Here is a 104,643-nt window from a genome sequence, read left to right as displayed (position 1 = left end):
TTGCATCTGCATGTGTCATCGTTCTATATGTTGTCTACTTTTTTCTGCTTTGGAAGATGGGGTGTTGCAGGGTGCAGCAAAATATCTATATGTCATCCATATGTCTGAAAAACAAGGCTTACACATGAAATAGTACCATCATTGCAGAGTTGTGTGGAAATATTAAAAATGTGTTCTGCTCCTTAGTCACACAAATTTTAATGAAAAGGAAAAAAAAACTTTCTCCTCTGATATTGTTTTAGCAGACACTGTAACCTTTAAATACCTATAGCTGTTTTTAATCCAAATAAAATCAAGGCTAATGCTTCATTACCGGGTATTTTTACAGAATGATCCTCATGCTGCTGCTGTTAATTTTTTTATTAACGCAATTACCAGGCTCTTAGTGGACGGGGTCAGAGAGGTCTAATTACCCTGCGTCATGCTGGTAAATAGTTGGAGGTGTCTCTGAGCAGGTGGCCCTGGAGGTAAGAGGGAGACATGGGGCATACCGAGGCGGGCAATTACTGGATGAATTTCACTTTAATAAATGTTGAGCTACATTTGGAAATTCAGATAACAGAGCTTTCTGCCTAATGGGTGCTGCACTGAGGCCACTTGAGCAAGAAAATGATCTGAAAGAGGGTTTAATTAACACAAGCTACATGATCCAGGGAGCGCGTGACAGAATGTTAAAGTGAGGGGGAGAGCGCACAGCACAGGGATAATATGAAAATTAGTGAGGAGGAGGGTGAGATGGGGAGGGAAGGGGGGGTCGGGGTGCCAACTTTTATCTCACAGGTTTAAAGTCTAGAATTTGCTCCTGTTTTTGCACATTGCTACAGATGCAGGAGTGTCTGTGTCACAAACATCATCATGAAGCCAGCTAGAACCAGAATGCTCTTTGATTTGATAATATCAGACTGCATATTTATACTGCATATAATATTTGATTTGATTATGACGTTAAATCAAATCAAAGTCCTTTTTATTCTCTTTCAAAACATCTCATGAAGTCTGAACAAAAGTGCAGAATCCCTCTGGGCTTATAATCAGACTGGATTAACATTTTGTTTCACGTCATTATTCAGTCAGACTCTATGTTCCTAATAGCTGTACCAATCGTGTAGGCGCCATTTCTAGTTGACATGGACGTGGCATCAGTTGCTATAGGAGAAGCTAACTTAAGCTTTGTCTTTTAGTATAAATCAAAGAAATATACATATTTCAGAGTCATCTTACAATAACATGTATGGTTGTGTCAACCAATGTTTGTGGTCATTTTCCCGTTGCAGTTTTTTTGGGCTCTGGCACACTTTTATGCTGCCTTCCATTTATCTTCGGAGGGGGGATGACATCACACCAGAGTTTACCACATTGCACCTCAGCAAGTTGGAAAACTAACACATTACCAGTTTTGGCCAGGTTAGCCATTGTGATTTTTGGGATACAAACACTTCAGCAACATCTCCACAGATCGAAGTTGGACGGTACCATTTGTGTGACTGTTTCAAAGGTCCACTGAGTACATTTTAGGGGCAGATATGGCATATGATATTTATAAATGTTTTCATTAGTTTAAAATAACATAAAAATAAGAATTGTGTTTTCGTTCATTATAATGAGCCGTTTATATCTATATATGGAGCGGGTCCTCTTTCATGGAGTCCACCATGTTGTTCTACGGCAGCCAAAAATGGACAATTCAAACACTGGCTTTAGACTGGGCTGGTTGCTTTATTGCACCTCACCACCAGATGCCACTAAATTCTATGCACTTGACCTTTAATGAGACAAATAAGACAGAAATGCTTAAAAACAGTACGTTACTACAGCTTTCACTACTGTTGATGCATGACGCAGCCATATTGGATTTTGAGGTTGGGGTTGATGAGGTTCTTTCAAAACTCCAAGTTATAATCTGACTTCAGGGGGCATTCCAGTTACTCTGATTGGCTTGGTCGCTTTTGCAATTGAGAAAACACCAGAATCAGTGGAGTCACTGAAAGTAATTGATTATGTCTGGAATCAGGCTTTGAATGTTCCTATAAATGCGTTACTTTTAATAAGCCAAAGATCAATATATTGATGGGTGACAGACTAAAGGAACGAAAAGATATTCCTGACAGTGAAGGCTATAGCATCTCATTTACATAATTTCCATACTCATCAAACCATTTCCTGACCCCTTATACCCTTTAATTGAAGCACCTGTATTTGCTATGTTCCTCCATCTGTTTATTTATGTCATTTCTTTAATTTGTCCCTCTCTGTGTTTTCTGTAGTTTCTATAAAATTGTACAGTTTGACGTGGTGACGGACAGAGGAATCCATCACAGACTTCCTTGACTTTTTACCTGCAGTTGAAGTTATTGCAAATAACCAAAGCATTGCTGCAACCTGGCTATTAAGCTTTGATATGAGTCTTGTAGTTCCCAGCTTTCTGATGATGCACAGCACTTTTAAGTGGTACCCACTGTTGACCCTCTGTACACCAACTGCAACCCGGCTACCTCAGCCCACCCCCCATAAAACTCAGCAACATTATACAGTAAGCACTCTCAGCTATTTATAGCTGGTGGTTGCTCGGATGAGATGTTGTTTAAAGGGAAGCCTGAAAGAATGCATATGCACATGATATAATCTCATGTTTGAAAAGTTGCACATAATTCAGTGTTGCACCTGCATTATGTGTCACTGAAAGGACTGTGTTTTGGCCCGCAGCTCCTGTCACTTTTTACGTTTTTAGTGTTTGTTGCACGAGCTGCACTAAAGCTGCTCCGTATAGGTCTGTGTTATGTGTATAGAGGACGTGGGGTTTTGTTTTTGTTTAAACAGTGTATATGTGTGGTTTTGTGCATGTAAGGTCCTCATGGTTTTACACATCGCGGTCTCCCTCCACTCTCCACTGGAGCTAAAAGCCCCGAAACAGAACGGTAATTGCCCAATTAGGGCCCTCGCTCTGTGGGCCGCAGAGCACTATGCGCCTCCACATGCTCACAGAGTCAGATAATTGAGCTGAAAGCAAATGAACGGATGGCAGACAAACAAGCTACTAGAAAATAATTACTTGGAGTGTTTCTTTTCAGTACCTGTACAGCGAATTTCATTATTGTCAATAGCCTCTAAAGCTGCTCGAAACGGTGGTATTTGTCATTTTCATAGAGACTTGATAATGACATTAATTTGTCTTAATGGGTTGGTTCTATTGTTAAAAATAGTAAAATGAGCAGAAATTGTCTTTCCTCAGCAGGTAGAGAGGACTTCACCACACTCCCGTCAGGCATGAGGAGATAATTTGGTGTGCTTGTCAAATTTCCAATAATTTGTTATATGGAACATGAGTAATGCTAATACCATTAATGTCCATTTTCCTCTAAATTCATTACTGCCCTTTTTCCCTTTTATGTTTTTAATGCCTCTGCCATTTTTCCGTGCTTCAAGAGGTTATACCAGGACTGATTAAAAACATGCACATTTAGACTTTTGCCTTATACACACACATGCACACACACACACATACAAACACATCCATGTCATTTATAACATCTGTAAGATATGCCTGCCGTTAGTCATCCTCCTAAATAACTGAAGTGTCTGTTACACCCGCAATATCTTTTCAGTTGGTTAGAAAAAGGTTACATTGAAACAATAATTTAGACAATATCAGCTTTAAATGACAAAATTGTAAATCTGTAAAAGTCTGTTTGATTTAATATAACTGTGATTGTCACCAAAGGATTACATTTTTTGTACACAAATTTGAATTTGTGTTCAATAATAGTATACTTACATGGCAGTAATCACATACACTCAACTACTTTTCACATATTCACATTTTTCTAGAACTACAGTTGATTGCATCCAAATTATATTCAGATAGATTCTATACCATTTATTTAATTTTCTAATGTTTTGACTTTGAAAGATGAAACTTTAAAAAAAAAAAAAATCAAATATAGAGGTGACAATATATTTAAAAGTTCACAAGCTCTAACATTGCGGAGATGAAATGGAAGATGATTTTTGAATTTATTTAAAATTATTTATATACATATCAATCAATGAATAAAATGAACAACAATTTTATCAATTTCTAAAACTGCATATTTTATGATTATTCAGTTTTTTTTCTTAAATATATGGACTGAAAAATTATGACCACTAAAAATATTAAATAGCAGAAAAGGGATTAATTATCAACAAAGTAATGTGTATTTAAAGTACTTTTAAATCAAAATTAATGATGTTAAATTTGTATTTATCTTTGTTTAAACACTAACAGCAAAGTATTTGAAAAAAGGACAGTATTCAATGCACATTAATAAAATTAATTATTTAGAAAACAAACACAATAAAGTCCAAATGAAGATTGTGAGACAAATATAAGAACAGGTGAACAATTCAAGAGCTGTTGAAGGAATAAATAAATCAAAATTGAAATAGATAAAATCAAAAGGGTTTGTGCTGTTGTGCTTGTTTTTTTTTTCTAAAATTAGACATTAAAAACATATGAAAAATATATTTTTTTATTCCTGATTTGTAATTCCTAATTTTAGTTTTAATTCCTGACATTGAAAAAATTAAAACACTGCCAAAATTGAAGTGAATTGAAGTGAAACAATAAATAAAAGTATTGAAACTTTGAGGAGAGAACCAGCATTACAGCTGCAGGCAACAGAGGCAGCTGCTGAGAGGCGATACTAAATCTGCCTCTGCTGACGGCTCCCTGCCTCCATGTGACCCTCCGACATCACTGTGACAAAACAACACCAAATATCCTGAACTTGAGCACACAGTTAACGTCTTCGGCACCTGAGGTAGAGACAGCAAGATGAGCAATTTCTCATCCCTTTCCTCCATCGTACTGTCAACCTTTTAGCAAAGTGTTGTGAAGTGGGAGCAGGAGGAGGATGACAGCACAGTAAAGACCCAACTAATATGAGTCTATTGTGCCGATATAATTTAATGTTGCGGGGTGCTTTCAACACTTAAAAAAGAAATGACATGGACCCAAAGCAGCTACAAGTTGAAATGCTGAACTGTAATTGAGCTTTCAGGAAGTACTGCAACATGTAGCAGCTTTATTCCTATAAAGATGTTACTGGAGGAAATAAAATAATGCACAGAAGAAGATTACTGAAAAATGTAAATCCTGGGATTAATCTCATGAGTCTGAGAATTTCATCAAATCTGAAAATCAATCTTAATGTGTCAGGAATTCCTGATATATTTTTTTCCACCCTCAGAATTCATACTCTCAATATATGGATTAATATATATTTTATTGTGGCCACAGTTCTCTCAAAAAAAGTGCTTAGCTGGATTGACATATTAACTCTCCCTCCCTCCACTGCTCTTACTTTTACATTTATGGAAAGTATTAACGTCTTAATGCTGTTTCTAAGAAATCCTTTAATAAATGGACAATAAATAGTAAGAAACTTACATGTAATAGTTCTTAAATTTATAGGTGACACTGCTCAGTGTGGAGTGTTTGTGGCTGGGAGGTCTCCCTCTGTGATTGTAACAGCCTGCAGAGGGCGCTGGTAAAAATACAATGAGACACTAATGAAAGTTAGATATTTGAAGTATTGGTCTACAGTGTGCTCAGTGTACAGTGTGTTATGCTGTCATGTCAGAGAATGGGACAAGAAATATAGGTGTTTGATTTGTTTGGTATTTAAAATTGACCAGCTCATCTTAGAAGCCAAATAAATTTAATGGTAAAATGTTGAAATACTACAAAGTTTAACAGTTACAGTCCTCCAGTGAAAATATCATATGATATCGTAAGGTCTTTTTGATGTTGTAGTTCCTCCATTCAAAACATTTCAAGTGCAAAATAAGAGTAATCTGAAACTAGATTCCACTATTGTTCAAATTAAAATAAAGTTAATGCTTCAAATGGAATTCTTCCACTTTCTCATAACCACTCATAAATATAGTATGTATAATTAAGCCCTTAGCACAAAACTCAGATAATACTAAATATTCCAATAAGGTTTCAGCCTGCAGTATAATTATGATCAGGTGAGAAACAAAACTAAAAATTTGCCACATCATCTCTTATGACATCAGCTTATGCATTCACTTGCTGCACAACAATGTCAAACTCCACTCACCTCATAATGTTACAGAGAAGAGAAGCTTTAAGGTGACATCTCTGCTATGTTTGACCTGCAGCGTGGCCACACTGGAGCACATGTGTGTGTGGTTTATGGGTATCTAAGGTGATGTGAGGCTGGCTTCTCCTATCCTATCGTATCCGATCCTATCCTGCTGTTTTATACCTGCAGTGACTTTTGTTTCAAAGGGCTGAAATAATGGCCCACTGCACATGTGGATGTGTGGCTGCTGTGTTTCATCCCAACATCCCAACAGATTGTTTTCAAACTTGTCACAGAAGCAAGGAGACACATTATTGATCTGTAATGCTGCATATTTATCAATAATGGCTGCATGACTGGAGCATCTATAAACATTTTTTTATACCAATTTGATACTAAAATGATGTTCTTATTCTCATCAGACTTTAAGACTTCCAAATTCATCCTTTATATTATTATCTTGCAGAGCTAGACAGACCTTGATTTCTACGCTAATCATCATTAGAATCCAGTCATATCCACTTCAGTTTGAAATGACAGATTAAGATGGGTCCTTTGCTTTGCAGGGCTTTTTTCTCTTTCACCTCAGCTGGACTCCACTTGATGTTTTCTTTGTATCGTATCAAAATACATGAGATGTGTCTGTGATATTTTGCCCCTTGGTGTAAATGATCGCGGACAGACCATTGGATATCTTTCAGTACCAGTGACTTCACAAAGTTGATTCAGGTGTGCCTAATAAACTGGTTAGTGCAGTGATACTTTTCATTACATCTGCTGGAGTGGGGCTGGCTGATCTCACCGACATGTTTAGATGATAGCAGATGGCAGCATTTTATGGAGTGACTTACATCTCAAAGCCAATCAGCTGGCTGGATTCATCTGTTCAGAGTCCAAAACATTTAGAGAAATCGGAGCAGTCAAACTCTGTCTTCCGAGGCACATTATAATTTAATTCTGAGCAGCTGTGTCTGCACATCTGCCTATAATCTTTAATGTTAGTTTTTCTCAAATTAAAAAACATAAATTATTAGATAAATTCTGAATACAATAATGACGATGTTATTTCAACTAACGCTAAGTGATTCAAAAATCATCATATTATCTATGAGACATCATTTTAAGGTCAGTAACAGGATTTATGTAACCATAAGTGCGCACCACAACTGAATCTAAAACTGATCAATTTTCTTTTACAATAACCACAATGGGTTGCTTACAATTACCGCTATCGGTATTGACATTTCTGTGTCCACACATGAAGCCGAGAGTAAAATGTGTTAATATTCGTCTAAGTGATACTTCTGCCTGTATTTAGGTGTGTATGAGTCTTTTTAGATTGTGTAAAATGTCATAAAGTGCTGTAAGTGCCAGAGGATCGTTGTTTGACATGATGACTGAGCTGATGATTCATTTGCGAGGCCTGACTCCTGTTTGGAGCTTCTTATGTAACACTCTGTTGAATAATACTTTTTAAATAGAGACACTCTCGCCTAGCACAAGGCCACTGATGGGAAATGATGTCTGAGTGCGCGGTATCTTGGGAAGTTACGCCGCAAATGGGAAAAAAGCGGAAAGTAATGGGAACGAGAGAAACAAAATAAATAGTACACAAAATTCACTATGACTTATAAATATATTGGATACATCCTGTTTAACTTTTAAGGTGTGTGACAGTAAATAAATATGCCATGATAAAACAGGAAATACCATGAATAATGATCAATAATAAACACTGTAGGCTAATACTTTTGCAGGATGTGCTTTGTGTCGTGGTACGCAGGTTAAAAATCCTTTGGGATCTGTTTGCAGTCTGGTTCATGTGATCCATCAAAACTTAGAAGAAAAAAAAAAAAGCTGCACACTGAAAATATGGCCCAAAAAGGCTCTGTCATGAGATGCAAAGTGGTGGCTTGATATGAGCAAGCTGTAATAGGATATTTAATGTAATGACACTCTGAACTTTACTGCTGGAGCTGGACAAAAAAAAAACTTGTTGGACAGTCCTTGAACAGTTTACCCTCTGCTTACAGAGAAGCATACAGTAGAAACAAAGTACATCCTCAGTCACCAGGGTATCAAACCAGCGCGTTCAGACCTGTAGGAAGTACAGGAGCAGCATGAGAGAAGGGCTGGATATAAATCAGTGTTACCACTGACTGATTCTCAGCAGAATAATTATATATCTTTGTCAAACTGTTATGTTTAGAGTATTTTTTTATCTTTATTTGAGAGAACAGACTGATAAGGTTATGATTCATGGTTGGCGTATAAACCCCCCAAGCCACCTTGGTGCCCCTATTATTTTTAGTTACACATATGGAGAGTGTGGTGTCTTGTAATTTATATCAGTGGAATACAATTCAATGCCTTACAGTTTGATTACCTTATGTGTGATTTTAGAGACGTTTGCCATTATGTGACACATACCAACATCACAAAATTGCGAATTAGCTTCAGCTAGAAACTTGTATGCATGACATCTGTTTTGTATTTTATATGAAATAATGTTTAATGCATTTGTCCCTGATCAATAAAAGTCTAAATAAATAAAACACCAAATGATAGAATCAATTGAGTACACAGGTCTGGTGGCTCATGTTGCTTTATGTTGGTCTGTTTGCACAAACAAGCGTAGAATGCATAGAATTAAGTGTTTGATGCTTGCAGAGGATCCCAACCAACTATTCTGATAATTACAAAGCATTTGGAGAGATTTTTAATTTGGTTAAAAATGAATGATAGAACAAAGGACATATATGATCAGTTTTTTTTTCTTACCATATTTTCAGTTCTTTCTCTTATTTATTTTTTGTTCTTTGAATTATTATTGTTACTATCATTATCATTATTAATAGTACTTGTTGTAGTAGAAGTATTAGTATTTTTTGTTTGTTTTACTACTACTACTCCTACTATTATAACACGCTCTGGCTAAAACAGTATATCACCCTTGTGCATAAATGGCAATAGAGACCCACTAAACAACATTAACCAAGTATTTAAATTGAATTTAAAGGATATGCCCAGTGTCTCATTTGAATAATTCATTGATGGTGTATCTCCACCTGCTTCTGCCTCTGTGCCAGTGTCTGAATTTGTGTGACGGAGGGGCTGAATGGTGATGTGTGACACACTCCTGATGAAAAATAACAGCGGCCCTCAGATCTGCACAACGGCTGATGAAGAATCACTGACTTTTATTGGTGCCGAATAAAAGGATGTGATGAAAGAGTCAAAGGCTGAGGGAGAGAAAGAGGGATTCAGAGGGAGGGGCGGAGGAGTGCAAAACAAGGCCCCATCCATCACACGAGTTGAGAAGACACATTCCAGTGCCCTTAGCAAGAGGATACATTCACTCAAAGTCACAATAGAGGGGGAATCTGGGAGAAGCTGGGAGGGGCACCCATCAATACACAACCTCACCCTTGGGCTCTCTGTGCGCACAAACTCAATGCCCCTTCCAGTCCAATTCAATTCTCTCTATAGGCATGACAAATGTACATTTTGCTGCCGATGAATGCGTTCATACTCAAAACAAAAAAACAGAAGAAAAAACAAAATCACGGCATGGATGCTAATAGTTAAAATTCTTAATTCGCCTCTCTTCCTCCCTCCTTTTCCCTCCCTTTCCCTCCCTTTCTCTGTCACTCTCTCCCTCTCCGTCTCTCTCATTAACCAGAGTTGGAGAAATCTGAGCCGGGGTTGTAGGATATCTCTGTTGGGCAGAGTTAGTGGGGATTTTAGGGTGGAGGGAGCAGGTGATGGCTTTCTGGAGTGCACTCATTTACACTCCTCCCTTTCTCTTGCTGAGCAGCGTGAAGAGGTGGGAGAGATGAGGGGCCGCCTCCTCTCACTCCTGTGAGCTGCACCTGCCAGGGGTGAGAGGATCAATTGTGAACTCTGACCTTGTACCTTCCACAATGCCCAATTATTACCCATACCATGTAATATATACATCATACGTTAAGGATGGACAGGGAAATTACGTTTCTGACATTAAAACCACGGAGCTGTGCAGCTGCAGAAACGGATTTCACAAGTAGAGAGCAGATAGGATACAAACAAGGAAAGATACTAAACTGACTGCAACCACTAGAAAAGATGAACTCAGATTTAGTTGTTGCTTACCTGTTGCTGGTGTTTCTAGTGTGAGTCTTTTTCAGCGGACTTGTACCTTCCACAATTTCTAATTGTTACCCATACATCATATACAAAATACATCAAGGATGGAAAGAACATTACATTTTATGGCATGAAACTAACAATGTTTTTGCAGCTAGACTTGTCACGATACTGACATTTGTAACTTCTATACAGTACCTTGAAATATATCTGACACCATTTTTGATACCATGGGAAACATTGCCATTGAGGGTATACAATTTAAAACTTTTTTTTTGAAAGATAAATTTAACAAGGCTGTTAACATGGCGACGATGACTTTTCTTTTCTAGGTTAGTAGCAGAGAACAGCAGGATGACTGTGCTAAACATCATAAATAAAAAAAAGAGAAAAGACGGTACCAGTGTAACAATACTGCAGAAAATGTGTATTGAAATCATTTCAAATGTTTAGAATTGATAGGCCTATGTATTGACAACACTACTTCAGAAAGACTTTGCACTAGAGAGCAAGGATCTAAACTTGGACTCAGACCAACAAAGAAACACATTTAACTGACTACAACAACACTTTTTTTTCCACCACTGACAAAATAAACATTAATCTAGATGTTGTCTGTAGGGTAATTAAGAAGCTATTGCCAGCAACTGCTTAGCTTAGCTTAGCACAGAGAATGGAAACAGCTAGTGCGGCTCTGCCATTTAAGTAGTAGCCTATGTGGTAGTGTGGTATGACCCCCATAAAATCACAAAAAGTTTTTCTAAAATTTAAACAAGCAAGATATAATCTGTTAAGCATCAGGTGCTGGTAAGTAGCTAGCTGTTTCCCCCTGGTTCCAGTCTTTATGCTAAGCTAAGCTAACCAGCTGCTGGCTGTAGCTTCATGTTTTCCGTTCACTCACGAGAGTGGTATCAAACTCCTCATGTAACCCTCTGCAAGGAAGCAAATAAGCATATTTCTGAAAATATCAAACTGTTCCTTTAAAGGAGCTTTATAGGCTGTTTCACTGGAATTGCATTGCTAGGCAACAGTTTGTGTCCATGTTTACTTCCTGTCAGCTGTAAAAGGGAACTATACAAGAAGGAAAGGACATGACTAAGTGAGAGTATTCAAATTTCTCATTGGAGCCTCTTGAAGTCAGTGGGGTGGACATGGCAAATACACTATGAGCCATCATATCTTTGCTGTTTTAAACTTTGACTAAAAAATCCTGACTAACCTTTTTTATTTAATGTGCATGTTTGTTTTCCTTGTTGTTGGTCTACAAACAAATCACAAATCACAAATCACAAGCCCCTGTTTGGTTCAAGATAGCTAACGTTATATCATGATACATAAACAAACAGGACAGGTTTGACCTGTTATCACTGACCCGACATTAGTTATAACTAGATCAGTTCTTAATGGCTCTTATTATTATCCTGGCTAGGCTCAATGATATGGCCTGTCATTCTGATAAATATCTACCAAACTAGGATGTTACCATTATGCCTTGCAGTTTGCCTCAGTGATGTACATTTTACCAACAGTCTTTTAACGTTAATTAGCTGGCACACATATATGTCATGACAATGATTTAGCTTGAGAGGCTGTAACATTTGCTATCACTCACCAACTTGCAGCTCTCTGGCTGTTTCATTTACACCTTCACAAGGGTTATTGTTTACTAATGTTTATGGTCCAAAACAATGTAGGCTGAATCAATAGAGATTTAGCTGGTTAATATTAGCTCTAAAAAGTGCAAATGCTAACTTAATTAATTGATACACATAGTAACAAGTAAGTGTTAAAATCCAGACTTGTAACATTTGGAGGTAGCACTACCTGCTGTCAATAATAAGAAACATTGTTCAACGTTAGCCCTATTGAATATTATTAAATTTTATTAACAGTTTGGTAAGTTATTAATACCAAATTCATGTACCCACAAAAAGCAGGTAGGTTAGTTATCTTGGATCCAACCAGGGCTTGAGATGCAGTAGCTAGACAGAGCCATGATCTGTTTGGAGACCAATAACAAGGAAAACAAATGTGCACATTTAGATTAAAATAAAACATCAGTCAACATAACATAATGTGCATTTTTTAATCTGGTGCAAGGATTTTTCAGTCAAAGTTGAAACAACAAAGATATGATGGGTTACAGTGTGAGTTGCCGTGTCCACCCCATTGACTCTTACAGACATGACACCAAACTCTGGCTTCACTGAAAAATTCAAACACTGTCGCTGACATTATGTCCTTTCCTCCTTTTGTTTTTTACTTGTCAACTGAGGTGGCTGAGTAGGCAGGTTGCAGGAAGCGGTGCTAACAGTACAAACAGTGGTAACAGCGGCAACAGTGCTTATAACCAAACACTGGGTCGGGATAGATGTCAGAGCGGTGGCGATTAGCTAGCTGGTGGGATACACACACAGGAACTCATATGCACTTACATGCACTAACATGCACATGCAGTGAGACCACTACCACAACAAAGAGTAGAGAAGCTTATAACACACACAGAGGGAGTATATCTTAATTCTCTACTCAGGATGCCATTACTCTACTTAATCTTTACACAGCAGATAGTTGTTTAATGCTATTTTCATTTTCTGAATGTTGTATTGAGCTTCTTTAATGTTTGACAAATTGTACATTTTCTGGCATTGTCTAAACACTTTTCACAACAAGAGACACATCTTAAATTGACAACAATCTACACTGCTCTTGGACAAGGTAAACATGAGTCTAGATACTGATATCCCATTGCTTGCATCTCCATCATTATATGTTGTACCACTGCTGTGGTTTTTACTTGACTGCTTCACTCCATATCAGTGCCCAAGTGTTTTTCCCGTCATCATTGTGTTCACTATAAAAGTGTCCCAAAAAGGAGGCCTCTTTATTTTTTGGTGTCATAGCATTTTGCTGGCAGCTCATTCTGTCATTGAACTGGGTACAAATGGGTATTATTCAGAGCGTTGAGATCCATTTGGAGGTTTGTCAGGACTTAGAGTAGTGTGAAAGTTGGTGTCAGTGGACCCCTGGCCTAGTCCAGCTGAAAGCCAGTGTGCTAGTTTCTATGGTAATGGAGAAATAGTAACTACCTCCCAGCAGCGTCCCGCCGCGTGTCGCCTCCTGAATAGAGCGCATCTGCAGAAAACTGGGGGACCCTGTGAGATGGGCAGTGACCCGTCATCACACCGACTCACACATATATGGTCATATATAGACATTGAATTAGCCTAAACCTCTTTTTCACACTGCTTACGTCATAACTCTTGAGAGAAAGTTGAGACTGAGCCATATATTCCCCCGTTTAGTGAAAAGCAGTGTGTGAGACGGAGTAAAAAGCCGTCGCAGAGGTCATTAGGATGAGGGAGGGGGGGAGAGGAGTAAAATGCAACAACCACAAAGTGTGGGGAAAAAAATCAAACAAAAGCTGACTCCAAATCACAATGCCTGCAATAGAAATTTGAGAAGAAAAGGGGATATTGGGTTATGAAAATCATACAGGGGGTCGGCTCTTACTTATGCAAATGTGCCTAAATTTCTCATTCATTGCCCTGAAAGTGCTCTCACCAAGGAAACAGACTCAGCTCCATTCTATAAAGAGGATACAGTTTAATATGACGAAAACATTTTAAACAAAAACTTCTTCTGATTCTTGTTCTTTTTTCTTATCAAAATATAAGCTGAAATTTTTCTTTATCATGTGGCTGGATAGTGGACAAAATGACAGCTTATTTATAAAATGTCAAAGTGTTAGGAAAGTTTGTGTTGACACTCAAACATTTGTATCCTAAAAAAATTAAAACAATCCCAAAACAATAGAGACCTCTGAAAGGAGGCTAATGTGACATGAATGGAGAGGAAATGGGCCAAACCGCAGGAGGTCATTAATGAGAAAACCATAAACTTAAAGGAATCACACAGTGATCTGAGAGTCAGCTTCCTTTAAGACTTCTCCCTGAAGCTCATACTCATCCTGTTGTTTAGAGTAGCAAACTGAGAATGAGCTAATGATGGACTGCTGAGCTGAAAATGAGTAAGTAATGGTTACATGAGTAGTTTTCGGAGTGCTTTCCCCCCCTCTTCCCTCCTGCTCTAACTCTCTGACCTCCCTCCTCCCTAACCCTTACCCCCCTTGGTGGTTTCCCATGGGCCTCCAATTGATTCAATTAAGTGAACACACAAATACCATATGCTTAAAGATGTTTTTTCTCAACCAAGCACAAAACAGCCTGGCAGCTGCAGCAATGAAACCTACCCGCTGCTGATACTTTTGCAAAAGTTTAAGAAAGAAGTTCAAATAGGAAATTTAGCAATTTTCCTCAAATGTCTCTGTTTCCTTATCCTTTCATTTTCAAATCAAACCTACTGGAAACATCAGAGCATCGAAAATGAAAACTCAGAGAGAAAGAAGTGACAATGAATGAGGGAGAAAGTGAATGAGGGGAGGGAAAGAGGGGAGGATCAGAAAAGTAAAGTGATGAAAAGGAGGGAGGAGTAGTGAGTGACCATCAGAAGTTGTTCTTTGCCGTAATTCGGCTTTGTTTTCCCCACAATAAAGTCTCCTGCATGTTGCCCTAAAGCACAACATTCGACGGGGGAGAAATGAGGCAAACAGAACACCGCAAAAAAGACGCTTTGCATTCTTTCGCTTTTGTACGTGTGGGACTGTTGATGAAAGAGCAACAGACACAAAATGGGGAACAAAGGGAGCAGTGTGGATGAAGGCACTATCACTGACATCCCCAGCACTTTGAACAACTTGTCAGCGCAGACACTGAAGCAACTGCATTCTGTCACATTTGTGTACAAACCCCTTGAAAGGGCCGGCTGACCTGCCCATATCCCTTTATTGGGGTTCAAATGGCAAGAGGCTTTCATTGTGTCTGGGAGAGTTCATTAAATTCATTGGTTTGACCTGTTATTTCTAGGCCAAAAGTCTGCTGATTGGGAAAAATGTGAGTCGGCCATACGTAATAGCCTACTGACCTCCGCATGGTAACAAACCCCTTTGAAGGGCATTTCAAGGCTTTTATATGAATGGGGTCAAAGGGGAAGTTTGAGACATATCTATAGCAGAACCAATGGATTTACATCAAAAGGGAATTTGAAATCATCCAAAGATACTTAGACCACTAATGGCTCTGTGGAGTTTTTTGAACAATATTTTTGAGCAAAACCCAACTTCTAATTATTTTTCATTCACGACGAAAGTGTGAGGATCGATGAGGCTTTCATGTCAGACGATTCAGTTGGATATTCAGTAGTTAACAAAAGCTTTGTATATTAGTACGAGGGGCATTGGATGTCCTGTGGTATTGCTTTGTACTTCTTTTCTTAATCTGAAGTTAAAAAAACTTAGTGGAAGATGCACTTGACCATTTCAGTTCCCATAAAATCATCACATTTAGATGTAAATGGGCTCATTAGAGAGGACAGACTGTCAGGTTTGCATTTTTTTCTCATTTATTCTTGTCAAAAACAGGCCAAGGCCCACGGCGTGCGGTTTTTCCTGCTGTAGTGTGAATGTAAAATAATTTTAGATTGCTCTCTTTTAAATAGAGCAATTTTCTGTCAATGAATCACAAATGCTGAAAAGGGAGTGCTAATGACAAATGACCATTGATTTCAAGAGCTAGTCTTGTTTACAAGAACAAACAAAAGATGACAAAAGTAAATAGTTGTAAAGGTGATGTCAAAGTATTTCCTTGTAGGAGGAAAGTAAAAAAAGTGCCAAAATGGATGGCAATTGTATGCAAAATGTCCATTGAGTCTTTGAACAGAAAATCCTGTACACTGCTCTTGCTCAGCTTTACAATTTATTTTGCTTTCCGTTTCAGTCCTGCTGGACCAAGAGTGTTCAAGAGTGTTGAACGCTCTGAACAAAGGTCAAGTAATAAGTGATATTTTCCAATGCAACTGCATCTGAGACAGTTGGATGCTCGACTATCTTTCTTTAAACACATCTATACAAAATGTTCAGAAATATTTTTCCTTTAATTTACTGTCAAGAAAATTTTTGTCACATCAGTATGTGTTCACATTTGAATATGCGCTCACTCATACTCATTTTACTCAATTATTGTTGATATAAACATTGAGAATATTAGTTTTAGTCTTTTTTAACAATTTAATTTATCTGGAACTTGGCTCCTTGTTGTGCCTGTGCATGTAATTAAGCTGTAGACAGGTTTCAGAGTTTGTTTTCATTTTGTTCCCCGTTACACCAGTCCGCTCCATGCTCTTGTGAGATTTTCTAAACAGATATTAGTGGATGCTGTGTCAAAAACAGTGCCCAAGGGAAGACACAAAATGATGCATCTCAGTCTAGTTCATCTATGCGTCATATACATAATTAGCCTTTTCAAAACCTGAGTCCTTTGTATGTAAATAATAACATTATTATTATTATTATTATTAGTGATTATACTTAACTGGTGCTTATATTATTTATATTCAAGTATAAGACATTCTAAATTCTGTCAGACATTAATGCCAAAAAAAACTCTCAGTCAGAGTTAACTTGTAGGATTGAAGAAGAAATGCTTAAGATTTCTGAAATTTGGTATTTGCTGCTCAGTTTTACCAACTACCAGTTGCAACGGTATGAGATTTTCTCGGTACGATAACCATCTCAGAAAATATCACGCTTTCATGGTATCATGGTAGTACAGAATTTATATTATTATCAGTCAGAATGACCCTTAAAGGAATGAAAATTGAAGTGTTATTGTTGGTTGAACAAATGTTTTATTACTAAAATTAAAACTTAAAACCACCTTGTTAAGGGAAGTATGTGTAAAAAGTCTCTACTTAGAAAATAACTAAAATAAAAGGGAGAATCAACATCCAGTTACATTTTATTTTTTCCAATATCGTAGATAAGCAAATGTACACGATATGATAATTGTCAGCTTTTATATCACGGCATACCTTGAAATCGATATCGCTGCAACCGTAATATCGGAACATGTTTCATTTGCTCCTGTTGTTGAACAGTGTACACTTGGACTAGAGGCAGGACAAGACTGGGAGTGAGAGAAAAAAACAGACAACTCTAAACACTACATGAAAGAGGGCTAACCACTGAACTGCATGACACATCAGATCTGCATATTTGCTTTAACAATTATGACTTTTCAACACTTTGCCTCCATGATTAATGTGCATGTGCATGATTAACTCATGAGAAGTTATGATTAACTCATGAGAAGTTATGGTGAACCACAATGAAGAAGATGTGCTTACAACTCAGAGGGTTTAGAGGAACAACCAGCACCAAACATGCTTGGAACTATTTTGAAGATTAAAACCAATCTTCCCTCTGAGATCACTCATTTTCAACATCACTGACTAGAGCTCCATCAACAATAGTTCTTTGTTAGATACCTGATTATTAGTCATAAATTAACTATGTTGAGTCGTTCAGACATGATAGCCTTACTGAGACTGTCAGTGTTGAGACTGTCGGTGTGGCCAGCTGTGTAGAGGCAGCCATAGCTGTGAGGACGCACCTAGCAACAGCACTTGACCTGGACTCAAACACATCAGAGAGGCTCGACACAGCAGGCTGAGGCATAAATTCAGCAACCAGATTTACTATCAGGAGAGAAATCATGAGGAAGACAAAGTGAAATGGTAGTCGAAAGGAAACATCTGAATAAACCAAGCCGTTTTTCAGAGCATTTCAGTCACATCACTGCTTTCATTTTCATTGTTTTCTTCTTAATAATTTTTCCAAATGAGGAATTGTGGTGTAGTGTACAGATTTCTGAATTTAGGCTTATGTATTCACGCTGTCTGAATGTTTTCAGTGAGCTTTACAACTCGTGCAGCTTCACATTGCTTGAGTTTTATTTCATGAATTTCTGTTTGCATTAAAATGTGAAGAAGTGGCAATTTATGTAAGGTGTTTTTCTTAATTAATTTGAAGCACTGGATTGCAGTATAATAATTATTAGTGAATTATGATGTATGTCTCCAAACTGCTGATTGCAGACATGACTTTTCATAATAACACCTATATGATCCCTCCACACTTTGGATCTTTTGAGTTATTTTGTCTAATGGACCTCCATGACGGAGGTTGCTAGGAGATTTTTTTACGAAGCCCCTCAATGAACCACAGCTCTGACTTGTGTCAGCATGACGTATGACGCGTCATTTGTCATATTCCGACACGCAGAGATGTTTCAGTGTGCAGCATGACCTCTTGCTTTTAAGTGGAGTCTTGAGTGTGTATCAAATTTAATTTAACATTCCCATCAGAATAAACCCCACAAATTACACATACTGAGGCCTACATGTGGGTGTATCAACACAAAAACTGAGGAGGCAAAGAGGCCTGAATCTAATGCATTTGTATTGTAGTATTTTAGGACTTATACTATCAAACTGGTAAAGATGATAGTGTGATAGTTTTCAGGTCAGTGATGATTAGAGGGTGTATTAATGGCTATGCTTTGTATTATTTATGGTGTTCCCTTTGCAGCAAAGCAAAAGTGCAACCCAATCACCAGAATAAATATTAACATTGTACATTTCTGCAAACCACACATATGTTCAATTTGAACATTTTTATGTAGGGTATATGTTGGAACTTTGCGTTTCTTCAAGTTTTAATTTTCAATTTTATGTTGTGATGACACTGGTTAACAAGTGGTTGTGTTTAGGTACAAAAGCCACTTGGTTTGAGTTAGGAAAACATCTTGTTTTGGCAAAAAAATACCTGGTGTGGTTGCCGCAAACACGGCTGGAAATGTACAGAAGTTGTGTTAAAAAATACCTGGTTTTGTCACTACAAACACAGCTGGAAACGTCACTGGATTCAAACAGTGGTCTGCTGCTTTGCAGCTGTTTTGATGTGTGTCCCACCATCCCCTGACCTAGTCCTCCTGATGAAAAACTCAGCTCATATGCATGTAATCTGAAATGTAGATATGAAATACAAATGTAACCAATCTGTGGTTTGCAGGAACCCACAATACCAAACTTTTATTCTAGCAGTGGGGCTATGAATGTGACGAGTTCAAATCATTAGAAAACACACAAATAATTGCAGACCAAAAAAGTTTTAAATGAAGGGACCACAGTTATGTTAAAAGTTTTATTATAATCTATTGGATGTGTAAACATTTTACTGATGCCTATATCTTTGCATTGAATTTTATTGACACGTGTTGAGGAACCAGAGGAGACTTAGTGCCTTAGTCGTGTCTAAAGTTTAAAAATAAGAGAAAAAGTTCCTCATATTATGTTGAAGTATTTCAGGACCCCCCATCAACCATAATGAGTTGACTTTGTCCACCACAGATTAACAACCTCCTATTATTTTACCACTTTCTATGTCATAATTGCAACAGGCACTCAGGACTTTTGCGGCTATTCCTGCCGTTTCTGAAAAGTATGAAAACATTTCAGCCGAACTCGATCACTCACAGATAATTATGCTTGGGAGTCAGCAAACTAAGAAAAAGAATAGATCCAGTAATCAGCCCCAGGGTTTACATCTCAGAGATGTGCCAGAGACAGAAAACACAACCTGTGTTTTGTAGTTTCGGGAGTCACTCCTGTTATACTCTTAGCAAACACTCCCTCGTTGTTGCACAAGCCAGAATTAAATCCAAAATAAAATGATTTCTGTTTCTTCTTCTGTTTTAATCCTGGACTCTTTGTTGATTGGGAAAAGTTTGGAGTTAACTGTCTAAAAAGTCAGAATTAATCTATAGGGACCTATATTTACAGCGGCACAAATATAGTAAATATTTTAGGCTTTTCTCATCTACTTTTTGAATTTTATTATTCTGTTTTGTTTCAACTCTTGTTGCAAAATAAGTAGCTGTTCTAGCAGTGAAATTGGGATTGTAAAAAAGTTAACAGAGCTGGAATTGTGGCGCTTTGTGCTTTCAAACTATGTGCAGTTTGTCAAAGTAAGGTAAGGGAGAAACCAATTGTCAGCTAATATTGTAACAAATCCCACTACAGATTTGCATTTGGGCTGCAGTTCAGCACTGGAGAGGGGAATCGTGAGAGAAAGGTTTGACAATAAAAAACACATTTTCAAACACAATACATAAAATGCTGTTAGTAAAAAATGGAGCATCTGCAAATAATTAATTTTAAAGTTTAATGTTGATTTCCTGGACGTTTTTTGGAACTTTATTTTAAGTAAAAATCCTATTTGATCTGTTTAAATGTGAGGTCATGCTGAGTTAAGCAGTACTTTTTCAATAATCATCTTGAAATGGTCACTTAAATATCTTCTCACCCCAAAATAATCACCACTTATGATCAATCACTGTTCAGCATCATAAAACACATAAGAGTGTTGAGATTGTTTCTAATTTAATTCATTGTGTTTACAACTGCAACTAAAAACTGTTTAGCGTTTAATTTCCTCTGGTCCACTCAAGTCCATGTTCACCTGTGGAGCCTTATATCTGTCACATTGTGGCACCTCAACTGACTGCATCTCTTTGTCAGTCTCCCTCTCTCTTAAGGATTCATTAGTCCCTATAGACTCCAGCAGCCTCAACATATTGCACCATTCAGCTGGTACTTATGTGTCATCTGTTATCTATTGGACTGGTGTTTCTGGTGAGCATATGAATGATAATCAGGCCTTTGTGCATCCATAGAGGTGCAGCAGGATCCGCAGTCTGTGATGTTGCCTCAGGGGGAGATTAGGAGGGGCAGCCGGCCCTCTGTGTCACGTCGACAGTCACAGCGCCCATCCACGGCTGGGCCAAACCCCACTGGGACCTTAAATCCTGTTACACTGTCAGCTAAAACCATCATTTGTATTAGAGATGTGTGGGTGTTTAAGTGTGTGTACATATTAAGTGAGGGGGGATAGTGTCTTAAACTATGAATTATTCATACCAAAAAGAAAAGGAGATATTGACTACATCTCCATAAACAGACTGCTCTCTTTATGTCATCAGGCACGAGATCTTTGGGTATAATTGCATAAAAGCCCCTGAAAATGTGCTTCTCCAACGGCACAGCAGGCACTGGTCAGTGTTATCATCAGGGATGAACTTGAGTGATGGCAATTGTTCCAACTTAATATCTTATAAATAATTTACTATTTCAGGGGCATTGCTTTCCCCCCTATCAAGCATAAGAAGCTTTGCAAACCCACAGCTGTATGCTAGTGTCTGAACACATGGAGCTCATTGGTTTGTCGGGGAAAACACAGATATGGATGTGATGATGCATGATTCTTATCATAAGTGGCTATAAATGTATATTTTTTTAGCTTGGGACTAGTGCAAAAAATGTAATAGAGTTGTTATAATGTGAGTGGGCTATTTCCCTCGATTATTTATCTCAGTAACAAGTGATTATGGAGAATGAGATTCTTTGCACTTCTGGCCCGCGCCTCCAGAGGGAGGTCAAAACTATTTGTCAGTCTCCAGTTGGGATTGCAAATTAGGATGAGCCTCCCTGCGTGACGACCCATGAAGCCTCTATTCCTATCCACAGGGTGACTGCTGTACATAATTTGAAAATTAGGGCCTTTGATAACATCTTTATGTTAAGCAATACATCAAGCTGCCACCACCACCCTGCCTATCTGCCGCTGTACAAAGCAGGATTTAAGATTCTTTCTAGTGTTGAGGCCCAGGGCTGAATAAAATACATATTTTACCTGTTTAATTCTGCACTTTATAGCACATAATCTGGCAGACTCTTTGTGAGAATAATAGTGCTTTTAAGGTATGATGAAAACATGTCATTAACTTATTACCTCATTAAGAATCGGAATAAAAGCGATAGATTTGTATTTACAGGTTTCACAGAGTGCAACAAGATTGACAGACTAGTTAATGGCTAATTCCTGGCAGGAAATGAAAGGACAGACTAATAGAAAAAAAAACTGAAAATGGCTCTCGCGGATACAGCAGTCATTCGGGCAGATATTTTGTCGCTTTAAAGGGTTTAACTGCTCCTAATTTGTACCTACTTTAATGGCGCAGCCTAATTACAGGTCTAGCCTTTATGGAAGATTAGCGGTGTGAAGCTGAGCACATTAGGCCTCTTTAATGAGGAGAAAACAGATAGCATCACACCCTCATGTGGGTATGTTTTGGAGCTGGGGAGCTAATTCGCTGGACGTGACAATTTATGGGAAATATGCCTAAAAACAGACGACATATAAACCCAAACAGTGGACAATATCCATATAATTAGGCTGCGCGTAAAAAGGCTGCACAGAAAGTAAGAATAATGAAGCAAAAGCAGGATTTAAGTATCCACGCAGTAACTTAAATGCATTTGCTTGGTTATATCATATCCCTATTAGAAATAACGTCTCGAGCGTTGGGGTTAGCCTTGTGATGCCATGTTTATCCTTAATTTTAAGATATCAACAGACTATTTTCTGCTCGCCTGTTGGAGAAAGAAGAAAACTCACAGGAAGAGAAATCACATTCCACTATTTACTCACACATTACGGGTCCCGTCCCTTTGAAGGTCTTGTTCAGAGAGCCTTAAAGTGAAAGAAAATGTTTTCCTATTACTTAATTCAATCAGAGCGCGAGGCGGGGGCTTCACGCGCCGCGCATTGGGCTCCTCTATGACAGAGTCGCCTTTGTTGCGTCTATCCGCCGCTGTCACACACTTTAATTCGACTCTCTTTCTCTCTCATTGAAAACCCTCCACAATGACATTCAATAAGGGCCGCAGAGTGAAAACCTGGTTATTTTTACATATTCTTTCCCCCCGACTCGGCAGGGGCCCGAGCAAAGGAATTAATCACTGCTCTTTAACAGCACTGCCTTCAGGCAATGACTTGTCCCTTTTTTGTGCCCAGAAATGACACATTAACCTTAAAATGGATATGCATAAACTTTACATTCAGCTGTTGCATTTATGTTTGCGCTCGACACTGTTAGGAGAGTAGCCACACAAGTGCAAAAGACATGTCACACAAATAATTAACCACAGATGCATACATAGAAAAATTAATATAAGAGTGCATGGCGTTTATTTAGGAAAAAAATAGGCAATGTACATGCAGCTACCTTCTTATAATCTCACCAGATACAGGCATAATGAACATTTAATTTTAAGGAAACGATGGTAAATTATTCTGTAATTTGATATTAAAATGCAATAAATACATTAACTCTTGTACATATTTCTTAAACTTTCTCTCTCTTGCCCTGGTTATACAGACACAATTATGACTATATATACATACCTAAAAGGCTGCTTAATGTCTAAGACAAAACTTGAATGCATACACTGGCTTTCCGATTGTGACAGGAGCGTTTTCTCTCGCAAATTTAAGCTGTGCTCTATGATAAAATGAGAGTGATGATAAAAGGGAGAATGGGCAGTGCCGCCTCTTGCGGCGTGGGTGGGGCTGACAAGAATAGACTACATTATGCAGTTCATTTAGTTAACAAGTGAAATAATGGGGAAGCGTGCAGTGGGAATGCCGAGAGAAAGGCACAAAACCCTATTGAGAGCTCTCGGCCGCTTACAGCGTAACCGTCACATGGCCGAACCGAGTCCACGGCGGCTATTTAAGGAGCGGCGCTGCGCCTTCAGCACCACTTCGCTGTCCACCGTCCTGAGGAGAGCACGCTGACACAATCACGCGCAGGCTTCAACCTCTTCAAACCACACTGCAGAGCACCAAGTTTGCAAACATGCCGAGGTCTTTTCTCGTGGATTCCTTGATTTTAAGGGAGGCCAACGACAAAGGGAACGAGAACAACCCACCTTTATTCCCGTACGCCGTGCACTCGCCGCACCACCCGCATGGGCTGCCGGGCTCCTGCCACTCCAGGAAAGCCGGGCTGCTGTGCTTCTGTCCGCTGTGCATGACCGCGTCCCAGCTCCACCCGTCACCACCGACACTGCCGCTCCTCAAAGCGTCTTTTTCACCCTTCAGCTCACAGTACTGTCACTCAGCTCTGTCCAGACAACACTCTTCATCCAACAGCGTCAACCTCAGCCACGCACCGGGGATATACCAAGCTGCGTACTCAGTCCCAGACCCGCGACAGTTCCACTGCATCTCCATCGGTGAGTTAAGACTCATTTTACGCATGACTGAGTGGACAAAACCACATTTCACTTGTTTTCATAATATCACCGTGCATGACAATATCTCCTTATTTTTCCACAGAAAACAGCAACAGCAAACTTCAGAGCAGCAAGCGCATGCGCACGGCCTTCACCAGCACACAACTTTTGGAGCTGGAGCGAGAGTTCACCTCCAACATGTACCTCTCCAGACTGAGGCGCATCGAGATCGCCACATACCTGAACTTGTCCGAGAAACAGGTGAAAATCTGGTTCCAGAACCGCCGAGTGAAGCACAAAAAGGAGGGCAAGAGCAGCGGACAAAGGACTGGATCACATAACTGCAAATGCTCGTCCCTGTCAACCGCGAGATGCTCGGAGGAAGAGGAGGATGACATTCCCATATCTCCCTCCTCGTCCGAAAAGGAGGACGTGGACCTGTCCGTCTCCCCCTGAACTCTCCCACTTGCCTCCCCTCTGAAAGATTTTGGTCCTCATGATTTTGAATACAGCCAAAAAAAAGACTGATCCAATTGTGTTCAGTCGTGTGTACATAGAAAGAGAATATTTAATCAGGGAATTGCCCTGAATTATTGTATAGCTGTATACATGTTGTACGCTTTGTATGTAGTTTTTTTCTGAAAACGGTCCATTTGTTGTTGCCAATCCGATGAGTATGGTAGGCATATTTGTAAAGACAAACCCAAAAAACAATAGTAACATTGTTTATTAGTATTTTGGGGGAGACAGTATTTTGTATACATACTGGTTAGACTCATTCTATGTGGATGGAACTGTGACTTCAAATGTGGAAAGCTGGAGAGAAATCCTCATCGCTGAGATCACTCTGAAATTATATCTTCAGTGTAATTGAAAAATATTTATTTATTTAAAAATGTTGATACTTAAATAAAAATATTTCTGAGCGGCAGACTACGTTGTGGTGTGAGTTAAATATTTTGGTCTTTGCGCACCACTGAGTGCGCACGGTGGCGCGCGTAAACTCCGGTTAGTAACAGCAGTTTGGGTATTAAATTGTGGATAAAAAATATATAGTGAGAAGACAGATTAAGCAAATAGTGGGTGATATTCCTTGTTGAACATGATAACATGAATTACATCACACACATGGCATCGCTGTATGTGGCAACGTGTGTAGGGCATTATTTCAGACGTAAGACTCATTTTCTTGTCAATTTAAAATATATCTTTCATATTATTTTATATAAAGGTGCAGCTGCTGTGCGCAAGGGGTGTTTGGTGTGTGATAAAAAGACAAAAAAATGATTCACACGGTTCATGATTTTTGCTCAAAGAGACAAAAATAAATTGAGAAGTACATTTTATTGTGATATTCCCAGCCTGCACTGCACACCACAGACAAACAAAATATGCTCGTGTAACTAGAAGAAGCGCATCAGGCCACATGAGCTGAAATCCAGCCTGGGCGAGTAAATCAAATGCTCAATAATCTTTATCACTCAGAGGTGATAAAGACGTTGTTATGAGGTCCCTTTATGTGCTTTCCCTAGGGGACACTCAAACCAAATATCACTGCTTGGCTCTTTGGAGCTCTTTTCAAATTTCATCCCCAATGATCCGTCTCGTGTGACCGAGTTAATAATCACTCTGGTGAATAATGGTGCATCAGTAGTATGCATATTTTAAGATATCGATCTAACATGAAAACAAATGAGCAACAGACGCAGTTTGGTGTCCATGACCCCGTATTGTTCTTATTGTTAACGCACCAGTGTGGTCAAGTTTATTGTCAGTTTTATGAGCTCCAGGTGTGTTTCAGACTTCATAAAAGCCTCTCCACTTCGGCTAATATGATCCTTAGATAAGAAACATTATAATTAATTAGCATATAATAGGATTTTTATGGCAAATTTATTAAAATCTACAAAATGAAATAATGTGCCAAGTCGAATAACATGCAGCATCCTGAAAAATAAATCCACTCTTTAAGGGAGAAGACTTCTGCTGGCTATTTTGGTTAAATAAGTCTTAAAAGAGTGAATATGTATATTTTTATTCATGTTAAAAAAATATTAGATCTGATCACTATAACATCTTCAAAAAGACCAAACCAGGAGTTCAGCGTATGGTTCCAGTTTTGTTCGCCTATTTTACGCACCGCTACAGCTGCTCTCTGACTGAAGCTTTGGTTCTCAATATTAAATTTATTAAGTTGAATAGGCTTTAAATTGTATTTGCTTCCTTGGAAACGTATCTCTATACTTTTTAAAAGGGAGTAAAAAGTCTTAAATTGCGTACAGCACATTATCTGCATCGCTGTGCCTCTTTTGGATGTGAAGTTTCACTTGTAAACTTTCATTTAATTGTTCACTTAACCATTTTAACAAAACTCAAATATTTGCATTTGTTAAGATATGGGATTAGACTATTTTGTTAATTGCACCATAGAGCCCCATTTTGCTCACAACGTCCTCTGCAAAGCGCCCTTTATCCATTCAATAGCCCGGGGGTATGCGCCCTGGGGGAGCTTATACGCTCGGTGCTCCAAATGCTCAATTTATTTATTCTTAATTTTGTGCCGATCAATTCATTGAAGCAAAAAGGACTACGGTGTCTTTTTAAAAAGAAGAAAAGGGAATTGTGGACGTAACCTTGACGGAGCTGAGGAGAGGGCTCCCCTGACGCTGGAGAGCCGCTTGAGTCAACAGGCGCCCATCTAGCAGACTCGCCCTTGTCTTTATTCTGGCTAATTTTTTATTTACGGCTTTTCTTTGACATGTCTCTTATCTATCAGATTAAAAGAACAGCTTGTAACAAATCAGTCTGCACGATTTACAACAGCATTAAAAGGGGACAAAGGGAGCAGGCAGTCAGTACCTGAGAGTCTGGTAGACGGCGCGGCGCTGCAGCTGATTCGATGGTTTGAAAATACGCACGAAACAAAATACTTGAATCCTGAAAAAGAGCCTTTGTACGTTTCTTTAGAAATCAAGCAATTCTGCATGACAAAGGACAATTAATAAGCCGTCTTTTCACGACCAGCAGCTGGTTTCCCCGTCAAGGAAAGTTGGAAAAAATTCAGACTGAATGCGCGCAAAAGCCCTTTGCGCGCAGACAGCAACCCAAGGTGACCCATTTGGCACAGTTAAAATAACCAAGCCGAGGTAAAAGCGAGGGAACTGTCAAAAACATTTAAGCTGAAATATCTTGAAATTGCAAATCCCTTTATGTGGAGGGACGCTGCCGATGTGGGTTAGTCGTACAAAGGAGGTGGTTAAGTTGGAGAGGCTTTGGAAACGGACACGTGGCTTCTCAATGAGAGCTCTTTTGGACCCGCGTGGCTTGCTGAGGCACTGCACATTCAACTACTTTAAACTTATCCAGCTTAGTAAATGTGTGTAGTAAACTTAACACGTTAACCTACAAACTTTAACAAAATACTTTATAAACTTTTAAACACTTCAGTACATTTGTAACTTGTTTGTTTACTCGTTTTTAAAGGACAAATGCCTGCTGCTCCAGGCTTCCAGCCTCGCTTGTAAATGTGGAGGACTGAGTTATTGTTGGAAGAAGGGAAACTATTTTCAAGTGGATATTTTTTTAACAAGCATTTAACAATTTAATACAGTTTTATCTTCATATTTCATCACTCTATGGTGTTTGGTGGCGTTTTTATTTTGTGCGTTTTGGCCAATAAATAGTCTACTGGAAAGAAATAGGAAAAATACACATATAATTGTGAGTTTGTTTCTGCATCAATTGAAAATGTCATAGATTTTATTTATTTATGAACAGCTAAAGTCAGATAAAAAGAATCATGTACATAGTGTGTGTAATGGGTATTTTCTTCTTTTTGGTAGCCTACATCATCCAGACAACTCGTCTGGCTGAACATTTTCAGTTGCTCTCCATGTGTTGTTTTTTAAATGACTGTTAAAAATGGAGCATCAACACGTTTCATTATGGAGCTACTGTGAAAACAAAGTCTGTTGAGCCTGCTGAAGTGGAGGGGAAGGAAACCGCTCGGCGTCGCCTTGAACTCCGACTGTTTCTGCTGCAACATTTGAACCCATTCAGCTGTATATAATCTGTTTAACAGCTAATCAGTAATGTAAGATGAAGGACTGGCACGCAGCTTCACTTTTTCCTCACTTTCCCCCCCTCTAATTGAATATTCAACGCGCGCACCGTGCTCTGCTTGCCTTTTTTTCCTCAGTGTGCTTGAGAATACGCCTTTTTAATTCTCGGCCCATACACAAGCAGTGTCAAAGGTCGAGAAATAATGAACTGAGCAGACATGGAAGTGACCTCTGCGAGCGCCAGCGCTGCTCCAAAGTGACTGCTCCTGAATAGGGGTTTTGGTCAAAATATTTGATGTGACATTTGGATAAAATTACAGTGGACTTCTTTTTCCCTCACTGTCATTTGATTACTGTCACCTTCAGTCAGTCCACATGTGGACATGAATATCAGACTGGGAATTCGAGGCCTATATTGTCACCGAGGTAACAGACATTATAAAATAAATAACATTTCTTAAGACTGTATCATTTAAAAGCATATGTAATACAAATAAATATACACAGAGTTTTTTCTGGTACCATTTCCCCCACTCTGTATTTTTATTTAAAACACTTGTGCATCATGACGCGTGAGCCCTTCTGCATGTAACCTCCTGCACCGTGCTACTGTTTGGTGCTTTGTATTTTTACAAACAGCACATTTGTGACACGCAGTTGATCGCTCTGTACTGTGACAGTGATCAGACTTTACTGCGTTTTTGCGATATGAAATCACGCAGTTTAAAGTAAGAATTTCTATTGAAAAGCTCGACACAGAGGCAAGTGCAAGTTCTCTGGTGAAGCACACACATATACGCAAACCATATTTGGGCCACGGCTCACAGAGCGAGGGTAGAGAAAGAAACTGTCCCTACTAGGGCACAGTGCATGTTGATTCGTCGGAGCACTGAATGTACCTGAAGCACAGACTTTCAGTGTGTTTGTCCCGCAGTTCAGCGGCTCGCTCAGATGTGCAGTGTGGAGCAGGAGCGCCATCTGGCGGCAAAACCAGAGCTTGTTGCGTAACAAGAACTGCACAACCCTGCAGTGGGGAGTTTAACCAAAACACAACCGTATTATTAGTAGTTAAAGCAACATTTTCACTGCAGCCTACAGTGTCATTTTTATACATTAAAATCCCCTAGATAGGAATAAAAAAAGCTGCAAGAGGTCCCAAACACAGTATGTAACTGGGTGTACACAAACATCTGATCTCCAAAGGGCCCCAGGGGCCCCTTGAATACTCCTCATTCACACAGAAACACCACAGCCTCTTTTATATTACTCCTCTCAGTGCTTTCTGAAGGACTCTATTGAAGTTATGAAGCTCTCCAGAAAATAAAAGTATTTCCATCTAAAACTAAGATGTGAAATTTAGCATGTGATATTACAAGTTGTTTTTAACTTTTGGACAAACAAACAGACAGTCACTTTGGCACTATTTGGACAGCATCTTTGAACATGTAAAGCATGTGAGACAATTTTTCCAAAGCTCAATACCTGAAATTAAGGCAATACTCAGCCCAATATTCAAAATGTTCTGTTCTGGTATTATGGTGCACTGCTGTATCCAAGCAGAAGCTGTTGCTCGACTGCTGTGGGGTGGTACAATGAAACACTACACTGTCTATTTCACTACTTTCAAATTTATTGAAAAGGGCAAAACAAGAATGTAATGTGAGTGTTACTTACACTGTATTACCGTCAGTTGTGTTAGCTTTTATATAGTGTTATGAAAATAATAATTTTATAAATGGTTATTTTTATTTAATTGTTATGCAAATTAACGCCAGAACGTTAGTTAGCTAGCATAGGTACATTATATGCATTAGCACGGGACCCACCCCTGCAGATTTGGTCCCCTAGCATTGACTCCATGGCAACGGCCTTGCCTAAAATAAGTGCTTAAGCAAAGATTGGACTAGAGAAAGAAAAGACAAATGACTCGTGGAAACTTATTAACTTGAGTCCTTCCTATTGTACAGTATACTGTAAAACCTCAATTAAAAGCTTAGTCCTGCCTAAACACCCAGTCCCTTTTACTATCTGGGTGTAGCTACACATTTTGACAATTAAACGCCTGTCTCAATTAGAGGCCTGGTCTGGTTGCCAAGCAGTTCATCGTTATAAAACTTCTTCGGATGTATAAAAGTGGACTGTTTGCTACCTGCTAAAGCTAATGTTGGTTAGCTGCTTAGACTGCGCATATAAATATAAATGTTTAAACTTTTATGATTTTTGCAGTGCTGCACTTTTGTATGAAAGGAATTAAAAGTCTGTCTCATATAGATGCCTGTCCTAGATATAAGCCTGCTTTCAGTGATTTAAATAAATAATAGCTTGGGCTATTAATTGAAGTTTTACGGTAAATACTGTTTCACAAAATTGCCAAACATGTCCTTCACTTCACAAAAACACTGCAGCCAATAACAAAGCTCAAATCTGATGGGATCTTTGTGGTTTTCTCGTCTCTGAGTGATCTGTCACACTGACTACCACGTAATTTAGAGATGTCATTAGTGTAGTTTTAATTTAAAATGACTCTGATGACGCCTGATACCTGGTGTTGTAATGATTGCCACCCATCCTTGTCTGCTCAGATGACGTTTAATCCTGTGTATAAATACCCACAGTAGTCAGAAAAACTGCTAAACATCTGTTTGTCAAAGGGGAGACCTCAGGGAGCATTTCACAAATTAAAACCTCTTTTTTATTAACTGGTGAGTTGGATTGTCACTCTGTCTTTTGATGAAAGCCACATGTTGCAGAACCACTGACTCCTGTGATTTCCAGAGCTTTTTATTCTCATAACTTTTCGGTTGTAACAAAACTCATCAAGTGTCTTATGTACATTACATCAGGTGCTGCCATCAGATAATTAAGGCAAAACTTCTATCTCAAAATTCTCACTTCAGTTGTTTAGGCTATGAACACAGACGCTTCAGTCAGTCATTTTCAGTATCAACAAGTATACAAAAGTTACAAAAACAAATAACAAAAATCTCATTTCTCAAATATTTTTTTTGAATAAAACACTGTAATCATTCATCCAGTCCATCCAAACTACAGTATAAAAACACTGTGACCTTAATAACATCTTTAAAAAATATACTGTAACCTCCTTTGACATCCAAACTATGATACGCTCACGAGCACTAAAGCTAAATACATCTGATCCCGTGTTTTTTAAATGCAAAGAAAAGAAACAAAAACCTGGAGATACCATCATCTGACTTTGACTCAAACACATGGAATACAGTCAGCGTGCACAAAGTCCTGCAAGTCCTCCAGAGTCCACAATGCTGGTTCTTGTCGAACAACAATAAAGATGTTCACAAACATACAAAGCACTTCCAGAAAACAAAGATACACATGAATTAAAGTTCCTCTGTGGGTAAATACTATCAATTAAGTTTGCGATATATTTAAATCAGAAAAAAGAATTTCCTTTTAAATATTAATCTTTAAAAAAATCACATTGACATCAGCTTATCACGGAGCCAACAGCTACATACAGTATACAAGTATCAAGTTTACTTCATATCATGTATGTTAATACAGGAATAAATAAATCTTAATCTGCATGATCAGATTCATGGCTGTTAAACTGTTTAACAGTTTCATCATCGGTCCTTCAGTTTACCATTTACTGTTACCTTTTACCGCACACCTCCTGTATTCAGAGCCCTTCATGTTTGAGGCCAAATTCAGTTCAGAAATGATCATTTACGTGAAGATGTCATAATCTGATACAGAATAGATGGTTGATATGTCATTAAATTCAAATTATCTACCTATACCTATGTGTCATAACACGGTGGACACACATGGAATGTGTTTGCTGGTTGAACATGGTTCAGTCTGATTCTTTGACAGCTGAGGGTGCCACAGTAGAGTCCAGTTGATTGAAATATTGTGGAGACATAAAAAAATATATATATTTATGAAGTCCCACAACTGACATCAGGAAGTTTTTGTCCACATTTCTGATGACCACCACAAATTGTTTGGTGTTCATTAGAAACCTGGTGGCCTTTTTCCTTAAACAACTAATCCTTATGAATTAGAAACACTCAATTTAAGGTCCACTTACAAGCTTTTTGTGGAGATCTCAACTACATCTCACAGTCTTCCTTGGCAGATTAGCTATCACCATGACAACCGAATAAACTCCACCCTCTTAGACCTCTCAAAGACTGTGAGATGTGGTTGAAACCCCCTGGATAACAGCTAGTAAGATGACTAAAAAAAAGGGGGGGGAAAAGGGCTTTATTTATAATTAACTGAAAATGTTTGGGTTTTGGACCATTATTGTGACAGGATCAGCTAGTTGAAAAGTAGATTTTTATTTTATTTTATTTTATTTTTTTACTATTTTCTGATATTTTATAGACCAAACCATTAATCAACTAATCAACAAAATAACCAGCAGATTAATGGATAGTGAAAATACTCATTAGTTGCGGCCCTTGATCTCAGTCAAACTTAAAGGGGATGTATTGCACTCATTTTCAAGTTCATACTTGTATTTTGGGTTTCTACTAGAATATGTTTACATGCTTTCATTTTCAGAAAACACTGTATTTTCCTCATTCTGTCTGTGGTGCAACACCTTTCGTCATCCTCTGTCTGAGACACTCCGTTTTAGCGTCTGCTTTGATTGGTTAGTGTTTCCAAGTCTTCTGTATCTCAGTGTCTCTGCCAGGGAATGAATGTAATGAAGTATAGCTGCACTTTCTACTGTGAAAAATCCCCAATAAAACCTTCTAAACCAAAGTCTGCACAGCCGGACATGTTAAATATGATTCGTAACGGGGGAGAAATTAACAACAATGGCAACCAAGGTACCATGTTTTCCTGATACTAGCATGTAGCTACATGTAGCAGTGTAGGCTACATAATGTAAACACTTGCAGTAGTGTGCCTGGAGCAGATGGTCATATAAAGAAACCTGTCACGAGCTGACGTCAGCTTGGAGCTAAAGTAGTAAAAAAACATTGGAAACAAAGTCATTAGAATGGTCTGAAGCCTGAGGGTTTTGCTCACAGAGATTACTTTTACATATTTTGACCTCATTATTTGAAATTTTGGCCACATTTAATATGAACGTCTGATATTGTTACATTTATATTTGTAAGAAAATAAGAAAAAAAAGCATAATAGATCCCCTTTAAATGCCTTTCACATACATCATGGCTTCCTATTCTCCTTCCTATCTATTTACATACAATCAGTCTCATGGTCAGAGACTGCACCTCTAGTCACTCAATCTGTCTGTGGCTCCTGCTGTCAAATATCATCGACCTCCTCTGCGGCTGGTAGAAGCAGCTGGTTGATGTTTCCAGTCTCTGTCCACTTTTTGGAATAGTCATTTTGTTTTGAAGAGCGATCCCCTCCGTCGTTCTGAAATTCTCTGCCATCTCTTTAGAAAAAACATTCACTGCAGACGTGTCGTTAAGGCTCTTGATGGATGAGAGGAGTTTGCCGTCGTCTCCTGACGGAGGATAGTCCATGATGGGAAAAGGAGGGCTGAGCAGGATGAGACTTTGAGGCCTCTGCCTGTTCCTAAAGGATGGTCTTTGTAAGAGGTTCCCTCTGTTAGGTCTGGGACAATCTACAAACACTTCCAGACTGGGCGCGTGTCTCCTTGTGATGACTGGCAGCTCTGGCGTAGATGTGGTCTTCGCAGACTCAGCAACATGTGGGTGTTTTTGATGTTTGGGTGCAGGCTCTTTATTCTCCAGCTCCTCCTGTAGATCTGACATCATGGGAGGAGGTGCAGAGTAGCTTTTCTCTGCAGGCATTTTAGGATGTTCCTTTTCTTGTTCCTTTGCTGCATCAGAGTCCTTCTCGTGTCTGGAGGGAGGTATCTGACTGTACTGCACCTTCGGAGGGACGACAGGCACAGCTTTGGCCTGGCATGTTTTTATCATGAAGGCTGTTCGCACCGATGACACACTGACTGGGGCAGAGTTTCGGCGTAGAGGCGCCTGGCGATCACTCAGAAACAGCTCGAGCTCTGAGGGCAGCCTGCTGTGTACAGATTCAGAGGATGTCAGTAATCCTCTCTGAGAAGACGAAAGCTCTGGTGACTTACGGTTTTGCTGATTAGAAATGTCTCTGATGCATCGATGTCCCAGGTCTAAATTAAGTGAATATGGTCTATGTTTCGAAAAGAAGTTCTCCTCTCTTCTCTCTGCCTCCAAAGACATCTGTCTATAAAACCTCTGAGATGACACTGTGTTCTTCTGTTTTGTTGTGTTGCATTTCCCTGTGTGAGGTTGTGTTGTGTTACTGCTGTTCACCCCTGATGGCAAATATGTATATTTAGTTTCTGGTTTGCCAGTGGTAGTGTGAGGAATGTTGCCTGAGGAGTGTTCAGTGCTCTTGATGAGAGACTGTTTGTTGTTATCCACTGATGGAGATGAAATTGGAGTTTCCCCACGAGAGCTGAAGGGTGAGAGCTGGTTAAACAACTCCTCCACATCAGGTGAGTGAAGAGGACTGGTAACCCACTGCTTGCTGGAGCTGAAATCCTCCCAAGGCTCCACCAAGTCCAGCTCCTCTGAATTTCCTCCACTCCCTTCATCATAGTCGAGGTGTGGCAGCTCCAAGGTGTTCTGCCTCTCCTCCAAACACACTGACAGCCTCTGAATAACCTCCTCCTCAGGAATCAGATTCGTCTTTGCTTTGTCACAGGTGATGCTTTCATCTCCTTGAGCAACCTCCTGGTTCCCTGTTTTTTTGTTAGTATCCTCTGCTGCTGAGAAGCCGACAGCCATTGGAGTATCTTCTATTGTGAAAGGATTCATGGTTTCATCGATGCAGGTTTCCTTTAAAGGAGGCTGGCTCTGTTTGGTGTCATCTTTGTTTGAAGGTGTGATATTTACATGCAGATTCTTCTCCTTCACATCCAGCATGTCAGCAGGACGCATGTTTTCTGTGCTTTTGTGAAGAGAAAATAAGATGTCCGACTCCGAGGGTTGTTTCTTTGCAGAGTCCGATCCAGTGGCGATTACACGATCACTCAGAGAGGTATTTGAAGACTGCTCCCTGAATAACAACGACAGAGACGGAGAGCTGTGGCTTCGTTTTGACTTAACATCCATCGTTAACTTCATGCCCTCACAGGTGCTCTTGGAGCCAAAAACAGGTTTAAAAGTCTCATCCAGCAGGTCAATTTCAGGTTCAGTTATCTTCAGTTCTTGGTGGAGGTCAGGCCACAGATCTTTCTCAGTCAAAGATCCCTTGTCCTGTAGATATGGTAAACAAACAAAAACACAGATTATACACAACCATTTCTCATTCATTATAATAATCACCCTTATGTGCTGGTTCAAGTCAAAGATATGAGGGCAAAACATCTGAGCAGTATTTGTCGCTCACAAGAAATCCATCCATCCAGTGCTGCTGCCATTGCTGCAGTGACAAGATGTCGGTACTTGGTGTCTGCTGCCGACAGTGACAGCACTGAAGACTGTCAATTATCTAAATTAATTCAGTTAATAACTGACGAACTTTGGCATAATGTGTAAACATTTTGAATCTCTGCCACGGCTAAAAAAGTCACTTCTACTAAATGTAGCGCTGCTGTTGCTTTAGTTTAACGAGTGACTGTGTAAATTGGTGACTTTCAGGTGAATGTGTCTGTGATGGCTCATAGTAACTTAGCAAGAAGTAAAACTGAAGGCTTTTACAAGGACCCCTATGCAATCTGTTCATGTTTTCAACAGCTGCGTTCACTACAATCACCCACGACGCATTTAGCTGAGAGTATCCAGCTAACATGGGCACTCATCAAACCGATACCCAGACACCATTGTCTATGTTCTGTTTGTGATGCAGACCACATCATGGTTACTTTGTGGTCTTTATGTTGTTTTAGTTAGAGCACCTAACATTATATTTCACAGTAACACCACAGTTAGTTGATTGACTTGATGTATTCTGTGGGGCAGCTAGCTAGCTAAGCAGTGTTAACTTAGCTGAAGTTTAGGTTTGACACTGCTGTTGAAGCAGCTGAGAGCTGTACAGATTCTTCCCAAACTCATAGACATTGTTGTCTAAAGTGATGTCACATAGAAAGTAAGGTCAAACTAGGAAACTGTTTGCCTCTTAGGAAAGCTTGTATTCAAATGCGAAGTGAGACACCGCCACAGTAATGGGGACTTCTTTATGTCTGCTACTTTCACAGACTTGTGCAGAGGATTGTAACTCAAATAGTGCAAACAAGTGCTTCCTCTCTTACTTTGAAGCAGGGATATATAGAGACTCCGATAATTAAATTCCAGTTATGTGACAAAATTTGACTTGACTCGGTATTGACCTGAGTATTGGATGGACCAATGATTAATCTGAGGGTGCTAACAATTAGACAAATACCGATAGCACATGGTGTTTGATTTGCTGAAGTTTACATTTTGATTGAAATATTTTTAGCCTTTTATCTTGAGAAACTTCTTTTGATGATAAAATCAACAGAACACTTAAGCTCAGATGAAAGATGGCATTTGCAACGCTGCTGAAGTGGAACCACAACTACATGATTTACCAGTCGCATAGTTATCTGCTGGTTGTGCACTTCTTTCCCAGGAGATGGCACTGCATCTTTGCCTTCTCTTGCACTTGCAAGAAACGCTGGTTCCAGTTCAGAAGTATTCATCCCTCCTTGACTTTCTTGCACCACTTCTTTGCTTGCATCTGAATAAAAAAAAAGGTTGTTTTTTTTTATGACATCCTATCACGACTTTTATAACGTGACAAGCCATTTTAAAAGTGAGATAAAGGAAGAAGTCCTCACCCTCTGGAGGGACTCTCAAGGTCAACTCCATGTTTTTCTTCTCTGTTCCTTCCTGCTTCTTAGATTCCAGTTGGGGGAAAGTGTTGCTCTTTTTAATGCTGCTGGTCGGCTCTGAGCTCTCTTTACTGGGTTTTAGAGAAGCTGCTTTTTCCTTGGCGTGGGTCCTGCATGGCGTGCTGTTAGAGCTGATAACGGCTGAAACACGTAGGGGTACGGATACAGCAAAAGGCTCAGATATGTTGACGGCTCTGCGCTGATGCCTCGGCGAAGACTCCAACGGGAAGAAGCTTCCCGGGAAGGAGGGCCGAGAGGAGCTGTTGTGGGAGGAGCCTGAGTACAACATCCTCCTGTTTTTCGGAGAGGTGGGCTTGTAGCCGCTGACGTCGTCACCTTTGTACACCTTCAGTTGCTCTGGCAGTGTTTTTTGAGGGGGCGCAGAAGCACTTGGCGACCTCTTTTGGTTCATGCTAGAGCTCCAGCCACCTGTTGCCCCGTCAGCTTTCGTCCCTTTAAACTCCCAGTTTTGGTCGTGTTCACTCAGGTCATAGAGCGAGTCTGATCCCAGCGTTCTGGATTTTACATCTGGAACATAACTGCCACCAGCTGGACTGTTGTTTCCTGTGGTGTCATCATCTGTACAGTAAAAATAACACAAGTAATAAAGCAAAATTGTAAGGAAATATCTGTCATAGATGCAACACCATTTCATAGCAACATTTGTAGTTTGCAAAATTAAGTTTTGTGTTTACATAGATATATGTAGGTTTTAGTCCCACCTGTTGGTAAGGAGCACAAGGACTCCATGCTCCTGGATGGCCGAAGAGCTGCCTTTTCTGTTGGAAAAACATAATTTTAACACACTTTCACAAAACATTTTAAGTATTTGAAGAGTGTAAAAAAAATGAAAGTTGCAACTCAATTTAATTTTTTTTGTTCAACCAAACTAGATTGTTTCATCTGAATAAATTCTACAAGCAGATGTAACACTATGTAGTATTTCAAGTCCAAAAAACAAAATTCTTTAAAAAGAAAAAAGTATAGTGGTGTCCTCTGAGCTACCTGTGTAACATATTATCATAAAGCTATTGATAATAGTCCTACACATATGTTCTTTATCTATACTCCTCATTCTATAGCTTACATGGTCGGTACTTGGTCAATCACATTCACAACTTACCACTATCTGTAGGGCTCTACTGATGTGTGCTTGCGAAGTTAATTGTTCACTAGACTATTTTAGACTGCAGGAACCACATATACATCAAGTGACCTTTCCTTTAAATGTATATGTTTGATCATTGTCAGACATTTTACCTGTCGACTGTGCTCTTATGAACACGCTGCCATTCCGGCTCAGTTTTCCCTTCGAGTCCACTGACCGTCCCAGATTGAAGATGGACTTCCATTTCTTGGATTTCCCAGAAAACTTCCTCCTGACAGATAAACAGAGATTGTTATGCCCAGTGCTATCCCACAGCTAGTAACAGTTACAGTTATCGTACATGCATCAAACATTCTCAATGGACTGAATCCAAATTTTTCATACTTGCTGTCTGATATGTCTATGACGGTGTGGTAGAGCGTGGCAGTGCTGGTATCAGGCAGACTGTTCTCTCGCTGGCGTTCTCTATGCACAGGATGGTTTGGACTTAAGGAGCGGGCCTGTGCTTCTTCCAGGCTCATCAGTTTCATTGGCCCACACTGGCCACTGATCGGTAGTGTGGCATACTTCTCCCCACACTTCAAATTTGGTCCTATGGAAGTATAAGAAGTCAGTTTTTTCAGTGGTGTATTAGCAAATCCTTATGCCGGATAAGTCACCCACAAAATAATCTGTTTGCATTCATACCTTCTTTGGGTTTGATTTGCGCAGAGTCACTGAAGATCTCCTCTGTGTGGTTTAGAATAAACTCAACCACTGACTGCTGTATCCGCACCTCCTGGAAAGCCATGTCTCCATTACCACATGACGACTCAATATCTTTAGATCTGAGAAAATGAGATGAAAACAATCTTTGAATTTCAGAAGAAAAAAAAATACATATATGTATGCACATTTTCCAAAAACAGAAATCCATGAGAGCTTTTAGTATGAATACTCTGAAGTTAAAGGAGCAAAAACTTTATTTAGACTGGAAAGAATCCCCACCTTAACAGATTTGGAGCCCAAACCAGTGCCAGGTTACGTGTATGCATGTTTGTCTTGGTGCTTAAGGTGGCAAGGTGGGCCAAGTGCTTAGTAAGGTACTCCAGAGTCCTGAGGAGAGTTGACAAACGTTTCTTGTCAAACATTAGCTGTAAACCCTGACAAACAGAACAGACAGTTGTACGATTGTCTTTACTGCTGAGAGTGAAAAGGGCTGAAGTTCACCTGAAGTGAGGCGTCGGCAGTTCTTTGATGACCCTCTGAATGTGCAAAAGTCTCTCATGATCCCCCTGGACCGTGACCGCTTCCTGCATGCAAATCAGACAGATGTCCATGTCAGAATAAGTCATGTGATGATGAACGTGTATGACCCTGCATGCTTCCCTCAAGCTTCCCAACCCAGTTATCCCTGCTGAACAAATGTAAACAGACGTGCCGGTATGCGTGCAGTCAAACTAATGTGATTGTGGCCCAAACTGCTGAGCATGTTAGCTGCATTTGTAAGTCATGCGTGAGGTCATCAACATGGGTAGTTATTAATACATGCTCTTGCGCAGTCTTGTGCCATTATATGTAACAGCCTAAGAACATAGATTAACTCCAGAATTGCATGTCACATTCTAACAGTCAACATAATCCCAGATCACTCAGGTGTTCTCATCAATAATCTATCTATCAACCTATTTAACAATTTACACATTCTGCTCAATGCTCATGTTGTTAAGACTGAGTTCATCCCTCCCAAGACAACTTGGCGAGAGCAGGAAAACTGGTTTTTGGTGTGTGTTTCTTTTTCATATTATGCCACCTGAGGAACTATATTTTCCTGAAACTCTGCAGTACTGGAGTTTTCAGGCACAAGCAGCATAAAATGTATGAATGCCAAGGTATGCTAATGACTGTCAGGGTACACAAAAAGCTACACAGAAAGCATGAACCAGGTCTTACACTTTCCTCCTCTCCTGCTTCTCTCTAAAAGTCTCTTTGACATTTACAGTTCATCCAGCAAAAGCTTCACTATCATACTGAATGTAGAGATTGTGTCACCCAAATTTTGGCCACACAAGTTGCCAGTTAAATTTGTAATAGTTCCGGGATAGCGTACTTTTAATGTTTTTTGCTCTTGGTTTATTACTAACATTACTAAGGGCGGAGCTAGATGTTTTAAACACTCAGGGCTCAGCCCAAACTTAGGGAGGGTCTAGGGACATTTACAGCAGCTATATGCACTATTTTCCAACCATTTTAGATAATAGAAAGCCTAAAAATCTGTACATCATTTCGGAAAAACAATAGTTGCCAAGGAAAAAACATCATCCTCTTGAGGAAATATCTACACATTTTGGATCGAATTGCTCTCCAACTGTCTTCATCAGTCTGAAACTACATCACAGCCCCATGTCCTGCCACCTAAAAAGAGGCAAAGCTTGTCTGATGTGCTTTTTAAGTCCCATAACACAGGTAGGGTAGTAATTTGGCGTAAACAGCATTAATCTTGAAACCTATTGTTGTTAACTATGCTGGAGTAGAGTTCACAGTTTGAATCTATGCTACAATAATCTGGGCTGTTCTAATTACAAATCAGTGTTCCCCAACAATGCCAAAGAAACTGGGTCTTTAATACTCTGACTTGAACATTAGGCCAACAGAAGAACATTTACTCAGTTATATTAGATTTCTGTAGGGAATAACATAGTAGGATAAACGTATATTCTTGTCTGAATGACGCAAAGTTGAAGGTATTTGAAAACCCTTAAAGATTGGGGGCTTTTAAAGGGCCAGAAACAAAATGTTTTCATCTTCAAATCCAGCTTCAGTCACACAGGGCATCAGAGCAAATTGTTACTTGCCAGAGCAGCCTGGCCAGCCTGTTTTCCCACAAAAAACACACACATAAAACATAAAACAGATCATAACTCAGTCTCTTACAATCTGTCGTGTCATACAGTATATGCAGGGACATATTTTTATGATTACGGGCAGCAAAAGTTTTAATAACAGAGATGATTAATGATAGTAAATCAAACTTTTATGTAATTACGTACTGCAGCATGTTCTGCTTACAGTTCGCTTGACATCTGCTATTGGTACTGTACTCTCCAGGGAAGAGTTGAAAACAGTTCAATCAACGGTGAGCCAGAGAAGTGAGGTCACACTCGAGAAAATGATAATAAATAAGCTCTTTATAGTGCTGACACAAATATACTAAGTGATCCTGTGGTATAAATGCTGCTTATTGACGTGTGGTGTTGGTGTTGCCATTCTATCTGTTACTAATTATTCTTTGTAAAGCATGACTCTGCCGTAAAACCGCTTGTAGGCCACGCAGGATATTTTTTCTTCTCGCTGTAAATGTGAATCGAATGTACTCACAGTGAATTTGCTGTATAGCTCATATGTGAGCAGAGGATTGGGTAGCTCCCTGAAGAACAGCTTACATAAGGAACCCACACAGTGGATGTCCTGGAGGTACACTTCCTTTGTAAGGTCAGGGCACGCCTCGGAGCAGAATTCCTGCCTGCACACACACACACACACACACAGAGAAAAACATGCACACACAGTTAGCTGAATGCTTTGATTGTTACCACCCCTGCTAACTTCTGTTGCAGTACGTTGGTGTGTTAGATTGAGGTCTAGCCATTCAACTAATGTTGCTGTGGCAAAATATTCTGTGAATTAGAGATAACCATGGGTATTTATTCAGCCTGCAGGGATCAAGAAAAGTAGCTGGACTAGTGCTAACTATATGGGTGTGATTTGAGATCATATTTGAGTTACAGTGGCATGAATTTCTACTGAACAGCTGGAGCAAACAGGATGTATACACCAGCATAAAGAATATGAGGCTTAAACACTGCTTTGTATTGCACTCATAAGTCTCATCATCTGACGACTAATATTTCTATGACGCAAGGTTTTTGAGAAACTTTACTGTACATGTTGCACGAGTACCTGAGACGCTGGATATTTGAGGTGACCCCCGACAGTCTGTAGATCCCGTCCACAATCCCATGCTCCTCAATAAACTCTGCACACTTCTTCAGAACCTGAGGAACTGAAGTAAAGAAACTGTGTTAGTCATATACTTTTAGTCATACTTGCTGGTCACATTAATCGTTAAAAGCAGGAGAATGAACTGTATATGTAACATGTCAGCACTAACAATGCACATAAGTGACTTCATGGTATATAAGGGGTTTGTTCCACCATGTCTGTTTTCTATTCCTTAGGGCCGCTGATTGTAGGTGGACTTTGACAGGAAGTTAAAAATGGTTTGTTTGTTTCAGAGGAAGGTTGACACACCCAGTCCTTGTAGCTGGTATTACTTACGACATTTCCTCTAATAGAAAACGGCTTTTGAAATGTTACCACTGACCTGCACTGCTTTTCTCAACTCCAGTACATCACTTTCTGTACACAGGCCTGTTTACCTGCAGTTTTTTAAGAACTCTGTACAGATTTAACTGTGCAGCTACATCACATGCTCTGATTCAGTCTGACCACAGTTTCTCTTTAGCTAATACTGAAACTAACAGTTGATTACAAATCAGGGAACTTGGATCAGCTGATTCTGAAGCTGTATGTGTTGTAATTTTGATTGCATTTGGATTTCTTTTTTTAAACACAGACAGTTAAGTCCAGCTGTCTTTTGGCTGTAGTTATGTTTAGAGTGTGATTGAAGAAACACACTGGTAAAGAAGAGGGAAACAGTGGTGTTGCCAAGGGGTGGCCAGGGCGGGGGGAACAGCTACTCTGATACAATTGCTGGCCCATGTTGTGTTCCTTCCAGTCTATGTATTCATTCAAATTATAGCTGCATATTTGGCTTATTAAGGAAAAGGACAACCAGCCTATTTGAAGAACAATGAATTGCATAACATGTGTATGTATAGATACATAACACATCGAAACATTTATTCAGTAATGTCCCAGTAATTATTTGATCAATTGGTAGTGACTTTTGTACACTTTTTCTATTGTAACTACACATCTCTTACTGTTGAGTACAAAACTGATCATCTTGCAAACAAAATTAATCTCCCACAAAATGAAAGATTCATCTCAATGGTTCATTTCTCAGTAATTGCCGCAGACACCAAGAATCTGCCATTTACATTCTCATCTATTTGACTTAATTGGACTTCTCTGTGACATGCCTGTGGTCAAATACAACTCTGGAGCCGTCATTTAGTGCCTCTCGCTCTCTGCGCTGAGGACAGATTTCTGCTTCTTGTCGACTGGTTACAAAATACAGTTTGGCCTGAAGTTTAAAGATGCTTTACAGTGACACATGAAAGTAAATCAATGCACTGTGTGTGGCGGGGAAAGTTAAAGTAAAAATAAAACTCACGCAGAGTCAACAGATGCAAGTTATTTGTTTCTGTAATAATGTTAAATGTTCCAGTAAACACTGAAACCGGAGCTGTTGCTCAGTGGTCGGCTTTACAAAAACCCCAACAGCCCTGCAGTCTTTCTTTTGGTCAGGTTTTATAAAACATGTTCTTTGGTAACATTGTTGTGTGTCGACTTTAAAGGTTCAGTGTTATAAAATTGGCCAAGTGAAGGATTATGTTTGTATATTTTCCTCCATGGCATGTTTGGGTATCTGCTGATTTAGAGTTGCTTCCCTGAAATTATTGTAGTTTCACAATGTCAGCATAAAATTGTCCCAAATGTTATAAACAACTTAACTTAACCATGATTCATCTTGTCTGTGTGAGGTAGGAGATATGAGTCTCATACCCTTTTTGCGTCCAACTTAAAGTCTTTATTGCTCACTCTCTATTTATCGTGATTATTTAAGATATTCCAATGTTTAATTTCACAAACGTTAAATTTAAAAAGTATTTTTTCTCTTTAGAGACTTCTCACAAATACCAAGAGATTGGGAGTGTGTAAGCTTCCAACTTGTATTGTCACTTGTTAAAAGTGGGGTAAAAATAATTAATTCAACGTAACGCTGCTTGATTTTCTGTGCAGTTGTGATGCGTAAATTGGATCTATTTCAATGCTTAAAGAAGTATTTCACTGCTCGAAAGACAGTCTATGGAGGAGAAAGACAAAAACACTTTCGAAATTGGTGCTACGTCACCAGAGAAAACAGAAAAATGGCTGTGGCGTTCACTTTTGCTCAAGAGGTAGAAAACTTCCAACTACCAGAATGTACTGGACCAATAAATGCTCCCTCTGGTGGGTGATGTAATGTGAGTTGCCTGTCTGAAAGCAATATGACAGCTGGCTGGTAACTAATGGATGTTGCTGAGCCTGAGCTGAAATGGTGGCAGCTAGCAGTGCTAGCATTAACAGTGCTAACAATCCTAACACAGGCAACAGTGCTGAAGGGGCTAACTGTTAACCTGGAGGGGAGCTAGAGGGTGGGCATTACACTTCGGTGGGAACACTGTCCTGCCACCGTGTGTTGAAATGGCGTTATCAGTGGTAACTGCCGTATTAGGAGAGACTCATTAGGAGTTTGACTTAATTCTCTGCTCAGGATGTCACTACTCCACTCTGTTTTTACATGATAAATAGTTGTTTGCCGCTATATTAATGTTCAAAATCTCATAAATAGGACCTTTAACATCTACTTTGTGTCTCTGTTAGTTTGTCAGGAGCTTCCAGTAGTTCTCAATAGCACTAACATGATGCACTAACAGTCTAAAATCACAATATGTCTGCTGAACATCCATGAAGGAGGGGTATGACCAAAACCTCCTCCCTCACTTCCTGCTCCGAATGCCCCGCCTTGCAGTGTCCACTCTAACAGGTCTTCCTTAAAGTTATCCTCAGCACAGTTACTCATATGCCTCTGCACGTGGGAGATTTCTGTTCACTTTTTTTTTTTTTTTTTTTTTTTTTGACATGTCATGGTGCTCCCAAAGACAAAATCACAATGATGGTTGTTGGGAAAAGAACATATGATCAGAATAAAGAAAAAGGGGTATAAGCTGACCACAGATTTGAATATTTAATAATACATTTTGTTTCTCTTCTGTTTTTTCTTGGCTCATTATTTTCTCTCATCCATAGGCAGAAGCACCGCCCAGTCTTTTGTCAGACACAAAACTAGTCATAGGAGCTACTGTATAGTCACTGTAGGAAATTAACACAAAAAAATGTTAAGAGCCACACCCTAAGTCACAAATGACCATTTAATATAGCCAGTGTGTGAATGAATGGCCTTACTACAGTTAATGTAAAACACATGTATATCTACTATTCATATATGTAACCTTTGAACAAAGCCTGTATTTGATATATAAAGACACTTTTTGTCCTTTATGTCTTAATTTTGACATGTAATGTGTATGTAAAGGGTTATAATAGCCATAATAATCAAGAAAATGACAAATAAAGCTAAATTTTCAGTATAAATGATATCCTCTATGTATGAGTCAAGTAACTGATGAAAAAAATAGTGTGTAGTTTGATAATAGCTGATTGTGAAGGAGTGTTAGATTTTAAAGAAAGCAAATTACAAAAAGATTACCATCTTGTCCTGAATTCTGGAGATGTTCTGTCAGGTCACAGCCGAATGCATTTTCACTTCCTTTCTTTTTGGTCTTCTGCTTAGTCCCTTTATTCTTCATGTGTCTCCAGTTAGTAGTCCCGATGATTAAAACAAACAGATCCTTGGAGGTACAGCGATCGATCCATATGACCCCAGGAGAGGTTGAGTTTGTAGGTCAAAAAAGCAGCCACATAGAAATCCCAGCGATCAGTTCCCAAAACTCTGCATCCGCTCACATTCTGACTAACCACACTGTTGGAGGCTGAGAGCAGAAGTGACGTCACATTTTGAACTTTAAGTCCTTTAGATTGCCATAAATTGAAGTGATGATCAAAGAAAAGTCATGGTGTGACTGCTGCTTGGCCAGGACGTGGCAGTCGGCTGCTTTATCTCTGAAGGATTTGCAGAAACAGCGTTAGAATCGGTTGGTTTCCTGTTGTTTTTTTACCCCCAGCCAGTCTCTGCTCCTTTTTATCTCCTCCTCTTTTCCTTCATTCCACACAGTCTCCCCTTTTCACTGGCTTCTCTGTAGCTGAGGAAGCACATCAAGAGAGGCAAATCTCCTCAGGGAAATTAGTTGTTTTAAATCTGATTTCTACTTTGAGATTTTTTGAATATTCTAAGTTTAGAGATGGACTCGTGGCAGTGGTGTGGCAGGGATTTTTGAAATGTTGAGTCTGTGTAAAGGGGAGGGAAGTGAAGTGAGGGGAGGAGAACAGCTGACTTCTGTTTCTCTCCTGGTTTAGGAATTACTGGCCTCTTTTATCCATTTTTTTTTTCATGTGCCCAAACTTGGAGCTGACGGGAAAGCTGCTCTCTGCCTTCCTGAATGCTCCCAATGTATACAATTTCCTGTGCAGAGAGCCCGGGCTCGAAAACAAAAACAGACGGGTTCTGAAGGAAGAGGGAAGTGGGAGGTGACTGAAGTGAGGGCCTGAAGGGCACAGATGGGAAATGGGGGGGAGATTCGGGGGGGTTGGGGTGAGGAGATGGACGGCACACATGGTTCTCGTTACCAACTGCTATGCGTTACATGTTTGTCTTTTTCTAACTTTATTGTAAAGATGTCATCAATGAATGCATTAAATGTTAAGCACTGATGTTAGTGTTGTAAAGCAAAGTATGTTTTCATCTATTACTCCAAGTATCTGTGTCAGTTCCTGTCTTGTGTAAATGTAATCCAGTTACATCCCTGCACTCCCCTGAGACAGATCATGAAAAACTCCCTGGAGAGTGATGAGGTATTCCTCATATTTGCCTTTTAACAGTTTCACATGGAAAATTACAGATCCTGAAACCCAAATTCCATAAATTGAGGTCTGAAATCTTACAGCTGTAAAATCCTGAACTTTCCCGGGGGGATATTTTAAAACCTAATCACTAATTGCAGTGTATCTGTGTCCTATGTTAACCCCCGCTGGACTACTGTCAAACCACAATTGACCACAGGGATTTACTGCATTGGAGACATTTTTTTAATTAAAATTTGACACAAGAACTGAAGGCAGCAACGCTATGTTTGGAAACTTGGTTTGGTCGGTTGGCATCCACGAAGTCTAGTCTTACTTGCCTCATAACTTCACAACCATTATGGTTTGCAAGTCACATTTGGGCCATAAGAGCATGTGAAAGCTTAGCATAGTGCATTAACTTGGGGGCAGTGGAAAAGACAAATTATCACCTTTTGAGTTTATATGGCAAACTTGCTTATTAACAGCTGCCCATTTAGGCATCCAGCAGATATGGAGCGACATTATCATTCATTTGGGGTGTTAATGTCCACCTGATGAATGTCTAATATTACTTCTCCTCCTGGTTTTTGGTCTCTACCACCTCCTGAGGAGCCATCTGGCTTTTAAGCTGCTGAATGCTCCACTGTATGTTCACCAGCTAGTCGCTAAGATAGCTTTTTTTTTTTTAAAAACTGCTGCCACACCTGCTTTGTTATCACTCGATTGAATGGGCATTATTAGTGGTTATCAGACTCATAAATAAAGGTTAGATGGTGCCTGCTACATCTACTAGTAGGCTCAGAAGGTCGTTATCAGCTCATTAAATGGCCGTAACCTCTTGTGGCTGCAGTAATTACGATCGGAGCATAAAGAGCGAGAAAGTCCACATACAGAGGAGATCAGGGTGGTAAGGTTGGGGTGGTGGACGAGTCAAACAAACACAGGACTTTCACCCAGGCGACTGGGGTTAGCATCCTTCGTGGAACCAAAAGTCAGAATAGAGTGCCTCAGGAGTCCTAAAACCCAAAAAATGAGTTAGCATTTTTTCACTCCTGATTCTTGTGTATTAAAGTCAATGTGTTTTTTTTTTTGGTTAGATGCCTGAAATATGGTCTGTGGTTAACACAAGTTTGTCATAGTCAAGTCATATTTTGTTCTACGCCATTAGATATGTCAGTAATACCCCTTTCATGTTGCTAATAAGTGACTAAATGACAAACATTAGCTTTTTACTTTTGGCGATTGTAAGTATCATAAACTCCCATAGGCTTTTTGAAGAGGGAACCAGGGTGATGTTTACTTCCGAGTTGGTCTACAAAAAAACAAACAAAAAAAAAAGTTTTCCGTGGAGCACTTTACTGACTTATTTTAACCAGTGTGCACAAGTTCGTCAAGTTGTTACATAACGTAACAAATGTACTTATTTTAATCATGTAATAAAGATAGATGACATGACAGCCCCCTAAAAGTAAAGCTAAAACATCTTGATTGCCCCAAAGTGGCTGGCTGCAGTATAGGTCATAAAGCCTGCCCCCTCTGTGTTAGCAGATGGGAAATGGTAAAAATAAAACATCAAAGTACACGCCAAATACATTTTTTCCCAAAGATGGTTTCTGTCATTTTAGGTAGGTGTTATCATGCTGCTGTATGGTCAAGTGTTGGTATTTCTGTTAAGTTTGATAAGCTGATTTGAATTACTTATTTGATGCCATAAAAACAAGGTTTGACAGCATAATTGACAGCTCTGTGTGCAAATTGGTCATTGCCACTGCTCGCAATCGGTTAGATAAGTATATGGGTGGGAAATCAATGCCACGGAGATTGCGACTGTGCAGATTCTGGCTCTACATGGCGTCACCAGGGCAAGATGGTATTGGCCGTACCTGGGATATTTTGGCATCATTTTTGTGCAGTGGGAGGAAGTGGAGACCATGATCTTTTTTCTAAACCTAACCACGTAGTATATGTGCCTGACATACAGTACAGGCCAAAAGTTTGGACACACCTTCTCATTCAATGCGTTTTCTTTATTTTCATGACTATTTACATTGTAGATTCTCACTGAAGGCATCAAAACTATGAATGAACACATGTGGAGTTATGTACTTAACAAAAAAAGGTGAAATAACTGAAAACATGTTTTATATTCTAGTTTCTTCAAAATAGCCACCCTTTGCTCTGATTACTGCTTTGCACACTCTTGGCATTCTCTCCATGAGCTTCAAGAGGTAGTCACCTGAAATGGTTTTCCAACAGTCTTGAAGGAGTTCCCAGAGGTGTTTAGCACTTGTTGGCCCCTTTGCCTTCACTCTGCGGTCCAGCTCACCCCAAACCATCTCGATTGGGTTCAGGTCCGGTGACTGTGGAGGCCAGGTCATCTGCCGCAGCACTCCATCACTCTCCTTCTTGGTCAAATAGCCCTTACACAGCCTGGAGGTGTGTTTGGGGTCATTGTCCTGTTGAAAAATAAATGATCGTCCAACTAAACGCAAACCGGATGGGATGGCATGTCGCTGCAGGATGCTGTGGTAGCCATGCTGGTTCAGTGTGCCTTCAATTTTGAATAAATCCCCAACAGTGTCACCAGCAAAACACCCCCACACCATCACACCTCCTCCTCCATGCTTCACAGTGGGAACCAGGCATGTGGAATCCATCCGTTCACCTTTTCTGCGTCTCACAAAGACACGGCGGTTGGAACCAAAGATCTCAAATTTGGACTCATCAGACCAAAGCACAGATTTCCACTGGTCTAATGTCCATTCCTTGTGTTTCTTGGCCCAAACAAATCTCTTCTGCTTATTGCCTCTCCTTAGCAGTGGTTTCCTAGCAGCTATTTGACCATGAAGGCCTGATTGGCGCAGTCTCCTCTTAACAGTTGTTCTAGAGATGGGTCTGCTGCTAGAACTCTGTGTGGCATTCATCTGGTCTCTGATCTGAGCTGCTGTTAACTTGCCATTTCTGAGGCTGGTGACTCGGATGAACTTATCCTCAGAAGCAGAGGTGACTCTTGGTCTTCCTTTCCTGGGTCGGTCCTCATGTGTGCCAGTTTCGTTGTAGCGCTTGATGGTTTTTGCGACTCCACTTGGGGACACATTTAAAGTTTTTGCAATTTTCCGGACTGACTGACCTTCATTTCTTAAAGTAATGATGGCCACTCGTTTTTCTTTAGTTAGCTGATTGGTTCTTGCCATAATATGAATTTTAACAGTTGTCCAATAGGGCTGTCGGCTGTGTATTAACCTGACTTCTGCACAACACAACTGATGTTCCCAACTCCATTGATAAAGCAAGAAATTCCACTAATTAACCCTGATAAGGCACACCTGTGAAGTGGAAACCATTTCAGGTGACTACCTCTTGAAGCTCATGGAGAGAATGCCAAGAGTGTGCAAAGCAGTAATCAGAGCAAAGGGTGGCTATTTTGAAGAAACTAGAATATAAAACATGTTTTCAGTTATTTCACCTTTTTTTGTTAAGTACATAACTCCACATGTGTTCATTCATAGTTTTGATGCCTTCAGTGAGAATCTACAATGTAAATAGTCATGAAAATAAAGAAAACGCATTGAATGAGAAGGTGTGTCCAAACTTTTGGCCTGTACTGTATGTACCTAACAGGACTGAAACTGAAACCCAACAAAACTGCTCCAGATGACAACTGATAATGACCATTTAATGGGCTGATAATGGCCTTCCAAACCTACTAAAAGGTGTAGTATATCCGTAGATATGAGGCCGATAATCACAAATAACGCCCGTCTAATTGAGTGATAACATTACAAAGCTGTGGCTGCAAATGACGCTGATAAGAGCGGTATGAGTGAAGTAAAAAAGTTAAGCTACAGGCCAGAAACCAAAACAATGAGGTAAAAGATCAAAATCTCTGAGTACAGCTGAGAGAAATTACAGAGTTGGGTGATATTTCTGTGGGGATCCTTCACTACAAGTACTTTTTGCATGCTTTCTTAGAGAAAACTTAATCTGTGCGCAGATTTAACACTGCATACATCCTGCTCTACCTTCCTATTCCTAGTCAAGATAACTGGGGAGCCTACATCACGCAGTGGCTCAGTTATCTTGATCTGCATGACTTTGATCTTTGGGAGAAAAGTGGAGCACCCAGAGGAAACTTGCACAAACTCCACACAGAACTTTTGCTGTACAAAGGTGCCACTGAGCTGCTGGGCTGCCCCAAAACACTGCAATAAAAATAATTATACATTCAGGCACGATTTTAATTTAAAAGACAGTTTAATTTTCATCCAGTACTTAAATCTTTTCAGAACATCCGTGAGCTTAACCAAGGACTTTATATTCAATCTAGAGGACAGAGAAATTACTTTCCATTAATTATTGCTCTGCTTGCTTTTGCAAATAAGATACAAACATACCACTGGTGAATTCTTGCATTTACTATATATACAGGCAGGAACAGTACAGTACACATAGTAGGCTGAACTGACATTTTAACATATCTGAATGGACTTGTTTATAGACTAGATCGTAGTGTTCTGACTCCCAGAGTTGATATTTTTGTGCTAAAAGTGTTTTGTGAATGTCACATGTGATCTTGAAGACCAAGCCTGGCCTCAACAAGACAAAGCTTTCTTTCTGCACCATAGGAAGAGGAGGTGACATCATTCTGTCCATACAAAGCCTCAGACATCCCGCTCTTTCTTTGCACTGGTTTTAAAAAAAAAAAAGTAGGTCTATGCTGAGAAGACAGTTCATTGTATCTGAATAATAAGGGGTTTTTCATGTCCTTACTTTTAGTACATGTCATCAGAGTGTTGCAACATTGTGGTATTTCTGCAGCATAACGTAACTTCTGCTTTGTGACAGAAGGTAGAATCATAACGTGTTCCTGTTGATTTGTAACTGAAAATTTAATTGTGAAATAGGTTCCACTTGCACTCAGCCGTATAACTGGGGTAGTGCATAGATAAGTCATGTTTTGGATGCCTTAGTCTACATTCACACTGAGTATCTGTGCTCTCACCAACAATGTGAGACAATGGAGGACTATTCTGCTTTAAATGGGACTATGAGGAGCTGTTGTCACTGACCAAGTAATGCAGTGTTAAACCTAAACCAGGGGCAACCTGCAGCTCTTTAGCTCCTCTACAGTGGCTCTCTGTGGCTTCAACAAAAAATATCACATGAAAATGAACAACTGTTATTCATTTATTGTTTTAACATTGTCATTTTTATTTATAAAATAAAAATATAAATAAAAAAAAAAGATTCAAAATAAATAAATAAAAAATATAAAAAAATGCAGTTTTATTATTTCGTCAACCAAAATGTGTGTCATACATCTACAGCTTGGCACTTTTTCCACTAAATTTTGCCAAGCCTCAACAGCGGAGGTTAGTCTTCAGCCTCCCTAGAAAGGCTAGCTATGGATTTCAAATTTATAAAAGTAAAAGTCTCAGAGGAAAATACAGAATTTAATAGTGTGTGGACAGATTTGTTTGCTTTCATCACCAAGGCTGCAATGTTGAAGTACCAAATAATCATAAAAAGCTCACTGCAGAAGAGCCATCTTGTGGGAAAACATGTATTTGAATGCTCATTTAGACGCATGTTAATGTCGATATGCTAACTTACACTTAATACACAGTGTTTGCATATGGCTGAAATATGTTTTGCAGCTCCAGGCAGATTTTTTTTTTAGATATTGCTGGTCAAAAATGGCTATTTTGATAGTTAAGGTTGCTGACTCCTGGCCTAAACGGAGACCTGTTACAATTTACTATGACTTAGCATCATACAGGTGCATTTACATTCAAATCCTAGAGAATGAAATATTTTATATTATTATTATTATTATTATTATTTCATCTTTTAAAAATATTTACCACCTTTCCAGTCTTTTGTATTTGTCTTCTTGAGGCAAAACAACAGTTAAATCTTGTCTGATTGGTCATTCATGTATGCTTCCCCCCTAAATCTGCTTTCTTTAGCTTACATATATGATCCTTTCTTGTGATGTGTGTGACATTTTCCCTCATTTCAGCCAAACAAGAATTCATTTGGTTGTTATTTTGTTACTATGATGAATTAAGGCTACTGCTGCATTAACTGCTTGGCAATAAAAGGCAATCTTTCTGCAGTTAAACAGGATAAGAGATCTCACTCATGTTTTTCCAATAGTGGATATTGTGCTCTTAAGGCCCCCCACTGGTCAGATCCATGTACTGCAAGCTGTTGGTGGTGCTACTTCTGTGCAATATACTACCATCATACAGTTACATTAAGTCCATAAAATACAAGTAATACAGTCAATTAGGTAGGGGGTTGCTAAATGAGCAGAAAGGAGCTTTATAGAGGAGGTTTGTTTCATCCTGAAACCACTGATAGGAAAGAATATACACACTGTTACATATATTTAAGTGCATATCTTATCAGATAAACCAAAATTGTACTGCCAAAACATTAATTCTTGCTATGGAACATATAAAAAAACCACAAGACAATTCATAAGAAAAAATACTATTTATTATACATGAGTTCTAAAGAGAAAATAATTCTATTAGAAGTGAAAAGCATGATCTCCTTCTCCCATCATCACACACACACACACAAAAAGACAAATCATCCCAAATCAACAAACAAACATTCGAAATAAATCCACCAGGTGACATTCCCAAAGAGTTAATATGGCATCACTTTGAATTTCATACAATGATTTCATATAAAGTACAAATAAAATATGTCAGTGAGATGTTCGATGCTACAATATTACCAAAATTTTCTTGGTTGCTATCATTTTACAAAATCCTATTGAGGAGTCGAAGCTTAATAATATTTTTTCACATGTAAAAGTTTTCAACCCACAGTAGAAAAACAACCATAAGACATTCATTCGTGTTTGAAATGTGACCAAAAAGTGAACATGACACAGGTGGTCAGACCGCCAACAATCTAGAAAACGTGTACTTCGGTTTTTTGAAATGTAAAACAATGTAACTCTCATTTGGGAGCTTCATAATGGCAACAGCAAACTGCAGATGCAGTTCAGCGACAGTGTGAAGGCACTGCTGAAGGCAGCATGCAGTGATCAAAAGCATAAGTATGCAGCTTTTTCTAGACGGAAATTTCTTCACATAGGATAACAGTAAAAAAAGTTAAACTGATTGGTCTCAAAAGACTACAGTTATCATTTTAAACATGTTAATGTAATAAATAAGAATCCACCACCCATCAATGCCTGCTTAAAAAAAGCATATAAGGCCATATATTAAAAGTCATGCAACATAAGAAATCATATCTTATCATTTTGGCTCAAAGAAACTACTTTTCAAGATAAAAAAAAAATAAAAAAATTGGTCAAGGTTATTAAGTTCTGGGAATAAAGTCAGTTGGCATAAGGCAGCCTGAGCCTCTTTTTAGTGTTTAACTAATAGTATAGGTTTATTCTAGAGCAGTCCGATCTTTAAAGTGCCACCAAATCCCAAGAGCAGAAATGTTCTAACAGTTGACCACTATCAATATACATGATCAGTTTTCACAATAACATATTTCTATTGAATATCAATTGATATGACCAGCCCTCTATATATTATTATTGCTTTTCAGATGTCCTTGAGCCTTTTCTTCTTCTGTACCCAGGGTTCTTGTTATTGTCCCTTTATACCCTAAGTAATTATATTTGTTGGTTTATTTCCTCACTTTATGAAAAGAGGAGTATGTTACTAGCAAGGTTTAAGATGAGAAAGACCTCAGATCAATCCATACATTATCTGTAACCTGTTGTCCTACTTAGGGTGGTGTGGGGAGCTCATCCCAGCTGTCACTGGGTAAAGGTGGGGCAGACTCTGGACAGGTTACAACACTATCACAGGGCTGACACACACACACACACACACACACACACACACACACAGTCAATAATTACTGTAACCTGACCTTTGAAGGTTTTCTCTGAGACAACCCTCGCTAACATGGGGGAATATGCAGACTCCACACAGATGGGCACAGGTTCGAACCCCAAACCAGCTTGTTGTAAGGTGAAAGTGCTAGCCACTGCATCACCGTGCCATCCAAGGCCTGAGACAGCTATTATTGTATCAGTCAACAAACCATAGAAACGGGGCGTCGGTGGCGTAGTGGATAGTGCCGGCGCCCCATGTACAGAGGCTATGCCTCGCTGCAACGGTCGCAGGCTCGACTCCGGCTTGCAACCCTTTGCTGCATGTCAACCCCCACTCTCTCTCACCCCATTTCAATCTGTCCTGTCCTTTAAAGGCAAAAAGCCCAAAAAAATAATCTTTAAAAAAAAAAAAAAACACAACATAGAAACGGCCATTACTTTGTTTTGTGGTCCTCTAATTATTGTTTTTGCCAGAACACTGACTAACCAATGGTTAGACTCCGCAGTTAAAGATGCATTTAACCTAGAAACCATGTTGCTACTTAGTAATCATTTTGTTTGTAATTCATTTAAATGATTTAATGTATTTATATTTAGATATTAAAGATTATTTTTGTGATCCGTACCTAAAAAGCCTGATTACATCAACTGTGCTTCAACACTGTTAAGCAATGATGACTCTTAAGGGGGGGGGGGTGATGTCTCTAAACATTAACTTAATCTTAAGGGCTCTGCACACCTACAAAGATATTTTCTCAGTTTATCTGATTAGACTTCTGGGAAATGTGTGAGGTCACCACATGCTAGTTAGAAATATTACAGGAACAAAAAAAGGGAGATCAATCTGTGCCTCACAGACACTCCTAAGACAAGATCGAGTTAGGCAAAACAAGTGACAATGCTTGTGTCTGTAGATGTTTAGAAAAAGTCGATGCAGCTGTAGAATAAAGCACACAAAATACACATTGTCCAATATCAGCATGTTTTATGCTGTATTATATTATGCAGGCAAATAATGAGGCATATGAATAAGTTAATCTAAGTCTGGCAGCTGTATTGCAGCAATTTCTTTGTTTGACCAAAGCCAATTATTACTTAAAAGAAAAAAAAAAACACTCATTGATTTTGTTTTGCAGACTGGTAACAATATGGTGAATTAAAAGCAGCATGATATGCAGAAATGTGCACTTAATTTCATAATGTAAACTAATTCAAACAATGTGCATTTTGTGTGCTTAATATGGAGTCTCGTACACATGTAGTCACCTTCCTGCACTCAGTGGCCGTAACATACTGTAGAAAATATAAAATAATTTTTGGTCACAGCGGAGGGGGGGTTCCTGTTTGAAATCTCAACTCTGTGGCTTACCAATGTCCACAGTAACATTCACGTAAAGAGGGAACCTCTCTATCGACAAAGTCTTATATGAGCAGCTGTTCAGTCCATCCTTTCTCCACACCTGTGGTGTTCGTCCCAACAACTTCATCCTGGGAAGCAAAAAAAATCATCAATGAAGAGATTAAACTAGCAGCACAAATCATACATTTTATTGATTAATAGTGTGCTGAAATAAGCTTAACACATTATCCTCATCTTACACTTACTGACCTGTCTTTGTTTATTTCATTGCCACTGTCCCGTTTGTGAAACACCATGGTGTAGCGAGCCACATCAGCGGGCGGACGCACAATCTTCATTTTCTGCAGCTCCACCCTGCAGACAGCAGATCCATATGTATCAGTAAACCAGTGAAAGAACATATACATAAAAAAGAAACACTTTACTACAATTTTCTTGTTTGTGTTTCACCTGATGCGAAGGTCGTCATCTTCTCCACCCCAACCCCAGTATGTGTTTGAGAATCCATTCACTTGAAAAAACTGGTCTTTGGTCATAGCTGTGACTCCTCCGAAGTAGCCTTTGTAACGCAGCCTGAGCGTGGAAGAATGTGAAGAAAAATTACAGTTCTGTGTTTAGAGATGTTATCAGGGCTTTCAAGATAATATTGGGCTCGAGGAGACTGTTAATACTGTGTTGTCTATTCACAGGGGTAATATAAAATTTAACTGCTGACTGATGATTCACAGTAAATTTGGTCGTATACTTACTTGTATCCTGTGGCGTTCCGGCCAACCACCAAGTGTTTGGGCTGCTTGTCACAGACATATAAATTATGATCATTTTCAGGAACAAGGTCCACATCATGGAAGATGAAGCACTCCCAACTGTAGTCCTTCAGTGCCTCCAAATACCCGACATTGAGTAACTTGGCACGGTTGAAAGTTGCATCACCAGCCTTTGATAACACAGAAAACACGATAAAAATCACAATCTGCTATTGTCTTTTATGGACTATGTATAGTTCAAAGATCAGTGTAGGTGTAGGGTTTTTTTCTGTTGTATCCTTTCTCCATTGAAAACTGATTTCAGTAGGTAGGAGTGTAAAGGTCATCTACAGCACAGCCATAGGTCAGAGAAATTATTAAATACTTGTGTGGGCCAGTTATTGAATAACTGGTGGTGTCATCGCACACAGACTGCTTAGCATGTGAATGATGTAGGAGTTTAATGTGCTTTATTCTGGTTGATTTTTACAAGCAATCACCATGAAAGTCAGACGCTGCCTCAGTAGCAGAATATTATAAAGTATTTCATAAAATTGAGGCAAAGAGGAACACACACGGTGTGCATTCAAATCATAAGCTAATAATTCAACTAGTGCTGACACACTGTTGATTTGCATGTTTTTATTTAAACACATTCTGCCATCTAGTAACTGATAATAATCCTTTCTTCTTGGAGTACTGAGTACTTATGTGGTTGCAGATGATTTGCCTTTGGCATGTGAAAATGTTTGGCCTCAGTTGTTTCTTTGTTTTCAGCAGCTGTTTCTTTTTTTTTTGCATCACTGAACTTAAGTTGTTGCATTCATTAAGTCTTTGAAGTCTACAAGTGTTACAAATTTTATGTCTCCAGTAGCGATGCTTTGATACAAAAACTGCTGACTGAAACACATTTATAAAGTATTTAAAGAAAAAGATTGTGCAACCACAGTTGGTTGATTTTTTTTTCCTGGAAGTTTCATGTTTTACCTGCTCGACATTTTGTCATTTGTCAAAAAAGTTTATTAACATAATAGTTTTTTTCATTTCTTCACTTAAAGGGATAGTTGGGATCTTTTGAAGTGGGGTTGTATGACGTACTTATCCATAGTCACTGTATTAACAGTAGATGTCAGTCGACAACCCCCAGTTTGCAGAAGCAGACAGAAGCACTGACACAGAAGCTAAGTAATGTACTACTGTGGGGGTGGCAGCAGCAACATGGGTTTTAGCGATCTAAAAAAGGCAGTATCAGTTTAAGCGTACACTATATTTAGAAATATTTACCGTGCCATCAGACAGCCTTTTCCGACAGGGAACTGAAGTCGCTCTCTTCAAAGCCAGACTCCACTGAGAAAAACAGGGATTTAACATCTCTGAGCACAGAAGCCGCTGCTTTACCTCTGCCTCAATCAGTTATTTTGTTTGTGTTATTGTGAGACTTTGATGTTTTAAGGGGTTAGTTTGGATTCGGGGCTCAGTAGTTGATGACTGTCGTCAGCGATGGACAATGGCATTGTCCACTGGCCCAACCAGAGTTCAGCAAACTAAAATCACATTTTTTCTCAATGGAGTCTGGGGACTTTGACGTGAGCACAGATAGGGAGCTCAAGCCATTAATGGCTTCCCCTTCGGAGGGGGCTGTCTTCGGTAAGGTAAAGTGGTGAAAATATTCTAAATATAGTGTGTATAGTGTTTGTTTTTTTTTAATGGGCCTTTATTTAGGTGACTAAAATACGTTTAACTGCTGCCCCCCCAAAACAGGGGCGTGCATGTAATAAAGTGACCATGGATAAGAAACTCATGCAACCCCACTTCGAGTGAGACACTTAAGTGCAGTTGCATCACATTTGGTCATACTCAGATTCTATACTTTTTATTTTTGATTGACAGGACATGATCGAAACTGACAATCACAGTTTTCAAAGAATAAGCTTGTATGCAATGATACCAATTTTTACTTTTGGTAAAGAAATTGTGAGGATTACTAGCAAAACAAAAAAAGATCATTTCAACGAAAGAATTTACTAATACTAATAAACAGAAAAAGAATTCTTACAACTTAGTGCAGTTTCCAAATATCATAGATCAGTGCTCTCAGTATGAACTGAATTGATTTTATATGAGAACCGTGTGATATCAAATGGTGTGTGATGTGGAGCAGTACCTGCTGGATGACATAAATGGCGTAGTGTAGCTGCTGCCTCTGCAGAAAGGGGTGCAGGTGGTGTAAGAGGTAGAGGAGGTGTCTCTCTCTGCTGCGATGAGGGATGAGGATGGCTACGCTCTGCCTCGCTGTACAGTCCGAGGGCTCGTATTCACCCTCAGTCACTCCTTTGTTCTCACTCTCCACATCCTTCAGTTTCAGAGAGGATTCAAATGACAGCTTCACAGCTCCCTCTATGGAAGTTAGCAAATTCAACCAGATATGAGTCTTAGAGATTGTTCTGTTAAACGTGATTCACAAGGCAGTACATATCACATTTTCAGACTGTTTGTTTTGCTCCCTTTTTAAATCTATGCAGGATAGACAATATGTAGCACCTATAAATGCAATTCACAATTGATTTCTATCATTATAATGGTTCATGTAAGACAATTAAAAACTAGAATTACTGCCTTGCAGTTGTATGCCTCATACATAGATCAGTGACGATGCACTTCCATTTGCATTCATGTCTGTGAAAACATGGATGCTTCACACACACACCTTTCCCCCGGCAGCACAGAGGATCTCGGGTTCAAGGTGAACACCCAAAATTAGTGTCACCAGTTCAAGATCTGACGTTGAATAATGGCTAGAAAAGTATTTTGCAGATTTCACAGTGAAGTTGACAGTGACCTTCGACAACCAAATTCTGATCAGTTCATTCTTGAGTCCAAGTGGACATTTGTGCCTCAAGGCCATCTTGAGATATCACGTTCATGAAATGAGACGGACGCAAGGTCACAGTGACCTCTGGCCACCATATTCTAAAATATTAAAACTGGATTTTAAGTAGGTGTTTGTGCCACATTTGAAGATACTCCCTTAAGGGCTTTTTGAAATACCATGTCACAGTGACCTTGAACTTTGACCGGTGACAACTAACATCTTCATCCTTTAGTCCTTGTGCCAAATTTGAAGAAATTCCCTCTAGGTGGTCTTGCGATATCGCATTCATAGGACAAATGGACATACGTATTTATGGACAGATGAACGGATGGACAGACAACCTTAAAACATAATACCTCCAGCCACAGCTATTGCCAGTGCAGAGGCAAAAAACATGTACTTACAAGTCAAAATAATTTATAATCATGCACAGCACAATGTAACCACTCTGCTGTATCCCAATGTTCAAGGTGGCTTCACAGATTAATGAGTGGTACAAGCCCTTGTCTGGTTGACTAGATAACAGTTAAGTTATCTACTCTACCGCTCTTTCATCTACACTGACATGTAGTCAGCGTAAAGGTGGAGAATTTACAGAAACATGAAACAGATTACAAACAAATACTTCCTGTTTAGCAAGATGGCACCACACACAGATAGATTTAAATTATTTCTGAGAAGATCATTTTTCTTTTAAGCAAAAATTTTAAACACAACTAAATAAAAAATAACATACACAGTCATCTTTTTAAGCTGCACTTTTATGTATACTTACGTAGCAATGGTGACTCCTCAGGACATTCTTCTTTTGGTGCTGGAGTGTTTACGTGATCGGGTGCCGCTGTCCAAGTGTTGACTTTATCCCTTAGGGTGTCTCCTTTGGCAAGAGTCTGTGGCGTGGCAGAGGAAACCTGTCCAGATTTCACTGTTTCGCCTGAAAAAGTCGCGATCCATGCAAGCACTGAGAGCGAGAGAAGGAGCAGTACAAAATACTTTCCCCTCCGCAAAATCTTGCACACAGGCGAACAGAACCCCATGGCTGTGTGACTGCGCTGATGTCAAATAGTAAAATGGCAACCGTAGATGCTGTTAGTTCTAGTTTAAGGTATTTCGTCTGTGCAGGACATTTCAGCAGAAATACTGTGAGTCACAGTTTCACTGACCAGTCATCCCATGGCGGCGAAACATGCTGCTGAACAAAACAGTGAATCAAGTGTATAAGCTCTGTGAAGTAAGGAAAACTTATTGGTGAAAATCCATCGCTGAACCCTCAAAATCCAGCTTCAGGGGGTGAGGCAAAAACCTTGACTTCTCCGACAACTGTATATTGATTTTGAGAGAGAAAAGGTGTTACTGCTATGACTGAGCATATTTGCATAATAATAGCACATCTTCTCGTGCAAAACTACACCCTGACAGTACAGGTTCTAGTTTTAAAAAAAAAGATATCTTTACTTTTCATAGAACAAAAACACATGGTGAGATGTTATCTTAGAAAACAAACCAAGATACCAGTTCTCATTTTTCTTTTGTGTTCAGAGCCGTTTATTCTGTTACACACCACTGAAAGAGCTTCCTGAATGGTAATTTCACACCCAGTAACTAAATGCCTGTCTTTCTCTGTTCCCCTTGACAAGGTTTGGTATCACATTGCAGCGCGTCACCTGTCTCCTCACTACTAATCTGTTAAATATTTTCTATTATTGATTAATCTATTTTGTTGACTGTGTAGGGACTGCAGGAAACAAACTAAAAGTCACTGAGAGGCTGAGGCTGGGCCTGGTTAACGTGTGGGACACACCAACAAAAGATTTGCTGAGATCCAAAATACATTAAATACATTTATTAATGAAAAGGAAACAACTTATTATAACATATTTTGGATCACAGCAAATCTTTTGTTAGCATGTCACACAAGTTAACCAGGCCCAGCTTCAGTCTTTCAGCAACTTTTAGCTTGTTTCCTGCAGACACTACATTTTTGTCCAAAACTATGGCAACCCACTCACCCTCTCTCTCCAACCAAAACCAAAAACCACACAGGTGAACATGAGATGTTCATATAGATTGAGTGTCACCGCCCTTACCCATGTGCCCCAACTCTACCAATAACCACAGTCACAAAAAATAATAAATGATAATGTCCCAAAACACTGAACATATGACAATACAGAAATATAAACCATTTCAAAACTTGTTAATTGTACTAATCTAACCAAATCCATGACTTTCTAAATCGATTACACTACAGACTGATCAATTAATCATAGATCCAAAAATGCCAGAGAAGTGTGCAGCACATTATGATCTCAAATTACTTGTTTTGTCTGATCAGCAGCACAAAACTAGGATATTCATTGTACAAGGACAAAACAAAATCTGAATGATTGGCCCTGCTTTTCAACACTAAACAAAATACATTAAACAATCAGATACAACTTAATACAATATATCGATATAGCAAAGCAACACTCCCCAGGTTATACAACACAGAACAGTGACCATGAACACAATACACAGTAGCTAGTATTAATTTAATGTTAACTGTCATGTCTAGGTTGTTGTCTCCAGCAGGAAAACGCGTTTAAGACTAAAGCTTTGACATTTTTTTTAGCTTTCCCCCCTCACGCCTCCGTCACTGTGTGCTCATGGTAATTTGGGGTATTGACAGTGAGAAGCTAGCACTAGCTAGTTCAGAGCAACACCATGATATCTTTATGTAAATACTATATGTAGGACACTACCTCTTTTACATCCCAGACAGCTGCTTCTTCTCCCGATCACTGTCCATGTTTTTTAACAGTGATGTCTCTAATCTGTTCCGAGAGCTGGCTGCAGCTGTGCCCAGATGAGCTCAGAGTTAACGCAACGTTATTAGCTGTTAGCTAGCTGACGAATGCGGATGTAACGGTGTGTGGATTTACTGTGAAAGTGCTGTAAAAGTTAAACATTAAGCTAACAGTAGCGCATCACGGAGCCCGAACACAAACTGACCAGATTTAAGTGAAACGCAAGTGTCTGCTGTCTTTTGATAATATAACGTAACTGGTTTGATTGGCGCATCTTACCTTTGACACAAATTACCGTCATTGCAGGTTATCAATTCAGTAGCAGCACATAACAGTTTGTCAAGCTGGCGGAAATACAGAGTACTTCCGTCGGTTGTATTTCATAATAAAAGCATATACATTACATGAGGCTATACTTAACTCTCTCCCAGGGATATTAAACTCATTTTAGTTCATGGGCCACATACAGCCCAGCTTGATCTCAATAAAAATAAAACCATTTCATAATAACCCATAAATAATAACAACAGCACCCGCTTCTGAATTACAATAATTTACACAATATTCAGTATCAAGTTAAATATGACCACAATAAGTATTCATTGTTTTTCAGAGAACTGTATTTGTGTCAGGGTGAAAAACTGTTAAACTGGCTCCTGAAACTTGACACCATGTAGCCTTTAACAGTGCATTGCTATTATCTGTGCGGAGTCATCCAGTGGGCCGGATTGGACCCTTTGGGGCCATATGTTTGACACCCCTGCTCTAAACTCTATACACTACATATGGCATGTATTACAGAAAATGCTTTTCAATTTAAGCAATCCATTCCCATCAACTCACAAGTGTCTGTTTTTAAGAAATATATATTTATATGCATTTTTGCAAGGGATTCATTTGATCTGACAACTATGATGGGAAAAATCTCTTGGAGCAGAAGCTCCTCAGTCGCTTTCACTTTGAAGGCAGCATCTACAAACAGGAAGTCATTGCTGCTTTTTGCCTGGTTTTAAGTAGCTTGATGAAGCTCAAAGCATGGTGCATGTTTTGTGTAGATACTTCCTTTGTATGGTTTTCAAAATACAGGTCATTCTTCCCGTTGACATCGGACCTAATTCTGATTTACATAATATTTTTCTATTTTTCTTTCAGTATTTTATTTGCATCTATATATTTGCATACATTTGCTTCATGTTTCTTTGCCACTGCAAAGCTATTTCAGCAGTGTTGTTCGCAATACTAATAAGGGCATGTATATTTGACTTCAGCAATATGTCAGTTTTTTTATGGATTGATTAGATGCTGGACCAATATTAGTCCTGGAATCTGATGATTTCAAGGTTCTGGTGCAAATATAGGATTTTAGCAGTCCCTGGAATCAGGTGCATGTTGGCTAAAGGATCTTTCTTCAGTTTTATTCAGTATACTTTTCCCATTAATGCTTTAGATAATGAAAGCACCGCTTTATAGAACATAATGATGATTTAGTCAAAGGGGTGAAGGGGTTGGGGGGATTTGAAACTGTGTTGTGTAATATTTGTGTGCACACTTGTGTCAGTGTGCTAACATTCTTTATTTGAATAATTGCAGGACTTTGTTAGAACCTTTGTTTGAAATGATCTTGTCCTCTTCTCTTTCTTAGCAAAGACCTTGGCCATGACAAACATTCCCATCAAGATGAATCCCCATCATGCAAAGCCCCCTGGTCATTTTGTCCAAAATCTGTCTCATCCCACCTGCTGGGCCACACTGGCTTTGAGGATAAAGGTCCTGTCCTCCTGCCAACAGAGGAGGTGGGTGTCCAGCTGCTCTTCAGCCTGCTTCAGATCAGTCTTGATTCTAGATGGCTCAGCATGTCATCATCCTGTTGAGCGATGTGGGAGGTCTGCACTCCTCAAACGCCTTTTTCCCTACTTTTTCTTGTGTCCTTCTACTGCTGAGAGATTCCCTTTTAGAAAGATACGTGTCTAAAATTACAAAGTGTTTAAGATGTATATATCTCTCTGTTCCTTGCTGTTGCTTTGCTCTTTATTGTGTTAATTTGATTATTTATTTATTATTATTTATTTTCTTTTTGGTTTACTGTAATGCTAATGTATTTTGTGGTGGATTTTGCAACAGATATTTCCTGGGACATATTTCCTTGGGTGCAGTTCCTACGGTGGCGTTGTCGAGCTGTAAATGTTTAAGCCTTGGCTAGCCTCTAGTCACAGACATACATTTAACCTATTATGTTCCCAAATGCCTCAAAGAATATCTTCAGAGCATGAGCGAACACTGTTAATAAGTTTTTCTCTTCTCAACTACCATTACATAAGCATTTCACTTCACTTAATTATGCAAAAGAGGAAGTACTCAGATCCTTTTCTTACAGTTAGTTAAAGTAAAACTATGCACAACAAAAATCTGAATTCAATTTCAATACACAAGTATTACCATGGAAATGTACTTAACATCTGCAGAATGGCCCTTTGAATATTGTTTTGTATTATTTTATTGTTTTATTATTAGTCCACTAAGAGTTTTTTTTAACACGATAAATAGTTGTAGCTTAGTTCCTTCACCCTTGACAGTCAGACAGAGTGGATTGTTATAAACAGTGCCCTCCCCAAGCTGCTCCTCCCTCCCCTCTATACCTCCTCCATACTGTGAGGACATGACTGTGGACTGTAGGCTTACTGTGAGAATGACATTAACATGTGAGACAGGCCTGCACTGTTTGCAGATGTCAGAGACTTGTGATAAGCAAGCTGCAAGCAGAGAAAATTCTCCAAAAGATCTACACCAAAATGTCCTGAAGACCTCCATGTTTTTGTTTAGTTTCAATCAGGGGGTTTTCTTTGTTTTTTAGATCTATATTACTGAGAGAATTTGGGCTATTTACCCTGGCATGATTGTCCATGTTTATCATGATCTTTCAAACTAAATGAAGTAATTTCAGTTTTACAAGCTCCACGGTTTAACTTGTTGTGTGACAACATTTGTCATTTTTAAACATTAGACAAAATGTAGAAATGAGACTGACACCCCCCCCCCCCCCCAAAAGAGTATCAAAACTTGGGAGGGGACACTGTTGATGTTGTGGTTTAGCCTGTGAGACTGTGATGACAGCAATGATGCTTCCCCAAACAAATCTATCTTATGTATTTATTTCATACTTTGTGTTACCCAATGTCACTGTGAACAAGATGGCATGGATTGGGCAATGCCATGTGGAGTGACTACACTTCCTTTTCTTTTGTTGTCTTGTGATTGACCAAAATAGGCCGTAATTACAAAGTATGGAACGTTTTGTCGACATCCTGTAATTGTGCATTTACTGCATGACTCATACATCCTCTGGTCTCGCTTGCCCAATTTAAGAGCCTGGATTGTCCTCTGGTGGTCAAATGTTGTTCCATGTTACCGGTCAGGTCTTTGTGCTGAACATGGTGTGTTACCTACACAGATAGTTTGTCAGTGAGCTTCAGTTGTCAGATAGATAGATAGATAGATAGATAGATAGATAGATAGATAGATAGATAGATTAGGATCTAATGTAATGTTTTTAATTGTACAAAATCTTATTAACTTATCAACAGGCTTAGTGTACATCAGGGTTATGATGAAAATAATAACAGTCACGGGAGTCAGGTAAAGTACAGAATATTACTGGTCATCTTTCAGACAAAATATTTAGAAAATAGGAAGATGAAAAAATCTATTATGCATTTCAGCATAAAGTCCAAGAGTACACCCTCATGATCGGACAGATGAAGCTTAAGTTTGGTACATCCACACATATACTATGAAAACACATTCTCACTCTGAACTCATCAAATACAGATGCTTAGTCAGTGGCAACATCATCAACATCATCAAACTATGATGCAGAAGTACCTCTCCAGCGTCAGATTTGGACAATCAGGGATGGTGTGTCAATTTATTCTTGTTATGTCTTTTCAAAAGAACATCAGTTTTCACAGGAAATGTAGTTCCCTCCTGATAAATGCATGCGGTCTCCACAAAATAACCTTAGAATTTAGGTAAAACACTTTGTTTTTAGGTTTACTTCCTTAGATTTAGACAACAAAAGTGTGTGGTGAGGTTTAGATACAACAACAGGGTTTGGCTTAAAATAAGTAAGTTTGTTACTAATGTAATGTCACGAGTCATACGTCATATACATCATGTGGCATACATTACTAGCCTAGCATGCTACACATATTAGCACACTACAGTGTTTTTAAAATAATTGACATTTAGTTTTCCATGATAAACAAACAGCAGTCTCCTGGTTGAAAGTCCAAAGTTTGTTTGACTCATCCATCTTCCCTCCCGCACACCATATGCAGACACTCACTCATTATACTACAGCAGTTGCTTGGAGCGTCAAAAAAAGGCCGCCGTGTTGTGCGTCTCATACTGCCACTATAGGGTGCATCTGTGTGTCAGGATCTGATGGCTATCACATAAGGGAGCTTCTCCTCGACTCTTCAAAGCTCAGGGACAGGGTAACTGTTCCACTGCCAAAGCTCACCCTTGGCATATGCTTTCCTGAAGTCATGTCGCAGTCGTTGCCGTTGGTCTTGAGGCTAATGGATGAGGACGGAGTCGAGGCAGAGGATCCGCCGATGCTGCCGGACTTTTTTCGTGCAGCTGTGTTGTGTTTCAGCGTAGCTTTGGCAGCCACTTTGAAAGCGTGGGCTGCAGTGCTGCATCGGACTTCCTCGATGGTGTTCCTGGAGGGCTTGAAGAGGATGATGTAGACCTTGTTGAAGAAGATACAGGCCAGCATCCCAAAGCTGGATGCCAGAATAGCAATGACCTCCACAGCTGAAACAAACTTGCCATAAGTACTACAGTATGCAGGGATGAAAGAGATCCAAACGATAAAGAATATGAGCATGCTAAAAGTGATGAACTTGGCCTCTGTAAAGTTCTCTGGAAGTTTCCGTGATTTAAATGCAAAGAAGAAACATATAGCTGCAAGGAGGCATGTGTAGCCAATAAGAAACCCAAGAGCCATCACAGATCCCTCATTGCAGGTGATAAAAATGATCTCATCGATGTCGTGATTCCTGTAGCTGGATGGAGGGGCGTTGTAAAGCCAGACCACACATATCATAACTTGGACAAATGTGCAAAGAAACACCAACAGAAACTGCAGGTTTAATCCCCACCATTTACGATGGAGGCTTGTGGGGATCTTGGCTTCAAATACCAAAAGTACTCTGTTAGTTTTCACCAGGATACAGGAGATACAGAGAACAAAACTGATCCCAAAGGCAGGTTGGCGTAAACGGCATGTCCAATCCTGGGGCTCTCCAATGAAGACGAGGGAGCTGGAGAAGCAACAGATGAGTGAAAACAGGAGGACGTAGGACAGTTCTCGGTTTGTGGCTTTCACAATTGGGGTGTTGCGAAATCTGACAAAGACTCCCATCACAAAGGCTGTTAAGACAACTCCAAGCACTGCACATATGGCCAAAGCTATCCCAAATGGTTCTGTCCAGGAGAGAAACTCAATTTCCTTCAGGAAGCAGAATGTGTGGTTCCCATTGGACCAAGAGTTATTTGGACATTTGGTGCAAACACTGGCATCTGTATAAAAAAAAAATCTGTGTTAGAGCATCAGCATTAGCCAGGTGTAACATTAGCAAACATGAGATCGTAAATGTTTGGCATCTCAATACCTTTATGATAACTGTACTCTCCATCTGAGCACTCAGTGCATTCAAAGCAGCATGTGGGCATACTGTCTATGATCCCCTTTCTTGTGCCAGGATCACAGTCTTCACTGCAGTTAGAGAAAGGCACCTATAGGATGTAAACAGACAGAAAAGTTGAGAAAGAGCAGGAAATAGAGTTATGATGCATCTAAAAAGGTGTTTAAATGTAATTGGTCTGAGGTTTTCTATAAAAAAAATAGTGAGTTTGGAAAAGGGTGAACTATTTTAGGGGCATATCTGCTTTTACTATGAAGTCAGCAGTAGAAAAACAACAGGAAGTCAAGAGCCAGACATTCATACAAAAGACCCCCCCATTAGATTCGAATCAGCGACCTTGTAGTTCATAGTCGGCACCTTAACCTTTCAGCCTCAGTTATGCTTTCCACACAAATGGTTGCACAGACATGAGCTGATGCAGAATTGTGATGAGTTACTTTTATACTCCACGCAGGTTTCTCCTAGCGGCAAACCTATATTCTCCCAAATTGTGGGGGGCAGTGTCTTGAAAACTCACATCGACAGCATGGTATCTCCATTTTCTCCGCCCAACTGTGTCTGCGGAGTCAGAAAACCTTGGATATGCACAGACATGTAAAAAAACAGTAGCATAGGACCCATGCAAAGGGGTGTGTCTGATGGTGTGATGTCATTTTGTCCATGCATAGCCTTGCAACCCTTGCTGAAGCGTCAAGTATGAATCAAGCATTAGATTATCAGGGCTTCTTTCGAACTGAGCGACTGTTTTCTCAGGCTGGATTATAAAAAATAATGGCAGTCTATGACACTTGAGACAGCTAACACTGAAGATAGCACTGAAATTAATCACAGGATTGTGACCAACACAGAAACGTTTCCTAATATTTTCATGATGTGTGATCAGTCATTCAGCAGGTTAGGGCAGACTACGTTACAACATTGGCACTGCGTCCTTGATTTTTTATAATTTCGAAAATTTTTACAACATTTATCAATCATCTAAACAATCTGAATCAATATTTGTGGCATTTCAGTGAGTGGATATTGTACTTTAATGTATCACATGGACACAACAATGACTCCGAATGAATACTAATGTTGCTCTGAGTTTGCAGGATGTTTATATAAGTATGTTTATATAAGTTTATATAAGTAACTATCTGCTAACATGTTTGCATAACAAGTGTAAAAGGTGATCATTAAGTATGTCAGTGTTGTATAAACAATGAGTTCTGCTGCCCCCAAGTGGACAAAAATCAGTTGATGTAGCTTTGATGTATACAATTGTCCAGTTATAACTCCAAGGCCATTTTAGCTGTAAGACTGAAGGGAAATAGGGCCCTGCAGCAATTTTGATAATTTACAAACCTTTCATGTCCCTGAACAGCTTTTTATCGGTTTCAGTATGTTCTGTCCTTGCTGTGATTATCTGCTTGTAATTTTGATTTAATCATACCAGGAGGAAAAATAGACCAAATGACAGGGGAGAACAACAGAGTACATTAATGGGAACATCCTCTACAAAACAGTTTGACTAACCTCAGAACTGTATCCATTCCACAAAATCTTTGTCTTATCAATGGACAGCTTGGCTCCCCTCTTGATGTGTATGTTGTAGTATCCGACCTCCTCAAACACCACAGAGCTGTCCTCAGCTGACCTGTGCCAGTTTATGATGGTGTAGTTTGCTGCCAGGTCTGCGTTCTCATCAAAGTGCATCTTTTCCCCCATACTGTTGGTGTAGTTCAAATGTCTGAGCTGCTTCAGGACCTGTGAGGCAGAACCACACATTTGGATGATTCAGACTGGCTAAATAAATGGTTAGGTACTTAAATGCGTTGGGTACACATGCAACATTTTACCTGCCATGCTTCCATTTTCTTTATATCTGCACAGGAATTGTTGGCAAAGAGTCCGTGGCCAGGTGTGCAGGTGAGTATGTCCTGCAGGGCCTGTGCAATAGAATGAACTGCAACATACACATTATAGGAGATTCGAAGGTGTGTGTAGTCCAGGTACGGGGTCTCAACACTTGTGATGTCTTCCTCACCAGTACACGAAGGCCTGAAACTAGTGCTGTCATTCTCACTCTCTTGCTGTCTCAGGCTGTCCTCAAGATAACAGTTGAAGGTTTCCTCCCAAAACTCCCTGACAAATTCATTATGACTGTCTTTCTTTGGTTGGACTTGCTGTAAGAAATCTTTAAAGCCAGGAATATGTCCTGCCTTTAGAGCAAAGCCAATGGTACCTGCCACAACATCAAGATACTCTGGTTTAGCAATAAGAGAGGAGCTGGCCCACGCTTCACTGGCTAACCAGATACGATCTGTGATGTTTCTCTTCACCATCTCTTTGATCAAAGGCTCGACATCTGGGCCGCTGGCAAACACAACTATGACTTTAGCTGTGGAGTTCTCGATCCTGTCAACCAGTGCTTGGATTTCATGATCCTCAAAGTACTGAGATATGAGCTCATTCAGGTGAATGCAGATGTCTCGCTCCTCCATCTCCTTCTCAAACTTTTCAATTCCTGGACGTCCATAGTCGTCATCTGAAGCCACGGCTATGACCCAGTTCCACTGGAAATACTCAATGATGTCTGCCATGGCTGTGGCCTGGTACTCATCTGTAGGAATGGTTCTCATGAAGGACTTGTACTGATTCTTGTTGCTGAGGAGGCGACTAGAAGAGGCATAGCTGATCTGAAACGGGAAAGATTTCAGGTTAATCTATCAGGTTTTTATTGTGTCCTGCTTAATTATCTTCATTCAGTATAATTTTTTTATCATTTTGTTGATAAACCCATCATTCAGGAGGCCTATCCTGTAAAATGTATAATCCACTGCAAATTAATTGTATGTGGACATCATTTTCAAGATACAAGGTTGCCATGTGACTATGCAGGAAACACAACATTAAGACTTGGCCACTCCTCCTCTTAGATACAAAGAAAAATCAGTTAATATCAAACTTTATAACCGTCACTGCCCACATACTTCCATGCATCCTTTATGATGGCATAGATACATCTATAAGATGGCACTAGAGGGTAACGTCAAAAGTTTCTGACACCAACAAATATGGTGACGGTGGAGGAAGTTGCACCACCGTTCCACCATTTTTTTAAATGTCTTCAGCATGTCCTACAGTCGTGTCTCACTTGAAACACGCTACAGTGATACTACTTTGTTTCATCCGTGTCTGCAAGCTTTCAGAAAATGTGCACAAATATGTACAAAACTGATGCAGAGTATGAACAGAAGGCTCCCTCCGTGTCTGTATACATATCCACTGTTGAGCTTAAGTGAGCCTTTACACTACTTGTATGTACACTGCAAGCTTCTGTTGTAGGAACATTACATTTGTTGTTGTGGAAAATCTGATACTTTAGCAAGCTAACTAAGCTAACTGTTGGCACCTACCTGCCCAACAGAAATTGGGCCACATCTGCGTTGTTCACCCAGATTCACTGTCATGTTTAAGCAAGCCTTGCCTCTTAGCATTTGGCCTCACTATATTTGCTTTTTTCCAGCGCTGTGTCCATGATTCTCATAGCTTCCTCTTGGATGCATGCTGCAACTACCTGGTCGCTACCTTTTTATAAAGTCATGACCTTACCTGCACATTGTTAATGGCTGGGGGCTTCACACCCATGAACCTCCCAAACAAAGCAAATAAGAAGAGAATAAAGGCAATAAAGTCTCTGCTGATAGATACAGCACCACACAACTCTAGTGAAAGTAATGATTGAGAGGAATTACTTTTGTATGAGCATACTTTTTTTTTTAGGAAAATCCTGCACAGTGTACCTTTTAAGCCATGACTGAGGTGGAGTTTTAATGTAACACTGTTATGGTAACTTACCTGAGGAATATAAAAAAGACCCAGTAGGTTTGCGACTGCTGTGGAGACTGCAGATCCAGCTGCTCCTACTACTGCAATGGTTGCTGGGATGTGATCGGTGCAGTTACAAAATTCATCTAAATTCAGGGAGTCAATCTTATTTTGAGCCACAAAACTAAGCGTAGCTTCCAGAGCTTTTGACACTGTGTTGCATGTGTCAAAGATCCTGTAGCCCAGGGTGATGTTGGGCAGGAGAGTACTGCTGTTGTTTATTTCATCAATAGCAAAAATCATGGCCTGGAGCCAACGAAAGCCACGGAAATTGAACCTGTTGAAGCAAACAAGGCACAGACTTAGACTAGATGAGCACACTCATTCAATCAAATCACATAAACATGTCTCAAGGTTTTACCTAACACACTTTGTGGATTCAGGCCGGGCTGCGAGGTCTTGGTCTTTGGATGCAACTCCAAAGTGTATGGGGAAAAGACCTCCGAGCAAAATATCACCAGTCATCTGTGCTCTCTGATGGGGCCCATAAGTTGAGATGACATAACTGGACCCCAACACTATCACATAATACAGAACCAGCCTCATCTTTGTTTTTCAAATGGGTAGGATTATTTTCTACAACTCCCCAGAGTGAAGGTGTTCTCGGTATTATCTTCTCCCATCGATCTGCGTGCTGCACTGTTTTATGTTATTCATGTTTGCACTGATGAAGCTGTCTGAGGAAAAAGGAAAAACATGTTATGCTTTTGTGGTGAAATAGGCTTGAAGTACATCTGAGATTCATTATAATTTATTGTGTTAGTGGAAAATTAATCAGTGGCAGAGGAATGCTTTACTTGAAATTCAACAAGATATAAACATCAGTCTTGTGCTGTAGCAGTGTGGCTACCATCCAACAAACTCCAATCACTGAGCTCACTTTCCCATATAAACAGGAACAGAGGGCGAGAATGGTGTTACAGGCCAACATGACCCGAGGCTATTATTACCTACTCACTACGCAATTGCATTTTTAAGAGTTTGGATGCTTTTTCTAAGGAGTGGACCGCTCTAGTAATGTTTGTGGCTTCGAGTAAATAAATCTGAATCTGAAATTTAACATTTCACACCTCAGTAACACTGCAGTCGTGCCGCTCGAAATACCCGTCTGAACCGAAATAGATTGTGGATTTACATGAGTGAAGTCACACTCTAATGACCCTCCTTCCTGCAAGTGCTCGGTCTCATGCTGTGGCCAGTGAACCCAGTCACCATGGAGAAAAGGCTGCTGCATCTGGCTAATACTGTTGGAAAAATGCTGGGGCAGAGCCGTGATAATGAAGTAACTAACGGCTGGCTGTAACAGACACTGTTTGCCATATTAATCATTATTGAGAGAAGTTCTTAGCATGGCAATATTAAATCTATTTTAATTTCTCAATATTTTGAATAAAAATGTCAATTTCCAACAAAGATATTGCAAATATTGCAGAATATAATGTTATTATTATCCAGTGCAAATGTTATATCTAATGTCCCCAAGTCTTGGGTGACATTGGAAAAATGCCCAAATTTAAAAGAAAAAAGACAGATCTAGTATTCACATAATTCGCTCCACTTCCAAATTGATAAAAACAAATTCTCAAAGCACATTTAAAGCTAAATCAGGAACATAACTGACCGTAATTTCATCACCTTTTTAATTACTGGTTAATCCTCAATTAAACCATAATCAGAAAGGTAAGGTCACTATGGCTTTATACTATAAAACAGTTCTTAAGTACTTTTTAACACCAAAAGTAAAGCAATTAAAACATCAAGAATGGAAAATAACAATCAAACTTACCACCTGAACTTCTGAACTCCTGAGTTTGTGATGGAAACACGCTTTAAAACAGTTTATCTGCAGGTACACGTGCAGATTTTAAGGCCTTTTTCCTTAAAATATCCAGGGTGTTGAATGAATTCACTGGACAATGGTGTGAGTTTCTGAACCTTGTTGTGCAAATGAATCATTAACAGGGAGAGGGGTAGTCCATTTCCTTCAGCTAATGAAGTCTATGCACAGCTCACTCCTCCTGAGCTAAAGCCATCATGACCTAAAGTGGCAGAGCTTTACTGATTTAGAAATGATCTGCCATTACTGCAGCATTACGGGAGCATGGACACTAAGTAGAATATGAGATAAAGGAGACACATTGTGAAGGTTATCTTTGTCTGCAGCCTTCATTAACAGATGTGTATTTCATGTTGTGTAGCTGGATGTGTCTGTATTACTACAAACGTTGTAATTTCTTTTTCAAGCACATTTTATAAAGATATATTTAAAAAAAGAAAGAAAGAAAAAAGTGCCACTGTGCAATTTTATTCATGCTCATTTTATCAATGAGAAACTAATATACAAACTTGTTTCTCTTGGCACCTACAATTTAAGATTTGATGTGATTAAAATCCAGTGATTAGTTTTCTGGGCAGGTTTAATCTTTTATTGCATTTTTCAGAAGGGCTGCAGCATGATACCAGGAACCCCTAGAAGCAGTGGATCGTACTATTATGTTCCTCAAACAATTAGCTGCCGCCTCATGCTCTGATGAACGAGTCTTCAATTTGTTGCTGAGCAGAGGTCTCCAGTGAAAACAATGTCACTTTACAACATGTTGACTTATCTTTGGCACAACCTGACGCTGTGTCCATGAGACATCGGGCACACAGGAGATACTAAAAGGTTAAAAATAAAAAGTCTGCACTCTAAAGTTACTTCATAGTTTGTTATTTGTTTCAGTCATCTTTACAGCCGGAAGAACATCATCTCCCTGACTCTCCAGTTGTAAAAGAGTTCAATTAAATAAAGAAAGGCTAATTTGGACCACAACATGGTGACCTCAACATGTTAGAGCTGTTTGATCAGCAACAAGAGATACAGAAATAATTTTTAGGAGATGCATCAGCAGAACTGGAAACACTGCCCTCATGGGGAGGACGAGGCCAATGATCAAACACAAGTAATCCGGATTTAGTAGGATTAGTTTCAAGTACTGAATATTACTAAAAAGGGATTTCCAGATTGTGTAGTCATCATATCACCATTCTTTTACAAGTTACTATAATTCTTATTGAAACAAATCACTTTCTAAAGATAATAAGAGAAGTCTCTAAATATAGTATAGGGAGTTTTTTTAAATCCAAAAAAGCAACAAAAGGAATAGTTGTGACAATGTGACAGAGAACTAAGGATTTATAGACTGAACAGGTTTTAGGATATTGAGTTGAGCTGTACTCAGTGGTGTCAATGGGGTGTGGGGGCATGGACCTCTTGACACAATAGCTGCCCACCACTGGCCCCTTCCTCGTGAAAATAATTGAAAATGATTGAAGCCTTTGTGTGGTGTTTTCAAACTTGAGAGGGCACGTTCCCATTAAGTGTTCTGTTCCATACAATCAATGCACTTCTTCAAATTAAAGCTGTATACTTTTTATGGAAAAGGACAACCAGCCTATTTTAAGAACAGTAAATCGCCTAACATGTATGTACAGATATATAAATGATACTAAAACAGGACTGTTGTAGAGCTCACAATGTTAACTGTACCTGTATTAGTCTGTGCACATCAGGTAATTAGTAACATTAACCGTAAATATGAAAACAAAGTATGTGATTCCTTAACTCTCATACTGATATAGTTTTCAGCTTGCTAATATGCAACAACAGCATAATAGAATTCCTGAAATTCAGTTATGGCTTGTGGGTTTGGTTCCACCCCAGGATTTTCAGTGGCCTCATCTGGTCACCCCTGTGAAACATTTCTGGGGGCGCCACTGCTTTTACTGTTTTCACCCAGCATTGATTTTTTTCTTCAGCTCAGAATAGAATGAAATAAATAAAATATAAGCTATCTGAAAACATATAAATCTTTTCTTGCATTTAGTGCAGGGTTGAATAATAGAGTGTAAATACATACAACAAATAAGTCACATTTGATTACTCCTGCAGCCTTTTCTTTGTGTATCATTTTAATGAGTTTCATGGATAAAAGCAAAGTGACAGCATTACTTCACACGGTTTTCAATAGGTCTCTGAGTATTTAAAAATACTCAGTAAATAAATACTATAAATAACATGGCAGCAAATGGTTATTTTGTGTATTGCTTATTGCTTTTTAAAATCACAGTTAAGGCATCAGAAATTGTGCTGGACAAAATATTTTCAATGTCAATCATGGGATTAGTTTTATTATCATTATTATTATTATTATTATTATTGGTAGTAGTAGTAGTAGTAGTAGTAGTATTTTATAAAAGTCAAGAATGGGAGTGAGTGTTGGGGTGACCTCTCACCTGGCAGAGTATATCTCCCTCTCTCTGACACCTTTCCTGTCTATCTTCAGCTGTAGTATCATCAAAGTCAAAAAATACCCAGAAACAACAACAACAAAAAAGAAACGAAAGAGAGTGCATTTAATTCAATCATACATACATGAAGAAAGTGCTTTAAAACTTTTATGACATGCCAGAAGTGCCCTCAAACAAATCATTCTGATCTGGTCTTTTTCCGAAATGGCACATACGTCTGAAATGTAACATAATGTGTCAAAAATGTTGAGCGACGAAGAGTTCACAGTGAATGGATTTATCTCCACAAGTAGTGTGTGGTCTGAGACAGATCAAAACACAGTCTCAAACACACACACACACACTGCAGCATTCAGCCGAAAAGGTAAGGATGTCTTTCTCATGAGAATATAAGCTACTGGATATAAGTTTGTTCAGCTCTAGGTGTATAGATCATTTTGAAATTAAAAGTTGCCATCTGAGTCGATACATCATGTAAATAGTAAACTAATAAATGTACAGTAGTGAAGCTGCTCACACAGGCCTTTATAGTAAATGATCCACTGATAACACTTGAATTGATCACCATCAATACTCACTGTGTCTGACAAGGACCAGTAAAACTTTATAACTGTATTGAACAATGTGCAGGGTGAGTAAATGACTTACTGTGGGTGTTAGTGTGAGTGTGCTTATTGAATACAATGTACAAGGTGATCTTTTGTTTGTGATTGCTGGGCTGAAAGATGTCCTACATTACATATATTTTACAGCTAAAACAAAATTATGGTGGCGTTGTGAAACTGAAATCGCTTTTTGCGGCGTGTTTCTCACACTTTTACAGTTTCAACCTACTGCAGCACTTGTTTTTATCAAGAGCTGAACTTGTTCTGATAAAGTATATGGACTATAATAAGATAAATGCTGCAGATTAGGATAACATGAATATGTTAATTTGTGTGTTACATTTTGAATGGGAGCATTTGAGTTGGAAATGTACTTACACTAACTTTATTTTTAATGGAAAATGTAATTGGGCATGGTGTGTGTTATATTTGGAGTAGCATCCTGTATACTAAATGTTAATATGCAACCAAAATTAGTGTTTTCAAACCACTGTCTACTGAGACATTTTCTTATTTGTCTTCAAGCTGTTTTAAATTCAAAATATATGCTTAAATTTTTATGTTGCTGTATGTTGAGCAACCAATGAGACACAATGACTTAATTAATTTAAACAGCTCTGTATAAATACATAAGGGGGTACAACTTAAAAAAAGTTTAGTAAAAATTAAAACAGCTTTTAGAACAATGCTGACCATGTCCATATTTCACATAGCTATTTTGATGACACAACATGCACACAGTTCAAAATGTTAAGTTGGCAGAACTTTTTTCATTCAAACACTGAAGTAGGCTCAACTATTTTACTTCTCTCGGGGCAAGTTGGCCCAACTTTCCACAAGTTGAAATGTGACGTTATGTCAACTCATTACTGTCGTTGGGTGAAGTAATTATTTCTCTATCAGGTCAAGTTGGCCCAACTTTTCTACTTGTCAAAATATAAAATTAGCTCAACCCTTTGCAGTTGTTGGTCCTACTCTTTTTTACAAACTTTCTTTTTGTGTTTTTGAGTTTCCACACCGTCATAAACATCAAATTCAAGGACTTTTTTTTTTAAGAAGGGGGTTGCTAACATGTGGTGAAATGAGACTACAGAACATCATAATGCTGACCCATGCTACAAACGGCTTTACAATCTTGTTATGGTTGTGATGTTAGGTCAACGGTAGATTGTCAATAGCCTAATGTTAGCTTTTTACGTATGGCAATTGCGTTTAGGCTTCAATCAGCATGAAAATAGTGTTTATTTGTGAAGATTATCTTCATGTATCTTCAGTATCATGAGCGTTTATTTGCCATAGAGTTTATTTCTGACAATAATCCATTCAACAAAAACATCCCATGGGCTTATTCACAAGAGAGCCAATGCGAAGCTAATTTCTGCGTCTGCCTACAGAAAAACGCCATCCCTGGGGCACTCTATTGCAGTGCTGCAGCCCGGTGCAAAGTGCAAAGGGCAGAGGTAGTGGGGAAAATACTTTAAAAAAATAACAAATGGCACCACAGTGTTAAAAAAACAAAGATAAATATTTATCTTTAATCCCATATTCTACACCTTTCAAAGTGCATGATACTGTGTTGAATTAACTTTAACTGCTTAATTTTAAAAGAAATTACAGTGCATTACAGCCTTTGTTACTCAGTTAATCTGCCTGATAATTTGATGGTATTCTCACTAAAACTGCGTATTTAAAAAATAACTACTAGTTTAAAAAATACTAAAAACTTGTATTGTAGTATTTACTTACCAAGACCAACGGCAACTTGAGTCTAGGTGTTCATTCTGTATGTATCTTCTGAGATTTTAAAAGCACAATTTATTCAGATATAAAAAGTTGGTCCAGCATTGCAACATTTATTAATTCAACATTAATCAAGTTGTTGTTTTTACAGCGAGGATGTCTGGTGCAAAGATACTGACACTCCTGCAGAGTCTGTCGCGTAGGAAACCTCTGGAGCCCGAAGGAGAGGTGTCAAACTTCCGCCGATGCCTGACCACCCTTGACCTCGTGGCCCTGGGGGTCGGCAGCACACTGGGGGCCGGTGTGTACGTGCTGTCCGGCGAAGTAGCCAGAGCTGTGGCTGGACCGAGTATCATAGTTGCCTTCTTGATAGCAGCAGTGGCCTCAATCGTTGCAGGACTTTGCTATGCTGAATTTGGAGCTCGTGTTCCCAAGACTGGCTCTGCCTACCTGTACAGCTATGTGACTGTGGGGGAGATATGGGCTTTTATCACTGGCTGGAACTTGCTGCTGTCTTATGTCATAGGTAAAGAGGTTATTAGTCATCTTGGAAAAGTCTCTTTAGTAAAAACTTTCGTTGTGTTGTTTCAAATGAGGCTCAAATCTAAACTAAAAGTTAGGTTGGAAAAGTTTTTTATGGTTGCTTATAACACTGGTGACCCTGCTGTCAGCCATTATACGAGTTTCTGTTTATTTATCCATGTTGTATCTTTTTTCTTCCTTTTAACTGGTTTTAAGGGACGTCAAGTGTTGCCAGAGCATGGAGTGGGACCTTCGATGACCTCATTGGAAATGTCATTGCCAGCTCTCTGGGCAAACAGGCTGCGATGGATTTACCTGGATTAGCTCCCTACCCAGACTTCTTTGCAGCCGGCCTCATAATGCTCTTGGCAGGCAAGTTAATCTACACCCCTGTGACTTGTTACCAAATGTAAGAATTTATTATTGTAATTTATGGGTGGAAAATGAAGGAAAAAATAGTATAATCACATTTTATAATGTATTCTTTATTTTACACTGAATATCTTTAAAACAAGGTGCCACTGTGTTCACAGTTATGATCAACATTGTTTTTTCTGTGTGTTTTCCTTGTAGGGATTCTTGCATTCGGTGTTAAAGAGTCAGCTATTGTAAATAAGGTTTTTACAGCAGTAAACATCCTGGTGTTGCTGTTTGTTATCCTCTCTGGATTCATTAAGGGCGACATCAACAACTGGTACATTGGTGAAGATTCACTGCTAGATGGGTATGAATATGGGTGCTTATTTTTATCATATGCATAAAATGAAGAAGAAAAAAAAGTGTTTCCACACCATCCAACACCAACATGTAACATCTCAACTAAGGATAGACCGATACATCGGCCGGCCGATATATCGGGCCAATATTTGAGTTTTTTACTTGTTTGGCATCTGCCGATACGCGCGTGGGTTTGCGGATTTATTTTTCCCTGGCATGATTTACATACAGGCATCCACGGGCAGCTCTGTGTTGCCGGAAGACCCTGCAGTGCACATGCAGCAAATCCTACTGTGTACAGCAGTTGTTGTTTTATTTATGCTTCAGCTTAAATATTTGTTTATTTTATAAAGACATTACTGGACGATTTAAGAGCACTGAACTCTTTTTCTTTATTTGAATGTATGATAATAATAATAATAATAATAATAATAATAATAATAATAATAATAATAATATTCTACCTGTTCTACCTCAACTTTCCATCTTGTTTTAGTATTTTTTACTGTTCAATAAATGTTTCTTATTTTAAACTTGAGACCTGTAATATTTGTTATCATGGTGTCATTTTTTTGATGTAAATTGAGGGAGCAAAAGCAGTATCGGCCCCAAATATCGGCTCAAGAAAATCGGCAGTCCATAATCGGTCATCGGCTAAGGGTGATGGAAAAAAATCGGTATCGGCATCGGCCCTAAAAAATCCATGTCGGTCTATCCCTAATCTCAACTCATGATGTGCTTTGTTGTGTTTAATAACCGCATCTGTCCTTCAGTTTGTCAATTTTTGTTGCATGACCAAGCATCAGCATGTTGAATCTTTGCAGAAACTTCACATTGCTGAATGACACCACCAGATATGGCAGCGGAGGATTTTTCCCTTTTGGTTTTGAAGGGACATTAGCAGGAGCAGCCACATGCTTTTATGCATTTGTTGGATTTGACTGCATCGCAACAACAGGTAAATGCATTAAGAACAGATGTGGCAAGACTGGAAGAGGATGCAGGAGCATAGCAGGATATAAAATACAATAATTTAATGTTTATCTTCAGGAGAGGAGGTTCAGAACCCTCAGAAGTCGATCCCAGTCGGCATTGTGTCGTCCCTCCTGATCTGCTTCCTGGCTTACTTCGGTGTGTCTGCAGCCCTGACTCTCATGATGCCGTACTATTTGCTCAGTGCTCATAGCCCACTGCCTGTGGCCTTCACATACATCGGTTGGGGCCCTGCAAAGTATGTAGTAGCTGTGGGATCCCTCTGTGCGCTGTCAACAAGGTATGAAACACAGTGTGCCATTCATAAACCCAACTCAACTCAAAGCCAAATCAATCATTGCTTGGATTTTACCTTGATTTCAATTCACAGGATAGTTTAATTCTCATCGTCCTTGGCCAACATCTATAGTACATTCTAAAAATGACATGATAATTATTGGTGAGTTATTTGAGCTTTTTCCCACAGCCTGTTAGGATCAATGTTCCCGATGCCTCGTGTTCTCTTTGCCATGGCCAGGGACGGACTTCTCTTCAGACCTCTCAGTAAAATGAGTGACAGACAAAGTCCTGTTATAGCGACCCTGGCTTCAGGGGTCGTAGCAGGTAAAACTGCCCATACAGGTCATAATAATTTGAAAGCTTTTCTCTGTATATTTCTGGAAGCTTTAGTTAGTCCCTGTCTTGGTTTTGTTGTAAAAAAAAACCCCTCCTGTTTTGACCTCAGGAGTTCATGCTCACTGCTGAAATGGTTAATGAATACTGCACTGATTCTAAAAGTGCAAGTGCATTCATTTGAGGGGCAATATGTGGTGAAAGGTTAGTGTGTTCCTGCTGAGTAAATCTGCAGAATGAACCCTTATCATATGTGTCAAGTGATGATGATGATGCATGATTGTAGACCAACATCTGGGTAAAGTTATTGCTGAAATATGATTTATAATATGATTTATTGAAATTAGTGCAAGAGGATTCTGTAAATTCTTCTTCTTGTCATTATTATTCATGTTTTTTCAGCTATCATGGCGCTGTTGTTTGACCTGAAGGCGCTGGTTGACATGATGTCAATTGGAACCCTCTTTGCCTACACGCTTGTTGCCATATGTATCCTCATATTAAGGTGAGTCATCAAAGGTGCTTACAATATTGAAATCACGTACGGTATTATTACTCTTTTATGGTATTCCTCACTTTCACAGGTACCAGGCAGACCTCAATGAGGATTCAAGTTTCAGCAAACTGGAACCGTTTACATTTGCTGGAGTGCTATTTCCTCCTTCACAAGCAACTTCACGGACATCAAAAAATGCATCTGTTTTAATTGTTTTTATTAGTGAGTGATCTCAACATCATCCTTCAATAGTATACTGGAGATGATTTCCGCTGTTAATAATCATTGGACTTATATTGTTCTCCTCAGTCTTTATAGTTATCATCCTGAGCCTCATTATATCTGGGACTATAAATGCCCTGCAGGCCCTTAAATGGTGGAGTTTACTTTGTGTCTCTATCATCGTGCTCTTGCTGGGCCTCATTACCCTGATCATCTGGAGACAACCACAGAATACAACCAAAGCTGCTTTCATGGTATGCCTCAGCTATTGGAAGCACACACGTAATGATGCACTTTAATATTGATTTCAGCCACTGGAGCTTCATTACTGAAATCATAAACTTTGATTACTAAGTGTAGGAAAACACTCCCAACAGAAAAAAAGCCAACCACTGACATTTCATCTATATCTTGCATCTTGCAACTGGGAAGAAGTACATTTATTTTTTTGCATTGATATTATTGTCATAATGTTTCTGCTCTTTCACATACACAGGTTCCCTTTGTGCCATTGCTTCCTATTTTCAGCACTTTTGTCAATGTCTACCTCATGGTTCAACTCGGGACAGACACATGGATCCGCTATGCAGTGTGGATGGCAGTAGGTATGTGAAGAATATCACCATAAAATAGACTTTAGCAAAATGTGCAGAAATATCAAATAAACAAACCTGACCAAACTTTCTTCTTTTAGGTTTAATTATCTACTTCTGTTACGGCGTTCAGCACAGTGTGCAGAAACAAAGGCTCCAAAATTCAAACAACCACGTCAGCATTCACAGCATCACCACCACAATGGAGCAGAACTTTGAACCTGACCAAGACTCTAGCGGCAGAGCAATGTGATGTGATTGATTCACTGATAGGCATTTAGCATGGGTGAATCATCATGCAAAGCTAAATGCTTTAATTTCAGTATAAATCTGGCCGGTGTGCATAACTCATGCAAGTCTCCTAATAGTGTTATTATGAGTATGTGAATTTAAAAAAGCATTTCAGTCACAACCTCTAACCTCCATTTTTGTCTTGTTTTCTGTTAAATTGAATGTCTTTTTTAATAAATGAAAAATTGCAGTGAACACATGTAAATCACACTGCATGAAGCTTCATGCAATATTGTGTTTTTATTTTACTGTTTCAGTTATTGAGGGTAAGATTTTACAAAGAAAATTTAAAAAATGATAATACTCTCTGTGGCAGGGATTTCTTTTGCTAAACTCATCAACTGTTTTTCTATGGTTTGTCCAAAGCACCCTACTCCTAAGATGGCAACACTCAGGGATGCCACGGCTTTTTGATGTGCATTGTTTTGTCTTGTTGTGCTTCTTAAGTCAGTGTTTTGCCACAGCACTTGGAGCTCTTTCACTCGAGAGTTACAGTAGGCTACTTTTTAAAAGTACCTTTGTCATATTTTTATTGTAATTTTTTCTATTCCTTATTTAAGTTCTTGAATGTTGCAGTACTTTGCCTTATTTGTATTGCTCTAAATAGGTTCACTGTATGTTTATGTATGGACCAAAAACCAAAGTAAACTTGCCGATAAATCCTTTTCTGATTCTGATGTAGCCTAATCCTCTGTCATTAAACCAATGTTTGATGTAGCCTGGTTGTATCACTTTATATTATCATGTAAAATGCACGTGGAATAAACATGACATTTTAATTTTGGAATGAGCAAGCCTCAACTTATTTGGGACCCCCTTGAAAATGAGATGATCGGTCTCCAAGGATTTATTAGTTGATAATGGCGACACTTGCTGGTTAAACTTTGGTATTACCTTTGTGGACATGGATTAAATCTGATACCATGATAAACAGTTAGTTCTTTGATTGTTGTTATTTTGTTCAATACGCATGTATTATCTTAAGTTTTTATTGTATTGTTAAATACCGAAGCAAATTGACAAAAAATATTCCGCTTTCAAAACCAGCGCGACACAAGCGAAGCAGTAAAACATCTCGCCGCGATACTTCCGCTTTCAGAAGGTGACGCGGTGTTGCGTAGATGCGTTGCGCGTGACGTCGCTTGCTTTAGCCAATCGGCGACTCGCCCTGCAGGGGACGCGCATTGTTCAAAAACCAAACGCTGTCGGGTAAAACAATTCAGCTGAGGTACACTGAGCGTTTCTCTGCTTCGATACCAAGAAGAAGCGATAGGTAAGTGTTAGTTTCAGGTAGTTTTGATACAAACTTAATTCAGTGTCTCCGTCTTTATTCAGGTACTTAAGTTTTGGCGATTTATTCAGTAAGTTGAGAACATTTACATAACGTTTCTCGAAACCAGGCGCGCACTTTCGACATTCGAGGTAAGGTTCTATTTTTAACCTTTGGACAATCGATGCTAACAACAATAACGTTACACCTGTTAGTTACGATACAGCTAAATGTTTACCTAGCTAATAATACAGTGGCTTTAATCAAGCTTATGTTAGCCAAAAGCGATATAAGCAGTGTTGTGTTAGTTTGGTAGGAGTGACCACACGGTTTTCAAACAAGGACACAGCTTCTCGTGTACCTTCAACGGTAACTTTACATACGTTAGTCACGCGCACTCCTCGTGTTGAAATTTGGTTGAAATGTTGGCTCCCTACTATTAAAAAAGAATAAACGGCCCTCAGATAAACATACATAACTTACATTAATTGCAAGGATAGTTTAGTAACATTATTCTCTATTTACGTTAGCATAATGGTACCTGGTGCTAAGGCACGAGTATCGTTAACGGTTAGTCGCTTATGTGCATAATAGGTTTCACTGTAAACAAGTAACGTACATATTTTGTAAATACCTTTAGTGCCATCCATCTAAATGAGCAAAATATAACGTTATAGTGTGATTTAACGTGCACTATGCTCTCCAGTGTGTGTCTCTCTGTGGAGGACTGCTTTCCCTTTGCAGTCAACATACTTTTTAAAAATTGATTTCATGATGGTTTTCTTCTGCACTCATACTAAACTCGTCAGGACAGGTGATTGCCCGGGATTTCATTTTCCTGTCTGACTAGTCTTTGAATTGTACTGTTTGGGTTTGAAGGGCAAAGTAGGCTTCCGTCAGTTTCTGTGTTTAGTCACCTTGTCACATGACACACCCCTGTTTAAACTGATCCTTTCTGTACAGTGAGTTGCTGCCAATTCCTCAGTGATGGCCTAGTTATAGGTACTAAAATATGTTTATTCACTGATTTCTTTCTACTGTATTCTGATCAATCCTGTCCCCAAGCATACATGCAAAGGAAAATGACAAAGTTGGCAGAATAAAATTTATTTCCAAGCAGGTTTTCACCTACAAGGAATTTGCTCTGGTCTTTGCATACATGAAATATAATGTAAATGATACAGTACTGCAATAGTCAACAACATAAATACAATACAGCATAAAAAATTGCAATGAAAATATGAAAAAGATGCTTCAAAATATTATAACATAATAAATATGTAATGCATTGCATGTATGCATTTCCTCACATACACAGCCAGGTTTTAAAAGTGTTGCATTTACTTTGCCTTTAGAATAACCACATACTCATTAGGGTTTGTCTTCTTGTAACAGGTAAGCATGGCGCTGACTTTGTCCTCCCCGTGTGGGTTCCGCTCTGATGAGGACGAGGATATGGCTGTGTTTGAGTCTACGGCAGCAGAGCATGGAGGCATGTCCAGGCCACGTCTACCTGAGATCTCTGTCATCTCCCCTGGCCTGGACAACCAGCCGTCCATTTTAATTCCGGTGAGAGTGCTATTTTTTTATGTTTTTGCTGCAGTGCACCCTGTGGGGTTTACAGTGTAAACAAATGAGGTTTACATTCAACATTTTTCCCCAAAACATTCCTAAGGGTGTAACAAAAGCATTTGCAAACTCCTTTTATGAAATGTTTTGTAACCTGTATTTTATCAACTTGTTGTCTTCTCCTTCACAATTTTAGTTCTTCGTCGGCAGCAAAACATTAACTATGTTTTTAATTTGTGTTTCTAGAAAATTGCAGGGAAACCTGCAGCGGTGAGACAAGGAAGCTGTGAGGAAGGGAACACAGAGAGAGTGAAGGTTTTTCTGCGCATCCGACCACTCACTGAGACGGAGAGTGATAGGGGAGAAGAGCAGGTAAGACTATGATTCTGTGGGCCGATAATGTGCATTTATTGCTTTTAGCAAAACTGTACTCTGAGCTCAAGGTTCACTCTTCTTTTAGGGTTGTGTAGCTGTCCAAGACGAGGAGACTCTGCTGCTCAAAGCTCCAAAAGAATCTCATAACATGAGAACAGCAGAGAGGGGCATCACCCAGAGCATGCACAAGTTCAGTTTCTCAAAGGTAGGAGGGTCACACTGGTGCATAGTGTTGAATAAGCATGATGTTTAGTGAGTGTGCATAGTAATCAATGCCAGTAATTAGGGATGTTCGATATTGGCTTTTTTACCGATATCCGATATACCGATATTGTCCGACTCTTAATTTCCAATACCGATATCAACCGATACCGATATATGTGTGGACCCCCCCACCCCCCGTTCGTGGATAGACGTCTACCTAAACGTTCAAGGTTGGCTCAGAAATGCAGAAGCCACAGGATTTATTGCGAGTTGTGCCAAACAAACAAAGATATCTCAAAAACTGTACACCACATCTCTCATATTTTGACATTTTGAGTGAGAGGAGAAGTAGCTGAAGAGTTTGATGTATAATATGTGCATGCTGTGTAAAAGTTGTGTCATTAAAAAAGTAAAAACCGATACTGATAATTTCCGATATTACATTTTAATGCCAATATCGGTAGGCCGATAATATCGGACATCTCTACCAGTAATAAACAAGGAGGACGCTGAAGTAACACATTCCATAGTATTTCTTAAAAAAAAAAAAAAAAAAAAAAGCCACATGCTGATGTTTTCTCATCCCCCATCTTTCACAGATTTTTGGGCCAGAGACCACACAACAGCAGTTTTATGAGTGCGTGATGAAGACGATGGTGAAAGACGTGCTTCATGGAGAAAACCGACTCCTCTACACGTATGGCGTCACCAATTCTGGAAAGACTTACACTATTCAAGGTATACTTGTTTTTTCCTGGACACATCAGTATAAAGCCCAGTTCAGACTGTGATGTTAGTGTTTGTAGCTCTGTAGAATGGTTTTAGATGCTGATACCGCATTCAGTGCTTATGTGGTCAGTTAAATGCAAACTTTAAATCTCAAACTTTGCCCTGCAGGCAGCGGTCGAGAGGCAGGCCTCCTGCCCCGGGCTTTGGTATCCATGTTCAGGAAACTGCAGGGTCGTCTCTACGGTGCCATGGACCTTAAGCCTGTCATGAATCAGGATGTGAGGCACCTTGACTCTGGTGAGGTCAGGGCTGAGGAAATCCGCAGAAACTCTCTGCTCAAAGAGGTAAACAGAACAACAACTTTATGCAATTAAAATGTAATTTCCTTGTTGCACTCTGTCCCAGTGTCTCTTGCTGACAGGTATATAGCAATAATATATCTTTGTATATTTCTGGCACTGCAGAGTGTCAGTTTTAATAACGTTGTCATCCTGATCTCAGGCATAGACAGAGTTCCATCTAGTTCAATGTCAACCAACCTGTAGTAGGTGTGTTTTAAAGCCTGAAAAATATCCAGCTAGAATCAATGACATGACTCACATTAAGTGCTACGGATAGAAAATGACACTTCTTTCTCCACAGTATCTCTATTGAAAACAAAAAAACACCAACAACAAAGAAAGTAATATAAATAAGAGTTTATGTTTGAGTAAAGGAAATGACTGTTAATGGTCTCTCTGAGTGGGTGGGATTTAGAAAACAAGTGAGCCTGTTTTAATGCCACCAAGTTTTGAACTGTCACATAAAAACTTCCAGCACCGGTTACACATCAAACCTTTTTAAGAAAGAAGTCTTAAGTATAAACTTCTTTTATATTATTTTTGTTGATCTGAGTAAACACACTTATTAGAAAGAATACATCAGCTCATATCTGTGTGGAAGACGTTCTAATTCTTCCTGTTTGTTACAGGATGAGAATATGAATTCTCGTCGAGGTGGTACCACTACAGTCTGGGACAGCGGCATCGGAGGACTATCCTCTACAAGTCACATTGCCACGCAGCTTGAAGGTGAGGAGGACAGCAGTGTATTCCAAAGGGAGACACATTTGGCAAATTTGCAAGGCCTGTTGTACTCATATTGTATGATATAGGTGAATAGTGTAGGAAATCTGGATATGGTATTGACAGCAAGGTTACTATTTTACTTGTGCAAAAGCACCAAATTAAATTATATTTGTAGCATACATCCTGTCTCATTCATACTTACTTAGCTGAACCCTGCCTCCATTGCACTGAAATCAATACTGCCAATGCAACTTGCTTTATTTTCAAACACATCATACATTGATTTTTACTTCTCTCTCTCTGCAGACACTGACAGTGTTTGTCTGGAGCCTGACAGCCTTTCACACAGTGGAGATGATCTGGAAGAAGGAGTGCAGTTTTCTATCTGGGTGTCCTTCTACGAGATCTACAATGAGTTCTTGTATGACCTCCTGGATTCTTCACCCTCCCTGCAGCTCAGGAAAAGGGTCACGCTGCGGCTTAGTGACGACAAGCACGGCAACCCCTATGTGAAAGGTAACACTCATTCACAGAGTTAATGTTTATAGAACATTAAACTGTTTCAGTAGTATAGTAAGCTCAGTATACAGCTTCTCCCATGTGGTGTAAGCGGAAAATGTTAAACTGTAAACGGCTTCTTTGGTGCGACTGTAACACCACATTATGAGACACATTGTGCTGAGATGTTGAAATACTTTTACTGGTCTGTTTGCTTTGTTTCGTTTCGCTTTGTTGTATTGACATGGACACTTTAAAAAATCTGTACAGCAGCACATGAAACATTTTGCCAAGTATAACTTTTTTGCTTCTTCGTCTTGTTCTATCAGACCTCACCTGGATCCAGGTCCGCAGTGCAGAGGAAGCATGGAGAATTCTGAGGGCTGGACGTCGTAACCAGAGCTTTGCCAGCACTCACCTCAACCAAAACTCCAGCCGCAGGTAGGGGCACATTAAACTTTAGCCATATTTTGATTTATTTTGATGTGTGTTTGATGCACACTCATTTAATCTCTGATCATAAATTTATCCCCCACTCAGCCACAGCATTTTTTCCATCCGTGTCCTGCATGTCCGTCCAGAAGCAGATCAAACCCAGGCCATGCACATCAGCGAGTAAGTTGACCTTTAGTTAACACACTCTAAATTTCAACTTTGGTTAATTTTGGTATATTTTGAGTTTGCAAAAGCGATAAAACACCGCCGTATCTTGTTTTGTCTCCCTCTTAGACTGACTGTGTGTGATCTGGCTGGGTCTGAGCGCTGTAAAGAGCAGCGTAATGGTGAGAGGATGAAGGAGGCCAGCAACATCAACACCTCCCTTTTAACACTGGGACGCTGTATTGCTGCTCTGAGGCAGAACCAGAACAACAAGTACGTGTTTAACCATAACTTGGAGTGATCGGTTCGATGCGGTAGTAGTGATGTAGTACATTAGAAACACATAAATAACTCTATAGGCCAGTCAGTGAATGTTTGAGTGTAGATTTTTTTTTCTGTTCCCGTGGTCAGAAATGAACTTTCATGCTCAGCTTCTTTCACGATCACTTCTGCGATAATGACAGTATTGTTCCATATCATGTGAGGCAGTATTTCCAAGTGCTTCAAATAAAAGACTTCTCATTTTAAGATATTGGACTGAGCTGTTTGAAAGACAGCTATACTTTAAAAACTTTTTAACCTCCGCAGATCACGACCCCCTCAGGTGGTGCCCTTCAGGGACAGTAAACTGACTCGGGTCCTGCAGGGTTTCTTCTGTGGCAGAGGAACCTCCAGCATGGTGGTCAACATCAACCCATGTGCCTCCATCTATGACGAGACCCTCCAAGCCCTCAAATTCTCAGCTATTGCCACTCAAGTAAGGAGCATCTCCTTTATACTGTTCATCTAACTTCTGTGATTTTTAGAGCTAGTCTTGCATGTAGGGATGAGACCAAAGAAAAAAGAGAAAAAACATCCCTCGTCATTTCAGCTGGTCCATGGCCCGTCCACAAAGACCAGAGTGGCCTACATCCTGTCCTTGCTGCGTGAGCCAGCAGCAAACGGTAACGACAGCTTGATAATGGAAGAAGAAGAAGATGAGAGTGATGTTGAAGATGGAGATATCACCATGTTAAATACCGAGGTAACTGCCTCCACAGTTATGTGACAGATAAATGTTCACTATTCTCCATCCACGTCCATAACCAATTGTCTTTACTTTGAAAACATTCTCATGTATGAAGCCATTAATGCTTTGCGTAATTGATGAACACCTAGATAATGCCTTTCAGATCAACTACAACCAGTTTTTTAACAGCATTTTAAATGTCTCAAAACACACACTTGTCCAGTGTTGCTAACAGCTGACTGTGCTTTCTGAAGGCTTTGCTGCAGGCCATTGATGTCCTGAAGAGAGAGGTGCAGCGCCAGCGGGAAGAGAAGGAGGCTCTTGAGGCAAATGTGAGAGAGCAGGTGGTCTCTGAGATGATGGAGATCATCAATGGGATGCAAGAAGGATTCAGGTGTGTGTCTGCTTTGTTTAGACCAAATGTTTTTAAGATGCCTACATAAAGCCCTGTTTCCACCAAACATTTTCAGTATTTGGTACCTTTGGAACCAAAAGTAACCCTTCAGACATGGTACCTAGACCCTAGCGTTTCCACCGCAAACAGTACCCTTAAATGTGGGCAGGGTTGTTCACTCACTGCTCCGTCCAGCACTCACTGTATTTCCTCCTTTATCAGTTTGCACCTTGTTTATCGTCCACAGAACGAGGCTGCACGCCAACATTTTCAGAACAAAATAGAACAGGCTGCAGTGAAAGTCTCTCTCCATGGGATATTTAAAAATAGCGGGTTTGTGCATTTAGTCCTTCTAAGGCAAGCTCAGGGGTTTAGTGTTGCCGGAGCCCGCAGTGAGGATACAGTTCACATAATTCGGTCTAAACAATATATATTTTTAAATGCTTGAAGATCCACTCATTACTAAAAGAAATCCGTACTGAACTGTACCGTACCGCTTGGTGATAACGGGGCACAATACTAACCAGGCTGCATTTGGTACATGATAAAAGCATTTCTTGCAATGACATGTGAGAACAGCCCTCTTGTAATAGAATTTGTTAGCAGTTGAAAAGTGAAGCAGTTTCAGGAAAACACAAATGATTTGCATTCCTTGTATTTTTTTCATCAAAGAAATTGCCCTCAAAGCTGTAACATTAGAATAGTGAGAAAATGCTGGAATTTGAAATGAATGCAGATCCTGAGTTGCAATGTGTTCCTGCCCTACAGTGAGACCTTGGAGGCAGAGAGAGCTCTAATTGAAGAGAGATACGAAGACAAGATTACTAACGTGCAGAAACATTTGAAGAAGTTCTACAGCCAGGAGCTGAAGGTGAGAGATAAATCATCAGCCATAAGTTGGCATTACTTCCTGGCAGTGTCTGTCCCCAGGGTTTCAGCGCACATATAATCTGCAAAACTCTGCACTCTAGTTAAATGAGATCTTTCCCCTATTCAAAAAGTATCCACAATGTAGTTTCATTTGTAATCCTGTTGTTGTATCTGTGTCGATATTTTTGCTAATTTTTTTCTTTTCATCCTCCCTTTTAGGAGCGTGATCAGGAGATTGAAGCTTTGTCTGCTGCACTTGAAAAAAACAAGGCAGCTGAAGTGGCGCCTGTGTTGGTGCCACAGGAAGATGCTGAGGGGCCTCGACGCTCTCAGCGCCTCACTTCTCAAACAGAAGTCGGCAGACTGCATGCTGAGCTCAACCAGTGTCGTGTTGAGCTGCTCACTAAGTCACAAGGTGACTGAAATACTGCTCAGATAATGTGTTGATGTTAGGATGTTGCTAGTGGTAGCTAACTGTCTTGTTCTGCTCACCTGTGCAGAGCTGACAAAGCTGAAGATGCAGCTGGAAGTCCCAGGCTCAACAGGCACCCTCACTGGCGCCGCTGACCGCAAGCTGGAGGATGGTCAACGGGTCAGTTACTGCTCCACTATATGAAATGCAACATTGTTTTTGCTGCAGGCGAGTGTCTTCATCCTCACAAAGACTAAAATTCTGACTCTGTCTAACAGAACCTGCGTCAGCTGCGCCTGGATTTGCAGAGGCTCGGGTTAGACTTGCAGTCTGGTGAACGAGCCTGCTGTCGCAACACAGGAGGGGAAAGGCTGCGGCAGGCACTAACAGCTGCAGATGAGACACTGGCCAAACAGGTAAAGCCACAGATACGTACTTTATATTATTTTAACCATTTCAAAGGGGCTAAGCCCTCTGTGCTGTGAGAAAAGGTGAAAAAAGCATTCAACTAAGACACTGTTTGGAAAAGTATTCATTTGAATGTAGCTCCGAAGTTAAGCTTATTTATTTTGTTGGTGATAGTTTTTGTCAATTTATTGAAGTTACTCCAGACTTCAATGTGATTTAGAGGTTACATTTATTTTCTTTCATTGGATAAGACCAGTTTGAAACTGGACATTTTTAAAAAAAAAAAAAAAGCTCTCTATTGCAAATGGAAAAGTAACAGCAGCTGAAGCTCAGCTGATAAAGAACTAGCTGAAATCACATACTGTCATCTCTGTAAGAACCTCTGCACGATTTCAGTTAGGGCAGAGTTATGATAGTAATTACACGTCTCCTCGCTTTGAGGCTGGTTATAGATTCTCTAACTTTAGAGAAGCAGAGACTATTAGTATCTGTTTAAAGTGCAGCTCTCAATTGAAAGTACTTTTGTTTTTCTCTCCCTCTGCTCTCTTCACTAACAAGCTTGACACACAGCCAGCTTTTAAACTAAATCTAGGTCTCTAACATCTACACCAGGTGATTAGTGTGCAAAAGCATGATCAGAAGTTTCACTGTGGCTCACTTCTCTCTCTCAACCTCCCACCTCATCCTTCACTCCCCACTCTGTGGTCCTGTCTAACCCTGTTGACTGACTTCTTCTCAGGACCAGATCCTTTCGGACCTCCAGAATGGCCTGATGCTTGTAAAGGCAGACTTAAGACGGAAAGCGGAGACCCTGGCCCAGACACAGGCTGCCCGGCCCCAGCTGCCCCCGTCAGGCTCTGCTGCCTCCAACACACCAGCTTTCTGCAAGAAGAGGGGCTGTGGGGCCGCTGCGCCAAGCGACACAGAGAACCGGCCTCCGAATAAACGGCCCTTTTTCCAGTCTCTGTTCCCGACACGCACCCCAACGCGTAAATACAACACTCGTGCTGTTGAAGAAGCAACCCTTACCCCCTCCTCACGAATCTTGCGGTCTCGCCAGCAGTCTCCACCTCCCAGTCCTTTCCCCACCCCCCGTAGTCTCAGGGGGAAGTACTGAGCTCTTTGGAGTGCATCCTCTTTGATATTATGCAGAAAAGAGTTTTATTTGCTGGTAACTTTATAGTATTTTTATACTGTTTTGTATATAATCACTGTTTGCAGTGCGGTTAACTCACTGTTGTCATGCCAAATATACTTCTGATGTTCATGCCAGTAAAACAGTTATGCTTTAAATGGGATTGCAGTACACTACCAAGGGAGTTGAGGTGTTCTTGAGCAGTAAAGCTGCTCAGTGGCTAATGGTTATGGACTGCATAGTTAAGAATAGTGCATGTGTGTGTGTAATCACCCTTCACTGCTTCTGCACCTCCTCTGCATGCCTTTGCTGCAAGTACCTGTTTTCTACAATAAACTCTATGAAAACATTGTAAGTGTCTATAGCTGAAAAATGTATTTTATTTCCATGCACTGTAGAACATGAAAATGACATTACAAAGAAGCAGTCCTAACAGGTATGTTTTATCCAAACTATTTACATATATACAGCATTGATGAGGCCTGACTGCAAGTCAAAACATGGTGTTTGTGTGCTGTCTTTGTTCTGTGTGTGGGTGGATGTATATATGTAAATAGTTCAAGGTGTCTTCTTTGTACTGAGTGTCTGCTCTGATGGATCTTTGTGCTTTTTTTTTTTTTTACATTTACTTTTACAATTGTTGCATGTTTATTAAACGTATTCAAACACTTTTTGTATTGCTTTGACTAAAGTATGTACAATATGCTAACTGATCCAGGCATTCATTTCAAGAGCTTGCTTTTACATTACATTGTGTCTTATCCTGGACAAAAATGATCAGGATTGCAACTTTTACAAACAAATGTCATTTTAATGTCATTAACAAATCTCTGTGCCAACAAATAAATCCTTCCAACACTGTCTTTTGGCAAAGTCAAACCTCCCCAAGCAGTTGGATTTACAAACTGTCCATTACAAAGCCAGTGAATAGGCGGGTGGGTGTCAGGGTGTGAAGGAGATAAGGTTCAGCGGAGACACCCTCCTGACGGGAGTGTTGTTGTTTGAGAGCGGAGCGAACAGATCTGCTGATGGCGTCTCGATCTGATCTCTGACTTGTGAAATTTGCCTCAGCAGAGCCTTTCCCTCTTCGCGAGCCTACGAGCAGAGTGACCACCGACACCAGTTAGTGCGTTACTAATACTTCCTCTCCACTGCAGTGACTAGAACACAGTGCTCACATCATGCAGGCACACTTACGTCATTGTAGTCGCAACAGCGTTGGGCACAGAGGGACGCCTCATCGTAGAGCTTGTTCTTGAAATAGTACTGACCCAGGTACCGCAGGGCTGTGCTCACCTCCGCGTGCTCCAGCTGCTCCTGTGATGATAAGATTTTAGTTGAAGTGGATTTCTTCCAAACAAATGCAATAAAGGGCAAAAAACATTAAATCCTTTTTGATTGGTGAACATCTCATTTAAAAACCACAGGCATTAATATGCTGCTCTAACAGCCTCCAGTCTTTTCAGTTCATCCCAAAGGTCTCAGAGGGGGTTGAGGTCAGAGCTCTTAGCCAATGAACTTTTTCCACGCCAAACAAAACCATTGCTTTGTGCACGTGTGAATAATCATGTAGAAACAGTAGCAAGCCAAACACAAACTCCTGCCACAAAGTACAACTATTTGGTGTTGCATTAACATTTCCCTTAAGTGTAACTGAAGAGCCTGGCCAAAACCATGGCTACAGCCCGGATCAAAACCACACACAAGTCTGTTGGCAGGAGTGTCAAAAAGTAGCATATGTATTTGGATCCTTTATAATGCTTACCCCACAAGAGAAAATGTCTTTGATGTAAAGCATGTAACACTGGGCAGCATCATCAGACTCATTCAGCTGTTCATGGAGCCTGCCAAAAGAATAAGAAAGAATTCACATTGGCTCCTATTTCTGGGTGATACAATTTACATGTTGACATAATGACAACAGAAGACAGCAAGCTGCAGAGTGGATCTTCATTTTGTGCTTAAATTTTAAATAAAATGTGATGTGAGCGACATTTTTTTGAGACCACATGTTGTTTGATTTTCTTCAATCACATTTCCTCAGGATACAGCACACTTACTTTGCCAACTTGAGAAGAGCCATTTTCTCGACATCTCCGACAGAGTACGCCCTCCAGTAACACTAGACAAAAATAGAATGTGTCAAAAACCAGCCAGAAAGCTTTGTGAATTTACACACCAGGAGTCGCTGGCAGTTGTAATGTACGTACCTTTTTGGCTTCCACTTGCTGTGACAGCTTTTCATAGCTTTCCCCCAGTGCGACCAACATGCGTGAGTCATTAGGCCTATGGAAATACATCATTGTATGTCAAAATAAATTATGAGATTTATATATCTTTCTACATAACTTTGATTCTTAGTAACACCTGCAGTTTGTCAACATCCATACCTGAGCTGGTGAGCTTTTCGATAATAGTACAAACAGTAAAAGGGCATCTTGAGGATCTCATATGTCTGACCCAGGCCATACCAGGCACGGTAGTCTCGCTTGTTCACTTCAATGGCATGCCTGATAGGAAACAGTAAAAACAAGGAAACAATACAGCTGGTATGAATCGTCCACACTGCTGTGAAAGATGTGGCAACAAGTAACTAGACACTGTCTTGAGATGCCATTTGCAATACAGTGATCGGCGACTTGAAATGAATGTGGGCCAGGGATGTTAAGTGGTGGGACCATTGACCCTTTCCCCACTAGAGCCAGGTGTGGGGCTGTGTGCCTGCTCTCGCTGGATTTCTGACCACTACTATAATCTATTCCTGACCATTCCCACAGGGTGTGTGTCAGCTGCTGCCTGCCCACACAAACACTGACCACACACCCATGCAATAATTGATTATCAATAGATTGAGTCTTCTCCTGTCTCACAAGGAAAATACATCATTTTACTGTGGTATTAAGGAAGCTATGCATATCTGTTGGTAATAAGTAGCAACATTACGTCTTAGTGCATAATTACAGTAATTCTGGTGTCTTTGAGATTTGCTGTATTATAATTATAATCTGTAATATTCCTGACAAATTCCTCCAAATGTCCAATTTATATTACTTTTCTTTTCATTGTTATGCCCTGCTATTATCTTCTTTTCCACTAAACTTGTTGATGTCTCCATCCTTCATGTTAACTAATCTCCAGGACCCACATGTTAATTGTTTTAACCACCTGCTCTCACCCTCAATAAAGATAAAACTGCCTGCTCCTGCATGATTTGTGTTGAGCCCAATCCCAATGCAGTCCTCTATTTCCTACCCCCCTACTTCTGGCTCCCTTGCTTGGACCACAGCCATCTTGACCTCAGCCTTCATTTTGACCTCAACTACACACCTGTGACGACATCACGTTGACAGAATCTGTCCACAGATAGACATATAAACACCTGGCAAAATACTCAAAATGGCTTCTGTCTTAGTACTGCTAGAGTAGCTGCAACTAAGACCACGTTTCGCCATGATGACAAACACACACACACACAGACTTACAAAGTGATAACAATAATAGCCGTCACAAAGCTGTCACAGCTGGTAAAAACGTCATCATTTACCCACTGCATAAGACACTGGTATAGCCACCAAATTAAGAGCAGTCTATGCTCTACATCATCTTCAGTCTGACCTGTAGGCCTGGATGGCAGCTGAGGTGTTCTTCATTTCCATGTATTCGTGGCCCATGAGAGTCCAGGCACCGAGGCATCGAGGGTTCAGTTTGAGGGCCCGCTGGAAGTACAGAGCTGCCTTCTCATGCTGAGAGCGTAAGCTATAATAGTTACCTGTGGATGAGAGACAACTTATTACACACATAACCCTTTTACAAAATACGCAATACAAATTAACTGACCGGCTGATAAATTTGTATGGGACATAAATTAGAAAAGAGCGAGCAAATACACCTGTGAAGCTGTAACCAGTTAATACGTTTGTGCTGTTACAACACACTTTTATGAACTCATCAATTAATCGTTTCATTGTTGAAAACTTATGCTGCAGAATCAAACAGTGGCGTTAGTGTCGATCAGATTATCTTACCGATAACACAGCATGTCTCCACTCTGTACTTGTCGATCTCCACCAGGTTGTGGGCCAAGTAGCTCAACTCTGGCTTCATGCTCTGTGGAAAGATTCATTACCATCAGCAACAGGAAACAAACAAAATAAAAAATCTATATTTTATATTTATTAATGTGTCTTCACAAGAACATCAATCTGTTCAAGACCAGCTATTTTTATTTCACTTAGATCCTATTCTGAAAGCGTGACTCAGAGAGGCCATATAAAAACATCAAGATACCCCCTCTGCCACTAAGCATCTGTCCCACTTAAATGTTTATCCCTACTGGCTGATACTTTTGAGACGTCTAACCTCCCGGTGAGAACATACTTCTTCAATTCATCACAAGTGGTGAACTCACTTTGACATAGAGCAGGTTGGAGAATGTGTCCATGTTGTCGATGCGATACGGATCCTGCTCCCTCAACTCGTTGAAGAGAGCCAAAGCTTGGTCAATATCTGAAATGAACAGAAACAGAGTGCTGCAAAACTTCACCTGTTCCCTTGACGTTACTTCTGACAGGCAAAATCTCAAAATGAAAAGGTAGAAAATGAACCTCTGATGTTGTGGTAGGCCACGGCAATCTGTGAGATGATGTAGGTGCTCTTCGAAAAGCCGGCCTCCATGAGGTTCTGGTATTTCTGCAGCGCTTCTTTGATCATCTGCAGCTCTGTGTACATGTGGGCCATGAAGAAGTCTTTAATCCAGCAGTCTGGCAGGGACAGTGACTTCAGCTGGGGACAAAGACCAAAAGACCAGGGTAGATGGAATCATTTCAGCCCATATAATTACCTGAGATGGAACTTCTTTTGGGTTTCTTTGAATTAACTGAATATGAGAAAGTTTTGTTTTATGGGAATATAAAGTTAATGATACAATGCTATCTAATGTATATGAATAGACAAAGGTAGTTACCATTTCAATGTTGGTGACAAGGTTACTAAGCTCCAGCCAGGCTCCCCAATGAAGAGGAAGCGCATGAATTGCCTCAACAAACACCTCCACTGCCTCCTTCAGCAGATCCAGCTTTCGTAGCACCACCCCATACCTGTGTTACCACATTCACAAACACATGTACAGTTTATGAGCATTCCACTGTATTCCTCTGTTTACTCTGAGTAAAGTATGTACACACTGGAGGAAACATTCTTACAGGTACAGGGTGAACCCGTCCAACTCTCCTGCTGTGTGCTTCTTACTGAGCTCAACCCTCAGTTCTCGCAAGGCTTCATTGCGCACCTGACCCTTCTCCAGAGGACCTGGTACCACACACAAAAAAATAAGTTTTAAAAGGGGAAAAAAGTACTTTCAGTTCTCTTTAAAAAGGTCAAACAGACAAGTCCTCACCCAGGCTGTCCACAGTCTCATCGTCCTTTTTCTTCTCACCTGACTGAAGACAAAGACAGAAAGTTTCAAAATGGTTCACAAGCATTGTAATCAAAATAAAATCAAAGCTCAAAGGATGTGGACACGAAAGATATCTACAGAACCTTACCAGGTAGCGAGAATACATATAGAGGAAATAAGCCTTCTGACTGCAGCAGCCTTTCAGAAAGTAAGCGGCACGGTCATACTCTTTCAGGTCAAAGTAGGATTTGGCCAGTGTAAGTGCATCCAGGTCTTGTGCATCTTCCTGTATTTGAGAAAGACAAAGTAAAAGAAAAGTTACCATAATCACATGTATCAAGTCAATTTTATTACTAAAAAAAAAGAAGATTAATCTCACTAAAAAACAAAAAGGGCTTTCATAAAGTTGTAACTGTAGGTCACTTCTGAACACATGATCAAAAGGCAATCTTGCATTCTACATAATAAAATCTGTCACCAGGGGGCAGTATAACTTTTCCCTTCTGGAGAAAGAGACACTACCAATAAATATTAAATGGCAAACCAAACTACAGAATGAAGTTCCACAGCTCTGTTTATCCTTTCCTTGTGTAAGACAGCTGACTGAGTTTTTAATGCTCCAAAGTATGTTTCTGCTTCTTTATCTTTCTTGTTATCAACAAATCCCATGAACAGACTAAAACTAACAATGAATGGATCCTACTAACAAGTATTGCATTTGTAGCCAAGTCCTGATTTACTTATTCCTCTGTGTCACAGATCACCACTGTTGTCTAAAAACTACTAAAAAAAAACATAAATGTTCACCATTCCACTGGGTGATATGTTCCATTATCAAAATGAACACGGGCACTGTAGTTTATTTAAAGTAGATCCCACATACACAAAATAATTTTGGGAAACAAATTAGCCTTTTGAGGACTTAAAGTATATATTTGTTATCTATTTTTAAAGACTTAAAACTGTAGGGACTAATGTGGTTGGGGGCCACTGGTGGAGGTTTGGCTGCATTTTGAGGAAATTTGTATAATATGATACAGAAAACATCTACATTTCTATTTGATGGAATGATAATGCAGCAACAAATCAGGACACTGATACTGAACTAGGACAAATCATGCCCTGCCAAAAAAGCAAAAAACTAGTGTGACTTATCAACACTCTAATTCTGTTTCTGGGGTGAAACATTATTTTTAAAGGATTTATTTTATATGAAATAAATATGATTTACAAAATATTTTGATCTGTCTTCATTTTTTAACTTGTAAACACCCTGTCCCAGACAAGAGTTCACAACTTCAAACAACTAAATAATGTGTTGAAGCCTTTAATGTGTAAAACTAACAGTATGTGCTGATTAAATCGGTGTCAAAATGTACTGTTACATTCAACTTTGTTTTCTTTCTTTTTCCCTTTAAAGCTGTGTCAAAGATTTTTTGTCATTTCCGTCAGATTTCAACAAAAACATAATTTAATCGTGCATAAAAGGGGTCAGCTATATGCTAAAGATTACAGTCTCACCTCCAGGTTTCCAATCGGGTGGAAATGCTGTTCAAGCACTGGTAAGCTTTCTATTTATCTGGTGAGTCTCAACCATGACATTTCAACTCCCTAGCCCTTCTAAATCAAAACTAAATAAGAACTATAGTTTGAAAATGAGTATTTTGATAAGCACCAAGAGAACTTTTAGCACCACTGAAAAGTAAAATGTCTTCTCACTACAACTGCTGTGAAATTAAAAAATATATAACTTTTTGTCAACTCTGTAAGACATCATCTCCGTCAGACTTCACCTCTGGTATCCATTATGTATGCTATTTAAGAAAAAAAAATCACCGGGAGGTTAGCTCATTACAGGCTTTAATAGTCAAGACTTTGATCTTTTAAAATATATTTTCCCAGCTTAATTGAATGGGGGAAAAAAGGTTTTGTCCCAATTCTCAAGAATGAGCGAAACTCATTATTGGGTTTGAAAATCTCCTCTGGTGTCAACATTACACAGCTCCAATGAAAAGCTGAAACATCCTGATAAAGAATATAATGTATGTATGTGACCCTATTAGAAAGCATGGGATACAATGATTAATTTAAACCCTCAAGCTACGTCAAAGGGGACCTGAGGGAAACTGGATGGTAGAAATTTAAAAATGACATGGAAACTGAGTCGATGCTGGCAGTGCACAGTACAAACCTCAGTAAAAGGAGGCGATGGGGGTAATTCATCTTTGGGAAGAGGCTCCAAAGCAAATGCCAACTCAGAAGCCCTAAAATGTAAACACAGCAAGCATGTGACAACTGTGTCATTGATTACAGTCGTTTAATCACACCAGATTTCTCCTTGCAGCAAGCACAAAGTAATTTTGTCCAGTAACTTTACAGTTACATCTATTAATCGACAACAATTAGCTTAACGACGTAAATGGTAAAGGAAAAATATTGTTGCACATCGTGTAGCGTTTATACACTTTATTACAGCCGTATTTAATTTTCAACATAAGTAATCAACAACGCTCTTAACTGAAATGTATCATTAAAAGTATCGTTAGTGTTAATAGTTTTAATCCATTTTAGCTTAATTGTTGCAACCTAACGCAAATGAGACTTGTCAAAAGCCCTGCTAACGTAACGTTAGCTAAATGATAACTGGCGGTAACGCTTAGTCTGTAAGGTAACACAGCAGAAAGACAGACAGGTAACGGCACATTAGTCACAGTCAGTCTCACCATTTCGCGCTGTGTAAAAGTCCTCTTTCTTTACAAAGCGATATCACCGATATTAGCTGTTTCTTGATTAGCATCAGGTCTCCAAACTCACTACAGAGAGCCGCCATTTTCATATTTTACCAAGCTTGTATGCGATTGGTGGAAGTTACAAAGAGGTAGTCCCGCCCACCAAGAATTATGTCACTTCCGCTTCGCCCTTGCTTCCACAATAAAAGCATTGTTGGCATTTTGTCGTGAAAAAAAACAGCATTTGCAATTAAAACCCTGTAACTTATCTTTAAAAAAATCACACGTATTAGTGTGCTCGCCTGCACATATTACATTTTAACACATCCACATATACCCAGTCAAATAACAGCATAGTCAATGCAAGTTGTATTTTTCCACAATATTTCTTATAGACCTAGTCAGTAAACTACATTATTAAGTAAAGGCAGAAGATCAAGCACATAATACAGATTTTTCAGTAAACAATGACACCTAAAAACTTAACTTACTAAACTTATTGACTGAAAATATGCATTATGTTATGCAGAATATCAGTTTTAATTTTCAAGGTCATGCACCAGAACATCTCTCTTCAGCCACCTCAACACTAAAGTTAATGTCAAGGTTCTTTAATGTCAGACTGCAACATGTGGATTAGAATTCTAATGATTTCTCCATAAAATGTATGAGGTTTCACTATATATGTGGAGGTGGAGGCAGGCTATGAGTGTACAAGTAGCCTAAATGTAAAGCAATTGAGTTTTTCTAGGAGTAGAAACTTATTTCAGCTCCGTCAGTAGCCTCCAATAGCCTCTCTACCTCATTTTATTCAAAGCTTTGTAGCTCTGATGCATACACTTAAATGCTTCACTCCAGCCTGCACAGCTTCAATCTTTTTATTTGTTTGCCTGAATTGTGGCTCTTAAATGGTAATGTCTTGTGTCAGTGGAACAAATGTTGCAATTTCAGAAGTAAAAAGAGGCAATGCACTTAAAGTAAAATGGTGTCTAATAACAAATGTATTTTGTAACATTTATGCAGTAACTTAGTATGCACAGTGGTGTTTCAGTCCAGTACCATGTGAGGTTTCCCTTCATAGTTAGAGCAGAACTGTTTTGTTTTCACCACCTGCAATCATATAGCCTATGGATAAAGACACCACAACATCATAAGGACTTTTCACTCTATATTTAACCTTTGGCTGAGGCCTCCGTTAGCCCAGGGCTTACAGCTCTGTTAGCCCTGAGCTTACAGTCATTTCACACTCAAAACCTTCAATTGCAGGATATCCTCACTGTTAGCCCAGGGCTTTACCCTGCTTCAGAGCAGGGTTATCCCTGACTTTCCACGGTTAAAAAGATCAAGGTTAAAAATAACTGCTGTGAAATGAAGTTAGAACAGACTAATATGTTCACTACCCTTCAAATGATTGTGATGTGGCTACTGTGTGACCAAGTCGAGAGCGTAAAATATTCTGATATTCTGATATCCAGCTGTGAATACATAACCTGGGGCTTACTTAGCTCGAGGCTGTCTATACACAAGAGTTCAGGTTAGCGTGAAAAGTCTTTGTTTGGATTGGTTTTTGGAGCTGGTACTACAAACATACCCACAGTTAATTCCAGTATATTCATCATGTCACCATGCAGTTAGCTACTGCATACCCCACTTGTACAGCCATAGCATGACATCCAGTTTTCAGATGCTTGCTGATGACTGCTGTAATGTCCCTGTTACTATTTAGAGCGACAAAAATCCTAACCTGCAGTTTATTTTCAGACATCTCCCTGTCTGGCACAAAGCTGCCTGCATGGCTCTTAAAAGGATAGGATGGGGCTGATCTTCCTTTGGTCTAAAAACCTTTCAGATAATCATATTTGAAGTGTAAAATGTGATTTCTACTTAAAATTCAAAAAATTGCCATAACATCCCTACAGTTCCTGCAAAAACACTACATTTCTTAGGTACTACATCAGAATACACCTTGCTGGTTCAAATAATCTGTAACTATCCAACCCTCTGATTGTCCACGGCGACTAAAGCTTTGCTGATGATGTGAGTGTGTAATGCACAATATACATTAACTGCCGTCATAGGGTTCAATCTTTATGTTCGTCTTTAGAGAGACTCTTTAATGCTCCACTAAACCCTATTTCTGTGCTGTCAGAATTATCTGCATTCGCTTTCATGGAAACAACAGTTACTTATTTAATCAATATCTAATTCAGGAGTGAGTTTTGAAACAGCAGCAATATTATAACTCTTTCTTTTGCCAATACTGTGTCTTATTTGATTGCCTGCCCGGCCCCTGTCACTGGCCTCTGTGCTCGGCCATGCTTCACTGGTGCAGAGCTGACACGGCTCATCATGTTCTTGTCCGTCAAAAACAGCAGCATCGCTGGCTTGGGGTTTTCCACCACACTGCACAGAAGTACAAGACTAGATTCTTTATGTATGCTATTCAAATTCTCTCTTTCTACTTGGAGTTTTTAGCCACTAACGCAGATCTGACCAGCCTTGGACAGACAACCAACATCTTCAGCTGATGCAAAAGTTCAAAAGTTGTAAGTAGGAGAAATTCTAAATCCACCACTAAAGCCTCAAAGGACCAGCATGCACCCTTGAGGCAGGAGACCAACAGGTGTTCACACACTGAGAGCTGCCACTAAAACCCACATGACAACTGCCAACAGCACTTTGATCATG

General features: G+C 39.5%; 7 protein-coding genes across 10 annotated transcripts; 3 read left to right on the top strand and 4 right to left on the bottom strand.

Moving 5' to 3' along the window:
• The first annotated feature begins 23,760 nt into the window (after window positions 1–23,760).
• On the top strand, window positions 23,761–25,179 carry gsx1 (GS homeobox 1). Its single transcript, XM_033651254.2, has 2 exons — window positions 23,761–24,248; window positions 24,352–25,179. Exons 1-2 carry the CDS (start codon window positions 23,870–23,872, stop codon window positions 24,702–24,704), a joined length of 732 nt encoding a protein of 243 aa, XP_033507145.1. The 5' UTR covers window positions 23,761–23,869; the 3' UTR covers window positions 24,705–25,179.
• Window positions 25,180–31,069: 5,890 nt separating this feature from the next.
• On the bottom strand, window positions 31,070–46,420 carry arhgap31 (Rho GTPase activating protein 31). The gene is made up of 12 exons (XM_033648325.2): window positions 45,731–46,420; window positions 42,193–42,295; window positions 41,611–41,755; window positions 39,463–39,545; window positions 39,241–39,348; window positions 38,941–39,080; window positions 38,638–38,845; window positions 38,406–38,524; window positions 37,868–37,924; window positions 37,092–37,724; window positions 36,843–36,991; window positions 31,070–35,544 (listed from the first exon to the last, which is right to left on the bottom strand). The coding sequence occupies exons 1-12, from the start codon at window positions 45,828–45,830 to the stop codon at window positions 33,553–33,555; spliced, it is 3,837 nt and encodes a 1,278-aa protein (XP_033504216.2). The 5' UTR covers window positions 45,831–46,420; the 3' UTR covers window positions 31,070–33,552.
• A 7,049-nt stretch (window positions 46,421–53,469) lies between these two features.
• b4galt4 (UDP-Gal:betaGlcNAc beta 1,4- galactosyltransferase, polypeptide 4) lies at window positions 53,470–62,996 on the bottom strand. 2 transcript variants are annotated; one of them, XM_033650005.2, is made up of 7 exons: window positions 62,909–62,996; window positions 60,616–61,160; window positions 59,133–59,365; window positions 56,972–57,159; window positions 56,673–56,795; window positions 56,472–56,576; window positions 53,470–56,350 (listed from the first exon to the last, which is right to left on the bottom strand). In XM_033650005.2, exons 2-7 carry the CDS (start codon window positions 60,875–60,877, stop codon window positions 56,215–56,217), a joined length of 1,047 nt encoding a protein of 348 aa, XP_033505896.1. In that variant the 5' UTR covers window positions 60,878–61,160; window positions 62,909–62,996; the 3' UTR covers window positions 53,470–56,214. The 2 variants fall into 2 exon arrangements, with proteins under 2 accessions (XP_033505896.1, XP_033505904.1); XM_033650013.2 differs by lacking the exon at window positions 62,909–62,996 and adding an exon at window positions 62,585–62,895.
• Window positions 62,997–66,482: 3,486 nt separating this feature from the next.
• On the bottom strand, window positions 66,483–72,777 carry casr (calcium-sensing receptor). Of its 2 annotated transcripts, XM_078172086.1 has the most exons (7): window positions 72,572–72,777; window positions 72,181–72,487; window positions 70,179–71,018; window positions 69,852–70,086; window positions 69,124–69,152; window positions 68,305–68,428; window positions 66,483–68,212 (listed from the first exon to the last, which is right to left on the bottom strand). In XM_078172086.1, the coding sequence occupies exons 1-7, from the start codon at window positions 72,754–72,756 to the stop codon at window positions 67,077–67,079; spliced, it is 2,856 nt and encodes a 951-aa protein (XP_078028212.1). In that variant the 5' UTR covers window positions 72,757–72,777; the 3' UTR covers window positions 66,483–67,076. The 2 variants fall into 2 exon arrangements, with proteins under 2 accessions (XP_078028212.1, XP_033467231.2); XM_033611340.2 differs by lacking the exon at window positions 69,124–69,152 and having other exon boundaries at window positions 69,856–70,086.
• A 4,021-nt stretch (window positions 72,778–76,798) lies between these two features.
• On the top strand, window positions 76,799–84,078 carry LOC117263961 (cationic amino acid transporter 2). The gene is made up of 12 exons (XM_033637712.2): window positions 76,799–76,864; window positions 78,997–79,371; window positions 79,584–79,739; window positions 79,941–80,091; window positions 80,909–81,042; window positions 81,135–81,357; window positions 81,544–81,680; window positions 82,092–82,194; window positions 82,274–82,407; window positions 82,495–82,661; window positions 82,904–83,012; window positions 83,102–84,078. The coding sequence occupies exons 2-12, from the start codon at window positions 79,002–79,004 to the stop codon at window positions 83,251–83,253; spliced, it is 1,836 nt and encodes a 611-aa protein (XP_033493603.1). The 5' UTR covers window positions 76,799–76,864; window positions 78,997–79,001; the 3' UTR covers window positions 83,254–84,078.
• Window positions 84,079–84,440: 362 nt separating this feature from the next.
• Window positions 84,441–94,694, top strand: kif20a (kinesin family member 20A). Of its 2 annotated transcripts, none has more exons than XM_033651689.2 (19): window positions 84,441–84,564; window positions 85,957–86,130; window positions 86,377–86,502; window positions 86,591–86,710; window positions 87,309–87,447; window positions 87,607–87,782; window positions 88,409–88,508; window positions 88,812–89,021; window positions 89,333–89,444; window positions 89,544–89,618; window positions 89,733–89,876; window positions 90,192–90,360; window positions 90,475–90,627; window positions 90,867–91,006; window positions 91,775–91,877; window positions 92,096–92,291; window positions 92,377–92,468; window positions 92,567–92,704; window positions 93,436–94,694. In XM_033651689.2, exons 2-19 carry the CDS (start codon window positions 85,963–85,965, stop codon window positions 93,811–93,813), a joined length of 2,739 nt encoding a protein of 912 aa, XP_033507580.2. In that variant the 5' UTR covers window positions 84,441–84,564; window positions 85,957–85,962; the 3' UTR covers window positions 93,814–94,694. The 2 variants fall into 2 exon arrangements, with proteins under 2 accessions (XP_033507580.2, XP_078028548.1); XM_078172422.1 differs by lacking the exon at window positions 84,441–84,564 and adding an exon at window positions 84,574–84,718 and having other exon boundaries at window positions 85,962–86,130.
• cdc23 (CDC23 (cell division cycle 23, yeast, homolog)) lies at window positions 94,622–102,088 on the bottom strand. Its single transcript, XM_033651700.2, has 16 exons — window positions 101,950–102,088; window positions 101,418–101,490; window positions 99,375–99,512; window positions 99,227–99,269; window positions 99,033–99,138; window positions 98,795–98,927; window positions 98,436–98,613; window positions 98,240–98,337; window positions 97,857–97,938; window positions 97,447–97,600; window positions 96,222–96,341; window positions 96,042–96,117; window positions 95,892–95,953; window positions 95,597–95,675; window positions 95,029–95,148; window positions 94,622–94,926 (listed from the first exon to the last, which is right to left on the bottom strand). The coding sequence occupies exons 1-16, from the start codon at window positions 102,060–102,062 to the stop codon at window positions 94,774–94,776; spliced, it is 1,728 nt and encodes a 575-aa protein (XP_033507591.1). The 5' UTR covers window positions 102,063–102,088; the 3' UTR covers window positions 94,622–94,773.
• Between the last annotated feature and the right edge of the window lie 2,555 nt (window positions 102,089–104,643).

This window comes from Epinephelus lanceolatus, chromosome 11 (genome assembly GCF_041903045.1).
Source record: "Epinephelus lanceolatus isolate andai-2023 chromosome 11, ASM4190304v1, whole genome shotgun sequence".
NCBI lineage: Eukaryota > Metazoa > Chordata > Actinopteri > Perciformes > Serranidae > Epinephelus > Epinephelus lanceolatus.
The sequence above is the reverse complement of the archived record's forward strand: the minus strand, read 5'-3'. Positions and strand labels throughout refer to the sequence as shown.

Bases quoted from the DNA above. Each gene is read 5' to 3' on its own strand.
- gsx1 (XM_033651254.2), top strand. From the start codon at position 23,870: ATGCCGAGGTCTTTTCTCGTGGATTCCTTGATTTTAAGGGAGGCCAAC. The intron at 24,249-24,351 runs GTGAGTTAAGAC...ATTTTTCCACAG, and splicing joins GTTCCACTGCATCTCCATCG to AAAACAGCAACAGCAAACTT.
- casr (XM_078172086.1), bottom strand. From the start codon at position 72,756: ATGAGGCTGGTTCTGTATTATGTGATAGTGTTGGGGTCCAGTTATGTC. The intron at 69,153-69,851 runs GTCAAACTGTTT...GATTAATTTCAG, and splicing joins TGGATACAGTTCTGAGGTTA to TGCTATCTTCAGTGTTAGCT. The intron at 68,429-69,123 runs GTCATAGACTGC...TACATCCTATAG, and splicing joins CAGTGTTAGCTGTCTCAAGT to GTGCCTTTCTCTAACTGCAG.
- LOC117263961 (XM_033637712.2), top strand. From the start codon at position 79,002: ATGTCTGGTGCAAAGATACTGACACTCCTGCAGAGTCTGTCGCGTAGG. The intron at 79,372-79,583 runs GTAAAGAGGTTA...ACTGGTTTTAAG, and splicing joins GCTGCTGTCTTATGTCATAG to GGACGTCAAGTGTTGCCAGA. The intron at 82,662-82,903 runs GTATGCCTCAGC...TCACATACACAG, and splicing joins CAACCAAAGCTGCTTTCATG to GTTCCCTTTGTGCCATTGCT.
- b4galt4 (XM_033650005.2), bottom strand. From the start codon at position 60,877: ATGGGGTTCTGTTCGCCTGTGTGCAAGATTTTGCGGAGGGGAAAGTAT. The intron at 59,366-60,615 runs GTAAGTATACAT...TAACTTCCATAG, and splicing joins TGAGGAGTCACCATTGCTAC to AGGGAGCTGTGAAGCTGTCA. The intron at 56,577-56,672 runs GTGAAACACAAA...TGCTGTCTGCAG, and splicing joins GATGACGACCTTCGCATCAG to GGTGGAGCTGCAGAAAATGA.
- arhgap31 (XM_033648325.2), bottom strand. From the start codon at position 45,830: ATGAAGAATAAAGGGACTAAGCAGAAGACCAAAAAGAAAGGAAGTGAA. The intron at 37,925-38,405 runs GTAAAATGTCTG...TTTTTCCAACAG, and splicing joins CATAAGAGCACAGTCGACAG to AAAAGGCAGCTCTTCGGCCA. The intron at 35,545-36,842 runs GTAAATCATGTA...CCATATCTACAG, and splicing joins AGCAGATAACTATGCGACTG to GACAAGGGATCTTTGACTGA.
- kif20a (XM_033651689.2), top strand. From the start codon at position 85,963: ATGGCGCTGACTTTGTCCTCCCCGTGTGGGTTCCGCTCTGATGAGGAC. The intron at 86,503-86,590 runs GTAAGACTATGA...CTCTTCTTTTAG, and splicing joins GTGATAGGGGAGAAGAGCAG to GGTTGTGTAGCTGTCCAAGA. The intron at 90,628-90,866 runs GTAACTGCCTCC...TGCTTTCTGAAG, and splicing joins TCACCATGTTAAATACCGAG to GCTTTGCTGCAGGCCATTGA.
- cdc23 (XM_033651700.2), bottom strand. From the start codon at position 102,062: ATGAAAATGGCGGCTCTCTGTAGTGAGTTTGGAGACCTGATGCTAATC. The intron at 101,491-101,949 runs GTGAGACTGACT...TTTACATTTTAG, and splicing joins CTTTTACACAGCGCGAAATG to GGCTTCTGAGTTGGCATTTG. The intron at 99,513-101,417 runs GTTTGTACTGTG...TCTCAAATACAG, and splicing joins CATCGCCTCCTTTTACTGAG to GAAGATGCACAAGACCTGGA.